This window comes from Trichosurus vulpecula, chromosome 1 (assembly GCF_011100635.1).
Source record: "Trichosurus vulpecula isolate mTriVul1 chromosome 1, mTriVul1.pri, whole genome shotgun sequence".
Lineage (NCBI taxonomy): Eukaryota > Metazoa > Chordata > Mammalia > Diprotodontia > Phalangeridae > Trichosurus > Trichosurus vulpecula.
Genome location: NC_050573.1, coordinates 2,644,562 through 2,788,438, shown reverse-complemented (window position 1 = coordinate 2,788,438; position 143,877 = coordinate 2,644,562). Strand labels below are relative to the sequence as shown.

The window sequence follows — 143,877 nt, the reverse complement described above, 5'->3', positions numbered from 1 at the left end:
CTTTGAACCGAGACTGCTCTGCTTTTCCTGGATTTCAAATCTCCTTGCTTCCTTCCCGAGGTCCCAGATTTCTGTTCCTTTCCCAGATCTGAGATCGCTCCGCCGTCTGGACGCCGGCTGTGTGCTTGCAGGTCCCAGGTAGGTCTGAGCCAGAGCGCGCCACCCCGCCCCCGATTTCCTGGCTGCCCGGGCGATTCGGTCTCATTCTCCTCCTCTGACCACATGGTGAGTGTCCGCCAGGTCTGCCAGGAGCACACCTTCCTCCCCAGCCCGGCTGCCGGATGAGCTCCCTGCCCCTAGATCTTTTCCAGACACCCCCATCTCTCCCTAAATTCCTGGCTCACCTTCCCCAGATTTATCACTGGATAACACTTTTCCAGACTTCAGACTTTGCCCCTAGGGTTCCTGGAGTCTTGATTTCAGACTTCCTATGAGGCCCCACGTGTCCTGCCTCCCTGTCCCCTAATCTCTAACCTCCTGGTTAGAAATTCCCTTGTTCTCTCTTCAGATCCAGCTCCTTTGGAGATCCCAGAATCCTACCTTTCTACCTGCCCACTCAGGCTTGGACACAGTTACCAAAGCTCTCTCCTGGTCCCCCTTATCTGCACCCATGGCTCTGAGGCTGGTTCCCTGTCAGATCCCAGGCATGTGGCTCCCTGTCTCCACTTTAGGGATTCCAAGCCTAAGCTCTCCCAGAAGGTCCCAACGATCCTCCTCAGCTCCTTTTTAGACCTCAGGATACAGTCATCCTGCTTCCCCAGGCTCAGTTGTCCCCCTGGAACCCTTCTGTCACTCCACTGTCTCTGACCTCCCTCCAGGAGCTGTGTTAGATGGTCTTGCCTCCCAGACCCCACTCCTGCTCCCTTTCCCCAGGTCTCCTGCTCCCTTGCCTCAGGTCCCTGACAGGGCTCTGAATCCCAGACCAGATTTTGCTTCCCAGCCTCAGGCTTCCCCTGATTGTTTCCTGGTGGCTCCATTCAAGAGCCCTGCCCCTCCTCAGCCTTCCCTAGCTTCCCTCCTAGATCCAGGAGTCAGTATGTATTATATATATGTCTGTGAGTCAGGGAGAAGGGATGCAGGGAGGGCAGAGGACCACTTGGAGGGAGAGATCTGACTCAGGAGTCCTTGAGGCTCGGAATGGGGTCCCAAGCCCCCTCTGCCTCTTGGGTCTCTGTGGGAGAATGGGGGGAGGGGAGGGAAGAGAAGGGATAAGAAGGGGAGGAAGTAGTCTTACTGTTCTGACATTCTTCATTTCCAGCCTGACCCTCCCTGCTTCCTGCCTCCCTCTGTAGGGTGGAGTCTCTCGCCTGAGGGCAGGGCCAGGGCCTTTGTGACTCCTGTGGGGCCTCACCCTGTAAATCCCTGTAGGCCAGCCTGCTGCCTGGGAAGAGAAGAGCAAGACCTCTCCCCCTCTGGGATCCTTCTACCTGCCCAGCTCAGTCTGCAGAGGACCAAGGCCTGGCCCCAGCAGGGAGCCTGGAGCCAGAGGCAATGGCCCCTGGGGGCAGCAGCCCCCCTCCCCAGGTGAGTGTAGTCTGTGCACAGACATCAGCCAATGAGGCCATTGCCACAGACATAGAGGATGGTCTGTGAAGCTGCCAGTGTGATCCTCATGGAGCATTTCTTTACAAGAATAGGCATTCAAAGCCCTTTATAACCTACCTCCCACTCCAGTCTTTCCAGTCTTCTGACAGCTTTCTCCCTAACATATATCCTTGACCCAGTGGCCCTGGTCTCCTGGCTTATCTCAGCTCTAGGCATTTTCAATGGCTGTCCCCACACCTGGAATACTCTCCCTCCCCAGCTCAGACTCCTAACCTCACTGTCTTCCTTTAAGTCCCAATAAATAACTGAAAAGGTGCAGAAAGTATTCCCTCACCCCTTTGAAGTCTTACTCCTTCCCTCTTCTAATTATGGCCAATTTGTCCTGGACTTGGCTTGCTTTGTATATATTGATTTGCTTGATGTCTCCCCCATTGGATGGTGACCTCTTTGAGGGCAGGGACTGCCTTTTGCCTCTTTTTCTATCCCCAGTGCTGAGCATTGACCCTGGCACATGATGGGTGCTCAATAAATGTGTATGCGATTGAAGTGACAATTTCTAGTCCTTGAGGAGCCCTTGTCACATCACTCTCTTCTTCCCCTGCTGTCTTCTCCTGCTCCCTTTCCTGTATCTGCCCTTTTTGTCATGCAGAGCCATCAAAGGACCTTCTCCTGCAGGCAGGATGTCAGCAGACTCTGTCCATAATCCCCCCTGTCATCCTGTGCACTCTTACCTTCCCCAGAGTGCCTCCTTCATCCCTGTCTGCTTATGTACTTTCAGAAAGAAGTGTCTTACTTAGAGAACAAGAGGATTTAAAAATTCTTGGGAATCTCTAAAAGCGTAAAAGAGCCATAAATTCCTCAGTTGTTCAAAAGTCAAACAGTAGACTAAAGGAAGTGAAAGGTGAAATGAGGATTCCAAAGAGACCTAAAATCAGGTGTTTTAAAGAGGAAATCACAGTGATAAAACATGAAATGGTGATTTTATGCCAAGGATAGAGAAGTGGTTGCAAATATCAGAATCTCTGATAAAGTGAATCCTATGCTTATGATAAAATGAAATAAAATCAATTGTGAGACCATCAGATTCCAAGTACCTTGGCCACACCCATGCTGTGCATGTAGCAGGTTGGAAGTGGAGATGACCCCTTGTAACAGTGACAGTTAATCATCTCCATTATTCTTATTGCCTACTGTTAAACCCTTTCCAAGTATCAAGAGTACCTGATTGTGGGGATCAAAATTGTCCAACCCACAACAAAAGAGATGGAGGCAGAGCTCTGAGCCAATGGCACTTTATTGAAGGGCTCATGGTCCCTGTAATAAGTGCACCTCATAACTTCCTCAGGATCTGAGATTCACCCTTCTTCTGGGACCTTGTTTTTATAGGGTTTGATGCCAGATTTGTTCCCTGGACATTCTAAAGCAGCAATACAAAACACAGAATCTCATTGGTTGCCATATGACTCTTAAGCTAAAAGAAGTAAAAATGATGTGTCACTAGTTGGATAAAGCAGGAATATCTCCACTGAACAGGTGGTCACAAGAAGGATGGGCTCCTCCTTAGCTGAGGCAGGAGATGGTACAATCTATACATATACTGGAAGTATATATGGTGGGGAACAGCGGCGGGACAAGGGGGACTTTCCCTACCATGCCAACACCCATGTGTGGTTTGGTCAGGGGATTTGAGCAAAACTGAACGGAGATATCTTTGTCAGCACTTCTGTGGTTGTACAAGTGAGTTCCTCAGCTGGTAAGCAAGTGATGAACATTGCATTAAAGTTGGAGGCCTATTCTGGGGCCCTTCTATTGGAATCCATATTCCTCTGTGACTTGTACAAAGTATGCATTAATACATTGCTTATTCTTAGACCTGGTATTTGGGGACTGACTACATGAATATACTAAAAGCATTACAACAATCATTACCCCTTATAAAATCCTAATGAACTGACTAATGCTGTTTGAGTAGGGGTCCTCAATAAATCATTTATCTCATATTCTCAAACCTGGTCACCTCCTTTATATGGTCCATCAGTAGGCCTCTTACTCCTCCTCTTGACTCTTATTCTGCCAAGTTTCTATAATTCTCCTTGGATGTGTAGGTCACTTAATTCTCATAAAGAAACTGGCAAAATTTTTCTGATGAAATAGCTCAAACAAATCCCAGATTAATTAAATATTGCTTTTATTTTTAGCCTATGAAGGAACCCCCTCACTACCTGATTCTTGTTCACTCATGTTCAGAACTTTATGAACCATTTGAAATTTTTCTTGATGAAGATACTGGAGTGGTTTGCCTTTTCCTTCTCCAGTTCATTTTGCAAATGAGGAAAGTGAGGCCAGCAAGGTTCAGTGACTTGTCCAGGGTCACACAGCTGGTAATTTCTGAGGCAAGATTTGAACTTATGAAGATGGTATCTTCCTGATGCCAAGCCCAGTGCTCTGTCCACTCTGCCACCTAGCTTGCCCTTCTCCATCATAGTTACTTTTATTTCTAGGTAATTAATTTTATAATTAAGGAATGTACATCATAGACAAATGAAAGCAATCAGAAAGGAAAGGCATGAGCTGTCTTGGCTATGACACATCATCTGTGGAGTAACCTGCAGCCCTCAGTGTTACAACATTGGCTGGGGGGCGTCTCTTACAAATCAACGATTCCACTGAATAGGTCTTTAGAATCCTCTTCCAGATCAGACTTTATTTATTTCAGCCATTCAGGAAACAAACTAGATCTTTTCTTTAACTTTGTTCTCTCTCAAGTGATCACATTAAATGCTTGCCCCCAGAATGCCATGCAACTGCCAACTTTACACAGACTTTTCACAGAATTTTCTTTAGGACATATCACTTATTAATTAGAAATTGTTAAGGAAAAGTGCCCTTTCAGTTCTAGAACAAGAGGGAAAGCAGAATAGAAAAACTTCTACTGTTCACCACCTGAAAGAGATGCCAAGAGGAAAACTTACATGAATGTCATAGCCAAGTTTCAAAACTCCCAGGGTAAGGAGAAAATCTTGTAAACAACAAGAAAAAGAAAGCATTTCAATAAAGTGGAAATCTAGTTAGGATTTCCCAAGAACTGGCAGATTCCACTCTCAAAGACTGAAGGCTTGGGGACATTAGATTTCAAAGAACAAAGGAGCTATGGTTGCACCCAAGAATAACTTACCCAGCAAAGTGAGTATGATCCTGAATGGGAAAGAATACCTGTTTGATGAATTGAGAGACTGTCAGGTTTGGAACAAGAAGAGCAAAACTCATTGGGAAATTTGATATAAAATATCCAGAAGAAATATCAGGAAATCATTAAAGCCTGATTATCAGGCCCCCATGAAGGTCAAACTGTTTTAGTATCATTTATATATGAAAAAGTCATCAGTATTCTTATAACTGTCATCATTCCTGACTTAGTTTGAAAGACAGGTGGCAGCTGAGCTGTGTGTGATGGGGTGATGATAAAAAACAAACTTGTGTAGGGAAAGTCTAAAGCAAGAAATGATAATGGAAGAGGGTGTGAAAAGAAGAACTCATAGAGAGGAAGCAAGTAGGGGTGGAGGGCTGCTAAGGTTGGAACTAAGGTTCTCATCTGGGTTGAAGAAGAAGCATCATGTACATGGGAAAGGGTGTACAAGTCTTCTGAACATGTAGAGAGGTGAGAAAATTGGGGAACAGGATGGGGGAGGGACTTTTTAGAGGGATGTGAGCTGAGATTTAGGAGGGTTGGGGAGAGGATGGGGGGACTTCTGGAGGCCTTGTGGACAGAAATTGGGGGGAAGGAAATGAGGGACTCTTGGAGGGATGGGTGAATTGGGGGGTAGGAGGGTGGGAGAAGAGAAAAAGCAATAGAGTAAAAAAAAGAGGGCAGAAAAGAAAACCATGAGCAAAAATGAGATGGAAAGAAATTCAGACAGTAATTATGACTTTGAATGTGATCGAGATGTTGACAACAACTTGCTTTGTAGAGACAAAGAAGTGGAAAGTGCAGGGATCCCCATCATTTGTGGAAAGGCTGAATGGGTTGTGGTGTGTGGTTGTGATGGAATGCTACTGTGCCGTAAGAAAGGATGAGCTCAGTGGTCTTAGAACGGCCTGGAAAGACTTGCACAAAGTGTCTAAGAGCAAAGTGAGCAGAACCAAGAGAACATTGTATACAGTGACAGCAGTATTGTGTTCAGAAGAGTTTGAGCACGAGTCATTTTGACTATTCTAAGGACACAGATGAAAAATAAAGGGCGTGTAAAGAGTGATGCTATCTGCATCCAGAGAAAGAACTGACACACAGTGGTATGTGTGGAATAATTTTGTATGTATATATGTATACATACAGATATATGTTATATATATACACACACATACATACACACATACATACATACATACATACATATTCACATACATGGTAGCCATCTCTAGGTTTGGGTCGGGGGGAGAAAGAAAAGAAATTTCCATGGTAACTATTGTACATTTCAAGGAATACCAAGTTGTACGTGGGACTTGCAATTTCCTGTGCAATTAATTTTTTTTTTCATTTTTCTCTTATGGAAATGCTTGTTTAGCTCCCTGAATTTTAAATAAAATGTTTTAAAAATAGGTGAAACCTATTTTTTTATCCTAAGGAACTTACGTTCTCATGGAGGAGAGAACATGCAAATCATTTTCTTCATATAAGAGCTATTTGTTATATAAAGTATTGTCATATATATATATATATATGCATGTCTGGATACAGACATATGTATTTACAAATAATATATACATTTGGTCTTCCGTCTTCCTCTTCCTCAGATCTATAACTTCTCTGCTGTCGTCTCTGTGTCCTCTGGATTTAGGTAAATCTTCCTCTAACTCCATTCAATATGAAAGGAAATATATTCTAGCGTTTACCATGCATATACATGTAAGACATTAAGAAATAATATTAAAAAAAAGAATATATCACTTATATCAGTTTGGATAAAGAAGACATTGCCCATCATCTTCTCATGCTCCCCCACAGATCCACCTCCCTCACAGCTGTAACACAAACTTTCTTCCTGATTCCACAGGAGTCACATTTCAGAGGAAAATATTTCTCAGCTTTAGTCATAGTGATCACATAGAAAGCTTTTCTCAAAATTCAGTTGGGCTGTTAACGACTGTGGTTTTAGAAGCTGACTCTGATTCGCATAAAAGGTATGACCTTTCAGCAGATTCCTTCTCTGGGCTTCATTTTCGTTCTTTAAATTATTGAGGGTTGGACTATTTAAATCTGAAGTGTCTTTCAGCTCTACATTCTATGACTTTTAATGATTTAGGGGTTGGTGGCATTCAAAGACGTGGCTGTGGACTTCACCCAGGAGGAGTGGGGCCTCTTGGACCATCCTCAGAAGGAGTTGTACAAGGGGGTCATGCTGGAGAATGCCCAGAACCTGCTCTCCCTGGGTAAGGACACTTCCTCTGGTAATGCTGGGTCTGCAATCAAAGGAATATTTTCATGCCCTGGTGTGCAGGGTTGGGAGCACTGATCAGTTATTAGAGAGAGGAAAGTGTTGGTCTCCTGTCCTGCTACCTGGAGTTTCCTATAGAAAGTCTGTGCATTGTGTGACAGGAACCTGAGGGTTTCCTTGTTGCTCCTGAATCTGTCTCTTACTTCTTCTAGACACTTCAAATTAGTGTGGAAGAATCTCAGACCTGGAACTAATGTCAGGGGTCATTTGGCCTAACTCCCACCTGGCCATGAAATCTGTCTGCCAAGTCTCTGAAAGCTGCTCAGGAGGCTTTCCCTTACAAGCCCGTCCTCTCTGGGATGGGTCTGGGATCTGGAATATTCTTCTTTTTTAACAGCATCAATCTGTAGCTCATGGCTTCTACTTGTCCCTCGTATAGCGAGTTTGTCCTTAATATTCCTTCCTGTTGCCCTCAAATTCCAGCACAGATAGTGGGAAAGGAAGGGAAGGGAAGAAGCATTTATTCTCACTTACTATTTGCCAGATGCTGGGCCTGGGCCTTTCTTTACAATATTTTGTTACTTTATCCTCACAGTAACCTTCCAAATTAGGTGACATTATTCTCCCCATTTGACAGTTGAGGAAACTGAGGCAAATGGAGTATAAGGGACTTGTCCTGTAGCACACAGTTAGTAACTGTCTGAGACTGGATTCAGGCTCTGGCATGCCTCACTATAGGCCCAGAGCTCTCTCCATAGCACCATCAGCTGCCTCTAATTTCTAGAGAATGGAAAGTGTGCAGTGAGTCCAACATTCTATGAAGAAGGTGCACCAAGACCAGATTTTCTGACTCCAACCTGGTTCCCCGATCTCCTCCTTTACCTCTCCCCAAAGCTCAGAGAAGAAATGCTTTCAGACTATCCTTCAGGAGTCCTGGGAACCACCCTGGGGTCCTTGCTTACATGACACTGGCATTGCCAGGAATAACAGACTGGCCAAGAAATGGAATTTGGACCAACTAGGGTTTCTTGAGTTTGCCAGCAGGAGATTCTCACCAGAAGAGGCAAAGATGACCCAAATGAGCCATACACAAGGTTTCAGGGAGTGAGGAACAGGGGAGGGGGACAGTGCAAAAGCTGGCTCATCTGGGTCCCTGTTGTGGGACTCCCGTCTGGTCTTGCGTAATAAGCCTTTTTAGCCTGCATTGGAATTAGGAGTTTCTATCAGAATGGACTTTACAGGAGAGGGGCAGAAGTTTGGCTCTTTCTCACAGCAGGTTGTACAAAAGGATAATGTGGCATATCCTGTTCTGAGTTACTTGCATTACAAGCACTAATGGGTGAGTACAGGCTCATGTGTGTGAATATTGTGAATCTCAAAATGGAGCAGCTCTGGGTCCGAATGTCTTTCCCTAAATAGAACTAACTGACAAGTTTCTCTCCATGCTCATCTCTATCTGACTCCCCATGCCCAGGGCTGCCAGTTCCCAGAGAAGACGTGATCTCTTACTTTGAGCAAAGGGAAGCCCCATGGATGCTGGAGCAAGAAGGCCTGAGGAGCTGCTGTCCAGGTGAGTGAGGTGAAGGCAGATATATGAGAGCTGGGATTACAAGAGGCTGCTTTGTGTCGTCGTGAAGGAAGTACTAGATCTGGGGGCAGGAAGGCCTGCCTTGGAATTCTTTTTCATCTGTTTCTTAGCAGTGGCTTCATGGGTCACTTACTGAACCACTGAGCCTCAGTTTCTCCATACATAATATGAGGGGCTTGGACTCCATGGTTTTTCACTTTCCTTCCAGGGATAAATATACGATCCAAAAAATAAAGTCATTGTTTGGAATTTGGGGGCATAGAATGCTCCCGAGAGTATTAAAGGGGATTAGGTTCTCCTGTATGAGCTCTTTCCTAGACCTTCAAGTCAACCAGCTTCTAAATGCCTGCTCTGTTCCAGACTCTGTACAAAGCACTGAGCACGTAAATCAATGCAAGGGACGTCCCCTGCTCCCATGGAGCTCACAGTCTCGTAGGGCAGAGAACACGCCAACAACTGTGTAGAAACCCACTATGTACAGCATAAATGTGAGCTAGTCAAGAGAGGGAAAACCCTGAATTTAAGGGAAAGGCTTATTGTGGGAGTTGAGCTCTAGATGGGGATTCAGGGAAGCCAGCAAGAACATTCTAGGTAACTGGGATGGCAACAAAACCCCACAGAGTCTGAAGGTGAAATGACCTGTCCCCAGAACAGAAAGGAGGCCCAAACAAATGGATTATAACGTATATGGAGGAGGGGAGGGTGGAAGGGAGAAAGGAGACTGGAAATATAGGTGAGGGGTAGGTGATAAAGCGCTTTCACAGCCCTATAGAGGGTTTTATGTTTCATATTTTGCTGGGGAGCCACTGGGGGCTGTTGAGTACATGGTGACATGCTGCGGTGAGAGCTGAAGGGAAATGAACTTGATAACTGGATGGAGGGTTAGACTGGACTTCAGGGAAATCCAGGCAGCTTGACCAACTAGCAGGGTCTGACCTTATGTCAGGTACGGGGTGACAGGAGTCTGAACCAAGAAAGTGACAATATTGAAATAGAAACGGGTCTATGGAATGATGTCACAAAGGGGGAATCAACAGGACTTTGGAACAGATTGGACATGGGTGTCTAGAGTGTGAGTGTGAGAGCGGATGAGGAGTGCATGGCATTTCATTTCTGAGCCTGGACTATTGGGAGGATGCCTTGGATAGCATTAGGAACGGAAGAAGATGGGAAGGTTGGAAGAAAGCAAATGAGTTTCCTTTTGCATATGGTAGAAGGAGAACCTAGAGAGAGTAATGTTGCTAAAATCTAGGGAGGGGAGGATCTAAAAGAAGGGGGATACTGACAGTGTCAAAACCTTCCAAGAAGTAAAGAAGGATTAGGATTAAGAAATGGCCATTGGATTTTAGCAATTTTGAGATTACTGGTAACTTTTAATAGATGTGTTTCACTTGGACAATAAATTTCTGAGGTACTATGCAGAGAGTTTTTTTGACTATTATAAATAACCAAATTCAATATAAAGGACAAATGAAGAAAGTTGCTATGCTTAGAATAATTTTACATATTATACACCTTTTTGTGTGTAATGGTGGCCATATCTTGGGCTGTGTGGTAGGGTAGAAAAAATAAAGAAAGGACAAAAGAAAAGAAAGAGTTTCAAAGAAAGCCAGGGAAAGGATTTGGAGACATCAAATGGAAATGGCCATCTCTAGTTGTTTAGTTATAAAATAAAGATATTGGACATCATTTCATGGGGATACATGGATCATGTGAGAGTGTTTTAAGGATTAGAGAGGAGGGGTGGAGCCAAGATGGTGGAGTGAAAGCAGCGACTCACCTGAGCTCTCCCACAGACTCCTTCAAGTACCTCTAAAAAGTGAATCTGAACAAATTCTATAGTGGCAGAATCCAAAAACAGACAGTGTGGCAGATTTCTAGCTCAAGACAACCTGGAAGGTTGGCAAGTATCTGTTGCACCAGGTTGGGAGAGTACCACAGTCTGGGGCACAGGCTACACCAGTGCACGCTGGGCCATAGCAAAGCCCGAGCAGACCCCAGCAGAATGAATCAGAGGCTGCAGTGGTGATTCCCTGACTTCTCAGCACAAGATGGGGAACTGTCAGAACAGGATGAGAAAGAAATGCAGTCCTACACTGGGCCTGTGGCTGCAGCATCACGTACTCCTGTGGCTAGAAGCCCAGAGACTGAATGTTTAAAAGTCACTTAATCTTCCAGGAGCCTAGATGGCAGAGTAAATAGTAAGTAACTCTCATCCTCCCTTGTTGACCTTGAAAAATCCAGAGAATATTGCCCCAGGAAAAATCCTGGAATAGTGGAGCCACAGAAAGACAGAGTATGCTGACCTTCTAGCTCTGGAGACTATGGGCATTAACAGGAAAGGTCCCTCTTGCTGTGGCTGAAGGAAAGGAGGCATCCAGGCAAACCAGCAGCAGCAAGGCCAACCTGAGCAGACCAATAGGAGAGCTTGAGCACTAGGGTGGTGGAACTGGTAAGTGCCAACACCAGCACCCCCAGCAGACTTTTGAGCAGCCGGGAGAATAAAGAGACACCAGCACAGACAGGCATCTACCAGCCGCTGAGCCTGCCCGTGCCACAGCACAGCTTTTGGGGAAGAAGAGACCTGAAGAAAACAACTCCTTCAAAAGTCAAATTGGCCAGATGGAAAAGGAGGTACAGAAGCTAACTGAAGAAAACAATTTGTTAAAAATTAGAATCAGACAAATAGAAGCAAATGGCTCTATGAGGCATCAAGAATCAGTCAAACAAAATCAAAAGAATGAAAAAAATAGAAGAAAATGTAAAATACCTCATTGAATAAAGAACTGACGAGAAAAATCAATCCAGAAGAGACAATTTAAGAATTATTGGTCCACTGGAAATCATGTATCTTTGAAGAATTGATCAAGGAAAACTGCCACAAGGTCCTTGAACCAGATGGTAGTGATCATCTCCTGACGGAGATCCCAAGTTGAAAAAGCTGTTGGGAAAACTGGAAAATAGTTGTAGCAACAATCTGGCCAGCAGCTACTGTGGCTGTGTAAAACCAACAACAACCTGCACACACCAGGCCACTAACACAGGTTCTTTGATCTGCTTTACTAAGGAAAGTAATGTTAAGGGGTTGACAATCTTACTCACACATACAAATATAACTCATGTAGTTCAGGATGAAGAGCCAGCAACCTGAACTTAAGAGCAAATACAAACATACACAATATAAACAGACCAAATCACAATTCATAGTTAGCAGGAAAACATAAACATCTGGGTTTACAAGCCAGGGGCTGTTAAAATGGCTGCCCAGAGTCCTGCACAACTCTTCTAGTGACTGAGAGCCCCAAAAGGGTCTAGGGGATTCACACATAATCAGCAAAAGGGTGTGAGCCTGGGGTTTAGTACCTTGTTAGCAAAAGGGCGTGGGCTTAGGACTTTGCACCCCCTAAGGCTTTATCAAAGGCATTTGATTGCTTTAGGATTTCTAAAATACAAAACAGTAAAAAAAAGTCCCACCTTAATTGCCAATACAATAGTATTGCAGAAACTGGGCATAGACCAACTCTTGACACTGTGTACTAAAATAAGGTCCAAATGGGTACATGATTTAGATGTAAAGTCTGATGCTATGAACAAATTAGTGGAGCAAGGAATAGTTTTTCTGTCAGATTTATGGAAAATGGAGGAATTTATGACCAAATAAGAGATAGAGATCATTTTGAAATGCAAAATGGATAATTTTCATTACCTTGATTGAAAAGCTTTTGCATAAACGAAGCCAATGCAACCAAGATCAGGAAGGAAGCAAAAAACTGGGAAAGAATTTTTACAACTAGTGTCTCTGATAAAGGCCTCATTTCTAAAATATATTGAGAACTGAATCAAATTTACAAGAATACAAGTCATTCCCCAATTGTTAAATGGTCAAAGGATATGAACAGGCAATTTTTTAAAATTTAATTTATTTAGTATATTTAGTTTTCAGCATTGATTTTCACAAGAGTTTGAATTACTAATTATCTCCCCATTTCTACTCTCCCACCCACTCCAAGATGGCATATATTCTGGTTGCCCTGTTCCCCAGTCAGCCCTCCCTTCTGTCACCCCACTCCCCTCCCATCTCGTTTCCCTTCCTTTCTTGTAGGGCAAGATAAATTTACTTCCGAGGTGCATGCAAAAACTTTTTTGTTGTTGTTTTTGAACATCTGTTTTTAAAACTTTGAATTCCAAATTCTCTCCCCTCTTCCTTTCCCACCCACCCTCCCTAAGAAGGCAAGCAATTCAACATAGGCTACATGCATATCACTGTGTAAAACCCTTCCACAATACTCATGTTGTGAAAGACTAACTATATTTTGCCCCTTCCTAACCTATCCCCCTTTATTGAATTTTCTCCCTTAACCCTGTCCCTTTTCAAAAGTGTTTGTTTTTGATTACCTCCTCCCCCTATCTGCCCTCCCTTCTATCATTCCCCCCCCCCCTTTTTTTTTAATCTTCTTCCTCCTTTCCTGTGGGGTAAGATACCCAATTGAGTGTGTATGGTATTCCCTCCTCAGGTCAAATCCAATGAGAGCAAGATTCACTCATTCCCCCTCACCTGCCCCCTCTTCCCTTTCTTGCCACTTTTATGTGAGATAATTTACCCCATTCTATCTCTCCCTTTCTCCCTCTCTCAATATATTCCTCTCTCATCCCTTAATTTGATTTTATTTTTTTAGATATCATCCCTTCATATTCAACTCACCCTGGCCCTCTGTCTCTCTATATATGCATATTCCCTTCAGCTATTCTAATACTGAGGTCTCATGAATCATACACATCATCTTTCCATGTAGGAATGTAACCAAAACAGTTCAACTTTAGTAAGTCCCTTGTGATTTCTTTTTCTTGTTTACCTTTTCATGCTTCTCTTGATTCTTGTGTTTGAAAGTCAAATTTTCTATTCAGCTCTGGTCTTTTCACTGAGAAAGCTTGAAAGTCCTCTATTTTATTGAAAGTCCATATTTTGCCTTGGAGCATGATACTCTGTTTTGCTGGGTAGGTGATTCTTGGTTTTAATCCTAGCTCCATTGACCTCCGGAATATCATATACCAAGCCTTTCGATCCTTTAAAGTAGAAGCTGCTAGATCTTGTGTTATTCTGATTGTGTTTCCACAATACTCAAATTGTTTCTTTCTGGCTGCTTGCAGTATTTTCTCCTTGATCTGGAAGCTCTGAATTTGGCCACAATATTCCTAGGAGTTTTCTTTTTGGGATCTTTTTGAGGAGCCAATCTGTGGATTCTTTCAGTTTCTATTTTACCCTCTGGCTCTAGGATATCAGGGCAGTTCTCCTTGATAATTTCTTGAAAGATGATATCTAGGCTCTTTTTTTGATCATGGCTTTCAGGTAGTCCAATAAATTTTAAATTATCTCTCCCGGATCTATTTTCCAGGTCAGTGGTTTTTCCAATGAGATATTTCACATTGTCTTCCACTTTTTCGTTCCTTTGGTTCTGTTTTATAATATCTTGATTTCTCATAAAGTCACTAACTTCCCCTTGCTCCAATCTAATTTTTAAGGTAGTATTTTCTTCAGTGGTCTTTTGGATCTCCTTTTCCATTTGGCTAATTCTGCCTTTCAAGGCATTCTTCTCCTCATTGGCTTTTTGGAGGTCTTTTGCCATTTGAGTTAGTCTATTTTTTAAGGTGTTATTTTCTTCAGCGTTTTTTTTTGTGTCTCCTTTAGCAAGTCATTGAGTTGTTTTTCATGATTTTCTTGCATCCCTCTCATTTTTCTTCCCAGTTTTTCCTCTACTTCGCTAACTTGCTTTTCCAAATCCTTTTTGAGCTCTTTCATGGCCTGAGACCAGTTCATGTTTTTCTTGGAGGCTTTTGATGTAGGCTCTTTGACTTTGTTGACTTCTTCTGGCTGTATGTTTTGGTCTTCTTTGTCACCAGCACTCCAGCTCTGATCCACCGCTTAATTCCTCCCACCTCCTCTGGGCTGGGGCCAGAAGCAATTGCAGCTGTAGTTCTGTAGCTGGACCACCTCTGCTCCCCCCAGGCGGTGGCCAAACCAGGAACTCCTTTCACTCCCTGCAGCTTTTCCCACTAATATTCTCTGTTGTCTTTGGTGTTTATGGGTTGAGAAGTCTGGTAACTGCCACAGCTCACTGATTCAGGGTGCTAGGTAGGGCCTGTTCCGCCCAGCTCCTGGTCTGGTTGGCCCTGCCACCACCCATACTGGGCTCTGCTCCCCTCCACTGGGCGATAGACCTCACCCAGTGACCATGGCTGGAGCCCTGCTTCCCTCTGCTATTTTGTGGGTTCTGCAGTTCTAGAATTTGTTCAGAGCCGTTTTTTATAGGTTTTTGGAGGGACTTGGCAGGGAGCTCCAACAAGTCCCTTCTTTCCAGCCACTATCTTGGCTCCACCCCCTGAACAGGCACTTTTCAGAGGAAGAAATTAAAACTATCTATAGTCATATGAAAAAATGCTCTAAGTCACCATTAATTAGAGAAATGTAAATCAAAACACTGAGATACCATATCCCACCTAACAGAAAAATGATAAAGGCTACCAATTACTGGTGAAGATATGGGAAAAACTGAAACAGTAATTTATTGTTGGTGGACTTGTGAACTGATCCAGTCATTGGGGAGAGCAATTTAGAGCTATGCCAAAAGGGCTATAAAAATGTTCATACCCTTTGACCAACCAATACCATTTCTAGGGCTGTATCCCAAAGAGCTGATAAAATTGGGAAAAAGACCCACATGTACAAAAATATTTATAGCAGTTCTTTTTGTGGTGGCCTAGAACTGGAAATTGAGGGGATGCCCATCCATTGGGGAATGGCTAAATAAATTGTGGAATACTATTGTGCCATAAGAAATGATGAACAGGCAGACTTCAGAAAAACCTGGAAAGACATATAGACTGATTCTCAGTGAAGTGAGCAGAACCAGGACAACAATATACACAGTGACAGCCACAGTGTGTAATGACTGATTTTGAAGGACTTAGCTGTACTCAGCAATGCAAGGACCGAAAACAATTCTAAAAGACTCATGATGGAAAATGCCGTCCACATCCAGAAAAAGAAATATGGAGTCTGAATGCAGATCAAAGCAGACTATTCACTTTCCTTGTTTCATTTTGTTTTTTATGTTTTTATTTCTCATGGTTACTCCCGTTTGTTCTAATTCTTCTGTACAATATGACTAATGTGAAAATATGTTTAATAGGAATGTATATGTAGAGCTTATATCAGATTGCAGGCTCTCTCAGGGCAGGGTGGGGGAGAAAATTTGAAGCTTAATGGACGTGATTGTTGAAAACTAAAAATAAATAAATTAACTTAAAAAAACAATATTGGTATAATTGTAGAAAAAAGTATTAAAGAGAAATGATTTTATTTGTCATAATAGGGAAAGAGTCCTCAGCGTGTGAGAGAATGAAAATTAGTGGGAAAAAAAGGAGATACTAGAGGAGAAATATATGGAGGTAGATCAGTGGGTAGAGTAAGATCATTTGCAAGTGTCCTTACTTTTCTTTAGCAAGGTCTAATGGTAATTTAAATTAATGGGCCCATTAATAGGCCATATGACCTGCTTGCATCACTGGAAGCCTAAGTCACATGTGGTAGGAGGAGCTTCCCAAGAGGAAAAGGAAAGTGTATCACAGGAAATGCTCGGAGAGAGAGCAATTAGAACTGAGGAAGAGAGCAGATGTCGTGTTAGTGCTGTGAGTGATTGTTGGTGGCAAGGCTCCAGCAGGGGAGTGGAAAGTTATGGAATGGAGTGGTTCTCTGCTGTGAGGTTGTGTATTGAATTTTTTGCTGCTGTGATGGATTGGGCTTATTGGTTTTGGGACCTGGTTCTTTGGTGTCTGAATGAATGGCTTACGTCTGCCTTCGATATGGAGAGTTTCATATTTTTTGACACAGAACCACATAGGTATTTTGACAATTATTGTCTATATTGTGATTATTGCCTTGCTAATACACAAGGAGAAAAATAATCTTGTAATATAATGATCATGTAATATAAGGGTCAAAAAGATAAGAAAACATCTGATTTATGTGAGATGAAAAGGATAAGAAAGCCCTTAATGTCCAGTTTTTTTCAGTGGTTGGGAGGTAGGTAGAAGCAATCCATGATGCAGGGTTGGGAATGAATGAAAAGATTTGGAAGAGCTGCTGTGGTGAGTGGCACAGGGAGTCAGTTGGGGAGATGGCCAAGTATTTCCTTGCCCCCATGAGGGCCCAGCTGAGATTACATAGCCTAAATTGGTAGTGGATCTGGCAGCCTGGTTTCATGATTTTCTCTTTGTACATTTACCAGCACCTGAGGAGGAGAGATGGGTGTTGCCTTACTCAGGAGTCTTCTGTGGCTAAACTTTGCAGAAATCATCAGCCCAAATCCCTTTCCTAATCTCTGTGGTTAATCTCTGTCCCCATTCTTGGAGAATCATCGGCCAGGTTCATGTAGGCGACCAGCACACCAGTTTAGGGAGCTGGGAGTTAGAGACTCACAGGTGTCCTATAGCAGGAGACCCTTCAGGAGCCTAGAAAGAAGCCTCTGTAATCTTCAGTGTTGGTTCTGGTCTGGTTCTGTCAGGGTTAGAATCTGACTGAGGTAGCTACTTAGAGGTGATTGGGCACAAGAAAGGGACATAACAGGGCTGAGTCCTGAACATGCATTCAACAACTAGGGGAGAGAACAGAATGGAGGGAATAGACATAGAAGCTGGGGACTGCTGTCAGCCTTGGAGCAAGGCAGGGAATCAATAAACATTGAGTAAGTGCCTTCTGTTTTAGGCATGGTGCTAATCCAAGAGGATAAAAAGGAAGGCAAAAGACAGTCTCTGCTCAGAATCTAGTTTAGATTAGGTTAGCAAACAAATGCTGATACAGGGAAAAGAGAATATTTTTGGAATGGGAATATATTTAGTTCAATATGGAAATTAGGGAATAAAGGAGTGAGGATAATAAAGGTTTAAGAAGGAGAGCAGAATTGGGGAGGAAATAGTCAAAATCATATGAAAGTAATAGGTAGCATTTATACAGCAGGTACCATGTGTCATGCAGTGTACAAATATTGCCTCATTTTGTCCTCATAAGAACCCTAGGAATGAGATACTATAATTATGCCCATTTTATAGATTGACAAAAATACTAAGGGTCACAGGACTAGCAAGTTTCTGAGGTGAGTTTGGAACTCAAGAAGTCCTGATTTGAGGCCCAGCATTCTATCCACGGGACCATCAGAATTCTGATTTTTTAACAAATTACGTTGGGGCAGCTAGGTGGCGCAGTGAGCAGAGCACTGGCCCTGGAGTCAGGAGGACCTGAGTTAAAATCTGGCCTCAGACACTTGACACACTTACTAGCTGTCTGACCTTGGGCAAGTCACTTAACCCCAATTGCCCTGCCTTTTCCCCTCCAAAAACAAAAAAGTGATCCCTAGGGAAATTAGGTTATGGTTATTGGTAGAATAGATCATGAAATAATTTTAATATTTAGTGTAGGTGCACCAAATGGTATTGTATCTATGAAAAAAGGGTTGAAAGTGACGACCATGAAAGGGAAAGAGAAGGAGAAAGATTGAAAGTGGAGATAATTTGTTGAGTACCATGGAAAGAGCAGACCCATTCATAGGGTTTGGATTCTAATTCCAACTGCTGAGGTTTGGGTCAAGACACTCAGCCATTCTGAGCCCTTGGTCTGAATTGTGAATATGACAAGAATGATAGCCTCACCTTTGGCACAGGTTTTTGTGAGGTTCCATTATAAATTCACACATGAAGCTCTTTGGAAATTAAATCATCCTTGGGAAGGGAGCTAAGGGCATTTTAAAATGATTGTTTCTCTGATTTTAAGATGTTTCTATTTACCCAAGGAAATAGAAAGTAACTTGAGTTTTTATTCTGGCTGTGGAGCAAAGGGGATATACGTATATATGTGTGTATGTATAGTGTCATTTGTTTTACTGTTGCCTTTTTTTTTTAAGAAGGAGAGATCAGCCTGGAAATGAAAGAAACTACTACAGAACTAACCCTTTCTGTAGAAGAAACTCACAAGCAAAGATTCATGAGTGATGACTTCAATTGGAGAGAAGTCTGCACAACACCTGAGAGTATTGACGCTGGAGAGAAACCGTATGACTGTAATCAATGTGGAAAGGGTTTTACAGAGAAGAAATATCTGATTGCAGATCAGAGAATCCACGCTGCAGAGAAATCTTATAAATGCCATCAGCGTGGAAAGACATTTACATGGAAGGATGGTCTTCTTCAACATCAGACGTTCCACACTGGAGAGAAATCTAATAAATGCAATCATTGTGGAAATGCTTTTATACAGAGGGCTCATCTTATTGTACATCAGAGAGCATACTCTGGAGAGAAACCTTTTGATGGTAATCTGTGTGAAAAGGCTTTTAGAGAGAAGAGATGTCTTGTTGCACATCAGAGGATACATAGTGGAGAGAAACCTTATGAATGTAATCAATGTGGACAAACTTTTAAACAGTGGGAAAGTCTTAGTCTGCATCAGAGAATCCACATTAGAGAGAAACCTTATAAATGTGATCAATGTGGAAAGGCTTACAGATGGAAAGACAGTCTTGTTGAACATCAGAGAATCCACACTGGAGAGAAACCTTATAAATGTAATCAATGTGGAAAGTCTTTTAGAGGTAGGAAGTCTATTGGTGAACATCATAGGATCCACACTGGAGAGAAACCTTATGAATGCAATCAATGTGGAAAGGCTTTTACAAGGAGGGCTCGTCTTATTATGCATCAGAGGACCCACACTGGAGAGAAACCATATGAATGTTATCAATGTGGAAAGACTTTTACACGAATGGATGGCCTTATTAAACATCAAAGAATTCACACTGGAGAGAAACCTTATGAATGTAATCAATGTGGAAAGACTTTTACATGGAAGCGCAGTCTTGTTAGACATGAAAGAATCCATAATGGAGAGAAACCTTATGATTGTAATCAATGTGGAAAGACTTTTAGATTGGAGAGATGTCTTACTGCTCATCTGAGAATCCACACTGGAGAGAAACCTTATGAGTGTAATCAATGTGGAAAAGCTTTCAGATGTATGTCCAGTCTTACTGAACATCAGAAAAGCCATACTGAAGAAAAATGTTATAAATGTAATTATTGTGGGAAGACTTTTACATGGAAGTGCCGTCTGGTTAGGCATGAAAGAATCCATAATGGAGAGAAACCTTATGATTGTAATCAATGTGGAAAGACTTTTAAATTGGAGAGATGTCTTACTGCTCATCTGAGAATCCACACTGGAGAGAAACCTTATGAGTGTAATCAATGTGGAAAAGCTTTCAGATATATGTCCAGTCTTGTTGAACATCAGAAAAGCCATACTGAAGAAAAATGTTATAAATGTAATTATTGTGGGAAGACTTTTACATGGAAGTGCCGTCTGGTTAGGCATGAAAGAATACACACTGGAGAGAAACCTTATGAGTGTAATCAATGTGGAAAAGCTTTCAGATATATGTCCAGTCTTGTTGAACATCAGAAAAGCCACACTGAAGAGAAATGTTATAAGTGTAATCATTGTGGAAAAACTTTTACATGGAAGCGCAGTCTTGTTAGACATGAAAGAATCCATACTGGAGAGAAACCTTATGACTGTAATCAATGTGGAAGGGCTTTCAGATTGAAGAGATGTCTTATTGCTCATCTGATAATCCACACTGGAGAGAAACCTTATGATTGTAATCAATGTGGAAAGTCTTATACATATAAAGAGGGCCTTGTTAAACATCAGAGGATCCACACTGGGGAGAAACCTTATGGATGCAATCAATGTGGAAAAGCTTTTACACAGAGAGCTGGTTTTATTGTTCATCAGAGAATCCACACTGGAGAGAAACCTTATGAATGTTATCAATGTGGAAAGGCTTTTGCACAGAGAGCTGGTTTTATTGTTCATCAGAGAATCCACACTGGAGAGAAACCTTATGAATGTTATCAATGTGGAAAGGCTTTTGCACAGAGAGCTGGTTTTATTGTTCATCAGAGAATCCACACTGGTGAGAAACCTTATGAATGTAATCAATGTGGAAAGGCTTTTAAATGGTGTACCAGTCTTATTCTACATCAGAGAATCCACACTGGAGAGAAACCTTAAGAATACAATCATTGAGGTAAAACCTTCAGGCTAAAGTCAGTCCTTGTTAACCATCAGAGAATTCATGGGAGATAGAGGAATCCTATAAGTGATCTGAATGAAGTAAGGCATGAAATGGAGTACAGAGCTTCTTAGCAAAACATTCACTCTGGATACAAGTCATCTGTAGACCCAGTGTGGGAAGGCTTTAAGCTAGGGATCATCTCTTGTCCTCTCATCAGAGGATTTCTAATGAAGTACGCGTCTTTCTCCAGAACATGGAGATTGTGGGTGAAGGTTAAATTTTGTTTCTGACTATAAAAGAAAGGTGAGATAAGGAAAACAACTCATGCTTACCTTTCAGGTCGCAAAACCAAAAAAGGAGGCAATAGACTGATCATCTACAGAACTGTGTGAGAGAATATACCCGGATGTTCTTAGAAATAAAATGCCTTCAAAATAAGAAAAATACTTTGGGTCAATATTATGTCAACTGGGGAACAATATTTGTTGAAGGGAAGAAATTAGATTTGTTTGATCAAGGATATAAAAATTGAAGCAATTTAGGGGAATGTCGTGTTCTAACACAGACCACCTACATGCATGTATTGAGACTACATCTAGGACGTTGAATGTGACAGTCAAGAAACTTTTCATTAAGTTGAGATCATTTCTGCCTCCTGATTTTGGTGATCCAACAGTCATAATGATGAGACAGAGATTCCCCTGGTGGACTTCAGGTAGAACAGAGCCATTGTGTGAACAAAGCAGCTGCTCCTAGGCAGACAAGAGGCCTTGTAAATTTCTTTCTACAAAGTTTCCCATGGTTGCTCCTGCTCTGCCAGCCTGGAAAGAAAAGCTAAAGGAACTCAGTTCCATATCGGAGGCATCTGGGCTGCATGTCACATGCTCTCTACAAATCAATGAAGGGCTCAGGTCCTGATGACAATACCTTCCTTGGAGTGATGCCTTCCAGCGTAGAGATCAACAGGTTGGTCATGAGGGAGCAACTCAAAAGGCATTATGGGAAGTCTTTATATTCTCTCATCAAGGCAAGTCAGAAGAGTCTTGCTTTGCCAGAAAAGGCAAACACTGATAAGGAAATTTCTAAAGAAATTCATTTGGATGCTAATAAGGACCCAAGCCAACTTGCTGTTCCCTTGTCACTGAATTTATCAGAGATTCTTGAGTTGTAAGGGCCTTCAGGGGTCGTCTAGGCCACACTCGTACCTCCAGAGGCTTCTCTCTGAAAACATTTCTGCTTGAAGACCAGCCAGGAAGGCAGCCCATTATTAGGACACAGTTCATCACATCAAACTGAAATCTGCCTCTTTCAGCTTATACTCACTGGTCCTGGGTCTTCCCTCTGGGGTCAAGCAGAACAAGTGTGATTCATCTTGGACATGACAGCTTTTCAGGTATTTGAAGAGTATTTCATGTTGTCCACCAAGTTTTCTCTTCTGGATAAGTAGCCTCATTTCTTTCAATGGATCCTCATTTGGCATAGTCTCCAATCCATATTCGTAGCCCTTCTTTGGATGTATTCCAACTAGTCAATGCCTCTTGTTGATTATCTATAGACAAACAGATATCTTGTTTGTCCGTATTTATTTGTATGCAGGTAGCTGCCAAAAGTGCCACCAAACTGGAGCATAAATTATTTTGTAAAATCTTATAATTGTATAATCTGTTTTTGCTAACAATGGTGGAACCATGACTTTGGTACCCTAATACCTTTCAGTTGTAGATATGTTTGTTTATAGATTAGTTAGAAATGGGGAGGATATCATGACTTGTCTTGACCTATGTCTTGCCACTGGACTCTGATAACACTGGAGGAGAGAGTGAGGTTGATGACTTTGCACAGCTCTGCCTCACTTAAATCCAACTCATTTGCAAACAAAGGACCAACAACAACAATCTGTGGGTGAAGAAGCTCATGAGTTCAAAAGTTCAGTTAAATACAAAATTCAGTTTTCCTATCACTCACTTTTAATTGAAGAAAAGCTCTGAGCTAAGTTTTGATAATCATTTAATATCAATTTAATAACTTCGATAAGGACCAGAGCCTGAGCTAATAATCAACCAGAAGAAAAGCATGGACCTAACACCTTCTTTGTTCTTAGACTAAACTCTGAGAATACCTCTTATGTCAACAAGCCCAGATGGGGCTTACTTAAGAGCATTCTTTCCTCTGCTCACAGCCATTAAGGATGAGACCCTGAATCCAAGACACTATCTTGAATAATGGGACTTTTTCTTATCTTAATATTTTATAAACATATGCTACGTTGTGGTGTGTTAATATTAAAGAAAATATAGATGTCCTAGATAGTAATTTCAATTGACATTTTGTCAACTCTCTTATTGTATTTACAATCCTATCCAATTAAGAAATTCCTTTCTTATACTGTCATTAAACATACATGGAGATCATAAATTTGAGTGACGTAGACATGCTGAGTTGGGACTGTTGTAAAAATGTATTTACACTTTCTCATTCTTTTGTTTAAATAGTCAGAACTTATGCTCTGGCTCCTTGTACGTACAAGTAAGCTAGCTTCACTAGCTTTAAGGGAATAAACAGTACGAATTTACATATCACCTAGCTTGTTGGCCTCCTTTAACCAGACTTTCAGGTCGACAGTTTAAAAGTGCAGTCTTCTCTTAAAACGCTTTACTTTGAAAGGAATTATTATCTTAGCACCAGCTGCAAATCACTTTGTGTCAAGGAAACTTGTTATCTTCTATACCTTTAAGTTTCCTGATTCAATTCTGGACCATCTGTTATGTCTACCAGCCAGGATGATATCATTCCTGGAAATATTGTCTCTGGGTGTTTTTGTACAATTAGAGGAAACTTGTTATCTATCATTAGTGATTTCTGCAAGATCCAGGTGGAAAGTATCAACATTTTCAAGCTGAAATGAGGGGCCGTTTCCAGCCCACATTTTAGACTTTCAGCCCATCATATTCTTCCTGCCCCCATGATGCTTTAACCATTTATATTGTTTTCCCCACCTACCAACTTCTGTTCTTTTTTCCATCCTTCAGATGGGGGGGCTGCCTTTCATCCTCCGTGTCTTTAAGCTTGATGGGGAAGCCATTTTCTCTCTTTATTAGTAAATTCATGTTAACTAATAAACTGCTAGTGCTTGGAGCTTTGTACCTCAGTTGGCTCGATTTTCCCTGTGACAGTCCTTGTGGATTGAGACCACTAATGGTTTCTCTCCTGAAGGAAGTTTTTAATTTATAGAATCTATGCATGAAAACCATTGTCATCAAATTAAACCTGATTGTCTTGAGGCCATCAGGACAGTCTTGGCTGATTTGTTGTTCAGTCATTTCATCCTTGTCTGACTCTCTCTGATCCCATGGACCATAGCAGACCAGGCCCATCTATCCTCCACTATGTCTCAAAGTCTCTCCAAGTTCATATTTGTTTTGTCCATGGCACCATCCATCTCATCCTCTGCTTTCCCCTTCTCCTTTTCCCTTCTATCTTTTCCAACATTAGGGTCTTGCCTAATGAATCTCATCTTCTCATTATGTGGCCAAAGTATTTCAGCTTCAGTGTTCGATCCTCCAGTGAATGGGATGAATGAATTTCTCTAAGTATTGCCTGATGTCACCTTTTTTGCTGTCCAAGGAACTCTCAAAAGTCTTCCTCATCACCAAAATTTAAAAGTTTTGATTCTGTGGCACTCAACTTTCCATATACAGCAGAAAGACCCATATCTGTGACTCTATGGACTTTTGTTGGCAAGGTGATGTCTCTGCTGTTTAGGATGCTGTCCAGATTTGCCAATGCTTTCTTTTGAAGAAAGAGGCAACTTTTAATTTCATGGCTGCAGTCACCATCTGCAATGATCTTTGAGCCCAAGGATTTCAACTCTGACACTGCTTCAATTTCTTCTCCCTCTGTTTACCAGGAAGTGATGGGACCAGTTGCCAAGATCTTAGTATAATTACATACATACATACAAACATGCATATATATGTGTGTGTGCGTGTGTGTGTATGTACATATATAGCTTAAAATAACTCTAAAATTTTTTAATATGTTTTCATTTTGTGGAATAAAATGAGCATTTTTATAACATAGTACAATAAAAGATGGTTATGCATGAAACTGCAAATCTCCTCTGCACAACTTGCTATTTCTTTCAAATACACAACAAAATTATCAAGTAATTTTTTTCTTCCCTCAACCCATAACCTAGAAATGGCTACCATTAGGCACAAAGAGGTGAGTACATATTATTCTCAGTCTTTCATACAAATGTTTCCATGTTTTTGTAAACTCTTGAACTCATCATTTTTTTTACAAGACACACTTTTAAGTTTAATCTGCATTATTAACATTTTCTCCATCACTTTCTTAAGTCTAGAAAATCAACAGAACAATGAATCAAACCCTAATTTGTAGCATTCATTGATTTTAGAGGGATAAATGTTCCCACTGAATATTTAATAGTATGTTCTCTAGAGCTCATTTGAATTGGTTCTAGCCCATCCCTGAAGTCTTGGTTCAGATTACTTCTCTTTTACTTGCTATCAAAGGAAGAACAGCACAATGGCTTTGGAGTTAGAGGATCTAAATTTAAATCTTGCCTCTGTTACTTAACTATTTGCATGACCCTGGGCATCACTAGACTTTTCTGAGTTTTTGTTTCTCATCTGAAAAATAGTGGGGTTGGATTAAATGGCAGTTGTAGTTCTTTCTAGCAAAAAAAGCTATGACCCAATCTATCTAATTTGTGACAAGAAATTTAATCCTTTGAGCCTCATTTTCTTCAGTAATTAAAAAAGGGGGAAGGCTGGACTAGATGACCTCCAGTGTCTCTTCCAACTCTGTCTATGATCCATATATTAATTTTTTTGTACTGTGTCATGCAACTTCCACTTCTTTTTTTAAAAAATATTTATTTTCAGTTTGCAACATTCACTTCCACAAGTTTTTGAATTTTCTCTCCTTCCTTCCCACCTCCCTCCCCAAGACAGCATACAGTCCGACATGGGCTCCACACATACATTCCTATTAAACACACCTTCACGTTAATCATGTTGCATAGAGGAGTTGTAAAGAATGTGAGAAGCCATGAGAAAGAAAACAAAACAAAACAAAAGAGAAAAGAATCTGCTTAGCTCTGAACTCTGACCCCACAGTTCTTTCCCTGGATGTGGATGGCAGTCCCTTGGAAAAGCTTTTGGTCCTTGCATTGCTGAGAAGGGCAAAATCCATCAAAATCAGTCCTCTCACGCTGGCTGTTACTGTGTACAATGTTCTCCTGGCTCACCTCACTCAGAATCAGTTCCAGGTTTTCCCAAAGTCTGCCTGCTCATCATTTGTTATAGCACAATAGTATTCCATTAAATTCACATACCACATCTTGTTCAGCCATTCCCCAACGGATGGGCATCCTCTGATCTCCAGCTCTTGGCCACCACAAAAAGAACTGCCACAAATATTTTTGTACATTTGGGTCTCCTTCCCATTTCCATGATGTCTTTGGGATACAGCCCCAAGAGTGAGATTCCGGGGTCAAAGGGCATGCACATTCCATATCCGCTTGGGCATGCCTCCAAATCACTCTCCAGAATGGCCAGAAAAAGAAATTGAAGGGATTAGATTAGGCAAAGAAGAAACTAAACTATCACTCTTTGCAGATGATATGATGGCATGCTTAGAAAATCCTAGAGAATCAAGTAAAAAACTACTTGAAATAATAAAAAACTTTAGCAAAGTTGCAGGATATAAAATAAACCCACATAAATCCTCAGCATTTCCTATACATTAGTAACAAAGCCCAACAGCAAGAGATAGAAAAATTCCATTTAAAGTTACTGTAGGCACTATAAAATATTTGGGAGTCTATCTGCCAAGACAAACCCAGGACCTATAAGAACACAATTACAAAACACTTTTCACACAAATAAAGTCAGACTTAAATAAATGGAAAAACATCAGTTGCTCATGGTTAGGTTGAGCTAATATAATAAAAATGGCAATTCTACCTAAATTAACTTACTTACTCAGTGCCATGCCAATCAAACTACCAAAAAATCATTTTATAGAGCTAGAAAAAAAATATCAAAAGTCATCTGGAAGAACAAAAGGTCCAGAAAATGAAGGGAATTAATGAAAAGAAATGCTAGAGAAGGTGGCCTAGCCATCTCAGATCTTAAATTGCATTATAAAGAACTGAGCTTCTGGGATAAGAACTGACTGTTTGGCAAAAACTGCTGGGAAAACTGGAAAACAGTACGGCAGAAACTGGGCATAGACCAATGTCTGACACTGTATATCAGAATAAAGTCAAAATGGGTACATGATCTAGGTATAAAGAATGATACTATAAACAAATTAAGGGAGGAAGGAATAGTTTATCTGTCAGATTTATGTAGAATGGAGGAATTTATGACCAAACTAGAGATACAGAACATCATGAAATGCAAAATGGATAATTTTGGTTACATTAAATTGAAAAGTTTTTGCACGAACAAAGCCAATGCAACCAAGATCAGGAGGGAAAAAGAAAACTGGGAAAGAATTTTTACAACTAGTGTCTCTGATAGAGGCCTCATTTCTAAAATAAATAGAGAACCTAGTCATATTTACAAGAATACAAGTCATTCCCCAATTGATAAATGGTCAAGGGATATGAACAGGCAGGTTTCAGAGGAAGAGATTAAAGCTATCTATAGTCATATGAAAAAATGCTCTAAATCACTATTGCTTAGAGAGATGCAAATCAAAACAACTCTGAGGTACCAGATCACACCTATCAGATTAGCTAACATGACAAAACAGGACAAATGATAAATGTTGAAGAAGATGTGGGAAAAGTTGGAGCTCATCATTTCTAATAGCACAGTAGTGTTCCATCACAATGATAAAGCACAATTTGTTCAAACATTCCCCCATTTGTGGTCATCCATGCACTTTCTGGTTCTTTGCCACCTCAAATAGAGCTATTGTGAACATTTTAGAGCAGGTAGCCTCCTTTCCTTTCCCCAAATCATGTTTGGAAATGGAACAAGTATTGGTATGCCCAAAGGGCATAATTCCAGATTGCTCTCCAAAAGGTTTGAATCATTTCACAATTCCACCAACAATGAAGAAGTGACCTCATTTTTCCATACTTTGCCCAACATTGGTCATTTCCCTCTTCTATCATTTCATCAAATCTGGTAGTTGTAAATTGATGTCTCAAGGTTGTTGCAATCTGCATTTCTCTAGTCAATAATGATTTAGAGCATTTTTATGTGACTATAAATTGTTTTGATTTCTTCATGGTAAAACTGCCTGTTCTTATCCTTTATCCATTTATCAATTGGGGAATGACTCATCTTCTTAGAGATTTGAGAACTTTGTAAATCTGTGTATTTCCCTCTAGCTTATTTTTACTCACTATTTTCCTTCTCAGCCTCTCTTTTTACCCTTTCCCTGCTACCTTATCTTTTCCTTTTACCCTCTCTTTCCTTGTTTTTTTATAATATCACTTCCGTTCTCCACCCATCCTCCTAATCTTATTCTATACACAGTTGGAAAAATCCTTCTCCAACCATATCCCCTAGTTTTCTCATCTTTCAGAATGTTCTGTAGACATGTAAACCTCTTCTGATGTACATGTTTTTTCCTTATCCTACCAGATGAGAGTAAGTTTCCAACATTAGTAGCCCTCCGACACCTCTTTCCTCTGTATTAGTTCTTCCTTTGGTACTTTGTTTTTATGAGAGAATTATTCCTTTTTACCTTTTGCTAACCCATTTTGTTTTTTAGAATCATCCCATCATACACAAGTCAGCCACAACCTTTCTTTCAAACTATCTTAGTAATGACAACATCTCTGAGAATACTATTAATTATATTTTCATATGTTGTATGTAAGAAGTTTGGCCTTAATCAGTGCCTTAGCATTAGCCTTTAGTTAAATTCTTATGTTTCTTCAGGTACCAGAGGTAGCAAGCCATCTGTTACACTCTCCTCTTTCACCCTCATCACAAGGCTTCTTAATCCCTCTTCCTTTTCTGCCATCAGAGTGGTACCATCTGCATATCTGAGGGTGCTGCTATTTCTCCTGATGGCCTCAATTCCATCTTTCCCTGGCATTTCTGATGATGGACTTTGGATACAACTTAAATCAAATACGTGACAGCATACAACCTTGTTGTTCTCCTTTTCCAATCTGACTCCTAGGCCATTGAAGCTATGACTGGCCTCACTCCACCTGGGATCCCAAACTACTTCTGCCTCTAGGGTCCCCATTGTTCATTCTTGTTTCTCTAAGGGGATCAATGAAATCAGGAGAGTAATGTCTTGACTTGCAAGTGAACTGGATTTGAGTGGAGCAGAACTGTACCAAGTCATCAGCTTCACTGTCTCCCCCAGAGTCATTCAGAGTCCAGTGGGAAAACATATATCAGGATAACTGGTGATGGCCCTCAAGGCAGTGGGAGACCTTGGTGTTTTTAGGCTAAAGTCTTTCATAGGTCTCTTATCTGAGACAATGCCCATTCTGAGACTAAAGTCCAGGTAAGAAATAAGACTAAGGATTTGCCTTCTTGAAAGAATCAATCTGGAAGGGGAAGACCCTCAGGGTTTCTGACTAAAATAAGAGGAAAAAATTGCTATTTACACTGACTCTGAACCATCAACACCCAAAACTGAGTAAGTGAGGCTTGGGCTGGGACCTATTATTGGCCAGTCAGTGGGAGCCAGAGTGGTTTGGGTGTAATGGCATCATCAAGTAGTTTCATGTGAATCCCAGGTGGCTTTAACAAAGGTAGATTCCAAGAAATCAGAAATGAAGAGTACACGAGATGAGAGTTAATTGTCCCAGTTTAAAAAAATCATAGAATAAATAAGTAGGGAAGAAAAAACCCAGCCCCCAAATTCAAGATATCTTCAGATATTTAATGAATCAAAATTTATATTCCCTTGGACACAACTCTCACACATGAGGGTATGACTCCCCATCAGGGAGGAAGAAGGAAGCAAGGAAGGAAGGAAGAAAGGAAACACAATAATTGTCCAGCTGGAACTGGCCAGCTCGTCCCCAGTGGGGCAGCTACTACTACTTACAGAGTGTTGTTCATCCTTGGTTCTCAATACAAGGAGGGCAGAGCACCAGGTGGAGGGGCAGCTCTGATGCTCGGGTCACTGAGGCTCTGACTGATCTCATCCCATCTGGGATCTCAAAGCCCCCTGTGCCTCTTGGGTCTCTATAGAAGGATGGGGACAGGAGGCAGACAAAACAGAAGGAGTAAGAAAGGGAGGGCAGTTGTCTTCTTGCTTAGACCACCTTCATTTCCAAGCCTGGCCCTCCCTGCTTCCTCCATCCCTCTGCATCACTTCAAGGTATTCTGGTGCTATGGTTTTATCCTGGCAGTCTTTCTGCTCAGAAGGAGGAGGGGGTGAGTCTGGGAGGGAGGGAGTGAAGACACTGGAAAGGAGGAGCTCTCAGAGATGGGCAGCCTGGTGGGTGGTGGTTCAGGTGGAGTTTGAGCTCTGGGTGGAGTTCGGAGGCTTGGGAGGAGTTTAAGGCTGAAAAAGGGATTGTTGCATTGGAGAAGGCATTCCATGTGATGGAGGGCAGGGCTTACGGGGGAGAGGCAGTCAGTGTCTCTGACTGGCCCTGGGTGTGATTGGAGGGAAGAGCCCCGCCCTCCTGGGGACCTCAGGGGCTGGACAGGGCGGTGCTATTGGGAAAAGGAAGACCCTCCCAGAGTGCGCTGGCCAGAAGCAGGAAGGCTTTGAGCCCAGACTGCTTTGCTTTCTCTGGACTTCAACTCTCTTTCCATTCTTCCCGTATCAGAGATCTCTCTGCCTTCCCTGGAGCCGAGCTTACTCTTTCTTCCCCGGAGCAGAGATTACTCTGCCTGCTGGACTCCAGCTCTGTGCTTGCAGGTCCCCGTTAAGTCTGAGCAAGAGCCCCGCCATATTTCCTGGTTCTGCTGGCTGCCCAGGCAATTCAGTGTCATTCTCATCTGACCTCATGGTGAGTGTCCTCCAGGTCTGCCAGGAGCACACCTTCCTCCCCCGCCTGGCTACTGGATGAGCTCCCTGCCCCTAAATCTTTTCCAGACTTCCCATCACTTCCTAAATTCCTGGCTCACCTTCCCCAGATTTATCATTGGATAACACTATTGCAGACTTCAGACTTTACCCCTAGGGTTCCTGGAGTTCTGATTTCAGCCTTCCCATCAGGCCCCCTGTGTCCTGCCTCCCTGTCCCCTAATCTCTGGTTAGAAATTCCCTTGTCTTGCGTTCAGATCAAGTGCCTTTGGAGATCCAAGAATTCTACCTTTCTCCCTGCCTACCCAGGCTTGGACACAGTTACAAAAGCTCTCTCATGGTGCCCTATATTTGCCCCCATGTCTCTGAGACTGGTTCCTGTCAGATCCCAGACATGTGGCTCCCTGTCTCCATTTTCCCTTTAGGGATTCCAAGCCTAAGCTCTCCCAGAGCAGCCCAGCAGTCCTCCCCAGTTCCTAGTTATACCTCAGGACACAGTCATCCTGCTTCCCCAGGCTCAGTGTCCCCCTGGAGCCCTTCTGTCACTCCAGTGTCTCTGACCTCCCTCCGTGAGCTATGTTAGATTGTCTTGCCTCCTAGACCTCACCCCTCCTCCCTTTCCCCAGGCTTCCTGCTCCCCTGCTTCAGGTCCCCTGCCAGGGGGCAGAATCCCAGACTGGATTTTGTCTCCCAGCCTCAGGCTTTCCCTGAACATTCCCTGGTGGCTCCATTCAAGAGCCTTGCCCCTCCTCAGCCTTCCCTAGCTTCCCTTCTAGATCAAGGAGTTAGTTTGTAGTCTATACAATGTGTATTCGAGTGTCAGGGAGAGGGGATGCAGGGAGGGCAGGGGACCATGTGGAGGGAGAGGTCTGACTGAGGAGCCATTGAGGCTCAAAATGGTCTCATCCCATTTCGGATCCCAAGCCCCCTCAGCCCTTTGGGTCTGTATGGGGCGGGGGGGGGGGGGGGAGCGGGCGGAGGGAGGGAGCACAAGAAAATAAGTAAGAGAGGGAAGGAAATAGTCTTCTTGTTCAGACCATCTTCATTTCCAAGCCTGACCCTCCCTGCTTCCTCCCTCCCTCTATAGGGTGGAGTCTCTCCTGTGGAGCCTCACCTTGTAAATCCCTGTAGACCAGCCTGCTGCCAAAGAAGAGAAGAGCCAGACTTCTTCCCCTCTGGGATCCTTCTCCCTTCCTAGCTCAGTTTGCAGAGGACCAAGACCTGGCCCCAGCAAGGACCCTGGAGCCAGAGGAAATGGCCCCTGGGAGCAGCAGCCCACCTCCCCAGGTGAGTGCAGTCTGTGCAGAGACATAAGCCATTGAGGCCATTGCCACAGACATAGAGGATGGTCTATGAAGCTGACAGTGTGGTCCTCATGGACCATTTCTTTACAAAAATAGGCATTCAAAGCCTTGTATAAGTTATTACCCCCCCCAACCTTTCCAGTCTTCTTACAGCTTTCTCCCCCACATATATCCTTGACCCAGTGGCCCTGGCCTCCTGGCTTCTCTCAGCTCTAGGCATTTTCAATGGCTGTCCCCACACCTGGAGTACTCTCTCTCCCCAGCTCAGACTCCTAGCCTCACTGTCTGCCTTTAAGTCCCAACCAACAACTGAAAAGCTGCAGGAAGTATTCCTTCACCCTCTGAATTCTTACTCCTTCCCTCCTCTAATTGTGGCCTAGTTGTCCTGGACTTGGCTTGCTTTGTATATATTGGTTTGCTTGATGTCTCCCCCATTGGATGGTGACCTCCTTGAGGGCAGGGACTGCCTTTTGCCTCTTTTTCTATCCCCAGTGCTGAGCATTGACCCTGGCACATGATGGGTGCTCAATAAATGTGTATGGAATTGAAGTGACAATTTCTAGTCCTTGAGGAGCCCTTGTCACATCAGTCTCTTCTTCCCCTGCTGTCTTCTCCTGCTCCCTTTCCTGTATCTGCCCTTTTTGTCATGTAGAGCCACCAAAGGACCTTCTCCTGCAGGCAGAATGTCAGCAGACTCTGTCCATAATCCCCCCTGTCACCCTGTGCACTCTTACCTTCCCCAGAGTGCCTCCTTCATCCCTGTCTGCCTGTGGACTTTCAGAAAGAAACAGGAGGATTTAGAAATTCTTGGAAATCTCAAAAAGCATAAAAGAGCCATAAATTCCTCGTTTGTTCAGAAGTCAAACCCTAGACTGAAGGAAGTGAAAGGTGAAATGAGGATTCCAAAGTGACCTGAAATCAGGTGTTGTAAAGAAGTAATCACAGTGATGAAAAATGAAATGGCGATTTCATGCCCAGGATAGAGACATGGTCACAAATGTCAGAATCTCTGATAAAGTGAATATGATGCTTATGATAGAAATAAAGGAAAATGAATTGGGAGACCATCAGATTTCAAGCTCATTGGGTACACACGTGCTATAAATGTAGCAGGTTGGACATAGAGATGACCCCTTCCAAGTGTCAGGGTATTTATGGGGATTAAAATTGTCCAACCCACAAAAAAGAGACTGAGGCACAGCTCTGAGCCAATGGCACTTTTTGGGGGGTTTGTTTACTTTCTTTTTTTTAAATAATAAATTTATTTTTATATTGCAACACTGTGTTCCACAAGTTTTGGGGTTCCAAATTTTCTCTCCCTCCTGCCCCTTCCCCCACCCCCCCAAGATAGCATGTAATCCAATGTAGGTACTACAGATACCTTCACATTGAACTTATTTACATAAGAGTCCAGTTGTAATGAAGAATTATAAACAATGGAATGAATCATGAGAAAGAAGAAATGAAACCAAAAAAGAAGGAAAAAAAGAGAGAGCAAAAAGTTTGCCTCCATCTGCATTCAGACTCCATAATTCTTTCTCTGGATGTGCAGAGCTTTTTCCATCATGAGTCTTTAGGAACTATTTTTGAACCTTGCATTGATGAGAGGAGTCAAGTCTACCAAGGTAGTCCTTACAGATACCGTGTGTCTGTAATCGTATATATTGATCTCCTGGTTATGCTCCCCTCACTCAGCATCATTTCATATAAGTCATTCCAGGTTATACTGAAGTCCATCTGCTCCTCATTTCTTATAGCAAAATAATATTCCATTACGTTCATATACCACAATTTGTTCAGCCATTCCCCAATTGCTGGGCATCCCCTTGATTTCTAATTCTTTGCTACCACAAAAAGAGCTGCTATAAATATTTTTGTACATGCAGGTCTCTTTCCCACATGTCTGATCTCTTTGGGATATAGCTCTAGAAGTGGTATTGCTAGGTCAAAGGGAATGCACATTTTTATAGCCTTTTGGGCATAGTTGCAAATTGCTCTCCAGAATGGTTGGATCAGTTCACAACTCCACCAACAGTGTAATAATAATGTTCCAATTTTCCCACATCCTCTCCAGCATTTGTCATTTTCCTGTTTTGTCATGTTAGCCAATCTGACAGGAGAGATCTGGTTCCTAAGAGTTGCATTTCTCTAATCAATAGCGATTTAGAGCATTTTCTCATATGACTATGGATATCTTTAATTTTTTCCTCTGAAAATTGCCTGTTCATATTGTTTGACCATTTCTCAATTGGGGAATGACTTGTATTCCTATAAATTTGTCTCAGTTCCCTGTATATTTTAAATATGAGACCTTTATCAGAGACACTGGTTATAAAAATTTCCTCCCAATTTTCTGCTTCCCTCCTAATCTTTGTTGCATTGGCTTTGTTTATACAAAATCTTGGCAATTGAACATAATCAAAATGATCCATTTTGCATTTTGTAATGCTTTCTATCTCTGCTTGGGTCATACATTCTTCCCTTTCCCACAGATCTGAGAAGGAAACTATTCCTTCCTCTCCAAAATTGCTTATAGTATTAACCTTTATTCCTAAATCATGAGTCCACTTTGACTTTATTTTGGTATACAGTGTAAGATATTGGTCTATGCCCAGTTTCTGCCATACCATTTTCCAATTTTATCAGCATTTTTTGTGAAATAGTGAATTCTTAGCCAGAAGCTGGATTCTTTGGGTTTATCAAAGAGTAGATTACTATAGTTGTTGACCATTGCATCTTGTGTACCTAACCTATTCCATTGATCCACCACTCTGTTTCTTAGCCAGGACCAAGTAGTTTTGATGACTGCTGCTGTATAGTACAGTTTAATATCAGGTATGGCTAGGCAACCTTCCCTACCATTTCCTTTCATTAATTGCCTTGATATTCTGGACCTTTGTTCCTCCAGATGAATTTTGGTATTATTTTATCTAGCTGTATTAAATAATTTTTTGGTAGTTTGATTGGTATGGCACTAAATAAGTAAATTAATTTAGGTAAAATTGTCATTTTTATTGTTAGGGTCCATAGTAAGTTTAAATGCAATTTCTCTTTCTATCTTTTGCTTTTTGTAATAGCAAGGCAATAAACACAACATGAACAATAACCATGAATATGCCTATGTAATTCTCTATCGCAAAGTATGACTCTCCATATAGAAGGCAGAAGAAGCAAAACAATTATTCAGACACCAGATAACCAGATCCTGTAATCAAATGCTCAGCTTCCACAACCAGTGAGCCCACTTTAGTATAACAGCAAGCAACTTTGAACACAATATCATAATATCCAACCTCGCCATCCCAAAACCTCTCCAACCTCTCCAACGCCCTGCTGGGGTCTTCCCACAAAACTCACAGTACAGCTATCACAGGTCACCTGTCTTTACCTCAGCTCTAACTATCATAACGGCCATTAATAGCCATAAAAGCTCTCTCAGCATTTCCTGTGACACAAATTCCTTTTCTTCTCAGCAAGCTCCTCCCACTACATGAGACCTAGGCTTCCTATGATGCAAGCAGGTCACATGACCTATTAATGGGTAGGAAAGATCTTCAAATCTAAATTGCTATTAAATTTGTCCCCAATATCTTTCTTATCCGTTACACAGGGCAATGGGAGTTTTGGGATAACTGGTATCAACAGAACTTTACACAACAATATAACAGGGATAACACAAGATAAGCATATAAAACAACATCATCATCCCCCCCTTGAATGAATGGGGCTGAAAATCTTGGGGTAAGGGGCAAAGATCTCATCCTCCATAGCTTCTTGCTGAAAATGGATGTAGAGCTGTCCCTGCCCCAAGAGGTGAAGAGTCCTGTTTGAGAGGTCAGTTCTTTAGCAAGCTGGCATCCAGAACTCAGTTGATACCAAGTCCGGGAATGACAAATCACAGATGTGGACAGGTCCAGAGGTGACATCCCAACACATCAGAGGGTGACCTCTGGCTTAAGCAATCAGGCATCTGCAGGTGGATGGTACTAAGCCTGCAGCAAACAAATCTCACAAACAAATTTAACAGACCAAAGCCCAAAAGAAACAACGACTATCATAGCCTCATTCATGATAGAATACATGAGTCAAGGGTACAATGTGATAACCATTTTCTCCTGGGTAAACCACTTTTACAGTATTATCTTTCCCATGTGCTATAATTTCTGCAGCCTTTGGAACATCTTCTGGCTTCCACTTTACCCATACTTTAGCTCCCAATTTAATTCTATTAGTAGAACCAAATCCTTCCTTCCCTCTGATAGTTATTTTGGAAGGGTGGTCAGTTTCACAAGGGGTATTGTTTCACAAGGGGTATTGCTTCACAAGGAATAAGAAGCAATTTAACTATTCTATCATTTTTACAAAAGTGTATAGGTTCTTCACTTACATTTGGGAATGTCACAATAATTTCTCCTTGATAATTACAATCTATCACTCCAGCCAATACATGTATTCCCTGAGCTGCTAATCTTCACTTTAGGTAATATCCATCCAAAATTATTCTTAGGGATTCTCATACATATCCCAGTAGAGATTTTTCTTATCTCTTTTCTATCCAGCCAAAAGTCCTCTAAACAATGTAAATCATATCCTGCCAAGCTAGGTATTCCTGGATACAGTGGTGGGACATCTTCCCTCATGGTCCAATCCTCAATATTTTGGATCCTATGTGTTTGCTGTTTTCTAATTGACAGATTTGGGGTCCTCATTCTGGCTAAAGGTGTACTTCCTCCTAATGATCTATTATTCAAATTACATGAAGCAGTGAACAAATTATCCTTCCAATGTAGATACAAATTATTAGAACTTAACTTTCTTAACTGTTCTTTCAACAATCCATTCATTCTTTCTATCCACCCAGGTGCTTGCGGATAATATGGAATATGATATCTCTACTCTATATTATTCAATATACGATCTCTTCATCTCATTACCTTTGAAATGTGACCCACTGTCACTTTGAATCAGCATTGGGGTTCCATAATATAGTCTCATAATATCTAGAGATTTACAATTGTTTTTCTGGGTTGCATGCCACTAATACTCTGGAATAAGCATCAACACAAGCACATGTAAATTTACATCCTTTATCTTGGGGCGGTGGTCCTGTATAATCTCTCTGCCAGATCTGGGCTGGAACTTTTCCCCTTGCTATTTCCCCAGTTACTGACCTAGGAACAGTTTGTTCCTTTTTCAATTGACGTATATAACATTCCTCTGGTATTTATTTTACTAATGAATGAGAGATACTAATACCTTGATCTTGTGCCCACCGGTGTGTGGCCTGGACCCCTAAATGGCTGGCCATTTCACGGACCCATTTTGCTAGTACCAGATCATCAGCTGTCATGCTAGGGACAATATGTTGTTTTAACAATCCGGCTAGCAGCTTCTGTGGGGGCGTAAGATCCTCCCACAGCCAGCACCCAGGAGGCTGCCGGCACGCCGGGAAAGCACAGGTTCTTTTTATCTGCTTAAACAAGGAAAGCACGGTGAAGGGGTTGACCAGCTTACTTTAATCCAGCATTCAGTTAGTTCAGGGGAGCATACAGGCAACATTCATTTAGTTCAGGGGAAAAAACCAGCACCCAGAACTTCAGAATAAAATACAAACAAATTACAAGCATCAACAGACAGACCCGATACGATTCATAGTTACCAACATCTAGGTTCTGCCCAAGAACTTGGACTGGCCTAGAGTCACACTCGCCACCCCTGCCATTCCAACCGGAAAAGGAAAAAGGGATCTTCAAGCCGTCTTCTCCCCTCTTATAGAGTTTTTGACATCATCAAGCACCGCCTGAATGACCAGGGCCGATTGGTTCTTGAGTTGGCCCCATGAATCGTCACACAGGAAGTTCTCTGCTCCCAGGCATGGGTCTCTGGGCTTCCTGCCCCGGAAGAGGTCACACAGGAAGTTCTCTGCTCCCAGGCATGGGTCTCTGGGCTTCCTGCCCCAGAAGAGAGGCAGCAGGCCCAGCACCCAGCAAGGCTCAAGGAGATAAACTGAGTCACTCAAAGAAAACAAAGGCCACTCTGGCCACATATGTTCAGTAGCAATCTTTGCTAGTAGATCAGCATGTGCATTGTACTCACGTTCTGGCATAGTGAGGGCCATGTGAACATCTTCATGAAAAACTGACAAATTTGTAACCAAAAACATGTCCCATATGTCTTCCCGTAATTCTTTGCCCCAAACTTGTTTGCCAAGAATTTCCCAATTTTGATTTTTCCACATTGGCATCCATGTAGCTAACCTATTAGCTACTGCCCATGAATCAGTGAATATATGACACTGGCCTCCTTTCTCTGTTTTAGTAGCTTGATGTACTGCCATAAGTTCAGCATATTGACTACTTCCACCTCTCCCAGTACTTTCCAAAGTTCTCTTAGTACATGGGTTATAAGCTACTGCTTTCCAATGTCTTTTATGGCCCAATATATAGGAATGCCGAGGTTTTATGTGGGTTTATTTTATATCCTGCAACTTTGCTGATGTTGTTCATTATTTTAAATAGTTTCTTTACTTGATTCTCTAGGATTTTCTCAGTAAATCATCATGTTATCTGCAAAGAGTGATAACTTAGTTTCTTCTTTGGCCAGGAACCCTTTGGCTGAATATCAACATCTGGGCAGCAAGCTGTCTTTTATCAAGGCAACATTCTTGGTTGGTGCTGTTAACTAAAGGAATTTTACTTACTCCACCTGGAGTAATCACTTGAACTATAGGAAGGAGTCCAGTTTAAAGGTGTGTTGGAGGAGCTATTAGCAATCCCAATTCATGTTCACTCAATTGTACCTGAGGGCTTATGGGGGCCATGACGGTGGTTAGGGGATTCACATAATAGTATCCGGCACTGCACATGTCTATAATCCAGTAGGGGGTCGTTGAAGGGAGAGAGCGTGTAATTGTTTCCTCATTTTCTGGGTAGGTTTGTTGGGCTGATCCTCTCATTCCCTCTCCCATCCCCACCATTGGCCCTGGGCTGGTGAGGGGCCCGTCAGCATGTTTAAATACTGCTGCCTAGGTTCACCGGGCAGGTCAGTTTCCCTCATCCGACACTGGGAGGCCCAGTGCCCACGTCTCCGGCATTTGCGGCAGGGGTATTGGGGTCGTATTGGTCCTTTGCCTGCCTCAACCTGTCCCTGTCCAGCGCCTTGTCCGGTATCTTGTCTGGCACCTTGTCCGACAGCCCTGCACTCTCTTCTAAAATGTCCTGGCTTCCAGCAGCGAAAGCAAATACCCCGCGGGCACCTCGGGCAGTCCTTGTATCTGTCCTTATCAAACCCATAAGCATCGGCTCTAACCGGGGCCATAAAGACCTCCGAGCCAACTATCTCACACCTCTGCAGCATTTCCTCAATCCCTGCATCCTTACGCAAGCCCATCATGGCCTTCTGGCAATCTGCATTACAGTTGTTCCTCAGTATACTTTTAATCACTATAATAGTTCCTTCGACCTCCCCCATTATCTTTGTGACAGTGTCCTGTACACGCGCACAAAAATTGGAGAAAGGTTCATTAGGTTTTTGTTTTAAAGACTGAAGTTTGGGGGCTTGCTGCCCCGGGACTGGGAGTTTATCCCAAGCATTCTCTACACACATGGCCAATCTTTCATATACTTCTATGGGATGCTGGAGCTGGTTTTGATCGGTTAAAAAATCACCACAGCCAAACAGCATGTTGTAGCATGTCTGAGCATTGGCAGGGTTACCAGGGTTCAGTTGCACGGCTAGATTGTGACACTCCTCCGAAAAGAGGGATGTCCACACCACCATTTCCCCTGGACTCAAGATAGTCTGCATCACCAGTTTCCAATCATTAGGTGTGAGTACATAAGAAGCCGAGTCTTTTAGTCTGATTTTTACGTAAGGTGATTTCAGCCCATATTCAGTAATAGCCTTTTTCAATTCTTTAATAGCATTCGGGGACACAGGGGCATGTCTCCTAATATTCCCATCCTCCAGGACTGGGTAAGCCCCTAGCCCCATAAAGTCAACATCCTGGCCTTCCTTCCATAATTTAGTGATCATCGATTGTAAAGGGGATTGCGATTCCGGTTGCGGAACACTAGAGGGTGGTTTGAACCTGTCTCCACACCAGGTTTTTCCCACCTCCCCCGTTTCCACAACCTGGGATGCAGCTTCCCCTGCTGTACTTTTGGGTTTCATAGTCTCTTGCACTGGGGTTCCTTCCCTAAACAAAACCGTTTTTGTCTGTTTCATACTCATGTGCTCTAATTTGTGCTGTACCTCCCTCATTTGTCCCTCCAACTCCTGGGTCCTTTCAGTTAAAGTGGGCTCAGACCCTGGAGTGGTGTTCCTTAAGTCTGGACAGAGGCGTGTGGGAGAAGTAGCCCTGGAACCCCCCAGGGAACTTGTAGGGGAGGGTGACGGGGTGGTTTGAGTGGACAGGGAGAATTGTCACACTGCCCTTTCACTCGCCCCTGTATCCTCCTCTATGGCAGCTTTTATGATGTTATACAAGTAAAATGTGCCTGGTTCTAGTTACCCTGGCTTTTCCTGGTCCCAGGAAGTCAGCTGCTCTCCCACTATCTTCCATGCTGCTAAAGTGACAGGGGGGCGCTGCTCTATCCAAGGAGAGACTTCCTTGAGGGTGTCTATAAAATCCCTAATTTTTTTATAGTGTATCGTGCATCCCTGTTTCTTACTAATCTTATGAATTATTCTACAGAATGTCTCTAAGTCCTGAGATTCTGTGAAGGATGCAGACTGCCCCATTGGTAAGGGCTCGGCTCTTACCTCTTCCCGAAAGTCTTACGGTGTCCTTGCCCTGCTTTCAGGTTGCGCACTGGAGACTCATCCTTCCCTCCCGGGCGAGCTGAGTGAAGTGTATTCTCCGTGAGTGACTCGGCTCCGCGGCCGCCGAGGAGACCTTCCCTCAGTGAGGTTGAGGGGTCTCACGGAACGTGGGGCCCTTATCCCTGGCGTGTTTTTTCCCCTGAGCCCCACGTTGGGTGCCAGATGTTAGGGTCTTGACCAGCAAGTTGCCCTATCTCAGTATGCAATGATGAGGCGGGAGCAAAGATGGATATAACTCTAATTTATTGGAAGCCATTATCCATATTTATAGGTTTTTGCACTACATAAGCAGAAGCAGGTATTCAAGGGGATGAAAGCAAGGGAAAAAAGAGATGTGCTTCAGTAATGTATTGTTGCACTTAGATTAGATGTAAGTAGCGATATCTGGTGGGAAGAATCTGGATTATTATAAACTATATTGCCTACAAGCGTATGGGAAAACTAGGGTTGTGGTAAGGTGGTTTCCATAGGAGTATGGGAACAGGAGGGGAGTGCTATTCTACAGTGACAGGGAAGGCTGGGAACAGGAGGGGAGTGCTGTTTTTACAGTATCTAAAGAGGCATGGGAAGGCTTGGGCAGGATACAAACTGATTATCAGAACTGTATGAGCTATGTGAGGCACAGGGCAGGATCCCCTTGTAAAGTATCCAAGAAGTTCTCACTACTTAAAGCATGTTTGTGTTAGGCACTGGTTCAAGAGCGTTCAGTAATGGCCAGCTGGGTTCCTCCTACTGGGCTTGTGAGTCCTTGGTGGATGGACTCTGCCTGCATGAGAAAGGATGGCTACCAGAGTGAGCAGGAGGGGGCCTGTTAGGGACAAAAGTCTTTCCTCCGGGTGCCTACCATTCCAACTCCTATTAAACCTGTCTGGTTTTACCCAGGAAACAGGCCAAGCGCTAGGGTCTGAGCAGCCCCGGGGTCAGCACTAACTCCCTACATATATCACTTATATCAGTTTGGATAAAGAAGATATTTCCCATCATCCTCTCTCATGCTCTCCCAGAGGTCCACCTCCTGCACAGCTAGAACACAAATTTTCTCCCTGATTCCACAGGAGACACATTGCAGAGGAAAATATTTCTCAGCTTTACTCATAGTGATCATATGAAAAACTTTTCGCAAAATTCAATTGGGTTCTTAACAACTCTGGTTTTAGGAGTTGTCTCTGATGTCTGACTTTTCAGCAAATCCCTTCTCTGGGCTTCAGTTTTGTTCTGTAAAGTTAATGAGGATTGGATTATTTAAATGTGAACTGTCCTTCAGCTCTACATTCCATGACTTTTAATGATTTAGGGGTTGGTGACATTCAAGGATGTAGCTGTGGACTTCACCCAGGAGGAGTGGAGCCTCTTGGACCATGCTCAGAAGGAGTTGTACAAGCGGGTCATGCTGGAGAATGCCCGGAACCTGCTCTCCCTGGGTAAGGACACCTCCAATGGTAATGCTGAGTCTGCAGTCAAAGGAATATCTTCATGCCCTGGTGTGTAGGGTTTGGAGCACTGATCAGTTATTAGAGAGAGGAAAGTGTTGGTCTCCTGTCCTGCTGCCTGGAGTTTCCCATAGAAAGTCTGTGCATTGTGTGACAGGAACCTGAGGGTTTCCTTGTTTCTCCTGAAGCTGTCTCCCACCTCTTGTAGGCAGCTTCAAATTAGTGTGGAAGAATCTCAGACCTGGAACTAATGTCAGGGGTCATGTGGCCTAACCCCCACCTGGCCATGAATTGTGTCTGCCAAGGCTCTGAAAGCTGCTCAGGAGGCCTTTTTCTTACAAGCCTGTCCTCTCTGGGATGGGTCTGGGATCTGGAATATTCTTCTTTTTAACAAGCATCAATCTGTAGCTCCCAACTTCTACTTGTCCCTGGTATAGCAAGTTTGTCCTTAATCTTCCTTCCTGTTGCCCTCAAATTCCAGCACAGATGGTGGGAAAGGAAGGGAAGGGAAGAAGCATTTATTCTCACTTAGTACTTGTCAGGTGCTGAGCCTGGGGCTTTCTTTACAATATTTTGTTACTTTATCCTCACAGTCACCTTCCAAATTAGTTGATATTATTCTCCCCATTTGACAGTGGAGGAACCTGGGGCAAATGGAGTTTAAGTGACATGTCCAGGGACACATAGCTAGTAACTGCCTGAGGCTGGATTCAGACCCTGGCATGCCTCACTCTAGGCCCAGGGCTCTCTCCATAGCACCATCAGCTGCTTCTAATTTCTAGAGAATGGAAAGTGTAGTGAGTCCATCCTTCTATGAAGAAAGCGCACCAAGACTAGATTTTCTGACTCCAGCCTGGTTCCCTGATCTTCTCCCCCACTTTTCCCCAAAGCTCAAAGGAGAATGCTATCAGACTATCCTTCAGGAGTCCTGGGATCCACCTTGGGGTCCTTGTTTACATGACCCTGGCATTCAGGAATAACAGACTGGCCAAGAAATGGAATTTGGACCAACAATGGTATATTGAGTTTGCCAGCAGGTAATTCTCACCTGAAGAGGCAAAGACACCCCAAATGAGCAGTACACAAGGTTTCTATAGGTTTCAGGGAGTGAGAAACAGGGGAAGGGGACAGTGCAAAAGGTGGTCGGTCAAGGTTCCTGTTTCTGGGGCTTGAGGCTGGTCTTCCATAATAACCCTTTTTAGAATTTAATTTTACTTTAATTATTTTGTTAATCCTTAATTATATTTGTATATTTTATTGTTTTATTATTTTTATTTCTTTATTTTGTATACATTTATGTTTATTATTAAATTTCCATAATTAATATGAGTATTAATTATATATAATTCAATTAAAATTCAATTTTTGGAATTAAGTGTTTCTACAACAATGCAACTTGACAGGATGGGGGAGCAGAGGTTTGGCTCTTTCTCAGAACAGGTCTTACAACAGGATAATGTGGCATACCCTGTTTTGGGTTATTTGCATTACAAGCACTAATGGGTGAGTACAGGCTCATGTGTGTAAATCTCACAATGGAGCAGCTCTGGGTCTGAACACCTTTCCCTCAAGAGAACTAAATGACAAGTTTGTCTCTATGCTCATCTCTATCTGACTCCCCATGCCCAGGGCTGCCAGTTCCCAGAGAAGACATGATCTCTTCATTTGAGCAAAGGGAAGCACCATGGATGCTGGAGCAAGAAGGCCTGAGGAGCCTCTGTCCAGGTGAGTAAGGTGAAAGCAGGTATATAAGAGCTGGGATTACAAAAGGCTGCTTTGTGTTGTGGTGAGGCAAGTGCTAGATCTGAGGCAGGAAGGCCTGCCTTCGAATTCTTTTTCAGATATTTCTGAGCAGTGGTTTCATCGGATGGTCATTGAACCATTAAGCCTCCGTTTCTCCATCAGTAATAAGAGGGGTTTGGACTCCATGGCCTTTCACCTTCCTTCCAGGGAACAATCTATGATCCTAAAAGAATTCATTATTTAGAATTTGGGGGCTTGAAAGTGCACAAAGGGGTTAGTGTATCCTATGTGAGTTCTTTCCTGGACTTTCTTCAAGTCAACAAATATCTAAGTGCCTTCTATATTCCAGATCCTGTACAAAGCGGGTCACACATACATCAGTGCAAGGGATGTCTCCTGCTCCTATGGAATTCACAGTCAGGTGGGGCAGACAACACACCAACAACTATGTAGAAACTCACTATGGACAGGACAAATTGGAACTAGTCAAGAGAGGCAAGGCGTTAGAGTTAAGGAAGACTGGGAAAGGCTTATTGTGGGAGGTGGGCTCTAGCTAGGGATTCAGGGAAGCCAGCAAGAACATTCTAGGCAACAGAGATGGCAAGGAAAACCCACTGAGTTCTGAGGTGGAAGGTCCTGTCCCAGGAACAGAGAAGAGACCCAAATGAATGGATTATAACTTATATGGGGAAGGGTGGGCAAAGGGAGAAGGAAGACTGGAATTGGGGGTAAGGGGGAGGTGATGAAGTGTTTTCACAGCCCTTGAGATGATTTTACGTTTCATACTTTTGCTGGAGATTCACAGGAGACTGTTGAGTACATGATTATATAATCAGGTGAGAGTTTAAGGAAGATCAACTTGATAACTGTATGGAGGATTAGACTGGACTGGAGGGAGAATTGAGGCAGCTGGACCACCAGCAGGGTCTGACCCTACGTCAGTTATGGGGTGAACCAAGAAAGTGACAATATGGAGATGGAAAGGGGTTTATGGAATGATGTCACAAAGGTGGAATTAACAGGATTTGGAACAGATTGACCATGGGGTTCAGGAGTGTGAGTGTGTGAGAGTTGATGAGGAGTGCATGACATTTCATTTCTGAGCCTGGACCACTGGATGGTGCCTTGGATAGCATTAGGAATGGAAGAAGATGGGAAGGTTGGAGGAAAGAGAATGAGTTTCCTTTTAGATATGGTAGAAGGAGAATCCAGAGAGAGCAATGTTGCTAAAATCTAGAGAGGGGAGTATCAAGAAAGGGGGGAGACTGACAGTGTCAGAGACTGCAGAGAAGTAAAGAAGACTTAGGATTAAGAAATGGCCATTGAGTTTTCCCAATTTTGAGATTGTTGCTAATTTTTGAAAGATGCTTTTCACTTCAACAATAAAATTGGGAGGTAGCATGCAGAGTTTCTTTTTTTTTCTTTTGACTCTTATAACTACCCAAATTAATTAGAAAGGACAAATGAAGAAAGATTCTATCCACATATGCAGAATGAACTGATAAATAGGAATAGGCCAAGAATGATTTTACATAGATATACCTATTTATGTCTAATGGGGGCCATATCTTGGGCAGCGTGTCAGGGTAGAAAAAAAAGAAAAGAAAGGAAAAAAATAAAAAAGAGAGTTCCAAAGAAAGCTAGGGAAAGGAGCTGGAAACACCAAATGGAAATAGAGATCTCTAATTGTTTAGCCATAAAATGGACAAAAGATATTGGACACCATTTCGTGGGGATGCATGGATCATGTGAGAGTGTTTTAAGGATTAGAGAGAAATCATTTTATTTTTGATAATAGAAAAAAGGTCACTAGTGTGGGAGAGAGTGATAATTTGTGGGAAAAACAAAGAAGATCCTAGAGGAGGAATATATGGAGGTAGATGAGGGGGCAGAGTGAGATCATTGGCATGTGGAAGGGGATTTTCTTTCTTTTTTTTTTAATTTTTTTTTATTTATTTAACATATTTAGTTTTCAGCATTGATTTTCACAAGAGTTTGAATTACAGATTTTCTCCCCATTTCTACCCTCCCCCCCCACTCCAAGATGGTGTATATTCTGGTTGCCCTGTTCCCCAGTCAGCCCTCCCCTCTGTCACCCCACTCCCCTCCCATCCCCTTTTCCCTTCCTTTCTTGTAGGGCAAGATAAATTTCTACGCCCCATTGCCTGTGTATCTTATTTTCAAGTTGCATGCAAAAACATTTTTGTTTGTTTTTGAACATCTGTTTTTAAAACTTTGAGTTCCAAATTCTCTCCCCTCTTCCCTTCTCACCCACCCTCCCTAAGAAGTCGAGCAATTCAACCTAGGCCACATGTGTATCATTATGAATAACCCTTCCACAATACTCATGTTGTGAAAGACTAACTATATTTTGCTCCTTCCCAACCCATCCCCCTTTATTGAATTTTCTCCCTTGACCCTGTCCCCTTTCGAAAGTGTTTGTTTTTGACTACCTCCACCCCCATCAGCCCTCCCCTCCATCATCCCCCCGACTTTTTTTTATCTTCTTCCCTCTTCTTTCCTGTGGGGTAAGATTCCCAATTGGGGTATGTATGGTATTCCCTCCTTAGGCCAAATCTGATGAGAGCAATGTTCACTCATTCCCCCCTCACCCGCCCTCTCCCCTCCTCCTGCAGAACTGCTTCCTTTTGCCACTTTTATGCGAGATAATCCACCCCATTCTATCTCTCCTTATCTCCCTCTCTCAGTATGTTCCTCTCTCATCCCTTAATTTGATTTTATTTTTTTTAGGTATCTTCCCTTCATCTTCAACTCACCCTGTGTCCCCCCCCCCCTCTGTGTATATGTATATATATATATATACATACACACACACACATATATATACATACACATAGATATATACATACATACACATTCACCCATATATATACATAAACATATATCTAATATGCATATTCTGGAAGGGGATTTTCTTTAGCAAGCAGAAGAATAATCTTTCCATGTGATATAGGGTTCAAAAAGGAGAAGAATACATCTGATTTATGTGAGATGAGAGGGATAACAAAGCATTTGATAAATAACTAGTTTTTTCTGTGGTTGCAAGGGGAGTGGTAGCAAGCCATGATGGAGGGTTGGGGATGAACGAAGATTTGGAAGAGCTGCTGTGGTGAGTGGCACAGGGAGTCAGTCAGGGAGATGGCAAAGGATTGCCCTTCCCCAGTGAGGGCCCAGCTGAGATTACATAGCCTAAATTGGTAGTGGATGTGGGAGCCTGGTTTCATGATTTTCTCTCTGTACATTTAGCAGTACATGAGGAGGAGAGATGGCTGCTGCCTTACTCAGGAGTCTTCCAAGGCTAAACTTTGCATAAATCATCAGCCTAAGTCCCTTTCCTAATCTCTATGGCTAATCTCTGTCCCCATTCTTGGAGAATAATTGGCCAGGTTCATGTAGGTGACTGCCACATCAGTTTAGGGAGCTGGGATTTTGAGACCCACAGGTGTCATATAGCAGGAGACTTATCAGAAGCCTCTGTAATCTTCAATATTGGTTCTGGTCCAGTTCCATCAGGGTTAAAATCTGACTAATGTAACTACTTAAAGGTGATTGAGTATAAGAAAGGACAGAAACAGGGCTGAGGCCCAAACATGTAATCAAGAACTAGGGGAGAGACCAGAATGCAGGGAGTAGAGGTAGAGGCTGGGGACTGCTATCAGCCCTGGGCCCAGGGAGGGAATCAATGAACAATGATTAAATGCCTTCTGTTTTAGGCACTGTGCTAATCCAAGAGGATACAAAGGAAGGCAAAAGACAGTCTCTGCTGTCACAGAGCTCAGAGTCTAGTTTATAAACAAACACTGATGCAGAGAAAAGACAGTGTTTTGGAATGAAAATACATTTAGTTCAACAAGGAAATAAGGGAATAAAAGGAGTGAGGTTAATAATGGTTTAAGAAGGAGAGCAGAATTGGGGAGGAAAGAGTCAAAATCACATGAAATAACAGCAGTTACTATGTGTCATGCACTATATAAATATTGTTTCATATCATCCTCATAAGAACCCTAGGAATGAGATACTATAATTATGTCCACTTTATAGATTGACAAAAAAACTGAGAGACACAGAGGTCTTGTGACTTCCCTAGGGTCACAGGACTAGCGAGTTTCTGAGGTGAGATTGGAACTGAGGTCTTCTTGATTCAAGGCCCAGCATTCTGTCCACTATACCACCAGTTGTATTCTCATTTTTAACAGAATATTTTGAAAATGTTCACTCACGGATAAGGTGGAAAATGGAAGGTGAATTTGATAAGTCTCCAAGTGATGGAAATTCATTTTTTTAAACTCTCTAACCGGTCACAATAAATTGCTAATTACTATTTTAAAAATTTCTTTTTCTAGTAGCTCCTGGCAAGTACTACTTTAAATGACAAATGTGCTTGAAGGTCAATTGAAAATATTGCTTTGTTGTTTTTTTTTTAATTAGTGTTTATATGTGAAACAACCATTGGAGGGATAGGATTTCTTCAGTCATGACTTTGTTATTTCTTCCACATGTAAAGTGACTACACATTCACTGAAACTTTACTGAATGACTAATCCAAGTTGCCAAGCAAGTCCTTTGAGAAGCTGCCAGATAGAAGAGGAGTGACATGAATAGAGCAGAAGTTCAAATTAGAAAGCAACCACAGCACTTCAATGAGTGGCATTTTAAGGTCTGTTTTTGTGGCAAGGTTGTGGTGATCCATGATGGTTTCATGATGAACTCTACTGTGCATGCCTGGCGATGATGGTTTTCCAATAACCTGCCTTCACTGCTGTAAGAACGTAAACCCAAGTGAGATCTTGGTCAGGTGATTTCAGGTTTAATGAGATGTGATTAGAAGGTAGACCAAGAATGAGATGAGTACTGTGGTGCAGTGATAGCCACCAAGGGTGTTTGCATGCCTGTGACCATTTGCACGTGAATGTCCAGCCTTCCTGGAAGTTTGGAAACAATTTGATGTCAAGTCGAGAAACTGAAAGGATATGTTGCACATAGTTTGAAGTAGTCAGAGTTTGAGGTACTCAGTGCAAAATCCCCCCAAACTGTATATTCCTGATCATAATAGTTTGCAATCACTGCAAAAAGACAGCTGTTAAGATTGAGACACGCACATACTTGTCCCAGAAGATAAATACCTTTGTAACCAAATGGATCATTATTTGCTGCTTGAGGTGCCACTGACAAATTTTTAACTCCAGTCCCTTGGACTATGTTCTCAATCCTTCAAGGGGTTTGTGAACCTCGAAAGGGCGATGGTGCAAGAGGACCAACAGTGAAGCACGCTGGCCACTTCTGCACCAAAGGATAATGAATTCCAGTTCCTGTGTCAGACATTTATTTTCAGACATGGGCAATTCATGCACTTTTAAAAGTTGGATTATATGGAGGGTGTTTAATTTTATTTTAGTGAGCAGAGGCATTTAAAGATAATTTTTAAAAAGAAATAAGTAATGACTGCCTCAGGAAGTTAAAGGGTCAGAACAAAATCTTTTATGCCTCAGGTAAATAAAAAAAAAGTGTTGGTATTCTGCATGTAACCTGAGATAATGCTACAGAGAACCTAAGATTGAAAGTGATCTCCAGGTAAATTACATTATGCTTACAGGTAGGCTAGATTATGAAATAATTTGAGTATATGTGCACCAAATGTCATTGTAGCTATGAAGAAAGGATTGAAAGTGGAGATAATTGGTTGAATACTCTGGACAGAGAAGGCCCTTATATTGGCAATTAAGTTGGGACTTTTTTACTGTTTCAGAATGATTAATTAAGCATCTTTGATTGAGCCTTAGTAGGTGCAAGCCCCAGGCCCAAACCCCTATCTACTAGGTTCTAAGCCTATGTAGGTGTGAAGCCCTCAGGGTCCTAAGGGGAGTTGCTAAGACCAGAGCAAATAGTAGGAGCCTGAGTTCTGGTCCTCAGATGACATTTGATGATGGCTAAAGAGTGTATAAAAAGAGAGAACAGAGCTATTTGCTTAAGGCTCTCACTCCTGGAGGAGCAGGACTCTGGGCAGCATCTGTAAGGGCCTTCCGGCTGAACTCAGATGTTGATGGTTTTCTTGGTAACTATGAATTGTATTTGGTCTGTTGATGTTTGTAATTTGTTTGTATTTGCTCTGAACTTCAGGGTACTGGCTTTTCCCCCTGAACTAAGCGAATGATTTGTATGCTGGATTAAATTGAGATTGTCAACCCCTTAACATTGCTTTCCTTAGTAAAGCAGATCAAAAGAACCTGAGCTTGCAGCATTCTGTGAGCTGGTTATTGTTGGTTTTACACCCCCCACAGCAGCTGCTAGCTGGATTGTTGAAACAGCGCTTGACAGGATTTGGATTGTAATCTTAGCTGCTGGGATTTGTGTGAAGTTACTGTGCATTCTGAGCTCATGGTCTGAGTTGTGAATGTGAAGAGAATAATGGCCCTACCAGTATCACAGATTTGTTGTGAGGGTCCAATGTAAATTCATGTATAAAGCTCCTTGGAAATTGAATCATCCTTGGGGTGTGAACTAAGGGCATTTTAAAATGATCGTTTCTGCCCTTTTAAGATACTTCCCTTTGCCTGGGGAAATAGAAAGTAACTGAGGTTTTGTTCTGCCTGTGGATGCGAAGAGGATATAAATGTATATGTGGGTGTGGGTGTGGGTGTTTGTGTGTAGTTTCTGTATTTGTTTTATTCTTGGCTTTTTTGTTTCCATAAGGAGAAATCAGATTTGAAATGAAGGAAATTACTGAAGAGCTAAGCCTTTCTGTGGAAGAAACTCATAAGCAAAGATTCATGAGTGATGGTCCCTATGATTTCAATTTAAGAAAAGTCTGCCCAACACCTGAGAATATCCACACTGCAGAGAAATATGACTGTAAACAATGTGGAAAGGGTTTTACAAAGAGGAAGTATCTTATTGCACACCAGAGAATCCACACTGGAGAGAAACCTTATAAATGTTATCAATGTGGAAAGACTTTTAAATGGAAGAATGGTCTTCTTCAACATCAGAGGATCCACACAGGAGAGAAACCTTATAAATGCAATCAATGTGGAAAGACTTTTACATGGAAAGACAGTCTTGTAAAACATGAGAGAATCCACACTGGAGAGAAACCTTATGTATGTAATCAATGTGGAAAAGCTTTTAAATGGTGGAACACTCTTATGCTACATCAGAGAATCCATACTGGAGAGAAACCCTATGAATATAATCTATGTGGAAAGCCTTTTATACAGAATTCTTATCTCATGGTACATCAGAGAATCCACACTGGAGAGAAACCTTATGAGTGCCATCAATGTGGAAAGACTTTCAGAGAGAAGAGATCTCTTATTGCACATCAGCAAATCCACACTGGAGAGAAGCCTTATGAATGTCATCAATGTGGAAAGGCTTTTATACAGAGGGCTCGTCTTACTATACATCAGAGGGCCCACACTGGAGAGAAACCTTACGGCTGTAATCAATGTGAAAAGGCTTATAGGGAGAGGAGATCTCTTATTGCACATCAGAGAATCCACACTGGAGAGAAACCTTATAAATGTAATCAGTGTGGAAAGGCTTTTAAATGGTGGAACAGTCTTACTCTACATCAGAGAATACACAGTGTAAAAAAACTACATGAATGTAATCAGTGTGGAAAGACTTATATACAGAAGGACAGTCTTGTTGAACATGAGAGAATCCACATTGGAGAGAAAGTGTATGAATGTAATCAATGTGGAAAAGCTTTTACATGGAGAGATGATTTTATTGTTCATCAGAGAATCCATACTGGAGAGAAACCTTATACTTGTAATCAATGTGGAAAGGCTTTTTGGGAAAGGAGAGGGCTTGCTCTACATCAGACAACCCACACTGGAGAAAAACCTTATGAATGCAATCAATGTGGAAAAACTTTTACGCGTAGAGATGGTTTTATTGTTCATCAGAGGATCCACACTGGAGAGAAACCTTATGAATGTAATCAATGTGGAAAGGCTTTTAAGTGGTGTGCCAGTCTTATTCTACATCAGAGAATGCACACTGGAGAGAAACCTTATGAATGTACTGAATGTGGAAAGGCTTTTACACAGAAATCCTCTCTTACTCTACATCAGAGGATCCACACTGGAGAGAAACCTTATGAATGTACCCAGTGTAGAAAGGCTTTTACACAGAGGAATGGTCTTACCCAACATCAGAGAATTCACACTGGAGAGAAACCTTAAGAATGTAATCATTGTAGTAAAGCCTTCTGGCTAAAGTCAGTCCTTGTTTACTATTGGAGAATTCGTGGAAGATATAAGAATTTTATAACTGACCTAAAAGAGGAAAGGCATTGAAATGGAGTATAGAGCTTCTCAGCAAAACATTAACTCTGAGTACAAGCCATCTAGACACTCAGTATGGGAAGGCTTTCAACTAGGGATCATCTCTTTGTTTCAACAATCCAGCTAGCAGCTGCTCGGGGGGTAAAAGACCAACACAAACCCAACAGTAAGAATGCTGCCAAAGCCCAGGTTCTTTTGATCTGCTTTACTAAGGAAAGCAATGTTAAGGGGTTGACAAGTTTACTTTAATCTGGCATACAAATACCATTCACTTAGTTCAGGGGAAAAAGCCAGCACCCTGAACTTAAGAGCAAAATACAAACAAATTACAAACATCGACAGACAGACCAAATACAATTCGTAGTTACCAACATCTAGGTTCAGCCTGGGAGCTCATAGCAAGGGTTGGCCCAGAGTCACTAGTGCCACCATGGCTGTGGGTAAGAGGTCCAAAAAACAGAAAGCCAACCCCTGGTTTTATATCTTTTTCAGGGTCAAGGGTGAGTCATACATGCGACTTACCCACATGACCCAAAATCATCACAAAGAGGTGACTTAAACCCATGTGGTCTAAAAGCCTCTGATATCCCAAACATGTCACTCAAACTCGTGTGTAAACTAGGCCCTCACCTGAGGCAAGGAGGTCACCAAGGACTCTCAATCTAATCAAGGAAACAAAGGCCAAACTCTTCAAGGGCACTTGGTTGAACTGAGTGCTAAGAGCCCATTTTGTTTATCAACACACTCTTATCCTCTCATCAGAGGATTTATAATGAAAAGAAATTTTATGGATGTGCTCAATGGGACGTGCCTTTCTCTAGACCAGGGCTGTCCAAAATGCAGTGGCCCACAGTGTAATTTATGCGGCCAGCCTATAAGCATAGAAATTTGTATAGCTACCACAGAGCTCTCACTAAAATGGCAAATCAAAATATATTGTCTACTGTTTCAATAAAAACCTAAGGTTGGATAGCCCTGCTCTAGAACATGGAGGTCATTGGTGAAAGTTACATTTTGTGACTGACTATAACAGAAACTTGAGATGAGGAAAATGATTTATGCCACCCCTCCAGGTTGTAAAACCAGAAAAGGAGGGAATAGGCCTATAAACTGCAAAACTGTGTGAAAGAATCCATCTGGATGTTCTCAGAAATAGAATGTCTTCAGAATAAGGAAAAGCACTGAAGTCAAAATTATGTCAATTGGGGAACAATCTTTGGTGAAGGGAAGAATTCAGGTTTGTTTAATGTTTAAAGATTGGAGCAATTTAGGGGAATGTTGTCTTCTCCCACAGGCCACCTACATGCATGTGTCCAGTCTACATTGAGGCCACTGCACGTGACAGTCAAGAAACTTCTCATTAATTTGAGCTTATTTATTCCTCCTCATTTTTGTGACTCAGCAATCATGATGATGAGGAAGAGATTCCCCCAATGGACCTGAGGTAGAGCAGAGCCATTGTGAAGAAAGGAGCCTCTACTAAGCAGATAAGAGGCCTTGCAATTTCTATCTACAAAGCTTCCCATGGTTGTGTTACACCCAAATTTGAAGCTCACCATTATTCCCCTTTATATTTTTTGTCTTTGTCTTTGTCCTATATTCTGTAATGGCTTGAAACAGCCTAAGGCACCATTCTGGGTAGATTGCCCAAGGCTAGTCCTCTGACCCCCCCCCTTTCTCCTGAATCAGCATTCTGTGTATTCTTCTTTACATCAGCATTACATACAAGGATCAGTCCCAGGGTCAAGGTACAAGTTCATCATAAGGAGAGACCACCCTGTTCCCAAATAGGGCCCCCACACCCTGGGTTATGGTGCAACTGTTCTGCTGTCCCTCCACCCAGAATATAGCTGACCAAGCAGGGGGTTACAGACGTTCCCTACCCTTCACCCAGAACGTGACCCTGGCCTGTTCCGGGGAATTCCACTGCCCTTTGCCTCATGTCTCTCCACCCTGTGCCCCCCACCCTGTTCTAGGAAGCTAATCACAACCTAGGAGGGACCCCCATGTCACAAGAGGGTTGCACCCCTGTATCCTTGTGCCATATTCCCAAATTAGCCCTGAGCTATGGATTTCACCAATGGCTATTCTTTGCTTCTGTACATCATTGCTTCTGCTAGCGACCCTCCCTTTGTGGTTTTTGCCTTTATAAGCCTATAAGTCCCTTGGTTCGGGACTGCCTGATTTGAGTGTATACTCCAGGTAGTCGCACGCTTGATCAATAAATCCACACTTAAATTTACCTTGAACCCAGGTCTCATCTCGCTGTTATTTTCTGCACAACAGTTATACCTGCTCTCCCAGCCTGAAATGGAAATCTAAAGGAACTCAGCTCCATATCAGAGGCATCTGGGCTGCTTGTCACGTGTTCTCTAAAAATCAGTGAATGTCTCAGGTCCTGATGACAGCACCCTCATCAGAGTGATGGTTTCCAGTACAAAGACCAACAGGTTGGACATAAGGGAGCAATTCAAGAAGCATTGTGGGGAGTCTTTACATTCTCTCATCAAGGCAAGTCAGAAGAGTTGCTTTGCCAGAAAGGCAACCACTGATAGGAATAAAGGTCTCTAATGAAATACATTTGGATGCTAACGAGGACCCAAGCCCACTTCTTGTTCCCTTGTCACTGAATTTATCAGAGAATCTTAAGTTGGAAGGGCCTTCAGAGGACAGCTAGGCCAGACTCATACCTGCAGTGGCATCTCTGAATAGATTTCTGCTTGAAGACCTGCTAGGAAGGCAGCCCATTGTTAGGGTCCATCACATCAAACAAATCTGCCTCTTGCAGCTTACACTTATTGGTCCTGGGTCTTCCCTCTGGGGTCAAGCAGAACAAGTGTGACTCATCTTAGACATGATAGCCTTTCAGGTATTTAAGAGTATTTCATGTTGCTCACCAAGTTTTCTCTTCTTCTGGTAAGTTGCCTCAATTCTTTCGACTCATTTGTCATGGTCTCCAATCCATCATATTCATAGTCTTGTGGATGTATTCCAACTTGTCAGTGCCACTTGTTGATTATCTCCAATTTATCATAAATAATAGATAGAAATAGATATTTGTTTGTCCATATTTATTTGTCTGGAGGTAGCTGTCAAAAGTGCCAACATCCTGGAGTATAAATTACTTTGTAAAATCTTATAATTGTGTAATAAGTTTTTGTGAACAATGGCGGAACCACAACTTTGCCACCCTAAAATCTGTCAATTGTGGCTATGTTTATGGATTAGTTAGAAATGGGGAGATATCATGAGTAGTCTTGACCTATGTCTTGCCCCTGGACTGTGATAATTCCAGAGGAGAGTGAGGTTGATGACTTTGCACAGCTCTACCTCCCTTAAATCCAACTCACTTGCAAACAAAGCACCAACAGCAACAATCTGTGGGTGAAGAAACTCCTGAGTTCAAAAGTTCAGTGCTCCTCTCTCAGTCAAATGAAAAAGCTCAATTTTCCCATCAGTCACTTTTAAATAAAGAAAAACTCTGAGCTAAATTTAAAAGTGCAGTGCTCTTTCAAAACACTTTACTTTAGAAGGAATTATTTTCTCAGCACTAGCTGCCAATCACTTTGTGTCAAGGAAACTTGTTATCTTCTATACCTTTAAGTTTCCTGATTCAGTTCTAGGCCATTTGTTATTATCTCTACCAACCAGGATGAATGCCATTCCTGGAAACATTGTCTTTAGGGGTTTTTGTACAATTAGAGGGAATTTGTTATCTGTCATTACTTATTTCTGCAAGATCCAGGTGGAAAGTATCTACAATTTCAAGATGAAAAGGGGGGCTGTTCCCAGCCCACCTTTCAGACTTTCAACCAGTCACATTGTCCTTGCCCCCATAATGCTGTCAGTCCTTTAACCATTTATACTGTTTTCCCCACCTACCAACTTCTCTTCTTTGTTCCATCTTTTTCTTGAATATGTAGTTTTTTAGTGAAAATGTTTGGACAAACACAAGAGTAAACAAGATAATGACGAAGGACTCCTTTTGTGAAAAGTGTGTGGTCTGTTATTTGTTCTTTAAATATCTTTATAGTTCACTGAAAAAATATATCCCTGGCACCTCTTAAAAAGGTAAAAGCAGATTCAAAAAACTGTGATGGACAAAACTGCCTCTTCTCCTCCAAGACTTTGAGCTCCATGGGGAAACTATTGGCCCTCTATTTTAGTAAATTCATGTTAACAAATAAACTGCTAGTGCTCAGAGCTTTGTACCTCACTTGACTTGATTTTTCTTGTGACAATTAATTCCTGTCTAGAGACCACGAATACAATCTCTCCTGAAGGAAGGCTTTAACATATAGAATCTTTTCATGGAAACCACTGTCATCAAATTAGGCCTGATTGTCTTGAGGCCATCATGACAGTCATAACAGACAGACAGTCTCACCTGTTTTGTTGTTTGGTCATTTCAGTCATATCTGACACTGTGACCCCATTTTGGGGGGGGAGGTGGCTCTTGCAAAGATGTTAGAGTGGTTTGTCGTTTCCTTCTCCAGTTCATTTTACAGATGAGGAAAACTGAGGCAAACAGGGTTAAGTGACTTGGCCAGGTTCACACACCTAGTAAGTGTCTGTGGATGGATTTGAACTCATGAAGTTGAGTCTTCCTGATTCCAAGCCCAGTGCTCTATTCACTATGGCATCAACTAGCTGCCCTTGGTTTCACCATACAGGAGCCTTTACGCTGAGACACTATTTGTTGTTGTTGAGTCCTTTAGTTGTGTCCTACTCTTTGTGACCTCGTGGACCATTACAGACCAGGCCCATCCATCCTCAACTGTCTCTCAAATTCTGTCCAAGTTCATGTTCCTTGTTTCCATGACACAATCCATCTCATCCTCTGCTTTCCCCTTCTCCTTTTTCCTTCTATCTTTCCCAACATCAGGGTATTTCCTAATGAATCCCATTTTCTCTTTATGTGGTCAAAGTATTTCAGCTTTAGTGTTTGACCCTCCAGTGAATAACCTGAATTAATGTCTTTAAGTATTGCCTGATGTCACCTTTCTGCTGTCCAAGGGACTCTCAAAAGTCTTCTCCAGCACCACAATTTAATTCGTTGATTCTGTGGCACTCAGCTTTCCTTATACTACAACTCTAGGAGGCATCTTTCAATTTTATGGCTGTAGTCACCATCTTCAGTGGTCTTTGAGCCCAAGGATTTCAACTCTGACACTGTTTCCATTTCTTCTCCTTCTGGTTTCCAGGGATTAATGGGACCAGTTGCCAAGATCTTATTATACAGCCTTAAAGCAGAAACAACATACGTACTCAATTAGGTGTAGAAAACTATGGTGCCCTACAGGAAAGTAGAGGGGAAGGGGATAAGAGGATGGGGCAGGGGGTGATAGAAGAAAATGTAGATTGTGGGAGGGGGTAATTAGAAGCAAACACTTTTGAGTAGGGACAGGGTGAAAGGAGAGAACAGAATAAATGGGGTAGGGTGGGATAGGATGGAGGGAAATATAGTTAGTCTTTCACAATATGACTGTTTTGGAAGTGTTTTGCATGACTACACATGTATAACCCATACCAAATTGCTTGCCTTCTCAATGAAGCGGGGTCAGGAGGTTCAAAGGGAGAGAATTTGGGCTTCAAAGTTTTAAAAACAAATGTTAAAAATTATTTTTACATGTAACTGTTGAAATAAGATACACAGTCAGTGGGATATAGAAATCTGTCTTACAGTACAGGAAAATAGAAGGGGGTGAAAGAAGGGAGGGCAGATTGGAGGGGGGTAGAGGGAATAGGATGGAGGGAAACAGAGTTAGCAATAGTTACTGTGAAAAAAATTTGAAGCAAATTTCTTTGGAAAAGGGTTCATTTCTCTGACATTTAGAGAACAGTGTCAAGTTTATAAAAATAAGAGACATTCCCCAATTGACAAATGATCAAAAGATAGGATCAGTTTTCAGATGAAATAACTAAAGCTTTCCATAACCACATGAAAAAATAATTCTAACTCACTATTGATTAGAGAAATGCAAATTAAAACAGTTCTGAGGTACTATCTCGTACCTGTTAGATTAGGTAACAGGACAGAAAAGGAAAATGATAAATGTTGGAGGGGATGTGGGGGAAAAGCGACATTAATGTACTGTTGTCAGAGTTGTGAACTGATCAAACCATTCTATAGAGCAATTTGGAATCGTACCCAAAGGGCTATAAAACCATACGTACCCTTTGACCTAGCAATACCCCTACTAGGTCTGTATCCCAAAACAGATAAAAATGAAAAAGAAATGGATGTATATGTGCAAAAATATTTATAGCATTTCCTTTCTAAGGGTAAAGAATTGGAAATTGAGGGGCTGCCCATCAATTGGGGACTGGTAGAACAAGTTGTGGGATATGAATATAATGGAATACTATTGTGCTGTAAGAAATGATGAACAAGTGGACTTCAGAAAAACCTGGAAAGACTTATATGAACTGCTGCTGAGTAAAGTGAGCAGAACCAGGTGAACAATGTACACTGTAATAGCCACAGTGTGTGATGACTGATTTTGATAGACTTAGCCCTTTTCAGCGATATAAGGGCCTAAATCAATTCCAAAAGACTCAAGATGGAAAATGCCATCAACATCCAGAGAAAGAACTATGGAGTCTGAATGCAGTTTGAAGCATACTTTTTTCTTTATTTTTCTTGAGTTTTTTTTCACCTGTGTTTTCTTTCACAACATAACTATTATGGATAGATTTTGCCTAACTATACATATAATAACCTATATGGAATTGGTTGCCTTATCAATGTGGGGGGTGGGGTGGAGAGGGAGGAAGGAAGGAAGACAATTTGGAACTCAAAGTTTTAAAAAACAAATGAAAGAAATGTTTTTACATGTAACTGTGAATAATTAAATGCTAAATAAATTTTTAAAACTAGTGATTAAAAAATAGATCTTAGTATACATACATATGTATATATTAAGCATGTAATTTTTTTTCTTTTTCTTCCCCCACCCTAGAAATGGCTACCATCAAGCATAAATAGGTATGTGTATTTGTGTGTGTGTGTATGTATGTATATACATATATATACGTAAATAAAAATAATTATTTTGTGTATGCTTATCAGTTCTTTCTCTAGACACAGATAGCATCTTTATATGTCCTTTATAGCTAATTTGGGTATTAATATTGCACAAAATAACTTATTTGCATAGAGTCATTTTTAAAACAGTATTTCTTTTACTTTATACAATATTCTCTTGCTTCTCCTCATTTCGCTTTTCAGTATTTCCTGCATATCTTTTCATATTTTTCTAAAATCTTGAGGTCACCATTTCTTATGACACAGTAGTATTTCACTACAATCATATACCACACAATTTGTTCAACCATTCCCCAACTACATCTCTGCAGTTTCCAGTTCTTTGCCAGCACACAGAGAGCTGCTATAAACATTTAAGAACATGTAGGCTCTTTTCATTTTTCCCTATCATTTTTGCAAATAGACCAAATATTGGCATGCCCAAAAGGCATAGTTCCTGATTGCTCTCGAAAATCTTTGGATCATTCTACAATTCCACCAACAACGAATTAATGTCTTAATTTTTCCACATTTTATCCAGTATTTGTCACTTTCCTCTTCTATAATTTTAGCAAATCTGGTTGTTGTAACATAACATCTCAAGGTTGTGGTAACCTGCATTTTTCTATTCAATAATTATTTAGAACATTTTTATATGACTATAAATTGTTTTGATTTCATCATTGGAAAACTGCCTCTTCTTGTTATTTATCAATGGAGAATGACTCAACTTCTTAGAAATTTGAGGAGAGTGGAGCCAAGATGGTGGAGTAAAAGCAGGGACTTGCTTGAGCTTTCCCCCAAATCCCTCCAAACATCTGTAAAAAATGACTCTCAACAAATTCTAGAGCTATAGAACCCAAGAAATGACAGAGTAAAACAAGTCTCCAGCCCAAGATGGCCTGTATGGTTGCTGGGAAGTATCTATCACATGGTGCTGGGAGTGGAGCGCAGCCCAGTGTGGGCTGCACCAGCAGAGACCAGGCCAGAGCAGACCTGGAGGAGCAGGCCTTGGCACTGAATCACTGAGCTGTCTCCCTTTCCAGACTGCTTAACCCACAAATGCCAAAGACAACTTAGCAGGTCAGTGAGAAAACTCTGTTAGACCTGGGTGAGAGAATGATGCAGTCTGGTTCCAGCCCTGGGGCAGCAGAGGTACTTCTGGAGCTCCAGGCCCACAGATGGTGGGGGGAATCAAGTGGCTGATCAGAGCACGAGTGCAGGGATCTCTTTGCTGGCACTGAGGAAGGATTCTTTTGCTTTTTCCTGCTTGGATCTGGGTTGTAGTCCTGGGTGGTGGTCCTGGGGTCAGAAGGAGTGCTGCTGTGGCACAGCTTGTGATGCCTGCAGAGAGGGAGTCATCTTAGCTGTTCCAAGGTAGAAAAGAGTGCTTGAGGTCATTCACAGACCAGAGCACAGGCCAGTAGAGGAGTAAACACCTCTTCTTGGATCATACCACGTCAGAAGAATGGAAATTTTACAGTTGCCTACAAGTAGCTCAGGAAACAGCAGTGCAAAACCCGTGAAGCTTTGGATAGAGCACTCTCCACTCTGGAATCAGAGTCATACCTTCACAAAGAGCTCAAAAGTCAAGTATTCAGTTGGGGAAAACAAGCAGAAAGCATAAAAAGACTCAGATTACAGAATCTTACTTTGGTGACAAAGAAGATCAAAAATACAGCCAGAGCCCAGAGCTGAATAGAAAATTTGGCTTTCAAATACAAAAATCAAGAGAAGCATGAAAAGGTAAACAGGAAAGAGAACTCATAACGGACTTATTAAAGTTGAACCATTTTGTTTACATTCCTACATGGAAAGCTGATATTTGTAACACATGAGATCTTTCTCAGTATTAGGGTACTTGAAGGGAATACATATATATATATATATATATATATATATATATATATATATATATACACACACACACACACACACACACACATATATATGTATATATATATATATACATATATATGTATATATATATATGTAGGCTCAGGGTGAGTTGAATATGATGGTATGATATCTAAAAAAAATCAAATCAAATGAAGGGGTGAGAGAAGAATACATTGCAAGAGAGATAGAATGGGGTAAATTATCTCACATAAAAGAGACAAGAAAAAGCAGTTCTATTGGAAGGGAAGAGGGGGAAGGTGAGAGGGAATGAGTGGATCTTGCCTTCATCAGATTTGACTTAAGGAGGGAATAACATACACACTCAATATCTTACCCCACAGGAAAGTAGGGGGAAAGGAGATAAGAGAGGGGGGATGATAGAAGGGAGGGCAGATAGGGGGAGGAGGTAATCAAAAGCAAACATTTGAAAAGGGACAGGGTCAAGGGAGAAAATTGAATAAAGGGGGACAGGATAAGATGGAGGAAAATATAGTTAGTCTTTCACAACATGACGATGTGTTTAGCATAATGATACATATGTGGCCTATGTTGAATTGTTTGTCTTCTCAAGGAGGGTGGATAGGGAAAGAATTTGGAACTCAAAGTTTTAAAAGCAGATGCTGTTGGACTACCTGAAAGACATGATCAAAAAAAGAGCCTAGCCATCATCTTTAAAGAAATTATCAAGGAAAACTGCCCTGATATTCAAGAACCAGAGGGTAGAATAGAAATTGAAAGAATCCATTGATCACTTCTTGAAAAAGATCCTAAAAGGAAAACTCCTAGGAATATTGTAGCCAAATTCCAGAGTTCTCAAATCAAGGAAAAATATTTCAGGCAGTGAGAAATAAAGGGGAATGGGGGGAATGGGGTGATAGAAGGGAGGGCAGATTGGGGAAAGGGGCAATCAGAATACATGCCATCTTGGGGCGGGGAAGGGCAGAAATGGGGAGAAAATTTGTAACTCAAAATCTTGTGGAAATGAATGTTGAAAACTAAAAAAATTAATCTTAAAAAAAGAAATTTTAGAAAGTTCTAATCACTTTTAGTGAATTTCCCTCTAGCTTATTTTTATTCACTATTTTCCTTCTCAGTCTCTATTTTTACTCTATTCCTGCTATCTTATCTTTTCCTCTTATCCTTTTTAAAAATAAGTTAATTTATTTATTGTTAGTTTTCAACATTCACTTCCATTAATTGTAAATTTTCTCCTGCTCCCTTTTCTCCCCCTCCCCAAAACAGCAAGCAATCTGGTGAATGCTCTCCATATGCATTCTTATTAAACATAATTTCATATTAGTCATGTTGTATAGAAGAATTAGAATGAGAGAAATCATGAGAAAGAAACAAAACAAAACAAAACAAAAAAAGAAAACAGTCTTCTTCGATCTGCATTCAGATTCCTTATTTCTTTTTCTGGATGTGGATGGCATTTTCTGTCATGAGTCTTTTGGAGTTGTTTTAGGTCCTTGCATTACCGAGAAGAGCAAAGTCTACCAAAATCAGTCATCACACACTCTGGCTGTTACTGTGTATAATGTTCTGGTTCTGCTCACTTCACTCAGGATCAGATCATATAAGTCTTTCCAGGTTTTTCCAAAGTCCACCTGTTCATCATTTCTTATATCATAGTAGTATTCCATTACATTCAAATACCACATTTTGTTCAGCATTCCCCAATTGATGGGCATCTCAATTTTCAGTTCTTGGCCACCAGAAAAATAGCTGTTATAAATATTTTTGTACTGTTTCTCCCATACTGTCAAATAGTGAGTTCTTAACCCAGAAGCTGGGGTCTTTGGGTTTATTAATCAGTAGATTACTATAGTCATTGACTACTGTGTCTTGTGTAGCTAACCCATTCCACTGATCTACCCCTCTACTTCTTAGCCAGCACCAAGTAATTTTGATGATTGCTGCTTTATAATACAATTTAAGATCTGGTATGGATAAGCAACCTTCTCTAGCATTTCTTTTCATTAATTCCCTTGATAATCTGGACCTTTTGTTCTACCAGATGAATTTTGTTATTATTTTTTCTAGCTCTATAAAATAATTTTTGGTAGTTTGATTGTTATGGCACTGAATAAGTAAATTAATTTAGGTAGAATTGCCATTTTTATTGTATTGGCTCAGCCCACCCATGAGCAGCTGATGTTTCTCCAATTATTTAGATCTGACTTTATTTGTGTGAAAAGTATTTGGTAATTGTGTTCATATAGTCCTTGGGTTTGTTATGGCAGGTAGACTCCCAAATATTTTATAATGTCTACTATAACTTCAAATGGAATTTCTCTTTCTATCTTTTGCTGCTGGGCTTTGTTAGTAATATATAGAAATGCCAATGATTTTGGGGGGGTTTATTTTATATTCTGCAACTTTGCTAAAGTTTTTTTTTATTTCAAATCATTTTTTACTTGATTCTTTAGGATTTTCTAAGTATACCATCGTATCATCTGCAAAGAGTGATAGCTTAGTTTCTTCTTTACCTATTCTAATTCCTTCAACTTCTTTTTCTTCTCTTATTGCTAAAGTTCACATTTGTAGGACAATATTGGATAACAGTAGTAATAAGGGACATCCTTGTTTAACCTCCATTCTTATTGGAAATGCTTCTAGCTTATCACCATTGAATCTGCTTAGATGGCAGAGTAAGCAGTAAGTTGCCCTCACTCTCCCTTACTGACCTTGAAAAACCCGGAAAATAATGCCCTAGGAAAAATCCTCCAACAGTGGAGCCAGTAGCAAGACAGGGTGCAGCAGTTTTTTAGCTCAAGAGGCTAGGGGGATTAACAGGAAAGGTCCCTCTTGCTGTGCCTAAAGGGAACCAGGACAGGACAGGAGGCATCCAAGCAAACCAGCAGCAAGGTCCACTTCAGTGGACTAGTGGGAGATCCTGAGCCCCAGGGCAGTGGAGCTGGCAAGCACCAACAACAGGACCCCCAGCCTGCCTTTGAACAGCCAGGAGAATTGGCAGATATGCATGGACAGGCTTCCACCAGCTGCTGAGGCTACTTGTCCTCCTGCACAGCCCTTAGGGAGGAGGAGACCTCCAGTGGCCAGACCACCTCTCCCCCACACTCATGCTGTGAGCTTCACTTTAACCCTGGGGAAATGCAAAAAGACCTCACCTGGCCTCCACACACATCAGTCAGCTCCAGCTCAGCACCAGGTAAGCTATAGCATTATATACCTTCCAGCTGCCAGAACCAGAGGCCCCAGCATTCAAAGACAATAACCAGGCCCCCATCCCCCAACACAAGATGCATTGCACAGAGCCCCCAGTGCCCCAGAAGCAGAGATCCACTTTAAAAGTGAGGAAAAAGGCAATCAAAATGAGCAAAAAGCAACTTAGAAAAGCATGAACCATAGATTCTTACTATGGGGACAGGGAAACCAAAATACAAATTAGAAGAGGACAGCATTGACATGATACACACATCTCAAACCCCAAAAGGGAGTATGGACTGGTCTCAAGCCCAAAAAGCCTTCTTGGAAGAGCTCAAGAAGGATTTTAAAAGTCAAATTAGAGAGGTAGAAGAAAAATTGAACAATTCCTTTAAAAATACAACTGACAAAATGGAAAAATAATTCACGAAGAAAATAACTCTTTAAAAAGTAAACTTGGCCAGTTGGATAAGGAGGTATGAAACCTAACTGAATAAAACAACTCCTTAAAAAGTAAATTTGGCCAAATGGAAAAGGAGGTATAAAAGATAACTGAAGAAAACGATTTGTTAAAAATTAGAATCAGGCAAGTAGGCATCTGAGGCATCAAGAATTGGTCAAATAAAATCAAAAGAATGAAAAAACAGAAGAAAACATAAAATACTGTTGAGGGGGAAAAACGAGGGATTCAGGGATCCCAAAACTAAAGTTCCCAGGACTGGAGTTCCCGGTTGAGGGGGAGTGCCCCTCAAGGACGTGAGTACTGGAGAGGGTCGGGCCATCTGGAATGAATTCACGATCGCAAGCATTCTTTAAGTCAAGGTGGCAAAGATTTATTATGCTTTACAGCAGGCAAGAGTTCTTAGGAAACCTGCGTCCTTTCAGGGGTGCAGAGGAAGTTTTTATAAAAGGGTTTTAGGGGGGAAACATGTCAATTAGGTGTTTTGGGGTGGGACTAGGGAGTGGTTAAGGACTGGTTAGCTCTTAAAGGAACATGCACATTTAGTATCTACTGCACAGGTGTATTGCCCAGAGTTCAGTGGGAAATACCCCGGGGGGGGGGGGCGTTGCTAGGGGGTGTGGTTTTTTTTACTGTGAAAAGTCAGTAAGTTAATTATCAGTCAGGGATAACAACCAATCTATGTAGCTTCTCATCCAATGTCTTGTTAGACAAAATACTATGTCTAGGATACATATTAGAAAGGTCAGTAAGTATCAAATATGGGCATGACTCAGTGTACAGTCAATTACCAGCATCCGGAAATCAATCTATAGATGGGCACAGCTGCTTCCTAAGGAAAGAGCAGAGATAAGCTGGGGCACACTGCCCTTTAGCTAAAGAGAAAATGCTAGGGCCAATGTTTTGAAGCTAAGGAGAGATGTGATTTCAGAACTGGATGTGGTTTTGAAATTGGTGTTCAGGCACAGGTACCCAAGCAGAGGCTATTAGAATTAGGGTTCAAGCACAAGCATCCAAGCACTTCATTAATACCCCATCAGTAAAACAACTGACCAAATTTGTGGCCAAATTCCAGAGTTCCCAGGTCAAGGAGAAAATACTGCAAACAGCCAGAAAGAAACTATTTGAGTATTGTGGAAACACAATCAGGATAATACAAGATCTAGCAGCTTCTAGGTTAATGGATTGAAGGGCTTGGAATATGATATTCTGGAGGTCAAAGGAGCTAGGATTAAAACCAAGAATCACCTACCCAACAAAACTGAGTATCATGCTCCAGGGCAAAACATGGATTTTCAATAAAATAGAGGACTTTCAAGCTTTCTCAGTGAAAAGACCAGAAGTGAATAGAAAATTTGACTTTTAAACACAAGAATCGAGAGAAGGATGAAAAGGTAAACAAGAAAGAGAAATCATAAGGGACTTACTAAAGTTGAACTGTTTTGGTTACATTCCTACATGGGAAGATGATATTTGTAACTCATGAGACCTTTCTCAGTATTAGGTTAGTTGAAGGGAATACACACACACACACACACACACACACACACACACACATATATACATAGAGGGCACAGGGTGAGTTCAATATGAAGGAATGATATCTTAAAAAATGAAATAAATTTAAGGGGCGAGAGAGGAATATATTGAGAGGGGGAGAAAGGGAGAGATAGAATGGGGTAAATTAACTCACATAAAAGTGGCAAGAAAAAGCAATTCTGTTGGAAGGGAAGAGGGGGCAGGTGAGGGAGAATGAGCGAATCTTACTCTCACTGGATTCAACATGAGGAGGGAATAACATATACACTCAATTGGGTATCTTACTCCATAGAAAAGTAAGGGGAATGGGATAAAAAAAGGGGGGGAATGATAGAAGGGAGGGCAGATGGGGGAGGAGGTAATCAAAAGCAAACACTTTTGAAAAGGGACAGGGTCAAGGGAGAAAATGGAATAAAGGGAGACAGGATAGGGTGGAAGGAAATATAGTTAGCCTTTCACCACATGGACACCGTGGAAGTGTTTTACATAATGATACATGTGCGATCTATGTTGAATTGCTTGCCTTCCTAGGGATGGTGGGTGGGAAGGGAAGAGGGGAGTGAATTTGGAACTCAAAGTTTTAAAAGCAGATGCTCAAAAAAAAGTTGTTTTTTGCATGGAGCTGGGAAACAAGATATATAGGGAATGGGGCATAGAAATCTATCCTGCCCTACAAGAAAGTAAGGGGAAAGGTGATGGGGTGGTGGGGTGACAGAAGGGAGGGCTGTGTTGGTAAGCAAAACGGGCTCCTTAGCACTTAGTTCAACAAGTGCCCTTGAAGAGTTTGGCTTTTGTTTGCTTTGAGTAATTCAGTGTATTTCATTGAGCCTTACTAGGTGCTAAGCCCCAGGCCCAAACTCCTATTAGGTGTGGAACCCGTGTGGGTGTGGATTGGTGACTGGGGTGGGGCCCAAGGTGGGGCTGGCTAAGGGGAGGTGCTAACTCCAGAGCCATGCCCTATTAGGTGTTAACCTAACCTATGTGGATGTGAACCTCCCAGGGTCCTAAGGGGAGGGGCTAACTCAAGAGCCAATCACAGTAGCCTAAGTTCTGGTCATTCAGATGACGTTTGATGATGTCTGAAGCCCTATAAGAAGGGAGGACAGAGCAATTTGTGCAGGGCTCTTGAGATGGTGTTGATGAGGAGACTCCGGACAACTGTAGCTAAGGAGCCCTCCAGCTTGTAAACCTGGATGCTGAGACTTTGTTGAACTCTGGTAACTATGCATTGGAATTTGAATCAGACAAGGTCTGTCTGTTGATGTTTGTAATTTGTTTGTATTTTGTTCTGAAGTTCAGGGTGCTGGATTTTTCCTCTGAACTAAGTGAATGATATTTGTATGCTGAATTAAAGTAAGCTTTTCAACCCCTTCACCTTGCTTTCCTTAGTTAAGCAGATCAAAAGAACCTGTGCTGTTGGCAGCTTTCTGGGTGTTGGCTGTTGGTGGATCTTACACAGAAGCTGCTAGCTGGATTGTTGAAACAAGGGCTGACTGGGGAATGAGGCAATCAGAATATATATGCCATCTTGGAATGCGGGGGAGGGTAGAAATGGGGAGAAAATTTGTAACTCAAAATCTTGTGGAAATCAATGTTGAAAACTAAAATATTAAATAAAAATTAAATAAAAATGATAAAATTGAAAACAAAAACAAAAACAAAACAGAAGAAGATAGCAGAATGGTTTAAAAACCATAATCCTACAGTATGTTGTTTACAAGAAACACATTTGAAATAGGGGGACACGCACAGTGTAATGTAAAAGGCTTAAGTAGAATATATTCTGCTTCAGCTGAAGTAAAAAAAGGAAGGGTAGCAATCCTAATCTCAGACAAAGCAAAAGGAAAAATAGATCTAATTAAAAGAGAGAAGGAAGGAAACTATATCTTGCTAAAAGGCACCATAGACAATGAAGTAGTATCATTACTAAACATATATGCACCAAGTGGTATAGCATCCAAATTCTTTCTTCAGTGAATTTTTTTTCCCATTTTGTCATTTGCATTTTTATAGGAATTGATTGATTTTTCTCCTACCTCTGTAACTTGACTTTTAAAATCCTTCTTGAACTCTTCCAAAGATTTTTTTTGGGCTTGTGATCAGTTCACATTCCATTTGAGGTTTTAGATGTGGGTACAGTGTCCATGCTGTCCTCTTCTGAATTTGTATTTGGGTCTTTCTTCTCCCCATAGTAAAAATCTATGGTCTTTGCTTTTCTAGGTTGCTTTTTGCTCACTGTGATTGCTTTTTTCCTAGCTTTTAAAGTGGATCTCTGCTTCTGGGGCACAGGGCATTCTGTCACAGGCTTCTTATGCTCCAGGCTAGGGACGTGGTTACTGGCTTTTTGCTCTGGGGATAAGTTAAAGGAGTTACAGGAAGAAATAGAGAGCAAAACTATACTAGGCAGGACCTCAACCTCCCTATCTCTGAACTTGGTATATCTGATGTCAAAATAAACAAGAAAGAAGTTAAGGAGGTAAATAGAATTTTAGAAAAAAGAGATGTGGTAAATGTCTGGAGAAAGTTGAATGGGGATAGAGAAGAATATACCTTTTTGTCAGTGGTACATGGCATATACACAAAAATTGACCATGTACTAGGGCAGGGTATCCAAAATGCAGTGTGATTTATGTGGCCAGTATACAAGCATAGAAATTTACATAAATTCTCTAGTAAATGAAGCAGAGCTACCATAGAGCTCTCACTAAAATGGCAAATCAAAATATATTGTCTATTGTTTCAATAAAAACCTAAGGTTGGATAGCCCTCTACTAGTGAATAAAAACCTCACAATCCAGTGCTGAAAAGCAGAGACAGTAAATGCATCCTTTTCAGGTTATGATGCAATAAAAATTATATGCAATAAAAGGCTTGTTTCAACAATCTGGCTAGCAGCTGCTGTGGGGGTGTAAAACCAACAACAACCCGCTCACAGGACACTGCAAGCCCAAGTTCTTTTGATCTGCTTTACTAAGGAAAGCAACGTTGAGGGATTAACAAGCTAACTATAATCCAGCATAGAAATATCATTCACTTAGTTCAGGGGGAAAAAGCCAGCACCCTGAACTTCAGAGCAAATACAAACAAATTACAAACATCAACAGACAGATGTTGTCTGATTCAAAACCCAATACACAGTTATCAGAGCTTAGCAATGTCCCAACATCAGGTTTACAAGCTGGAGGGCTCTTAGCTACAGCTGCCCAGAGTCTCCATATCAGTGCCACACCAAGAGTGACAGCCCTCAGCAAATAGCTCTGTTCTCCCCTTTTATACAGTTTCAGACATCATTAAATGTCATCTGAGTGACCAGAACTTAGGCTCCTATGGTTGGGTCTGGTGTTAGCACCTCCATTCATTGTCCCCACCTGGAGCCCACCTTAGTTACCAATTCACACCCTCATAGCTTAGCACCTAATAGAAAGGGGATTGGGGCTGGGGTTTAGCACCTAGTAAGACTCAATCAAAGACAATGAATTAATCAAAGGAAACAAGGCCAAACTCTTTAAGGATCCCCAATACAGGGCTATGGAAATATAAACTAAAAAGTAATTGGAAATTAAACAACCTAATCAATAATTTCCTCCAAGAGAATGACAATAATGAGACAACATACCAAAACTTATGGGATGCAGCTAAAGTGATTCTTAGGGGAAGTTTTATATCTCAGAATGCTTACATGAATCAAATAGAGAAAGGGGACACCAGTGAATTGGGCATGCAAGTGAAAAAGCTAAAAAAAAAAAGAATAAATTAAAAATCCTCAATTAAATACCAAACTAAAATGCTGAAAACAAAAGGAGAGATTCGTAAAATTGAAATTATGAAAACTATTGAACTAATAAAACTAAGAGCTGGTTTTATAAAAAAAAAAACCAATAAAATTGTTAAACTTTTGGTTAATTTGATTTTAAAAAAGAAAGAAGAAAACCAAATTTCCAAAATGAAAAGTGAAAAGGGTGAATTCACCACCAATGAAGAGGAAATTAAAACAATAATTAGGAATTACTTTGCCCAATTGTATGCCCATACATTTGACAATCTTAGGGAAATGGATGAATATTTACCAAAATATAAATTGCCCAGATTAACAGAAGAGGAAGTAAAATACTTAAATAACCCCATCTCAGAAAAAGAATTTGAGGAAGCCATCAATGAACTCCCTAGGAAAAAACCTCCAGGGCCAGATGCATTCACAAGCAAATACTATCAAACATTTAAAGAACAATTAATTCCCATAGTATATAGACTATTTGGGTAAACTGGTGTAATTGGAGGGCAGAGTTTATAATCTCAAAGAGGATCATAAACATGTCTGAAAGGTTCGGACCCGCCGGATATAAGAAACTCTCAAAGTAGAAGGCAGAAGAATCAAAACATATATTTAGGCTCCACAGTAACCAACCCATGAACCAGCATCCCCATTTTGACATATTAATGAAAAGTTTCCAGGCCCAATAAGTACGCCTTGAAAGAGTAACCAGGAGGCTACAGAGAAGCATGATTGCATAAAGCAAAATCATGCTTCCCCCTCTACGGTAAAAAGATTACCCACTGGCCTGAAGTCTTTGTTCAGCTTCCTCCCGTAGGTCAGCTCTGCTACTGGCAGCTCCTGCTTCGGCTGTGGCTATAACTATAGCTGTGGCTATAGCTGTGGCTGTAGCTGTGGCAGCCTCTGGCTCCAACGGGAGCTGCTTTTAACCATCCAGCTTCTGCGGGGGTGTAAGGTACGCTGGGGAAAGCACAGGTTCTTTCAATCTGCTTAAGCAAGGGAAGCAAGGTGAAGGGGCCGACAAGCTTACTCCAGTCCAAGATACAAACAGCATTCAGTTCAGGGGAAAAAGCCAAACTAGTCAAGGCCACTTGTTGACTAAGTGCTAAGGAGCCCATTTTTGGTTGCTAATACAACTGGTGAAGAAGGAGTCCTTTCAAATTTTTTTGGGACACAAATGTGGTACTGATACCTCAACTGGGAAGAGCCAAAACAGAGAAAGAAAATTATAGACCAATTTCCTTAATGAATATAGATGCAAAAATTTTAAATAAAATATTAGCAAAAAGATTACAGCAATTTATCACAAGAATAATACACTTTGATCAGGTAGGATTTATACAAGGTATGCAGGGTTGGTTCAATATTAGGAAAACTATCAGTACAATTGATCATATCAACAACAAAACTAGCAGAAACCATATTATTACCTCAATAGATGCAGAAAAAGTTTTTGACTAAATAAAACACCTATTCCTATTAAAAACACTAGAGAGCATAGAAATAAATGGAGCCTTCCCTAAAAATGATAAGTAGCATCTACCAAAAACCATCCGCAAGCATTATATGTAATGGGGATTGTATGTATTATATATTTTATCATATTATATTACTTATATTTATTACATACACATATGTGTATACACATACATATATTCTATATACAAATATTTATTATATATTACACAATTATATGAAATGGGGATAAGCTAGATGCATTTCCAATAAGATTGGGGGTGATAACCATGTTATTCAATATGGTATTAGAAATATTAGTTTTAGCAATAAGAGAGAAAAAGAAACTGGAGGAATTAGAATAGGCAAAGAAGAAACTAAGTTATCACTCTTTGCAGATGATATGATGATATACTTAGAGAATCATCTTATCATCTTGTTCCTTATCTTACCCACACCTCTAATATCCCCTCCCTTATCTTCTCCCCCACTGTCCTAATCTGTGTAGAGTAACAGAGGAAGATGGCAGAGCTCTCAGACTGGGAATGGGATGGGGAAAGGAGGCAGAATGAGGAAGAGAAGGGAGGGGGAGAAGCTGCCCACTTAACTTGAGGTTTCCTGGCTAGCCTCCCCCTTTCCTCTCTCTCTCCCCCTCCCTCCCTCCCTCCCTCCCTCCCTCTCTGCCTCCCCTCTCCTCCCCTCCTCTCTCTCCTCTCATGAAACCACTTCATTTTGAAGCCCATAGACTGGACCACAATAGATCTCTGCCTGAGCTCCACTTAATGGTAACTGTTTCTCTTTTTAACAGCAACCCTGAAGGTCTTTTCCTCCCAGCTTGATTTTTTTTTTCCCTATTTTCTAATTAAAGGGTCCATCCCTTGAATCACTTGTTAAAGAGGCCTATTCATTGAACAGCCTTACCTCACTCTAAGTGAGTACATAAAAAGGCCTTGGCCTAAAAGGCGCAGAGTCTCCCAATTCATCCTGTGTTATCTCCAGTCATTCTGATGAATATCTGGTCACTGGACCCAGATGGCTCTGGAGGAGAAAGTGAGGCTGGTGACCTTGCACAGCCCTCCCTCGCTCAAATCAAAGTCAACTGCAAGTTATGTTATCCTTTCCCTGACGTCAAGGTCCTCTTCAAAAACAAACGACCGACAGTAGCTGTCTTTCTGCTCCTGAAGAGGAGGGGGTGAGTCTGGGAGGGAGGGAGGAGGGGAGGGGGTGGAGACACTGGAGAGGAGGAGCTCTCAGAGATGGGCAGCCTGGTGGGTGGTGGCCCAGGTCGAGTTTGAACTCTGGGTGGAGTTTGGAGGCCGGGGAGGAGTTTAGGGCAGAGGAGAGTGTCCTTGCACTGGAGAAGGCATTCCCCGTGATGGAGGGCAGGGCTTAGGAGGGAGAGGCTGTCCCGGCCTCTGAGTCCTAGTCCTGGGTCTGATTGGAGGAAAAGGCCCAGCCATCCTGGGGGCCTCAGGGGCTGGACAGGGCGGTGCTATTGGAATAGGAAGACCCTCCCAGAGTGTGCTGGCCAGAAGCAGGAAGTGTTTGAGCCGAGACTCCTCAGCCTTCCTTGGACTTCAAATCTCTTTCCTTTCTTCTCTCAGAGCTGAAATTTCTCCGCCTTCCCTGGAGCCGAAATCTCTCTCCTTCCCTGGGATCTGAGATCGTTCTGCCTTCTAGATGCCAGCTCTGTGTTTGCAGATCCCCGGTAAGTCTGAGCCAGAGCGCGCCTTCCCTCCCGCCCCCGCCCACTTTCCTGGTTCTGCTGGCTGCCCGGGCAATTCAGTCTCCTTCTCCTCCTCTGACTACATGGTGAGTGTCCTGCAGGTCTGCCAGCAGCACACCTTCCTCCCCAGCCCGGCTGCCGGATGAGCTCCCTGCCCCTAGATCTTTTCCAGACTCCCCATCACTCCCTAAATTCCTGGCTCACCTTCCCCAGATTTATCACTGGACTTCAGACTTTGCCCCTAGGGTTCCTGGAGTCCTGATTTCAGCCTTCCTATGAGGCCACACGTGTCCTGCCTCCCTGTCCCCTAATCTCTAACCTCCTGGGTAGAAATTCCCTTGTCTTGCCTTCAGATCCAGCCCCTTTGGAGATCCCAGAATCCTACCTTTCTACCTGCCCACCCAGGATTGGAGACAGTTACCAAAGCTCTCTCCTGGTCCCTCTTATCTGCACCCGGGGTTCTGGGGCTGATTCCCTGTCAGATCCCAGGCATGTGGCTCCATGTCTCCACTTTCCCTTTAGGGATTCCAAGCCTAAGCTCTCCCAGAGCAGCCCAGAAGTCCTCCCCAGCTCCTAGTTAGACCTCAGGACACAGTCATCCTGCTTCCCCAGGGTCAGGGTCCCCCTGGAGCCCTTCTGTCACTCCAGAGTCACTGACCTCCCTCCCTGACCTATGTTAGATTGTCTTGCCTCCCAGACTTCTTGCTCCCTTGCCTCAGGCCCCCTGCCAGGGGGCTGAATCCCAGACTGGATTTCGTCTCTCAACCTCAGGCTTCCCCTGTTCATTCCCTGATGACTACATTCAAGAGCCCTCTCCTCCTCAACCTTTCCTAGCTTCCCTTCTAGATCCAGGAGTCACTCTGTAGTCCAGATAATGTGTCTGTGAGTCGAGGAGAGGGGATGCAGGGAGGGCAGGGGACCATGTGGAGGGAGAGCCCTGACTGAGGAATCATCGAAGCTCTGAATGTTCTCATCCCATCTGGGATCCCAAGCTCCCTCTGCCTCTTGGGTCTCTGTGGGAGAATGGGGAGTGGGGGGAGGGCAGAAGAAAATAAGTAAGAGAGGGAGGGAAGTAGTCTTCCTGTTTAGATCATCTTCATTTCCAAGCCTGACCCTCCTTGCTTCCTCCCTCCCCTCGTAGGGTGAAGTATCTCTCCTTAGGGCAGGGCCAAGGCCTTCGTGACTCCTGTGGGTCCTCACCCTGTAAATCCATGTAGGCCAGCCTGCTGCCTGGGAAGAGAAGAGCAAGACCTCTCCCCCTCTGGGTTCCTTCTCCCTGCCCAGCTCAGTCTGCAGAGAACCAAGGCCTGGCCCCAGCAGGGAGCCAGAGGGAATGGCCCCTGGGAGCAGCAGCCCCCCTCCCCAGGTAAGTACAGTATGTGCACAGATATCAGCCATTCCAGTCATCTTACCGCTTTCTCCCCCACATATATCCTTGACCCAGTGGCCCTGGCCTCCTGGCTTCTCTCAGATCTAGGCATTTTCAATGACTGTCCTCATACCTGGAATACTCTCCCTCCCCAGCTCAGATTCCTTTAAGTCCCAACCAACAACTGAAAAGCTCCAGGAAATATTCCCTCACCCCTCTGAATTCTTACTCCTTCCCTCTTCTAATCATGGGCTTTTTGTCCTGGACTTGGCTTGCTTTAGTTATATTGGTTTGCTTGACGTCTTCCGCATTGGATGGTAACCTCCTTTAGGGCAGGGACTGCCTTTTGCCTCTTTTTGTATCCCCAATGCTGTGCCTGGCACATGATGGGTGCTCAATAAAAGTGTATGGGATTGAAGTGACAATTTCTAGCCTTTGAGGAAGCCTTGTCACCTCACTGTCTTCTTCCCCTGCTGTCTTTTCCTCCTCCTCCCTTTCCTGAATCTTCCCTTGTTACGTAGAGCCACCAAAGGACCTTCTCCTGCAGGCAGGATGTCAGAAGATTCTGTCCATAATCCCCCTTGTCATCCTGTGCACTCTTACCTCCACCAGAGTGACTCCTTCATCCCTGTCTCCCTGTGGACTTTCAGAAAGAAATGTCTTCCTGGTCTGTCTGTTGTCATCCACATTTATTCACTGCTCCAGCATTTCTTTAGTGTAGGTGTTTCAGAAGCAAATAATCTCTTCTTTTCTGGTTTTCTTGCTAGAAATGTTTACATCTCCTCTTCATTGTTGAGCATCCACTTTTTGTCCCATGTTGATAAGTTCTCATCTGCAGGATGGGTCACCCTGGGCTGTATCCTGGGCTCCACAGTGCTCTGGAACAGGGCTTCTCAAACTTTTTCCACTCTTGACCCCTTTACAACTGAGACATTTTATGAGACACTGGGTCTATAAAACAGGTATATAAATCGAAGCATTTACTGATAATAAATCTTACAGTAATTTATTTTAAAACATTTCTTTGGGTTACATATAATTTTACCATTTACCAAAGATGAAGGCCCATTTGCATACTAAGGAGATGGATGTGCTTGTTTATTTTTACACAAAGAATTAAATCTTGGCAGAATATTGGATATTGCAGCATCTTCAACATTTTTCAGAGTGGAATGACCTTTTGATTTCATAACATCCAGTAGTCTCCTATCTGAGCTGTGGTGTTTCTGGCAGTGTTCATTGGCTTTGCATATTGTGACAGCATAGGCTTTGCAAAGTGCACATGTTCTGTGTTCAGAACCAAGGCCACAGTGAAGATGTGAGATGCAACATGGGAAAGTGCTGCCAGTAATTCCTTGGATTTATTCCCTATTTGATTTTGAATTAATTTTTGCTCACTGGGTATTCAGAAACCTTCAACTGTTGTCCAATTTTTTTTGACCCTCATATTTAGCTAGGTGACCCCATGTAGGGTCCCAGCCTGCTGTTTTAGAAGTGCTGCTCTGGAACACATTCTTCCATTCCCTCCTTCTGTCTGGTGCATTGGCATTAGTCTTGTATGATTCCAGAGTCCCATTGTGTGTGAAAGTCTTTCTCCTGGTGGCTTGGAGAACTTTTTGTTTCTAAATTGAATTGGTAAATGTAACCACTACCAGTCTTGGGGGTTGCAGCCTTGGGTTTGTTTTTGTTTTTTGAATCATCATTGAATTTTAATTTATGGAAGAAAACAAGCATTTCCAAAACACAGTACAATAAAAAGATGATCGCACATGAAATTGCAAATCCGCTATGCACAACTTGCTGTTCCTTTCCAACTTACAAGAAAATTATCGTGTGTTTTTTTTTTCTTCCCACAACCCAAGCTCCTGCCCTAGAGGTGGCTGCCAGTAGACACAAATAGGTGTATATGTATATATAAAATTATTCTCTACATGGAATTTCCATGCAATTTCTAGTTCTTTGCCACCATAAAGAGCTGCTACCATCACTTTAGAACATAGAAGTTCTTTTCCTTTTTCCCTAATTATCTTTTCTCTTTAACCTCAGAATTTTGAAGGTTAGCTTTGACATTCCTGTAAGGTTTCTTCCCAGGATCTTTCTTGGGGGCTGATCAGTGGATTCTTTTTATCTCCACTATGCCTCCTTGTTCCCGAACTTCAGGGCAATTTTCCTTAATAACCTCTTGGAATATTGTGTTGAGATTCTTTTTTTGACCATAACTTTCATGTAGGCTGAAAGGTCATATGTTATCTCTCCTTGGTCTGTTCTCTACATCAGCTGTTTTTCTAATAAAATGTTTCAGATTCTCTTCTGTTTTTTCTAGTTTTATTACATCTTGGGGTCTTACCATGTCATTCAATCCTACTTGGAGTTTTCAAGGAATTATTTTCTTCTTTAGGAATTTATATCCCTTTTTCTAACTAGTGATATTTCTTTTCATAATTTTTTGAATTGCTTTTATTTGTTTTTCTAATTTTTCCTCCTTTCTCTTTTGGTTTTGGAGTCCTTTTTATAATTTTCTTGAGTTATTTTTATTTTTTTCTAACTTTTCCTCATTTTCTTTTGTCTGGTTTTTGAAATCCTTTTTATTTCCTTCCTTATGATTTTATATCTCTTTTCCTAATTGGTTGACTTTCTTTTCACCATTTTCTTGATTTTCTTTTCTTTTTCTTCTAATTTTTCCTTATTCTCTTTGACAACTTAGAATTCCTTATTATAATTTTCTTGAGTTTCATTTTTTTTTCTAATTTTTCCTCATTCTCTCTTACTTGATTTTTGAACTCCTTTTTAAGTTCTTCCAAGACTTCTTTTTGAGCTTGCACCCAATTGACATTACTCTTTAGGATAGCAGTGACTTGTTTTAACCTACCTTCTTCTCAATGTGACACAGATAGATCTTCTTTTATACCCCAGGAGTTATCAGTGGTCAGGTTCCTCTTCCTTTGCTTCCTCATTTTTATGTTTAATTGGTCTTATTTTGTTTTTAGCAGCTTGATATTACTGTAATCAAGTTTTAATCCAAGTCTGGTGGCTAATGTTGCCCTGGGCCTCAGGTCCTCCTTACTCTTGTTTTCTGAATTTTCTCTGGGGGCTCAGCCTCTAGGATTCCTCTCTTCCTCCCTAAGCCCAAGTCACACTGTCCTGAAAATGTTCTTTCTGCCTGTAGTACCACACTCACTGGAAGCATATTCCCTTCTCCTCACCCACAGTTACAGCCCAGGATCATGGGCAGGCAGCACTGCCAGGCTTGACTTCTGGAGATATTAGGGGGGTCTGTCTGTCTTCCCTCTGTCAGCATCTGCTCTTCCTTAGATGAAAGTTTGTGAAGTAGAATTTCTGCAGGTGGGGAGCAGCTAGGTGGCACAGTGAGTAGAGCACTGGCCTTGGAATCAGGAAGACCTGAGTTCAAATCCGACCTCTGACAGTTACCACACTGACCTTGGGCAAGTCACTTAACCCCAATTGCCCTGCCTTCCCCCCTCCAAAAAAAAAAACCCAACAGAATTTCTGCAGGTGAAAGTTCTTGAGGCTGGGGGTGAGGGGAAAGTGGAGGTGAAGTTTCTGGAGGCCTAGTCTGCTGCTCTTTGGGACTGTTCGTTGCTACAGTGGAGTTTGCCTGGAGGTGTCTACACTTCCCTTAGACTGAACCTCAGCCCCTGGAGTCTTCTGTGAAGTCCTCTCCAGTTGTTCTCCAAATGCTTTACCCCTTTCTTTTTGCTGGTCTACATTCATTTTGTTGTGATTTTCTGTCCACTTGTGGAGGAAATCCAGGGAGCTTGGAAATTCCTGACCTATGCTGCCATCTTCCCAGAATAGGGCCATTGGGTTTCTTTCTGGAGGCAGTCTGTGAGTTCTATGAATTAGAAGGTTGTTTTCCATGTTCCCAAGTTCTGGCCAATTCCCTTTGAATATTTCCTTCATGATTGTGTCACCTTATTTTTTTGGTAGACCAATGATCCTTGGGTTGTCTGTAGACAATTCAGTATATTTTAAATTCAATATGTTTCTTCCTTAAGGGGCAAAGTTTCTTTTAATGTTTTTTTTTTCCTTCTCTTTTTCTTGGCTGTCCTTCCCTTTTGTTTATTTGTGTTCTCTATTGTACTTTCTTTTGTTGTCTTTGGAGGGGCTTGCCAGGGCAGATTCCAGGTTTTTTTTTCCCTTAGCCTCAAGGTACCAACAATTAACCAAAGAAGACCACAGGAAAAAGGATTAAAAGGGGGTCAGGAATGGAAGCAAGTACCCAATTCAGGGGTCTGGGGGGAAGTCAGTCCCAGAAGTCCCCAGCAGCAGAGCCAGGTGAGAAATGAGGAGATGACTGAGGTGAGCTTCCTCCTTTACCCCAGGTTTGGAGTTCATAGCCCCACCCACTGCTGGTGAAGGGGAGACCTGGGAGGTGCTGGAGAAGAAAGAAGGTTTGGGAGAGCTTCTGTGGGGTGTGAGTTAGGGAACTAGTTAGAGGACAGTTACCCATCAATAAATGTACTGCCTCCCCCACACTGAGACTTGTGTTTTTCCTTCCTTCTCGAAGAGGACCATGACATCAGGGAAATGATGACATAACTCGGAGTTGACGTTGATTTGAGGGAGGGAGGGCTGTGTAAGGTCACCAGCCTCACTTTCTCCTCCAGAGCCATCTGGGTCTAGTAGCCTGATATTCACCAGGATGCCTGGAGATGGCCAAGAATGCAACGGGAGACCCTGGCCCTTTTAGGCCAAGGTCTTTTCTAGTGCTTGACTGAGGTAATACCCATTCAGTGAATGGGCCTCTTTAAGAAGTTAATCAAGGGATGACTCCTTTAATGAAAAACTCAAAAAAAAAATCAAACTGAAAAGGGAAGATCCTTAGGGTTCCTGGCCAACAGAGAAAAAGTTACTGTTTAATATTTACATTCACTCTGGGATAGGAGGGCAGGGGCCTGTTGTCCAGTCTACGAGCTCCAGATTGAGGTGGGTTTAAGGCTTGGTTTTTGAAAAAGAAATTTAGCCTGTAAACCCAAAGTAATGGAGGGAGCCTACTACTGTGCAGTGAAGAAGAGTAACTCCAGAGAGCCCAGAGAAAAGGGAGATTTAGACATTCTTGGGAACCTCAAAAAGTGGAAAAACTGAATAAATTCCCCCATAGTTTAGAAGTCTAACAAGAGACTAAAGGAGGTGAAAGGTGAAATGTGGATTCCAAAGAGACCCGAAATCAGGTGTTTTAAAGAAGTCACAATGATGAAAAATGAAAGGGCAATTTTATGCCCGGGATGGAGGATGAGTCCCAAATATCAGAATCTCTGATAAAGTGAGTACTATGCTCATGATGAAAATGGAAGAAAATGAAATGGAAGAGATGACATCAGGTTCCAGGCACATTGGCCAGACACATGCTGTCCATGTAGCAGGTTGGAAATAGAGATGACCCCTTCCAAGTATCAAGGAATACCTGACTGTGGGGATTAAAATTGTCCAACTCACAAAAAAAGAGACTGAGGCAGAGCTGTGAGCCAATGGCACTTTATTGATGGGCCCGTGGTCCCCTCTAATAAGTGCACCTGATATCTTCTTCAGGATCTGATATTCGCCCTTCTTCTGGGACCTTATTTTTATAGGATTTGATACCAGATCAGTTTCCCGGACATTCTAAAGTAGCAACACAAAATGTGGAATGCCATTAGTTGACCTATGACTCTTAAGCTAAAAGAAGCAAAAATGATGTGTCAGGAGAGTCATGAGTTGGGGGAAGCAGGAATATCTCCACTGACCAGGTGGTCACAAGATGGGTGGGCTCCTCCTTAGTTTAGGCAGGAGGAAATGGTCCAAGCTATACATACACTGCAAGGGAAGGGAGGAAAGGAACCTTTCCATACTATACTATCACTCGTGTTTGGTTTGTTCAGGGAATTTGAGCAAAACAAGATGGAGATGATCTTTGTCAGCATTTTTGTGGTTGTGCAGCTGAGTTCCACAGCTGGTAACCAAGTGATGAACATTGCATTAAAGTTGGAGGCCTATTCTGGGGCCCTTCTTTTGGAATCCATATTCCTCTGTGACTTGTACAAAGTATGCATTAACACATTGCTTATTCTTAGACCTCGTATTTAGTGACTGACAAGATGAATATACTAAAAGCATTACAACAATCATTACCCCTTATATAATCCTAATGAACTGACTAATGCTGTTTGAGTAGGGGTCCTCAATGAATGGTTTCTCTCATATTCTCAAACCTGACCAGCCTCTCCTTTATATGGCCCATCAGTAGGCCTCTTAGTCCTCCTCTTGACTCTTGTTCTACCAAGTTTCTACAATTCTCCATGTGAGTTTAGGTCATTTATTTCTCATAAAGAAATTCGCAACATTCTTCTGATGAATTAGCTCAAACAAAACCCAACTTAACTGAATATTGCTTTTATTTTTAACCATTGAAGGAATCACCCTCTTCATCATTCTTGTTCAATCATGTTTGAGATTTTATAAACCGTTTGGGGTTTTGTTTTTTTTTGACAAAGATACTGGAGTGGTTTGCAGTTTCCTTCTTCAGTGCATTTTGCAAATGAGGAAACTGAGGCAAGCAGGGTTAAGTGATTTGTCCAGAGTCACATAGCTAGTAACTTTCTGAAGCCAGATTTGAACTTATAATGGTGGTATCTTCCTGCTACCAAGCTCAGTGCTCTATGCACCATGCCACTTAGCTCACTTTTCTCCATCATTGTTACTTTTATTTCTAGGTAATTAATTTTATAGTTAAGGAATGTAATTCATAGACAAATGAAAGCACTCAGAAAGGAAAGGCATGAGCTGTCTTGGCTATGGCACATCATCTCCGGAGTAACCTCAAGCCCTCAATGTCACAACAGATAACTCTCCTTCACATGGCTGGGGACCATCTCTTATACTTCTCCGTGGTCCAGGTTCCAATGAATAGCTCTTTGGAATCCTCTTCCAGATAAGACTTCATTTCAGACATTCAGGAAGCAAACTAGATCTTTAACTTTCTTCTCTTTTAAGTGATCACATTAAATGTTTTCCCCCAGAATGATGTAGAACTGTCAGCTTCACACAGACTTTTCACTGAATTTTCTTTAGAACATGTCACTTATTAATTAGAAATTATTAAGGAAAGGTGCCTCCATATTCTAGAAGAAAAGGATGAAATAGATATAGAAAAAATCTACTGTTCACCACCTGAAAGACATGCCAAGAGGAAAACTTACATAAATGTCATAGCCAAATTTCAAAACTCCCAGGGTAAGGAGAAAATCTTGTAAACAACAAGAAAAAGAAAGCATTTCAATAAAGTGGAAATCTAGTTAGGATTTCCCAAGAACTGGCAGATTCCACTCTCAAAGACTGAATGTTTGGGGACATTAGATTTCAAAGAATAAAAGAGCCATGGTTGCATCAAAGAGTAAGTTACCTAGCAAAGTAAAGTATAATCTCGAATGGGAAAAAAAAATGACTATTTAATGAATGGAAAGACCTTTAGGATTTGAAAAAAGGAGCAAAACTCATTGGAAAATTTGATATAAAAAATCCGGAAGAAATATCAGGAAATCATCAAAGCCTGATTATTAGGCCCCCATGAAGATCAAACTGTTTTAGTATCATTTATATATGAAAAAGTTATCAGTATTCTTTTAACTGTCATCATTCCTGAGGTAGTTTGAAAGACAGGTGGTGGCTGAGTTGTGTATGATGGGGTGATGATAAAAAATAAACCTGGGTAGGAAAAGTTCATAGGGAAAAATGATATTGGAAAAAGGGAGAGTGAAATAAAGACCTCATAGAGAGGAAGCAAGTAGGAGTGGAGAGCTGCTGAGGTTGGAACCTTACTCTCATCTGGCTTGAAAAAGAAGCATCATGTACATGTGAAAGGGTGTAGAAGTCTTCTGAACATGTAGAAAGGTAATAAAATTGGGGGGCAGGATCTGGGAAGGCCTTGTCAGAGGGGTGTGTGGCCTGGGAGCGGTGGGGGACTTTTGGAGACCTTGTGAGCTGAAATTGGGGGGAAGGAAATGAGGTACTCTTGGAGGGTTGGGTGAATGGGGGGATAGGAGGAGGGAGGGGAAAGATAAAGTAAAAGCAATAGGGTAACAAGAGAGAGCAGAAAAGAAAATCGTGTAAAAATGAGATGGAAAGAAATTCACAGCCAGTAATTATGACTGAATGTGATTGAGATGTTGACAGCAACTTGCTTTGTGGTGACACCTGGAAAGTGCAGGGATCCCCATCACTTGTAGAAAGGCTGGATGGGTTGTGGTGTGTGGTTGTGATGGAATGCTACTGTGCTGTAAGAAAGGATGAGCTCAGTGGTCTTAGAACGGCCTGGAAAGACTTGCACAAAGTGTCTAAGAGCAAAGTGAGCAGAACCAAGAGAACATTGTATTCAGTAACAGCAATATTGTGCTCAGAAGAGTTTGAGCACGAGTCATTTTGACTATTCTAAGGACACAAATGAAAAATAAAGGGGGTGTAAAGAGTGACGCTATCTGCATCCAGAGAAAGAACTGACAAACAGTGGTATGTGTGGAATAATGTTACATACACATATGTGTGTATACATATACATGCTGACATATATATACACATACATGGTAGCCATCTATACAGTTGGGGCGGGGGGTAGAAAAGAAATTTCCATCATAACTATTGTACATTTCAAGGAATACCAAGTTGTACATGGGAGATTTGCAGTTTCATGAGCAATGATCTTTTTGATTGTACTCTTATGGAAATGCTTGTTTTGATCCCTGAAATTTAAATAAACTTTTTTTAAAAAGGAAAGGGAAAATCCAGTTCTTAATCCTAAGGAGCGCATATGCTCATGGAGGACATAACTTGGAAATCATTTTGTACATATAAGGTGTATTTGTTATATAAAGTATTGTTATACATTCACATCCATATATGTTTATAGACATATGTATATACATAAAATATATAAATTTGGTCTGTGGCTTCCCCTTCCTCTGATCTATATGTTCTCTGCTTTGGTCTCTCTGTCCTTGAATTTAAGTAAATCTTCCTATAATTCCACTCAATGTTAAATGAAATAAATTCTAGAGTTTACCATGGATATACACGTAAGAGATTAAGAAATAATATTTAAGAAAATATATATCACTTATCAGTTCCGACAAGGAAAATATTTCCCATCATCCTCTCTCATGCTCCCCCACAGATCCACCTCCCGCACAGCTGGAACACAAACTTTCTCCCTGGTTCCACAGGGAGATGCATTTCAGAGGAAAATATTTCTCAGCTTTACTCATAGTGATCATATAAAAATTTCTCAATTCAGTTGGGCTCTTAATGACTGTGGTTTTAGGAGTTAGCTCTGAATCTCATGAAGGTTATGACCTTTCAGCAAATCCCTTGCCTGGACTTCAGTTTTGTTCTGTAAATTAATGAGAGTTTGGACTATTAAAATCTGAAGCATCCTTCAGCTGTACATTCTATTACTTTTAATGATTTAGGGGCTGGTGACATTCAAGGACGTGGCTGTGGACTTCACCCAGGAGGAGTGGGGCCTTTTGGACCATCCTCAGAAGGAGTTGTACAAGGGGGTCATGCTGGAGAATGCCCGGAACCTGCTCTCCCTGGGTAAGGACACCTCCTCTGGTAACGCTGAGTCTGCAGTCAAAGGAATATCTTCATCCCCTGGTGTGTAGGGTTTGGAGCACTGATATTATTTTCCCCATTTGACAGTTGAGGCAAATGGTGTTTAAGTGACTTGTCCTGTGGCGCACAGCTAAGTAACTGTCTGAGGCTGGATTCAGACCCTGGCATGCCTCACTGTAGGCCCAGGCCTCTCTCCACTGCACCATCAGCTGCCTCTAATTTCTAGAGAATGGAAAATGTGCAATGAGTCCATCCTTCTATGAAGAAAGTGCACCACGACTAGATTTTCTGATTCCAACCTGGTTCCCTGATCTTCTCCCCCACTTTTCCCCAAAGCTCAAAGGAGAAATGCTATCAGACTATCCTTCAGGAGTCCTGGGATCCACCCTGGGGTCCTTGCTTACATGACACTGGCATTGCCAGGAAAAACAGACTGACTAAGGAATGGAATTTGGACCAACTAGGGTTTCTTGAGTTTGCCAACAGGAGACTTTCACCTGAAGAACCAGAGATGCCCCAAATGAGCAGTAAACAAGGTTTCTATAGGTTTCAGGGAGTAAGAAACAGGGGATGGTGACAGTGCAAAAGCTGGCTCATCTCAGTTCCTATTCTGGGACCCCAGTCTGGTCTTTCATGATAAGCCTTTTTAGCCTGCATTAGAATTAGGAGCTTCTATCAGAATGGACTTGACAGGATGGGGGGCAGAGGTGTGGCTCTTTCTCACAGCAGGTTGTGCAAAAGGATAATGGGGCACACCGTTTTGCGTTACTTGCATTACAAGCACTAATGAGTGACAGCAGGCTCATGTGTGTGAACATAATAGTATGAATCTCAGACTCCAGCAGCTCTGTATTCACACCCCTTTCCCTAAAGAGAACTGAATGACAAGTTTCTCTCTGCTCATTCCTATCTTACTCCTCATGCCCAGGGCTGCCAGTTCCCAGAAAAGACATGGTCTCTTATTTGGAGCAAAGGGAAGCCCCATGGATGTGGGAGCAAGAAGGTCGGGGGAGCTGCTGTCCAGGTGAGTTAGGGGAAAGCAGGTCTATGAGAGCTGGGATTACAAGAGGCTGCTTTGTGTTGTTGTGAGGCAAGTGCTAGATTTGGGGCAGGAAGGCCTGCCTTGGAATTCTTTTTCAGATATTTCTCAGCAGCAGCTTCATGGGTCAGTCACTGAACCACTGAGCCTCAGTTTCTCCATCCGTAATAAGAGGGGTTTGGACTCCATGGCCTTTTCCCTTCCTTCCTGGGATCAAGCTATGATCCAAAAAAAGGTCATTATTTGGAATTTGGGGGCATGGAATTCTCCTGAGAGTAGTAAGGGGGATTAGGCTCTCCTATATGAGCTCTTTCCTAGACCTTCTTCAAGTCAACCAACTTCTGAGTGCCTGCTCTGTTCTAGACCCTGTACGAAGGACTGAGCACATAAATCAGTGCAAAATGTGTCCCCTGCTCCCATGGAGCTCACAGTCTGGTGGGCCAGACAACTATGTAGAAACCCCCTATGGACAGGATAGATTGAAGCTAATCAAGAGAGGGAAGGCCCTAAATTTAAGGAGGACTGGAAAAGGCTTATTGTGCTAAGGATTCAGGGAAGCCAGCATTTTAGGCAACTGGGATGGCAAAAAAAAACAAAAAAAACAAAAAAAACCTCAGAGAGTCTGAAGGTGGAATGACCTGTTCCCAGAAGAGAAAAGAGGCCCAAGCAAATGGATTATAACATATGGAGGAGAAGAGGGTAGAAGGGAGAAACAAGACTGGAAGAGTAGATGAGGGGTAGGTAATGAAATGTTTTCACAACTCTAGAGAGAGTTTTATATTTCATATTTTTCTGGGGAGCCACTGGAGGCTGTTGAGTACATCATGACCTGGTCAGGTGAGAGCTTAAGGAAGATAAACTTGATAACTGGATGGAGGAGTAGACTGGACTGGAGGGAGAATTGAGGCAGCTGGACCAACCAGAAGGCTCTGACCCTATGTCAGGTATCCGATGACAGGGATCTGAACCAAGAAAGTGATAATATTGAGATGTAGAGGAGTATATGAATGATGTCACAAAGGTGAAATCCAGGGGACTTTGGAACAGACTGAACATGGACATCAAGAGTGTGAATGTGTGGGAGTTGATGGAGAGTTGATGAGGAGTGCATGACGTTTCATTTCTCAGCCTGGACTATTGGGAGGTACCTTGGATAGCTTTAGGAATGGAAGAAGATGGCAGGGTTGGAGGAAAGAGAATGAGTTTCCTTTTGGATATGGTAGAAGTTCAGCCTAGAGAGAGTAATATTGCTAAAATCAAGGGAGGGGAGGATCAAAAGAAGGGGTAGACTGAGAGTGTGGAAGCCTGCAGAGAAGTCAAGAAGGATTAGGATTAAGAAATGGCCACTGACCGGACTTCTGGGGGCAGAGCCAAGATGGCGGCTGGAAAGCAGGGACTAGCGTGAGCTCTCTGCCGAGTCCCTCCAAAAACCTATAAAAAATGGCTCTGAACCAATTCTAGAACTGCAGAACCCACAAAACAGGAGAGGGAAGCAGGGCTCCAGCACAGGACAGCCTGGATGGTCTCTGGGTGAGGTCTATCCCACACAGAGCTGGGAGCTGGGAGCTGGGAGCGGAGCAGAACAGAGCCCAGTGTGAGGGGCGCAGACCAACCAGACCAGGAGCCGGGCGGAGTGTGCCCTAGCACCCTGAATCAGTGAGCTGCGGCAGTTATCAGTCTTCTCAACCCACGAACACCAAAGACAGCAGAGAAGGTTAGTGGGAAAAGCTGCAGGAGTGGAAGGAGTTCGGGGTTTGGCCACTGCCCCCGCACAGTGCAGGTGGGGCAGCTATAGCTGCAGTTGCCTCCGGCCCCAGGCCCACCTGGTGGGAGGAATTAAGTGGCAGATCAGAGCAGGAGTGAAGAGCCTGCTGAAGACCTAAGTCCAGTCCAGGTTGGGGGTTCTTGGGGAAGGAGGAGTGCTGGTGTGACAGAGCTGGCACATCCCCCCCGAACATGGAACATAGAACTCTTTATTCTACAAGCAGTCATACCCCGCTGAAAAACTCAAGGGTCAAGTTAGTTGGTTGGGAAAGGAGGTCCAAAAGACCACTGAAGAAAATACTACTTTAAAAATTAGATTGGAGCAAGTGGAAACTAGTGACTTTATGAGAAATCAAGATATTATAAAACAGAACCAAAGGAATGAAAAAATGGAAGACAATGTGAAATATCTCATTGGAAAAACCACTGACCTGGAAAATAGATCCAGGATAGGTAATTTAAAAATTATTGGACTACCTGAAAGCCATGATCAAAAAAAAGAGCCTAGATATCATCTTTCAAGAAATTATCAAGGAGAACTGCCCTGATATTCTAGAGCCACAGGGCAAAATAGAAATTGAAAGAATCCATCGATCACCTCCTCAAATAGATCCCAAAAAGAAATCTCCTAGGAATATTGTCACCAAATTCCAGAGCTCCCAGATCAAGGAGAAAATATTGCAAGCAGCCAGAAAGAAACAATTTGAATATTGTGGAAACACAATCAGAATAACCCAAGATCTGGCAGCTTCTACGTTAAGAGATCGAAGGGCTTGGAATACGATATTCCGGAAGTCAATGGAGCTAGGATTAAAACTTAGAATCACCTACCCAGCAAAACTGAGTATCATGCTCCAAGGCAAAATATGGATTTTCAATAAAATAGAGGACTTTCAAGCTTTCTCAGTGGAAAGACCAGAACTGAATAGAAAATTTGACTTTCAAACACAAGAATCAAGAGAAGCATGAAAAGGTAATCAAGAAAAAGAACAAGAAAAAGAAACTGCAAGGGACTTACCAAAGATGAACTGTTTTGTATACATTCCTACATGGAAAGAGGATGTGTATGATTCATGAGACCTCAGTATTAGGGTAGTTGAAGGGAATATGCATATATACATGTATATATATATATATATATATATATATGTTTATGTATATCTAGAAGTGAATGTGTATGTATGTATATACCTATGTGTATATATATATATATAGAGAGAGAGACAGAGACAGAGAGACAGAGACAGAGAGAGAGAGCGGACACAGGGCGAGTTGAAGATGAAGGGAAGATATCTAAAAGAAATAAAATCAAATTAAGGGATGAGAGAGGAATATATTGAGGGAGATAGCGAGAGATAGAATGGGGTGGATTATCTCTCATAAAGGTGGTAAGAGGAAGCAGCTCTGTGGGAGGAGGGGAGAGGGCAGGTGAGGGGAGAATGAGTGAATCTTGCTCACATCAGATTTGGCCTGAGGAGGGAATACCATACCTACCCAATTGGGCATCTTACCCCACAGGAAAGAAGAGGGAAGAAGATAAAATAAAGAGGGGGGATGATGGAGGGGAGGGCAGATGGGGGTGGAGGTAATCAAAAACAAACACTTTGGAAAGGGGACAGGGTCAAGGGAGAAAATTCAATAAAGGGGGATGGGTTGGGAAGTAGCAAAATATAGTTAGTCTTTCACAACATGAGTATTGTGGAAGGGTTATTCATAATGATACACATGTGGCCTATGTTGAATTGCTTGACTTCTTAGGGAGGGTGGGTGAGAAGGGAAGAGGGGAGAGAATTTGGAATTCAAAGTTTTAAAAACAGATGTTCAAAAACAAACAAAAATGTTTTTGCATGCAACTAGAAAATAAGATACACAGGCAATGGGGTGTAGAAATTTATCTTGCCCTACAAGAAAGGAAGGGGAAAGGGGATGGGAGGGGAGTGGGGTGACAGAAGGGAAGGCTGACCGGGGAACAGGGCAACCAGAATGTACACCCTCTTGGAGTGGGGGGGAGGGTAGAAATGGGGAGAAAATTTGTAATTCAAACTCTTGTGAAAATCAATGCTGAAAACTAAATATGTTAAAAAAATAAATTAAAAAAAAAGAAATGGCCACTGAATTTTAGCAATTTTAGATTATTGGTAACTTGAGAGATGTGTTTCATTGAACAATAAATTTCTGAGGTAGAGTGCAGAGTCCTTTTTTTTAACTATTATAAATACCCAAATTAACTATAAAGGACAAATGAAGAAAGACGCTATGCATATACAGAGAAAGAACTGACAAATAGAAATATGCCTAGAACAATTTTACATAGATATCCCTATTTGTATCTAATTGTAACCATATCTTGGGCAGTATAGCAGGATAGAAAATAAAGGAAAGAAAGGAAAAAAAAATAGTTTCGAGGAAACCCAGGGAAAGGAGTTGGAGACGCTAAATGGAAATGCCCTTCTTTAACTGTTTAGCTATAAAATGGAGGGACAGTATTGGACACCATCTCATGGGGGTGCATGGGTCAAGTGAGAGTGTTTTAAATATTAGAGATCAATGATTTTATTTCTGGTAATAGGTAAAGAGTCATCAGTGTGGGAGAGAGTGAAAATTAGCAAAAAAAAAAAAAAAGATCCTAGAGGAGGATTATATGGAGGTAGATGAGGGGGCAGAGTGTGATCATTTGCACGCATAAGGGGATTTTCTTTAGCAAGCAGAAGGATAATCTTTCTATGTGATATGGGGGTCAAAAGGGAGAAGAAGATATCTGATTTATGTGAGATGAGGAGGATTAGGAAGCCCTTGATAAATGTCTAGTTTTTTCCAGTGGTTGGAAGGGTAGTGGTAGCAAGCCATGATGGAGGGTTGGGGATGAATGAAATGATTTAGAATTGCTGCTGTGGTGAGCAGCACAGGGAACCAGGGAGATGGCAAAGGATTGCCTTGCCCCAGTGAGTGCCCAGCTGACATTACATGGCCTAAATTGGTAGTATATCTGGCAACCTGGCTTCATGATTTTCTCTCTCTCCATTTGGCAGTACACGAGTAGGAGAGAAGGCTGCTCCCTTACCCAGGAGTCTTCCAAGGCTAAACTTTGCATAAATCATCAGCCCAAGATGCTTTTCTAATCTCTATTGCTAATCTCTGTCCCCATTCTTGGAGAATCATTGGCCACGTTCATGTGGGTGACCACCACATCAGTTTAGGGAGCTGGGAGTTAGAGACCCAGAGGTGCATTATAGCAGGAGACCCTTCAGGAGCCCAGAAAGAAGCCTCTGTAATCTTCAATATTAGAACCTGACTAAGGGGACTACTTGGAGGTGATGGAGTATAAGAAAGGAACAGAAACTGGGCTGAGGCCTGAATGTGCATTCAGCAACTAGGGGAGAGACCAGAATGCAGGGAGTAGAGGTAGAGGCTGGGGACTGCTGTCAGCCCTGGGCCCAGGCAGGGAATCAATAAACATTGATTAAGTGCCTTCTGTTTTAGGCACTGTAGTAAGCCATGAGATTACAAAGGAAGGCAGAAGACAGTGTCTGCTGTCACAAAGTTCAGAGTCTAGTTTACAAACAGATGCTGATACAGGGAAAAGACAGTCTTTTGGAATGGAAATACATTTAGTTCAACAAGGAAATAAGGGAATAAAAGGAGCGAGGATGATACTGGCTTAAGAAAGAGAGCAGAATTGGGGAGGAAACAGTCAAAATCAAATGAAAGTAGTAGCTAGCATTTATACAGCATGTACTATGTGTCACGTAGTGCGCAAATGTCTCATTTTATCCTCATAAGAACCCTAGGAATTAGATGCCATAACTATGTCCATTTTACAGTTTTAAAAAAGGGAGGCACATAGAAGTCTTATGACTTCCCTAGAGCCACAGGACTAGTAACTTTCTGAGGTGGGATTGGAACTCAGGTCTTCCTGATTCGAGGCCCAGAATTCTGTCCATTGCACTACCAGTTGTATTCTGATTTTTTTAACAAAATATGTTGAAAATGCTCACCCATGGATGAGGTGGAAAATGGAAGGCAAATTTGACAGATTCCTTCCAGGTGATGGGAATTCATTTTTTTAACTCTCTAAACAGTCACAGTGAATTGCTAATTACTAAATAAACTTGCTTTTCCTGTTGGCTCTTGGCAAGTACCACATTAAATGACAAATGTGCTCCAAGGTCAATTGCAAATATTGCTTTGTTGTTGTTGTTGTTTTAATTAGTTTTTATATGCAAAACAGCCTTTGGAAGGATAGGATTTCTTCAGACATGGCTTTCTTATTCTTAGCACTGGTAAACTGGCTACACTTTCACTGAAACTCTACTAAATGACCAACCCATGTTGCCAACCAAGTCCTTTGAGAAGCTGCCAGATAGAAGAGTAACATGAACAGAGGAGAAGTTCAAATTAGAAAACAATCCCAACATTTCAATGAGTGGCATTTTGGGGTTGTTGTTTTTTTTTTGGCAGGGTAGTTGGGGTTAAGTGACTTGTCCAAGGTCGCACAGCTAGTACATGTATCAAGTGTCTGAGGCTGGATTTGAACTCAGGTCCTCCTGACTCCAGGGCTGGTGCTCTACTCACTGCGCCACCTAGCTGCTCCCAATGAGTGGCATTTTAAGGTCTGTTTTTGTAGCAAGGTTGTGGTGGTCTATGATGGTTTCATGATGGACTCTACTGTGCATGCCTGGCAATGATGGTTTTCCAATAACCTGCCTTCACTGCTGTAAGAATGTAAACCCAAGTAAGATCTTGGTCAGGTGGTTTCAGGTTTAATGAGATGTGATTATGAGGTAGACCACGAATGAGCAGACTACTTCAGTGCAGTGACAGACAGCTACCAATGGTCTTTGCATGCCTGTGACCATTTGCACATGAATACCTAACCTTCCTGGAAATTTGGAAACACTTTGATGTCAAGTTGAGAAACTGAAAGATTATGTTGCACATAGTTAGAAGCAGTCAGAGTTTGAGGTGCTCACTGCACGATCCCCAAAAGCTGTATGTTCCTGATCATAATAGTTTGGAATCACTGCAAAAAGATGGCTATTGAGGTTGAAACATGCACACACTTCTTGTCACAGAAGGTAAAAATCTTTGTAATCAAATTGGGTGAATATTTACCACTTACGGGGCCACTGACCAATTTTTAGCTCAAATCCCTTGGACAACTGTCTCAATCCTTCAAAGGCATTTGTGAACCTTTAAAGGGGAAGGGGTGCAAGAAGACCAGTAGTGAAGCATGCTGTCCAATTCTGTACCAAAGGGTAATATACTCCAATTTCTGTATCAGACACATTTTCAGATGTGTAATGCCATGCATTTTTTAAAGTTGTGTTTTATAGAAGGCTTTTCATTTTATTTTAGTAAGCAGAAGCATTTAAAGATAATTTTTTCAAAAAATAAGTAATGACTATCTCAGAAAATTAAAGATTCAGAATAAAATCCCTTATGCCTCAGGTAAAGTGTTGGTACTTTGAGTGTAAATTCAGATGATACAACAGAAACAATAAGATTGAAAGTGATCCACAGGGAAATTAAGTTATGGTTACTGGTAGAATAGATCTTGAAATAATTTTAATATTTAGTATATGTGGACCAATGGCATTGTAGCTATGAAGAAAGGATTGAAAGTGCTGACAATGAAAGTGAAAGAGAAAGATTGAAAGTGAAAAAACTGAAAATTTGTCAAGTACTGTGGTCACAGCAGAGCCATTCACCAGGTCTGGATTCTAGTCACAGCTGCTGGGATTTGAGTCAAGTCTCTCAGCCACTCTGAGTTCATGGTCTGAGTTGTGAATATGATGAGAATGATGGCCCTACCTGTGTTGCAAGTTTGTTGTGAGATCCAGTGTAAATCCATGCATGAAGCTCTTTGGAAATTAAATCCTCCTTGGGATGTGAGCTAAGGGCATTTTAAAATAAATTTCTGCCTTTTTAAGATGTTTCTCTTTGCCTGGGGAAATAGAAAGTAACTGAGTTTTTTTCTGCCTGTGGAGCAAAGGAGATATAAATGTGTGTGTGTGTGTGTGTGTGTGTGTGTGTAGTGTCTATATTTGTGTTGTTATTCTCTTTTTTTTATAAGGAGAGACCAGACTTGAAATGAAGGAAATTACTGAAGAGCTAAGCCTTTCTGTGGAAGAAACTCACAAGCAAAGATTCATGAGTGATGGCCCCTATGACTTCAGTTGGAGAGAAGTCTGCACAAAACCGAAGAGAATCTACACTGCAGAGAAATATTATGACTGTAAACAATGTGGAAAGGGTTTTACAAAGAGGAAGTGTCTTATTGCACATCAGAGAATCCACACTGGCGAGAAACCTTATAAATGCTATCAATGTGGAAAGACTTTTAAATGGCGGCCGTGTCTTACTCTACATCAGAGAATCCACATTGCAGAGAAGCCTTATAAGTGTTATCAATGTGGAAAGACTTTCAGATGGAAGGAAAGTCTTGTTGAACATCACAGAATCCACACTGGAGAGAAACCTTATACATGTAACCAATGTGGAAAGACTTTCAGAGGTAGGAAATCTATTGGTGAACATCAGAAGATTCACACTGGAAAGAAACCTTATGAATACAATCAATGTGGAAAGTCTTTTACACGGATGGATGGTCTTATTAAACATCAAAGAATCCACAATGGAGAGAAACATTATAAAGGTAATCAATGTACACAGAATATTGGTGAATATCAGAGAACACACACTGAAGAGAAACCTTGTAAATGTAATCAATGTGGAAAGACTTTTACATGTAAACGCAGTCTTGTTAGACATGAAAGAATTCACACTGGAGAGAAGCCTTATGAATGCAATCAATGTGGAAAGACTTTTACATGGAAGGACTGTCTTGTTAAACATGAAAGAATCCACACTGGAGAGAAACCTTATGACTGTAATCAATGTGGAAAGGTTTTCAGATTGAAGAGATGCCTTACTGCTCATCTGAGAATCCATACCGGAGAGAAACCTTATGAGTGTAATCAATGTGGAAAAGTTTTCAGATGTATGTCCAGCGCTGCTAAACATCAGAAAAGCCACACTGAAGAGAAATGCTATAAATGTAATCATTGTGGGAGGACTTTTACATGGAAGCCCAGTCTTGTTAGTCATGAAAGAATCCACACTGGAGAGAAATGTTATGACTGTAATCATTGTGGAAAGGCTTTTAGATTGAAGAGATGTCTTATTGCTCATCTGAGAATCCACACTGGAGAGAAACCTTATGACTGTAATCAATGCGGAAAGGCTTTTGCATATAAGAATAGCCTTGTTACACATCAGAGAATCCACACTGGAGAGAAACCTTATGAATGCAATCAATGTGCAAAGGTTTTTGCATATAAGAATAGCCTCGTTACACATCTGAGAATCCATACTGGAGAGAAACCTTATGAATGCAATCAATGTGGAAAGGCTTTTGCACAGAGAGCTGGATTTATTGTTCATCAGAGAATGCACACTGGAGAGAAACCTTATGAATGTACCCAATGCATAAAGGCTTTTAAACAGAGGAACCGTCTTGTCCAACATCAGAGAATTCATATTGGAGAGAAACCTTATGAATGTACCCAGTGCGGAAAGAGTTTTACACGGAAGGACTCTCTTGTTGTACATCAGAGAATCCACACTGGAGAGAAACCTTATGAATGTACCCAGTGTGAAAAGGCTTTTAAACAGAGGAACCATCTTACCCAACATCAGAGAATCCACACTGAAGAGAAACCTTAAGAATGTGATCATTGTGGTAAAACCTTCAGTCTAAAGTGAGTCCGCATTTACCATCAGAGAATTCATCAGAGATATAGGAATCTTATAACAGATATGAATGCGGAAAGACATTGAGATGGAATACAGAGCTTTTTACCAGAAAATTCACTCTGGGTACAAGCCATCTATGGACTCAATGTGGGAAGGGTTTCAACCAGAGATCAACTCTTATCCTCTCATCAGAGGATTGTTAATGAAAAAAGGCTCTATGAATGTGCTCAGTGGGTACATGCCTTTCTTTATGACATAGAGGTCATGGGTGAAGGTTAAATTTTGTGTCTGTCTCTAACAGAAAGGGGAGATAAGAAAAATAATTCATGCTGCTCTTCCAGGTGGTCAAACCAGAAAAGGAGGCAATAGGCTAATAATCTTCAGATATATATGATAGGATCCATCTGGATGTTCTCAGAAATAGAATGTCTTCAGAATAAGGAAAGGACTTTGTACCAATTTTATGTCAACTGAGAAATAATCTTTGGTGAAGAGAAGAAATCAGATTTGTTTGATCAAGGATATAAATATTGGAGCAATTTAGGGGAATTTTGTGTTCTCCCACAGGTAACCCCCATACATTTATTGAGACTACATCCAGGCCACTGCATGTGACAGTCGAGAAAGTTCTCATTGAGTTGAGGTCGTTTCTGCTTCCTGTTACTGGTGACCCAACAATCATGATGATGAGGCAGGGATTCCCCTGATGGACTTGAGGCAGAGGAGAGCCATTGTGTGAACAAAGCAGCAGCTCCTAGGCAGACAAGAGGCCTTGTAAATTTCTTTCTACAAAGTTTCCCATCGTTGCTCCTGCTCTGCCAGCCTGGCAGGGAAAGCTGAAGGAACTCAGTTTCATATCAGAGGCATCTGGGCTGCTTGTCACATTCTCTCTAAAAATCAGTGAAAGGGTCAGGTCCCAAAGACAGCACCCTCATCAGAGTTATGCTTTCCAGTGCAGAGACCAACAGGTTGGACATGATGGAGCAATTCAAGAGGCATTACAAGAAGTCTCTATATTGTCTCATCAGGGCAAGTCAGAAGAGTCTTATTTTGCCTAAAAAGACAAGCATTGATAACAAGATAATTTTCTAAAGAAATTCACTTGCATGTTAATGAGGAACTAAGCCAACTTCTTGTTCCCTTGTAACTGATTTTATCAGAATCTTGAGTTGGAAGGTGCTTCAGCGGCCATCTAGGCCAGACTCATACCTACAGAGGCATCTCTTTGAAATCATTTCTTCTTGAAGACCAGCTAGGAAAGCAGCCCATTATTAAAGCACTGTTCATCATTCTAAGCTGAAATCTGCCTCTTTCAGAACCTCACTTGTTCTAGGTCTTCCCACTGGGATATTTGAAGAGTATTTCATGTTGCCCACCAATTTTCTCTTCTTTGGGATAAGTGCCCTCACTCCTCTCAACTGACCCTTATTTAGCATGGTCTCCAATCAATCATATTCATAATCCTTCTTTGGATGTATTCCAACTAGTCAAGGCCTCTTGTTGATTATCTCCAGTTTATTACAGATAGATAGAAATAGATATTTGTTTGTCCATATTTATTTGTCTGGAGGTAGCTGTCAAAAATGCAAACATCCGTCTTCCGGGTCGGGGTTGGGGGCGGCCGCAGCGGACAGTGAAGGGCAGCGGCTGCGGTGGGTCCTACGGTCGGGATTTCAATTATGGCAGGTCCAGAATCTGACAGTCAGTATCAGTTCACTGGTTTTAAGAAATACTTCAATTCATACACCCTTAATGGCAGAAAGAATTATGTACTGGCCACTTATGGAGGAATCGCTTTGCTCATACTTTACTTCAAGGCAAGGTCTAAAAAAACTCCAGCTGTGAAAGAAACATAAATGGAGCCCAGTATATGTGTGTGTGTGTGTGTGTATACTTTGTCCATCATCAAGTTCCCTGGCTAAAGGACCTGCTGTCAACTTAGCATGTAATCTATAGCTCTTGAAATAAAACATGAACTCAGAAAAAAAAAATGCAAACATCCTGGAGTATAAATTACTTTGTAAAATCTTATAATTGTGTAATAAGTTTTTGTGAACAATGGCGGAACCACAACTTTGCCACCCTAAAATCTGTCAATTGTGGCTATGTTTATGGATTAGTTAGAAATGGGGAGATATCATGAGTAGTCTTGACCTATGTCTTGCCCCTGGACTGTGATAATTCCAGAGGAGAGTGAGGTTGATGACTTTGCACTGCTCTGCTTTGCTTAAATCCAACTCACTTGCAAAGAAAGGACCAACCACAACAATCTGTGGGTTAAGAAGCTCCTGAGTTCAAAAGTTCAGTGTTCCTCTCTCAGTTAAATGCAAAGCTCAGTTTTCCCATCAGTCACTTTTAATTCAAGAAAAACTCTGAGGTAAGTTTAAAAGTGCAGTGCTCTCTTAAAACACTTTACTTCAAAAGGAATTATTATCTCAGCACCAGCTGCAAATCACTTTGTGTCAAGGAAACTTATTTACCCTTCTATACCTTTAAGTATCCTGATTCAATTCTAGGCCATCTGTTGTTATCTCTACCAGACCTCATGATGGCATTCCTGGAAATATTGTCTCTAGGTGTGTATGTACAATTAGAGGAAATTTTATTATCTATCATAAGTTATTTCTGCAAGATCCAGATGGAAAGTATCAACATTTTAAAAATGAAAAGAGGGGCTGTTTCCAGCCCATATTTCAGACTTTCAGCCAATCATATTCTTCCTGCCCCCATGATGCTTTAACCATTTATATTGTTTTCCCCACCTACCAACTTCTGTTCTTTTTTCCATCCTTAAGCTGGGGGGCTGTCTTTCATCCTCCATGTCTTTGAGCTTGATGGGGAAGCCATTTTCCCTCTTTATTAGTAAATGCATGTTAACTAATAAACTGCTAGTGCTCTGAGCTTTGTACCTCGGTGGACTTGATTTTCCTTATCACAATTAGTCCTTTTGGTCTTGAGATCCCCAATGGATTCTCCTGAAAGAAGGCTTTAGTTTATAGAATCTATACAGGAAGACCATTGTCATCAAATTAGACCTGATTGTCTTGAGGTCATCATGACAGTCTTGACTGATTTATTGTTCAGTCATCTCAGGCTTGTCTGACTCTCTGTGATCCCACTGGCTATAGCAAACCTAGCCCTTCTATCCACCGTCTGCCAATGTCTATCCAAGTTCATGTTTGTTTTGTCCATGACACCGTTTATCTTATCCTCTGCTTTCCCCTTCTATTTTTTCCTTCTACCTTTCCCAACATCAGGGACTTTCTTAATGAATCCTATCTTCTCATTATGTGGCCAAAGTATTTCAGCAGCAGTGAATAGGATGAATGAATTTATTTAAGTATTAGCCGATTTCATCTTTTTGCTGTCCAAGGGACTCTCAAAAGTCTTCTCCAGCACCACAATTTAAAAGTGTTGATTCTGTGCCACTCAACTTTCCTTATATAGCAGAAAGACCCATATCTGTGACTCTATGGACTTTTGTTGGCAGGGGTATGTCTTTGCTGTTTAGGATGCTGTCCAGACTTGCAGTTGCTTTCCTTAGAAGAAAGAAGCATTTTTTTAATTTCATGGCTTCAGTCACTATCTACTGTGATCTTTGAGTCCAAGGACATAAAATCTTAAGCTGCTCTCATTTATTCTCCCTGTTTCTGCCAGGAAGTAATTGGACCGTATGCCAAGATCATAGTATACCGACGTACATACATACATACGTGCATATACATGTGTGTGTGTGTGGGGGGGCGGTATGTGTGTATCTTCAAAATACCTCTTTAAAATAGTTTTTTTTAATAAATTGTTATTATGTGGAATAAAAATAGCATTTTTATAACATAGTATAATAAAAAAGATGATTGTAAATGAAACTGCAAATGTACCATGCACAACTTCCTATTCCTTTCAATATACAACAAAATGATGATGTTATTTATTTCTTCCCTCAACCCCAAACCTAGAAATGGCTACCATTAGGCACAGAGGTGTGCATATGTTACTCTTTCTGTAGATGCAGATAGCATCTTTCATCATATGCCCTTTACAGCTAATTTGAGTATGGACTTGTTCACTGACTTGTTCATGAGTCATTCTTCAGAGACTATTGATGTTGCTGTGTGCAATGTTCTCTTGGTTCTGCTCATTTCACTCTTCAGTATTTCATGCAAATGTTTCCATATTTTTGTAAACTCTTGAGGTCATTATTTCTAATAGCATAGTAGTGTTCCATCATAATCATATACCACAGTTAGCTCACATGTTTCCCAATTGTTGGCCACCGATGGAATTTCCAGTTCTTTGCCACTTGAAATAGAACTGCTATAAACATTTCCAAATGTGTAGCCTCCTTTCCTTTTCCCCTAATCATGTTTGGAAATAGAACAAGTATCAATATGCCCAAAGGGCAAAAGATTTGAATCATTTTACAATTCCACCAACAATGAAGTAGTGTCAGTATTTTTCCCCATTTTCTCCAATATTGGTCACTTCCCTCTTCTATCATTTTATCAATCTGGTAGTTGTAATCTGCATTTATCTAGTCAATAACAATTTAGAGCATTTTTATATGACTATAAATTATTTCAGTTTTTTCATTGGGAAACCACCTGTTCTTATCCTTTATCCATTTATCAACAGGGCAATGACTCCTCTTCTTAGAGATTTGAGAAAGTTCTAAATGGTACTTGTGGATTTCCCTCTAGCTTATTTTTGCTCACTCTTTTCCATCTCAGCCTCTTTTTTAACACTATCCCTACTACCTTATCTTTTCCTTTTACCCTTCCTTTCCTTGTTTTACCCACCCTTCTAATATCCCCTCTCTTATCTTCTCCATTCATCCTCCTCATCTTATTCTATACACACTTGCAAAGATCCTTCTCCAACCCTATGCCCTAGTTTTCTTGTCTTTCTGGATGTTCTGTAGACTTGGAAACCTCTTCTGATGTGGATGTTGTTTCCTCATCCAACTAAATGAGAGTAAGTTTCCAACATTTCCACTCCATCCCAAAACCATCCACTCCCCACCCTGCTTGGGCCTTCCCAAAAACTCGCTCACAGCCACCACACATCTGTTCTTTCCCTTGGCTCTGCTGTAATTGCTCCCCCAGCATTTAGTGTGACACAATATCCTTTTCCTCTCAGCAAGCTCCTCTCACCACATGTGACTTAGGCTTCCCGTGATGTAAGGAGGTCACATGACCTATTAATGGGTGGGAAAGATCTTCAAATCTAAATTGCTATTACAGGTACTTTGTTCCATCCCGGGATAACCATTTCTTCTTCTAAAGCCCTTCTACCTCCAAATAGAGATCTTATACCTTGCAATCCTGTTCATAATGCCAAATGTATCAGCAAGGTAATAATCACAATATGGATGATAGTTGTCAAAATGCCTATGTGGTTCTATATTTCACAATATATGTGACTCTCCACATAGAAGGTAAAAGAAGTAAATCATTTATTGAAACACCAAATATCCAGATCCTGAAACCAATACATTCAATCCATCAAAGCAGCAAAAGAATTCAATAGAAAACAGCAGAGAACCACTCCATCCAAAAACCATCCAACCCCCTGCTGGGGCCTTCCCAAAAGCTCCCTCACAGCCACCACTCCTCTGCTCTTTCCCTCAGCTCTAACTGCTGTAACTGCTCCCTCAGCATTTACTGTGACACAATATCCTTTTCCTCTCAGCAAGCTCCTACCACATGTGACTTAGGTTTCCTGTGATACAAGCAGGTCACATGGCCTATTAATGGGTGGGAAAGATCTTTAAATCTAAATTGCTATTACAATTAGTTCTTCATTCCACGCCCTGTTTTTATGAGAGAATTGCTCCTTTTTACCTTTTGCTACCCAGTTTTGTGTTTTAGAATCACCCTATCATACACAAGTCAGCCATACCTTTCCTTCAAACTACCTTAGTAATGACAACAATTTTGAGGATGCTATTACTAATAATGACTAATATTAATAACGTTTTTATATGTTGTAAGTAAACAGTTTGACCTTAATCAGTGCCTTAGAATTAGTCTTTCATTATTTGCTTATGGTTCTTCTGGTGACAGAGGGAGCAAGCCAGCTGTTACACTCTCCTCTTTCACCCTCATCACAAGGCTTCTTAATTCCTCTTCCCTTTCTGCCATCAGAGTGGTACCATCTGCATATCTGAGATTGTTGATATTTCTCCTGATAACCTCAATTCCTCCTTTTATTCCTCCTGCCTGGTATTTTGCATGATGTACTTTGTGAACAAGTTAAATAAAATATGTGACAACATACAAACTTGTTGTCCTTCTTTTCCAATCTGAAACCAATCGGTTGTTCCATGTTCAGTTCTACCTGTTACCTCTTGACCCTCATACAAGTTCCTCAGGAGACAAGTAAGGTGATTTGGTACTCCAGTCTCTTTGAAGACTTCCCACATTTTGCTGTGATCCAAGCAGTCGAAAGCTTTAGGGTGGTCAATGAAGAAGAAGGAATTTCTTTCCCTGAAACTCCCTTGATTTCATCATAATCCAAAGAATTTAGGGTTAGGGTTGACAATTTGGTGAGTACTTCCTCTGCCTCCTTGAAAACCAGCCTGTTCTTCTGGAAATTCTCAGTTCACGTATTGCTGCAGCCTAGCTCACGGCATCTTAAGCATAACTTTACTGGCCTGTGAAATAACATCTCTGGAAATAATTTTCTTGAAGAGATCTTGTCTTTCCCATTCTATTGTTTTCTTCTATTTCTTTCCATTTCTCATTTAAGCAAAGCTTATCTCTCCTTGCTAGTCTCTGGCATTCTGTATTTACTTGGGTGTATCTTTCCCTTTCCCTTTCCTTCTGCCCTCAGTTATTTCTAGAACCTCATCAGACGCCATTTCACGTTCTTGCTCTTCTTTGTCTTTGGAATGCTTTTGTGTTGTTGCTGCTGCTGCTGCTGCCTCTTTTCCAATATTGCAAACCTCAGTCCGTAGTCCTCTAGGCACTCTATCTATCTGCTCTGATCCCTTCAATCTCTCCATGACCTCCATATGCTTATTCATAAGGGATGTTATGTAAAGTCATACCTATATGGTCTGATAGGTTTTCCCTATTTATAGAACACACAGAAAAATTCTGCCAGTAGTCTCTTTTGAAGGTTACTACAGTTACATCATCCTGTCAAATATCATCCTAGCAACTGCCAGTTGACTGTATCAACTCTGCTTAAGGAAGGAGTCCCACTTTGAATCAAGGCCAGGTTCTGCTGAGACTAAGGTGACTCAAAGGGGTAACTTCCATACATACTCTTCTGGATTCGGTTTTATAATTTTCATCATCAGTAGTCAATCTAGCAGATAAAAGTCATTTCTTTCTTAGAAAGAAGCTTCTAAACAACACCACCCCTTTGGCTACCGAGTCAGAACTGGAGAACTTTCTTTTAGCAACTTCTTCCCCAGAGTTGATATCTTTTCAAAAGAGGAGGTCCCAAGGCACCTGTTAAGTACCCAAAGGACTGCCTAGAAAAGGAGAATTTACAAGGTCCTCTGTACTTTTCCCACACAGTAAGTTATCATTATCTTAAAACAAAGCATTCCCAATTAAATACTTAAGTTGTTAAGCATTTTTACCCCACTGTTGAATAGCTTAATTCAGTATTTCTAAAGCAAACTTCATTTAGTGAGAGTATACTTGCATCACCCTCTAGAACTTATTTTTTATTAGCAACATTTCATACACAGTGCTTTCCCCCAAATCACAAAGAAGGAATAGAAGATTGTAAATGATAATATAGATTTCTTATATGATATGTAGTTATTGATGGTCAAATGACATAGATTCAGCTGAATGAGCTTCCAAATTATGTTACATACAAAATCACTTTATATACCTATTAATTTATCTCTGTGGAATGATTGCATTCATTGACGACGGTAGCAGACTTTAGATCCAATTACACTTTACTTCTTATACTGACATTTCTAAGTAGGTCACACTTGTGAAATTTCATGCATAAATTGTATTCAGGTCTGTCTTACCTTTACAAGATCAAATATCACAATTATCCTAATGGTAACACACGTGCAACTTTAAATGGTACCCCATTGTTTGGGACAATTTCAGTCCCATGAAATCTGGACTTACAGTTATAAATGCTATCATACAGAATCTCAGTTTACCAAAGGGCCATTTGCTGTCAGCACTTTCTATAATGGAACCCAATAATTACAGTTAGTCTGCTGCCTGAGTTTATCCTGGCTGTTTTTCAGCATAGAAGGAGGAGGTTTTGAACCCCAAAGCAGGAGGGGTAGGGGAGATGGTAGAGGGATGGGGGAGGCAGAGTTCTCAGGAGTGATCAGGTTGGGGTGTAGTGGCCCAAGTGAAATTAAAACCCTGGGACGGAATTTGGAGACCTAGGAGGAGTCTATACAGGAAGAAGAAATCTAGGGCTCTCAGAGAGAAAGCTCTAATAGTTTTAGGGGCCAGAAAAAAACTTTTTTTCAGAAGGTGAGATGTTGGCTGAGAAGACTGAATCCAGGAAGCTGAAGTGAGAAGAGAGAACATTCTAAGCATAAGAGACCACCATTGGAAGGACACAGAATCAGGAGATGAAGGTTCTTGACCAAGGATGAGCCAGGAGGCCAGTGGCTCTGGGTGAGAGAGTAAATGGAGAGGAGAGAAGTATAAGAAGTTGGGGAAGGGGGTTGGGGCATTCTCTGGGATGAGGGGCAGGGCTTGGGGAGGAGAGGCAAGCAGGGTCCTGAGATCCTGACCCAGTGAGCCATTGAAAGAAAGGGCTGATCCTGGGGTTCAGAGACCAAACATGATTGGGCTCTTTAGGACTGGGAGGACCCCCTCTCAGTAGACTGGCTATAAACAGGAAACCTGGGAGCTGAGATCATTCTGCCTTCTGGAAGCCAACTCTTCAGGAGCAGGTCCCAGGTAAGTCTGGACCAGGATCCTACAAAGTACCAGGGTCCTACTGGCTCCCCTTCCTTTGGGCCTCATTTCCCTCTTCTTACATGCTGCTCACCATTCTCCATGGATGTCAGGAACATGCCTGTCTCTTAGGCTTAGCCACTGGCTGGGGTCCCTGTCCCTGAATGTTAACCAGACTCCCAATCACATCCCAAATGCCCCCAGGACACCACCCCCCATTTTATCATTGGCTCCCACTGTCTTAATCTTCAGAATTCTATAAGTTACCCTAGAGGTCCTGTATCCCTGCCACCCTGCTCAAGGTTGGAGGTTAGGTTGTCCTGCCTTCATCCCAGGCCCCCTGTGAATTAATACTTTATGAAAGGGGAGCAGGGTTACAGGCACACCTTGCTTGTGTGCTCACTGGGAAAGACTACAATGAGCAGCAGGAAATGCGGCAGCAATCACATTTGAAGAAGGAACAGAGACAAGCTCTGAAGAGTGTGGAGCAACAGAGAGGAAGAGGACAGAGCTCTCAGACTGGGAATGGGATGGGGAAGGGAGGCAGAATGAGGGAGAGAAGGGAGGGGGAGAAGCAGAGAACATCTCTCCCCCAACCATGGCTTAGAGTTGGGGTCACTACGAAGCTTGGACTGGGGATGGCTAGGGGTGCAGTGGATGACCTTGGCATCTTCCATGTCTGCCCACGCTCCAAGCGCTCCACAGAGCCTCTTTCAGCCACCTTCATGACCTTTGAAAGAAATGGTTCTCATCTGCCCATTCCTGGGTGGGAGAGGGTAGTTCTTGTGCTTGGGGTTGACACCCCCCTTCAACACCCATGGGTTTGTGGCCTTTCAGTAACCCTCAAGCTGGCTTAGCCAGAGGCACTTACCAAGGGTGGCTTCTAGGTGTGCTACAGCTTCTTGGGGCCATGGGAGAGTTGGGTGACAGGTGGACACCCAAGGAGTATGAAAATGGCTCAGCCAGGCCTCTCACCAGGAGCTACTCCTCCTTGAACAGCCACATCACTACAAAGGAAGAGGGGTTGGGCTAAAGATACCCTAGTAAGAGGGGGAGAGCATTCCCAGCATGGGGGACAGCCATTGGAAAGGCAACATCAGGAGATCAGGTCTTGGTCAAACATGAGCCAGGAGGCCAGTGTCCCTGGATCAGAGAGCAGGAGGAGAAAGAAGAGAGGAGTGAGGTGCAAGAACACTGGAAAGGGGGGTGGGGCTTGATATATGTACCTGTGTGCCAGGCACCTTGTCCATTTTAGCTCATTTGATTCTGCTGCCAGAATTCTCCACGTCCTTGTTAGTGACAGTCTGAATAAGGCACACATATAGAAACAATCATATACGCTCAAACACATTCATGCATGCACACACAGAGATATAGATGTAGATTTTGTCCTCCTGAGGTCTGGAATTGGCCCAGATATTGGGGTATGATCAGGTAGGGCCCTTAGGCAGAAAAAGTTAGAAAAATGTGAATTAAAAAAAAAGTTCTTAGTGTTAAAGTGATGAATGGCCTTTAGTATTTGCAATAAAACCAAGAAGACAATGTCTTCTTTTTTGAGTCACTTATTTAATTAGCATTTATTAAGCTCCTAGTGGGCAGCTAGGTGGCCTAGTGCAGAGAGTCCTGGGCATAAAACTGTTTCAGAGTACAGATCAGGCCTCAGGTACATCCTAGCTGTGTGACCCTGGCCAAGTCACTGAACCTTGTTTGCCTCAACTTTGTCCTCTATAAAATGAGCTGGAGAAGAAAATGCGAATCATTCCAGTGTCTTTGCCAAGAAAACCGCAAATGGGGTCCGGAAGAGCTGGGCAGGGCCAAAGCTACTGAATAACAAGCTCCTAGGCCTTGGAAGGCATGGCCTATGAAGGAGAGGCAGGCTGGGTTCTGACGTCCTGACCTAGGGTGACATTGGAGGAAAGGGCTCATCCTGGGGACCTCTGGGGCTGGGCACTGGGGGTCCTCTTGGGACTAGGAGGAGTCTCCCTAAGTGGGCTGGCTGGAAGCAGAAGCTGAGTTCACTCTGCCTTCCATGGAGATGAGATCCTTCTGCCTTCTTCCCAAGAGCTGAGATCTCTCAGCCTTCCAGAAGCCAGGTCTGTGGGTGCAGGTGGCAGGGTCCTACAAAGGTCTTGGCCTCTGCTGGCTGTCTTTGCCATTGGGTCTCATCCTCCTCATCTGACCTTGTGGTAAGTGTCCTCCAGCTCCAACAGTACCACGCCTCTCTCCTGGCCTGACTTCTGTTGGAACTCCCTGCCCCTAACTCTTCTCCAGACTCCAGATCATTTACAAATGTCTGGGTCACCCTCCCCAGATGGACTATTGGGTCACACTTTCCCAAACTTTAGTCTTACCCATAGAGACCCAAAAGTCATATTTTCACACTTCTCATGAGGACCCACATGTCCTGTCTCCCTGTCTCTAGTATCTGCCCTCAGATGGCCCCTGTAAGGATCCCCCAGTTCTGCCTACCTTGATGACCCCACCTTGAACACAGTTACCAAAGCTCTCTCCTGGTCCCCCTTATCTGCACCCATGGCTCTGGGACTGGTTCTCGGTCAGATCCCAGGCATGTGGCTCCCTGTCTCCACTTTCCCTTTGGGGATTCCAAGTCTAAGCTCTCCCAGAGGGACCCAACATTCCTCCCCAGCTCCTAGTGAGACCTCAGGACACAGTTATCCTGCTTCCCCAGGCTCAATGTCCCCATGGAGCCCTTCTGTCATTCCATTGTCCCTGACCTCTCTCTATAAGATATGTTAGATTGTGTTGCATTCCAGACCCTATCCCTGCCCCCCTTACCCAGGCCTCCTGAATCCCTGCCTCCCCTTCTTTCAGAGCCCTCAGGTCCCATGCCATGGGCCTTCATCCCAGACTGGATTTTGTCTCCCAGTCTCAGGCATCCTGTGGTAATTCGGTGATTGCGCCATTCAAGAGCCCTCCTACAACAACAATTTGGGTGGCAGCTGCTGTGGGGGTGTAAGACCCAAGAAGACCAGCAACAAGAGATGCTAGCACAGCTTCTTTGATCTGCTTTACTAAGGAAAGTAAATTTAATGGCATTAACAATCTCACTTTAATCACACATACAAATATACTGCACTTAGTTCAGGGGGAAAGGTCAGTAACCTGAACTTCAGAGCAAATACAAACATATTATAAATATACATTATAAACAAAACAAATACAAGCCAGCATCTGGGTTAGCAAACCTGGGGGCCAGTTACAACGTCTTGCCCAGAGTCACACGCCAGTCTTCCAGAGAGTGAGAGCCACCAAAGTAAAACCTCTGGGTTTCTTTAAAGCCTGTGGGGGCTCTTAACAATGGCTGCCCAGAGTCTCCACTTCAACACTCTTCCAGTGAGTGAGAGCCCCAGACAAAATGCCAGCTTCTGAGTTTATATACCCTTCTTAAGATTGGAATGATTCACACCTAATCAGCAAAAGCATGTGGGTCTAGGGCTTTGCACCTTGTAAGACTTAATCAAAAGCACTTGATTATTTTAGCATTCTCAAAGAGAAAACAGTAAAGAAAAAAGAAAGTGCCACCTTAGTTAATATTACACCTCCCCAACTGCAACCTTCCCTAGCTTCCCTCTCTCCTAGATGAAGCATTCAGTCTGCCATCTAGTTAATGCGTGTATTCATTAGGAAGGGGAATTATTGGGAGGGAGAGCTCTGACTCACAGGTCATTGAGGCTATCACTGGTCTTACCACATCTGGGATCCCAAATCCCTTCTACCTCTTGGGTCTCCATTGTTCATTCTTCTTCTCCTAAGAGGACCAATGACACCAGGAGGCTGAGATCTTGACTTGCAAGTAAATTAGATCTGAGTGGGGTGGAGCTGTACAAAGTCATCAACTTCACTCTTCCCCCCAGAATCATTCAGAGTCCAGAGGCAAGACATAGGTCAGGACAACTGGTGATGGCCCTGAAGGCACTGGGAGAACTTGGTCTTTGTAAGCTAAGGTCTTTCCCAGGTCTCAGTTTGTCTGAGGCAATACCCATTCAGAGACTGACGGCCAGGTAAGAAATGAGGCTAAAAATTTGCCTTCTCAAAAATCAATCTGGAAGAGGAAGACACTCAGGGTTTCTGACTAAAACAGAAGAAAAAATTGTCATTTACGCTCACTCTGGACCATCACCACCCAAAAATGAGTAAGTGAGGCTTGGGCCAGGCCCTATTATTGGCCAGTCAGTGAGAGCTAGAGTGGTTTGGGTGTAATGGTATCATCATGTAGCTCCTTTTGAATCCCAGGGGGCTTTAACAAAGCCTGGCTGGTCAGAGCTAGATTCCAAGAAATCATAAATGAAGAATACACAAGATGAGATTTAATTGTCCCAGCTTTAAAAAAATCATAGAATAAATAAGTGGGGAAGAAACTATCTTGCTGCAAAATGGAAGGTAATTTGGGAGGTTTAAGTGATCAACATTTATATTCCTTTGGACAGAACTCCCACAAGTAAGTATATGACTCCTGTGAACCTGGAACTAGGTGGGATGGAAATTCATATTGTGTATTCCCTTAAACTAGCCAACATGTAAGTAAATAGAAGCAGAGTTTTAATTCAGATGGGTTTAGGCAAAATGAGGAAGACCTAGATATTCTTAGAGCAATCCTGACTCAGGCTGTCTGTATCACTCAAAAATTATCATTTCTGTATGTTTTTAACCATAGCATGGGAAAGGAAGTTTCTTAGTCAAATAGGATATAAACACAATAAGACAAGAAATTGACAAAAGTGTCAATTGCAATTACAGTCCCAGGATATCTTTGTTTCCCCTACACAGTATATGTCCACAGGATGCCAAGATAAGAAACGTCCCACTGTCCAAGACGGTGTCAAAAACATGCAGAATGTTCCTGCTCGGCTTCATCAGATCCTATAGCTACGGACACAGGAAGGGGCATTTTTAGTTCACTCAGAGAGCAAAGCAAAGCATGTCTCATGAATTAGTTCAGGCTTTGGCCCTTACTTGGGTTGAAAAAATCTTAAGTAATATCATGCCCCATGAGGGAGGGAGGGAGGAAGGAAGAAAGGAAAGAAGGAAGGAAGGAAAGAAGGAAGGAAGGAAGGAAGGAAGGAAGGAAGGAAGGAAGGAAGGAAGGAAGGAAGGAAGGAAAGAAGGAAGGAAAGAAATGGCAGCGTTGTCCAACTGGAACTGGCCAGGTAGTCCCCAGGGAGGCAGCTACTACTACTTACAGGATGTTGCTCATCCTTGGTTCTCAATACAAGGGGGCAGAGTACCAGGTGGAGGGGCAGCTCTGACTCTGTGTCACTGAGACTCTGACTGGTCTCACCCTACCTGGGATCAAAAAGCCCCCTGTGCTTCTTGGGTCTCTATAGAAGGATGGGAAGGAGAGGCAGACAGAAGGGAGGGAGGGAAGTAATCTTCCTGTTCATACTGATGTGGTTTGAGAGGTTCAGAGACCCCTCCCCCCAAGACTGTAATACAGATAGGATCATCTGCAATGAAGTCACAGACTCAAGCAATCTTTCACTCAAGTTGGTAAAAGTTTATTGTGCTATTGAAACAGGTAGCGCCCCTCAGGGAACATGCAACTTAACATAAATGATACTAAGACTTCTATGGGAAAAGAAGTGGATTATCTGGGAGATGTGCTAATTTGGTGGTAACTTATAACCTTGCTCACAGGTGTCACTCACTACTAGAAATCAGGGGAAGGGGTTTCTCAGGGGTGTATTTTAGGTCTGTTACAATTGTGACAAGATAGCTTTGAGAGTTTATGTCTGTAGCTTGACCTCTGGATTGAACCTGATAACTTTGGGAATCAATGCATGATAATTCTGTGGTTACAAGATAGTCCTGTTTTGATGAGAGAATTTCTTCAGAGGCCAGCTTGTTAGCGTGATGGAGAAAGATAGTTTGTTTTAATGCGGCCCACTCATGAGTGATTCTGGGGAAAGGTAGTTTGTCTTACTGGGGCCATTGAGGAGTAATTGCTGGGCATAGTGTGCTTGGGCTGAGGAGAAAACTGTCAGGGATAGTATTTTGAAGCTAGGGAGAAATGTGATCTTAGAATTGTCCAAGCATAAGCAGGGAAGCATCCCATCATTACCCCCTTAAACAGATGAGACCCAAAATCTTTTGGGGTAAGGGACAAAGGTCTCAGTTTCTGAAACTGCTTCACACTGAGAATTTGGTGTGAAGCCCTGGGGCCTTAAGGAGAGTATATATACCCAGAAGGTAGCCATAGAACTCAGAATCTGCAGAGTTCAGAGACTAGGAAACTAGAGAACTCAGAGCTGCAGAGAGAGGGTACATAGATTTGGACCTTGGCCAGACACCTTGAGTGCCTAAAAAATGAAGAGTAGCTGTGGCAGCACTCAGATATTCCTCCCTAGTAGGGCTATAGCTAAGGATATCATCCACTTATTGAAATAAACTGCTGTTAGGTAAGTCCAGATCCCTTAAATTTTTTCCCAAACCCTGACCAAACAAGCAGGGATTTCCCAGAAGCCTTGTGGCAATACTGTCCACGTTCACTAGCCTGGGTTTGATTTCTCAGGGGGTGTCCACTCCAATGCAAATATAAATTGGGAGTCCTTGTGGAGCGGTATACAAAAGAAAGTGTCTTTGAGATCCAGAGTGGAGAACCATTGAGTGTCCCCCAGAGCCATGGGTGCAGATAAGGGGGACCAGGAGAGAGCTTTGGTAACCGTGTTCAAGGTGGGGTCATCAGGGTAGGCAGAACTGGGGGATCCTTACAGGGGCCATCTGAGGGCAGAAACTAGAGACAGGGAGACAGGACATGTGGGTCCTCATGAGAAGGGTGAAAATATGACTTTTGGGTCTCTATGGGCAAGACTAAAGTTTGGGAAAGTGTGACCCAATAGTCCATCTGGGGAGGGTGACCCAGACATTTGTAAATGATCTGGAGTCTGGAGTGAGGATGGTGGATGGATTAGGGACTACGGGGTGAATAGCAATCAAGGAGGCGCCAAGGGGAAGAGCAGGGGCTCCTCAACTGGGGGGGTGGAGCGGGAATCTCCCTGGGGCTATCCCAGCCTCCGTCAGTCCATCTTCACCCTCCAGCGGGCGTGATCCCGCTTCTCCCTGTCTGCTTCCCTTTGCTCTTCCCAGGCAGGGTCTGCATTGGGGCAGCCGCAGCCCCGGCAGGCACCCAGGCGAAAGGACAAGGCCAAGGGCCTCAAACTTCTGGGCTCGATTTCGGACCCACGTGCTCTCCTGGGGGTGCGACGGGTGGAGAGAAGGCTCTGAATGTCTCCCCAGATACTCAGAGTGAAGCGGGACCGCTGCGACGCCCTCTACCGGCCGAGTAGGACTTGCACCAGAACGGCGGAGCTTTGCCTGAATCTGGAGCGATCCTTTCTAGGAAAAGGAACCTGTGTGTGATTGTTGCCCCAGCGGAATCCGCCACTTCCCCTAAAGGCAATATTTGGTTGGGAACGGACGAATCAGGGACAGAGGCCGATAGGAAGTCCCGCCTCGTCCATGGGAGGAACAAGGGAGAGAGCGATTCTGGGAAACCGAGTCCTCCTGCGGAAACCTTGGAGACCGGAGAGCGGTCCTGTCCGGTAGCCGCAAGTCCTGCAGGGAAATGCAGTCCGGAAAGGCCGCTGGCATAAACTCGCCGGAAGTGGAGGTTGAGGGAACCAATGGGCAGGAGGCGCAGGATGGGAAGGGGGCGGGGCATCCTGTAGGAGTCCGCTGGCTTCCTGGTAGCCAGGAAGGAGCGGAGCATATGCGGAAGTGGGAAGCTGCGGAGGAGCTCCGGGAGCTCGGGGTCTGAAGGGAGGGAGTCCTCTCGAAGGTCCGGTGCGTCTGCGTCCCCTTTCCCGCAGTTGTCGGCCCGGGGGCAGGCTCAAAACTTCCGTCACGGTGCCTCGAGCCCGGGGAGCTCCGGGAGGGGAGCTTGGGGAGTTTCTCATGGGGGAACGTGGCCAAGGTGGAGTTTGAGCTCTGGGTGGACTTTGGAGGCCCTGGGCACTTTAGGGCTGGAGAAGGCTTTCCGCGTGAGGGAGGGGAGGCCGGCAGGGTCTTTTCCGGGCTTAGTGTCCATTTGGACTCCTTGTGTCACTGCCCTCTGCCTGACCTCCCTCCGAGAGCTGTTGCCTTTCGCCGGGCCTCCTGCCAGGGGGCTGAATCCCAGACTGGCTTTTGTTTCCCAGGCTTCCCCTGAGCATTCTCTGGTGGTTCCGTTCAAGAGCCCTCTCTCTCCTCAACCTTGCCTAGCTTGCGTCCTGTATCTAGGAGTCAGTTTGTAGTCTAGATAATGTGTGTGTGACTGAGGAGGGGGAATGCCGGAGAATGGGGAGGGGAGGGGGAGGCAGAAGAAAATAAGTAAGAGAGGGAAGGAAGTAGGCTTCCTGTTGAGACCATGTTCATTTCAAGCCTGACCCTCCCTGCTTCCTCCTTCCCTCTGTAGGGTGGAGTCTCTCTCCTAAGGGCAGGGCCAGGGCCTTTGTGACTCCTGTGGAGCCTCACTCTTGTAAATCCCTGTAGACCAGTTTGATGCCTAGGAAGAGAAGAGCAAGACCTCTCCCCCTCTGGGATCCTTCTCCCTGCCCAGCTCAGTCTGCAGAGGACCAAGGCCTGGCCCCAGCAGGGAGCCTGGAGCCAGAGGGAATGGCCCCTAGGAGCAGCAGCCCTCCTCTCCAGGTGAGTGCAGTCTGTGCACAGACATCAGCCAATGAGGCCATTGCCGTAGGCATAGAGGATGGTCTATGGAGCTGGCAATGTGGTCCTCCTGGAGCATTTCTTTACAAAAATAGGCATTCAAAGCCTTGTATGACCTACCTTTCCAGTCTTCTGACAGCTTTCTCCCCAGCATATACCCTTGACCCAGTGGCCCTGGCCTCCTGGCTTCTCTCAGCTCTAGGCATTTTCAGTGGCTGTCCGCACTCCTACAATACTCTCCCTCCCCAGCTGAGACTCCTTTAAGTCCCAACCAACAACTGAAAAGCTGCAGGAAGTATTCTCTCACCACTGTGACTTCTTACTCCTTCCCTCTTCTAATTATGGCCTGTTTGCCCTGGACTTGGCTTGTTTTGTATATGTTGGTTTGCTTGATGTCTCCTCCATTGGATGGTGACCTCCTTGAGGGCTGGGACTGCCTTGTGCCTCTTTTTCTATCCCCGGTCCTGACCATTGGACCTGGTACATGATGGATGCTTAATAGATATGTATGGGATTGAAGTGACAGTTTCTAGTCCTTGAGGAGCCCTTGTCACATCACTCTCTTCTTCCCCTGCTGTCTTCTCTCTGTTCCTTTCCTGAATCTTCCCTTGTTGCCATGTAGAGCCACCAAAGGACCTTGTCCTGCAGGCAGGACAGGATGTCAGAAGACCGTGTCATTAATGCCCCCTGTCATCCTGTGCACTCTTACCTCCCCCAGAGTTCCTCCTTCATCCCTGTCTGCCTGTGGACTTTCAGAAAGAAATGTCTTCCTGGTCTGTCTGTTGTCCTCCACATTTATTCACTGCTCCTGCATTTCTTTAGTGTGGGTGTTTCAGAAGCAAATAATCTCCTCCTTTCTGGTTTCCTTTCTAGAAATGTTTCCAGCTCCTCTTCATTATTGAACATCTGCTTTTTGGCCCCTATTGTTAAGCTCCCATCTGCAGGATGGGTCACCCTGGGCTGCATCCTGATCTCCAGAGTGTTCTGGCTGCTTAACCTTTTCCCACTCTTGACCCCTTTGCAACTGAGAAATTTTTTACGAGACCCTGGGCCTACAAGATAGGTATATAAATCAAAGCATATACTGATAACAAATCATAAAGTAATTTATTTCAGAACATTTCTTTGGGATACATATGATTTTGCCATTTGCCAAAGATGAAGGCCCATTTGCATACTGAGGAGATGGATGTTTATGTGTACATTAAGAATTAAATATTGGCAGAACTTTGGATATTGCAGCACATAGAGCATCTTCAACCTTTTTCAGAGTGGAATGACCTTTTGGTTTCATAACATCCAGTAGTCTTGTATCTGATCCTGAGGTATTTCTGGCAGTGTTTATTGGTTTTGTGTGACAGCATGGGCCTTGCAAAGTGTACATGTTGTGTGTTGAGAACCAAGGTTGTTGAGGGGGAAAAAACCAGGCATTTGGGAAGTTCTCAGGGTAAGGTCGCCAGGAATGAATTCACAATCTCAAGCATTCCTTAAATCAAGGTGGCAAAGATTTATTAGATTTTACAGCAGGCAAGAGTTCTTAGGGAACCTGCAACATTAGAGGGGTGCAGGGAAAGGTTTTGTAAGAGATGTAGGGGAGAAACATGTCAATTAGATGTTTTGGGGTTGGATTAGGGAGTGGTTAAGGCATGGTTAAGGAGTGGTTCTTAAAGGAACATGCACTTTTAGCATCTACTGGCACAGGCATATTACCGAGAGTTCACTGGGAAATAGCCCAAGGTAGGGGCTACTAGGGGGTGTGGTTTTTAATATGGAACCTCACTAACTTAACTATTGGTCAGGGCTAACAAGCAGTCTCTATGTAGCTTCTCATCTAATGTCTTGTTAGACAAAATTCTATGTGTAGGATACATATTAGAAAGGTCAGTGAGTAGCAAATGTGGTCATGACTCAGCGTACAGTTAATTAACAGCATCCGGGAGTCAGTCTATAGAGAGAGGCACAGCTGCTTACTGAGGAAGGAGCAGAGATAAGTATTTTGCTAGGGCATGCTGCCCTGCTTTGCTAGAGACTGCTAGGGCCAATGTTTTGAAGCTAGGGAGAGATGTAATTTTGGAATTTGGGTTCAGGCACTGGCATCCAAGCAGAGGCTGTTAGAATTAGGGTCCAAGCACAAGCACCCAAGTACCCCATCAAGGCCACAGTAAAGATGTGCAATGCAACATGGGCAAGCACTGCCAGCAACTGCTTGGATTCATTCCCTATTTGATTTTGAATTAATTTTTGCTCTTTGGGTTCAGAAACCTTTTAACTGTTGTCCAATTTTTTTAGACCCTCATATTTAGCTAGGTGACCCCATGTAGAGTCCCAACCTGCTCTTTGAGAAGTGCAGCTCTGGAACACATTCTTCCATTCCCTCCTTTTGAGTATGTTGGCATAAGTCTTGCATGATTCCAAAGTCCTTTCCATTGTGTATGAAAGTCTTTCTCCTGGTTGATTGGAGGACTTTTTGTTTTTAAATTGAATTGGTAAATATAACTACTACCACTCTTGGAGGCTGCAGCCTTGGGTTTGTTTTTGTTTGTTTTTTTTAATCATTATTAAATTTTAATTTATGGAAGAAAACAAGCATTTCCAAAGCATAGTACAATAAAAAGATGATTGCACATGAAATTGCAAATCTACTACGTGCAACTTTCTATTCCTTTACAATATACAACAAAATTGTCAAGTACATTTCTTTTTTCTTCTGACACCCCCAGCCTTTGCCCTAGAGGTGGCTGCCATTAGACACAGATAGGTGTGTATGTATATGTAAAACTATTCTATGCATATAATTTCCATGCAATTTCTAGTTCTTTGCTACAAAGAGAAGTGCTACAATCACTTTAGAACAAAGAAGCTTCCCCTTCCTTTGATCTATAAGTTCTCTGTTTTGGTCTCTGTCCTTTGAATTTAAGTATATCTTCCTATAACTCCATTTAGTATGAAAGGAGATAAATTCTAGAGTTTAAGTTGGATATGCACTAAGAGATTGAAAAAATAATATTTTAAAAATTAATATGTCACTTATATCAGTTCTTATAAGGAAGATTTTTCCTGTCACGCTCTCTCATGCTCCCCCTCAGATCTACCTGTCTCACAGATAGAACACCAACTTTCTCCCTGATTCCACAGGGAGATTCATTTAAGAAGAAAGTAATTCTCAGCTTTATTCTAATTGATCATTGAAAATGCTTTTCTCAAAATTTAATACAGCCCTTAATGTCCATGGTTTTAGGTGTTGACTCTGACTCTCATCAAAAGTCTGAGGTTCAGCAAATCCTTTCTCTGCGCTTCAGTTTTGTTCTGTAAACTAATGAGGGTTGAGTTGTTTGAATCTGAAGTGTCCTGCAGCTGTACATTCCATGACTTTTAATGATTTAGGGGTTGGTGACATTCAAGGACGTGGCTGTGGACTTCACCCAGGAGGAGTGGGGCCTCTTGGACCATGCTCAAAAGGAGTTGTACGAGGGGGTCATGCTGCAGAATGCCCAGAACCTGCTCTCTCTGGGTAAGGACACTTCTCTGGTAATGCTGAGTCTGCAATCAAAGGAATATCTTCATTCTCTGGTATGCAGGGTTTGGAGCATTGATCAGTTATTAGAGAGAGAAAAGTGTTGGTCTCCTATCCTGCTGCCTGGAGTTTCCTATAGAAAGTCTGTGCATTGTGTGACAGGAACCTGAGGGTTTCCTTGTTGTTCCTGAAGCTGTCTCTCTTTTCTTTTATTTTTGGAGGGTGAAGGCAAGGCAATTGGGGTTAAATGACTTGCCCAAGGTCACACAACTAGTAAGTGTGTCAAGTGTTTGAGGCTGGATTTGAACTCAGGTCCTCCTGAGTCCAGGGCTGGTGCTGTACTCAACTGCACCACCTAGCTTCCCCCTGAAGCTTTCTCTTACCACTTCTAGGCAGCTTCAGGTGAGTGTGGAAAAATCTCAGACCTGGAAGCAATCTCAGGGTTATTTGATCTCACCTCCACCTGGACATGAATTCTGTCTGCCAAGTCTCTGAAAGCTGCTCGAGTGGCTTTTCCTTATAAGCCCTTCCTCTATGGGATGGGTCTGGGATCTGGAATATTTTTTTTTATTTTAAGAAGCATCAATCTGTAGCTCCCAACTTCTCCTTGTCCCTGGTACAGCGAGTTTGTCCTTAATCTTCCTTGTATTGCTCTCCAGTACCAGCACAGATGGTGGGAAAGGAAGGGAAAGGAAGAAGCATTTATTCTCACTTCCTATTTGCCAGGTCTCCAGCCAAGGAACTTCTTTACAATATTATGTCACTTTATCCTCCCAATGACCTTCCTGGTTGGGTGATGTTATTCTCCCCATTTGACAATTGAGGAAACTCAGTTTAAGAGACTTGTCCAGGGACATACATCTAGTAGCTGTCTGAGGCTGGATTCAGGCTCTGGGATGCCTCACTATGGGCCCAGGACTCTCCCCAGCACCATCAGCTGCCTCTAACTTCTGGAGAATAGAAAGTGTGCAATGAGTGCGTCCTTTTATGAAGAAGATGTACCAAGGCCACATTTTCTGATTCCAGCCTGATTCCCTGATCTTCTTCCCCAATTATGCCGAAAGCTCAGGAAAGAAATGCCATGAGATTATCCTTCAGGAGTCCTGGGAACCACCCTCAGGTCCTTCCTTACATGACCCTGGCATTGCCAGGAATAAGAATCTGGCCAAGAAATAGAATTTGGACCAACTAGGATTTATGGAGTTTGCCAACAGGAGACTCTCACCTGAAGAGGCAGAGATGCCCCAAATGAGCAGTACACAAGGTTTCTACATGTTTCAGGGAGTGAGGAACAGGGAAGGAGGACAGTGCAGAAGGTGGCTCATCTGGGTCCCTGTTCTGTGACTCCAGTCTGGTCTTGCATAATAACTCTTTTTAGCCTTAATTGGAATTGGGAGTTTCTATCAGAAAGGGACTTGACAGGATGGGGGTTAGAGGTTTGGCTCTTTTCTCAGAAGGGGTGGTTCAAAAGGATAATATGGCATATCCTGTTTTGGGTTGCTTGCATTACAAGCGCTAATGGGTGAGTATAGGGTCATGTGTGCGAACATAATAGTGTGAATCTCAAAGTGGAGCAGCTCTGGGTCTGAACACCTTTCCCTAAAGAGAACTAAATGACAAGTTTCCCTCCATGCTTATCCCTGACTCCCCATGCCCAGGGCTGCCAGTTCCCAGAGAAGTCGTGATTTCCTACTTTGAGCAAAGGGAAGCACCATGGATGCTGGAGCAAGAGGGCCTGAGGAGCTGCGGTCCAGGTGAGTGAGGTGAAAGCAGGTATATATGATAGCTGGGATTGCAAGATGTGTTCTGGTGAAGCAAATGCTAGATTTGGGGCAGGAAGTCCTGACTTTATTCTTTTTCAGCTATTTCTCAGCGGCAGCTTCATGGGTCAGTCACTGAGCACTGAGCCTCAATTTCTCCATCAGTTATAAGAGGGGTTTTGACTCCATGGCCCTTTACTTTCCTTCCAGGGATAAATATGTGATCCAAATAAAAGTCACTGTTTGGAATTTGGGGGCATGGAATTCTTCTGAGAGTAGTAAAGGGGATTAGGCTGTCCTGTATGAGCTCTTTCCTAGACCTTCTTCAAGTTAACTAACTTCTAAGTACCTGCTCTGTTCCAGACCCTGTGAAAGGACTGAGCACATAAATCAATGCCAGATATGTCCCCTGCTCCCATGGAGCTCACAGTCTGGCGGGACAGAGAGCCTGCCAACAACTGTGTAGAAACCCACTATAGACAGGATAAATTGGAGCTGGTCAAGAGAGAGAAGGCCCTGAGTTTCAGAAGGACTGGGAAAGGCTTATTGTGGTAGGTAGTCTCTAGCTGGAGATTGAGGGAAGCCAGCAAGAAAGTTCTAAGCAACAGGGATGGCAACAAAAACCCACAGAGTCTGAAGGTGGAATGACCTGTCCCCAGAACAGAAAGGAGGCCCAGACAAATGGATTATCACATGTATGGAGGAGCTCAGAGTAGAATGGAGAAAGAATACTGGAAGAGTAGGTGAGGCGTAGGTGATAAAGTGCTTTCACAGCCCTAGAGAGGGTTTTATGTTTCATGTTTCACTGGAGACCCACTGGAGGCTAAATACATGGTGACATGGTGAGGTGAGATCTGAAGGTAGAAGAACTTGACAACTGGATTGAGGTTTAGACTAGACTGGGAGGAGAATTGAGGCAGCTGGACCAACCAGCAGGCTCTGACCCTATGTCAGGTTTGTGATGACAAGGGTCTGAACCAAGAATGTGACAATATGGAGATTGAAAGGAGTCTCTGGAATGATGCCACAAAGGTGGAATCAAGAGGACTCTGCAAGAGATTGAACATGGGGTTCAGGAGTGTGAGTGTGTGAGAGTTGATGTGGAAGGCATGACATTTCATTTCTGAGCCTGGACTATTCGGAGGATGTGGGAGGGTTGGAGGAAAGAGAATGAGTTTCCTTTTGGATGTGGTGGAAGTAGAACCGAGAGAGAGCAATGTTGCTAAAATCTAGGGAGGAGAAGATCAAAAAGAAGGGGGGAACTGACAGTGTCAAAGCCTGCAAAGAAGTCAAAAAGTATTATGATTAAGAAATAGCCATTGAATTTTAGCAGTTTGGAGATTATTGGTAATTTTTGAGAGATCTGTATCATTTGAACAATAAATTCCAGAGGTTGAGTGCATAGTTTGTTTTTTTCCCACTATTATAAATCCCCAATTAATTATAAAGGACAAATAAAGATGGTACCCCCATAGAGAAAGAACTGATAAATAGAAATATGCCTAGATTAATTTTATATAGTATTTCCACAATCTGGCTAGCAGCTTCTGTGGGGCTGTAAGATCCACCAACAGCCAGCACCCAGAAAGCTGCCAACATGCTGCAAAAGCACAGGTTCTTTTGATCCTCTTCACTAAGGAAAGCAACGTTAAGGGGTTGACAAGCTTACTTTAATTCAGCATACAAATATCATTCATTTAGTTCTGGGGAAAAGACCAGCACCCTGAACTTCAGAGCAAAATACAAAGTACAAACATCGACAGACAGACTTTGTCTGATTCAAATCCCAATACATAGTTACCAGAGTTCAACAAAGTCTCAGTATCTGGGTTACAAGCTGGAGAGCCCTTAGCTACAGCTTCCCGGGGTCTCTGCATCAGCACACCAGCACGAGTGAGAGCCCCAAACAAATTATAAACATTGACAGATCAAATACAGATTCATAGTTACCAACATATAGGTTCAGCCCGGGAGCTTATAATGTGAGCTGGCCTAGAGTTTACTTGTGCCACCACCGCTGTGGGTAAGAGCTCCAAAGAAGAGAAAGCCAACCCCTGGTTTTATATGTTTTTCAGGGTCAGTGTGAGTCACACATGCAACTTACCCATGTGACCTTAAATTATCACAAAGGGGCGACTTAAACCCACATGGTCTAAGAGCCTCTGATGTCCCAAACCTATCACTCAAACTCATGTGTAAACTCGGTCCTCCCTTAGTTAGCCCCACCTGGGGCCCCACCTTGGTTACCAAGTCACACCCACATAGGTTTAGCACCTAATTGGGGTTTGGCCCTGGGGCTTAGCACCTGGTAAGACTCAAAGACAATCATTTTAAAACCGTAAGAAAGTCCCAACTAATTGATATTACACATAGATGTAGCTATTTGTGTCTGATTGTGACCATATCTTGAGCAGTGTGGCAAGGTAGAAAAAAAGCAAGGAAAATAGAAAAGAGTTTCAAAGAAAGCCAGGGAAAGCAGTTGAAGACAGCAAATGGAAATGCCCGTCTCTGACTGTTTAATTATAAAATGGAGGAAAGATATTGGCCATCATTTCATGCTGGTACATGGATGTAATGAGAGTGTTTTAAGGATTAGAGACAAATTATATCATTTGCGGTAAAAAAGAGTCATCAGTGTGGGAGAGAGTGAACGTTGGTGACAAAACAGAGATACTAGAGGAGGAATACATGGAGGTAGATGAGGGGGCAGAATAAGATCATTTGTATGTGTAAGGGATTTTTGTTTTTACCAAGGAGAATTATCTTTCCATGTGAAATAACAAGGCAGTAATTAAAATATAGATGACAATTGTCACCATTGCACCATGATGTGTGGGTCAAAGAGAAGACATCTTATTTATGAGAGATGAGGAGGCTAAGAAAGCCCTTGATAAATGACTAGTTTTTTCCAGTGGTTGGGAGGGAAGTGGTAGCAAGCCATGATGGAGGGTTGGGGATGGATGAAAAGACTTGGAAGAGCTACTGCAGTGAGTAGCACAGGGAGTCAATCAGGGAGATGGCAAAGGATTGCCTTGCCCCAATGAGAGCCCCACTGACATTACATAGCCTAAATTGGTAGTAGATCTGGCAGCCTGGTTTCATGATTTTCTCTCTACATTTAGCAGCACCTGAGGAGGAGAGATGGCTGCTCCCTTACTCAGGAGTCTTCCAAGGCTAAGCTTTGCATAAATCAACAGCCCAAGTCCCTTTCCAAATTTCTGTGGCTGCTATGTTTGCCCATTCTTGGAGAATCATTGGCCAGGTCCTTGCATGTGACCACCACATCAGTTTAGGGAGCTGGGAGTTAGAGACCCACAGGTGTCCTATGGCAGGAGACCCTTAAGGAACCTAGAAAGAAGCCTCTGTACTCTTCAATATTGGTTCCTGTCTAGTTCCATCAGGGTTTCAAACTTAACTAAGGTGACTACTTACAGGTGATTGAATACAAGAAAGGGACAAAAACATGTCTGCGGCCTGAACATCTATTCAACAACTAGGGGAGAGACCAGAATGCAGGGAGTAGAGATGGGGATTGCTATAAGCCTGGGGCCAGGCTGGGAATCAATAAACATTAAGTTCCTTCTGTTTTAGCCACTATACTAATCCAAGAGGATTCAAAGGAAGGCAAAAGACAATCTCGGTTGTGCCAGAGCTCAAATGCTGATGCAGAGGAAAGTGAATGTTTTGGGATGAAAGTACATTTAGTTCAACAAGGAAATAAAAGAAGTGAGTTTAATACAGATTTAAGAAGGAGAGCAGAATTGGGGAGGAAACAGTCAAAAATCAAAGGAAATTTATAGGTACCATTTATACAGCAGCTACTGTGTGTCATGCAGCATACAAATATTGTCTCATTTTATCCTAAGTAGAACCCTAGGAATTAGATGCTGTAATTATGCCCACTCCATGTATTAAAAATACTGAGGCAAAGAGCGGTCTTGTGACTTTCTAAGCTTTAATTAGAACTCAAGTCTTCCTGATTTTAGGCCCAGCATTCTCTCCACTGCACCACCAGTTGTATTCTCATCTTTTACTCCCTTTTTTTTTATTTTTAAATTCTCATCTTTTAAACAGAATATGTCGAAATGCTCCCTCCTTCATGAGGTGGAAAATGAAAGGCAAATTTGAGAAGCTTCTCCCAGGTTAACTGTAACTAGTCACAATGAATTCCTATTTAAAATTTTTCTTTTTCTATTGGCTCTTGGCAAGTACCTAATTAAATGACAACTGTGCTTGAAGGTCAATTGCAAATATAACTTTGTTATTGCTGTTGGTTTTTTAAATTAGTGTTTATATACAAAACAACTTTAGGAAGGATAGGATTTCTTCAGAAGTGACTTTATTTCTACCACTGGTAAAGTGGCTACACATTCACTGATAATCTACTGAATGATTAACCATGGTGTCAACCAAGTCCTTTGAGAAGCTGCCATATAGAAGAAGATTAACATGAACAGAGGAAAGTTCAAAGTAGAAAATAACCGCAGCATTTCAATGAGTGGCATTTTAAGGTCTGTTTTGTAGCAAGGTTGTGGTGCTCCATGATGGTTTCATGATGGATTCTACTGTGCATGCCTTGTGATGATGGTTTTCCAATAGCCTGCTCTCACTGCTGCAAGAGTGCCAACCCAAGTGAGATCTTGATCTGGTAATTTCAGGTTTGATGAGATGTAGTTACAAAGTTGAACAGGAAGGAGAGAACTACTCCAGTGCAATGATAGACAACCACCAAGGGTCTTTGCATGCCTGTGACCATTTGCACATAAATATCCAATCTTACTGGAAGTTTGGAAACAATTTGATGTCAAGTTAAGAAACTGAAGGAATATGTTGCACTTGGTCAGAAGCAGAGTTTGAGATAGTCACTGTGGACAGCTGTTAAGGTAGAAACATACACATTCTTCTTATCATAGAAGATAATTATCTTTGTAACCTAATTGGATGATTATTTACCACTTAAGGTACCACTGACCAATTTTAGTTTAGATCCCTTGGACAACTGCCTCAGTGCTTCAAGGGGTTGCTGAACCTTTGAAGGGGAAGGAGTGCAAGAAGACCAGGAGTGAATCATTGCTGTCCACTTCTGTACCAAAGGGTGATAGAGTCCAATTCCTGTATTCCTGTATTCCTGTATGTATATTTTCAGAAATGACCAATGCTATGCATTTTTTAAAATTGTGTTTTATAGAAAGCTTTTAATTTTATTTTAGTGGGCAGAGGCATTTAATGATAATTTTTAAAAAGAAGTAAGTCATGGCTATCTCAAGAAATTAATGGGTTAGAACAAAATCTCTTAAGCCTCAGGTAAATACATAAAAGTGTTGGTACTCTGAATGTAAACGCAGATAATGCAACAGAAAAAATAAGATTGAAACTGATCCCTAGGGAAATTAGGTTCTGATTACTCATAGAGTAGATCATGAAATAATTTGAATCTTTAGTATATGTGCACGAAATGGCACTGTAGCTATGAACAAAGGACTGAAAGTGCTGACAATGAAAGGGAAAGGGAAAGATTGAAAATGGAGATCAATTTTTCAAGTGCTCTTGGCAGAGTAGACCCACTCACAGGGTTTGGATTGTAGTCCAAGCTGCTAGGATTTAGGTCAAGTCACTCAGCCATTCTGAGCTCATGGTCTGACTTGTGAATGTGATGAGAATGATGGCCCTAACTGTGTCACAGGTTTTTGTGAGGATCCAATATAAATTCATGCATGAAGCACTTTGGAAATTAAATCATTGTTGGGATGTGAGCCAAGGGCATTTTAAAATCATTGTTTCTTCCCTTTTAAGATGTTGTTCTTTCCTGGAGAAAATAGAAAGTAACTGAATTTTTATTCTGCCTATGGAACTAAGGGGATATAAGTGTGTGTGTGTGTGTGTGTGTATGTGTGTGTGTGAGTTTGTGTGTGTGTACTATTTGTTTTATTGTTGGCTTTTTTTTTTCCAGAAGAAGAGATCAGATGGGAAATGAAGGAAACTGCTGCAGAGCTACCCCTTTCTGTAAAAGTAACTCACAAGCAAAGATTCATGAGTGATGGTCCTTCTGACTTCAGTCGGAGAGAAATCTGCACAACACCTGAGAATATCCTAACTGTGGAGAAATATGACTGTAAACAGTGTGGAAAGGGTTTTAGAGGGAAGAGATGTCTTATTACACATCAGAGAATCCACACTGCAGAAAGACCTTATGAATGCAATCAGTGCGGAAAGGCTTTTGCATCGAAGGACAGTCTTATTATACATGAGAGAATCCACACTGGAGAGAAACCTTATGAATGTTTTCAATGTGGAAAAGCTTTCATACAGCGGGCTCATCTTATTAGACATCTAACAACACACACTAGAGAGAAACTTTATGAATGTAATCATTGTGGAAAAGCTTTTCAATCATGGGAGATTCTTACTCTACATGAGAGAATCCACACTGGAGAGAAACCTTATGAATGTTATCAATGTGGAAAAGCTTTGAAATCAAGGGAGAGTCTTACTCGACATCAGAGAATCCACAGTGGAGACAAACCTTATAAATGTAATCAATGTGGAAAGGCTTTTACATGGAAGGATGGTCTTATTATACATGAGAGAATCCACACTGGGGAGAAACCTTATGAATGTTATCAATGTGGAAAAGCTTTTATACAGCAGGCTCATCTTGTTAGACATCTGACAACACACACTAGAGAGAAACCTTATGAATGTAATCAATGTGGAAAAGCTTTGAAATCAAGGGGCAGTCTTATTCGACATCACAGAATCCACACTGGAGAGGCTTTTCAATCATGGGACAGTCTTACTCTACATCAGAGAATCCACACTGGAGAGAAACCTTATGAATGTAATCAATGTGGAAAAGCTTTGAAATCCAGGGACAGTCTTACTCGACATCAGAGAATCCACACTGGAGAGAAACCATATGAATGTAATCAATGTGGAAAAGCTTTTAAATGGAGAGAAAGTCTTACTCTACATCAGAGAATCCACACTGGAGAGGAACCTTATAAATGTTATCAATGTGGAAAGACATACAGATGGCAGGAACGTCTTGTTGAACATCAGAGAATCCACACTGGAGAGAAACCTTATAAATGTGATGAATGTGGAAAGACTTTTAGAGGTAGGAGGTCTCTGCGTGAACATCAGAAGATCCACACAGGAGAGAAACATTGTTAATGTAATCAATGTGCAAAAGCTTTTACAAGGAAGGCTTGTCTTACTATATATTAGAGAAACCACACTGGAATAAAATCTTATGAATGTGATCAATGTGGAAAAACTTAAATGGTGAAACAGTCTTACTGTACATCAGAGAATCAACACTGGAGAGAAAATGTATGAATGAAATCATTGTGGAAAAACTTATACATCTAGGGACAGTTTTCTTCAACTTCAAAAGATCCAGATATGTCACCAAGGCAGTATTCACAATAGTTGTGATCATTGTATGTCAGCATGGTTCTGTTTAATGAAATATAACAGACTCTCCACATAGAAGACAGAAGAAGCAAAATATTTATTCAAACACCAGAGAACCAAATCCCAAAACAGGTAACTCCAACCAGGCAGCAAAAAAATTAATATAATCACAGCAGAGAACCACTCTTAAGCCTCCACCCCACTGCTGAGGCCTTCCCACAAACTCACAGCACAGCTAGCTTGCATCCTCTCTCTCCCTCTAACTGCTCCACTCTTTCTAGTTCCTCTTGTTTAGCAAGCTCCTTCCACTGCATGTGACTTAGGCTGCCTGTGATGTAAGCAGGTCACATGGTCTTACTAATGTATGGGGAAGATCTTCAAATTCACACTACAATTCATTCAGCCCCAAGATCTTTCTTATCCATGACATAGGACAGTAGGAGTTTTGGGATAACTTGGTGTCAACAGAAGTTTACAACAAGATAACAGGGATAACACAAACTAAGAATTCAAAAAAACATCATCATTGCCCTCTCGAATGTGGCTCAAAATCTTAGACTAAGGGGTGAACATTCGGTCATCCATAGCTTTTTCTGCTCTAATTGGATCTAGAGCTGTCTCTGCCTCAAGGTCAAGAGAGTCCCATTTGAGAGATCGGTTCTCTAGCTGGTATCCAGAGCTTGGTCAACACCAGGTCCAGGAATAACACATCACTGTCGTTAGGTCCAGGGGTGACATCAGGGGATGACATCCAGCTCAAGCTATCAGGCATCTGCAGGTGGAGGGTACTAAGCCTACAGGAAACAAATCTAGCAAACAAGTTTGACATATTGTAAGGGCAAGGAAAGTGGGCCTTTTTTGCTCTTTTTTCTTTTGGAGTTCTAATTCTTAGCACTGAGGCAATCAAATGCCTTTGATTGAATCAAGAGTCTTTGATGACCTGATGAAGTCACAAGAGGGCTGAAATCACATGAGTTTGAGTCACATGGTCGTGATGCCCTCTGACCCTGAAGAGGTGTGTATATACTCTGAGGTTAGCATTTGGCTTTGGGGCTCACTCGTTGGAAGAGTGTTTGTGTGATTTGGCCAGATGAGACTCTGGGTGGCCAGTAAGGAGCCACCACCACCCCCATCTTTAAAAACCCAGATGTTAGTGCTTCTTCCTCTGGTAACTTTATGTATTGCTATGGACAGACAGAAGGCCTGTTTGCTGATATGTGTTATTTGCTCTGTTTATATAATTTGTGCTTGTAATTCCTATTTGTATTGTCTCTGAAGTTAGGGTGCTGACTTTTTCCCCTGAACTAAGTGAATGCTATATATATGTTTAATTAAAGTGAGATTGTAAACCTCTTGGAGTTGCTTTCCTTCAGAAAAGCAGATGAGAGCACCTGTGCTAGCAGCCCTCCTGTGTGCTGGTATTGTTGATCAGGAGCTGCAAGCAAAATTATTGTTACACAGATAAAAAGACAGAAAGAAACAAGCAAACCATAACCAGAAGCAGGGTACTTCTGGAGTCCATAAACTCATTATCATAGTCTCATTCACCAGAGAATACATGAGTCAAGGGTACAATTTGGTAATCATCTTCTCCTGAATAAACAACTGTTACAGTACTATCTTTTCCACATGCTATAATTTCTGCAGCCTTTGGAACATCATATGTTTCACGTTTAACCCATGCTTTAGCTCCTCATTTTATTCTGTCAGTAGAACCAAACCCTTCATTTCCTTGGCTATTCATTTTGTAAGGAGGGTGAGTTTTCACAAGGGGTATTGTTTCACAAGGAATAATAATCACTTGAACTATTCTGTCACATTTACGTAACTGTATGGGTTCTTCACCTACATTTTGGAATGTCACAATAATTTCTCCTTGATAATTTGAATCTGTCACCCCAGTAGTCACTCCAGCCAGTGCCTGGATTCCTTGAGCTGCTAAGCCTGATTTAGATAGTATCTGCCTGGAATACTTCTTAGGGATTCTGATACATGTTTTAGTAGAGATAGTTGTTATTTCTTTTCTATCCAACCCAAAGTCCTCTAAACAATGTAAATCATATTCTGCTGAACCAGGTGTTCCTGCATTTGGTACTGGAACGTCTTACCTCAAAGTGTAATACTCAGTATTTGAGATCTTATGTGTTTCTTGTTTTCTAATTTGCAGATTTTGGGTCATCATTCTGACTAATGATGTACTTCCTCCTAATGGCCTGTTACTCAAATTACGTAAAGCTGTGAACAAATTATCCTTCCAATGTTGGTATGGATTATTAGAACTTGACAAATCTTACAGATCTTGAACCCTTGTATCCAAGTGAATCATACCTTCAAGGAGACCAGGGAATAGGCCGAGCCCCAGCACAGATTAAAGAAACAGACGGAATTACAAACCGCTCATGTTAATCTGACTGTGTATAGGAAAAATCGATCAAATCCTGTTACTAGGGCAATGATGGATACTGGGGTAGAGGCCGACCTGATTTGTGGAAACCTTGACAGATTTAAGCGTGGATCTTCTATTACCATCACTGGACTAGGAGGGTTATCAGCCAAACAAGTCAAACTACTGATGAAAACTGGAAAATTGCCTAAGAAAGAATATACTGTGGTCATTATACCCATCCCTGAATACATCATTGGAATAGATATATTGAAAGGTATGACTCTGAATTTGCCTGAGGGGAGAAACCAACTTGCAGTAAGGAAGATAGGAATCAATACAGTTTTAGTGGGAAAAATAAAAATGGACGCAATCACTTTACCTAAAACTCCTAAAGTAATTACTTTGTAGCAGTTTTGTGTGCCAGATGGGCAAGATGTAATTGCCAATACTGTAAAGGAATATGTTGAAGCAGCAGTATTAGTCTCGAAGAAGTAATCCTCTATGGCTATCATGAAAGTCAGATGGAACATGGAGAATGACCGTGGACTATAGACAGTTAAATAAAGTGACTCCTCCCTTGTATGCTGCTGTTCCAGATAATGTTACCTTCATAGAAGTTATCCAGAAATATGAGACTTGGCACGCAGGTATTGATTTGGGCAATGCTTGCATTATGATCCCAATAGACTCCAAATAGTGTGACTGGTTTGCTTTCATGTGGCAGGGCTGAAAATATACTTTCACATGCTTGACACGACAATATCTTCATAGCCCAAGTATTTGGAATGGGATTATGGCTAAACATTTAGTTGAATTGAAGTTACCTGATGTACAGCTTGCCCACTACATAGATGATATTTTCATACAGTTAGAAACTAAAAGAAGTGGAGAAGAGTTTGATACTTTTATTTCTGTGTATGAAAAGCAAATGATGGGAAATTAACCTTAAAAGATTCAAGGCCCAGCTCAAACTGTAAAATTTTGGGGTATTCAATGGAATAAAGGACTGGAAGAAATTCTCCCACAAACTCGACATAAGATTCAGAATTTTCCTATCCCCACCAATAAGAAAAGCCCAAACGTTCATAGGACTGTTTGGATATTGGAGATACCACATTCCACATTAGGACAGATTTTGAAACACTTACATGAAGTTACCAGGAGAACACGAATTTGATTGGGGACTTGAACAGAGTAAAGATTTCGAAGAAGCCAATGCTGCTATACAATTGGCTCTGGATTTATGTAAAGTGGCCCAGTGGAATTACAAGTGATTGCACAGGATGACTATGTGAATTGGAGTTTATGGCAGAAACAACAAAGCTACTCTTAGGATTTTGGTCAAGGAAAGTACCTTCATCTGGAATACAGTACACACCTTTTGAAATGCAGTAGTTAGCTGCATCTTGGGCTTTGGTACACACTGAACACCTGACTCTAGGCTATGAAGTGATATTAAAGCCTACGATCCCAATAATGAGTCAAGTAATGAGTACCCCAGCATCTTACCACTTTGGAGGCTAGCATTATTAAATGGAAATGGTATGTTCAGAATAGATACAAAACTGGCAAAAGTGGAGTTTCTTCTCTACATGAATCTATTGCAAATATACACATTGATGGAAATGACAAATCCTCTGAACCAAGGCAACAGTTGCTATAATCCTTGGTAAAATGGAATGACAAATATGATGGATTGACTGAAGGACAGAAGAAACATGGATGGTTTAGAGATGGGACAGCAAAATATTTGGGCCATAAAAGACATTGGAAATCATAGCCTATAATCCATGTACTAAGTGGACTTTGGAAAGTGCTGAGATAGGGGGAAGTGGTCAGTGTGCTGAACTTAGGGTAGTACATCAAGCTATTAAAATGGAAAGGAGGCCAGTGTCATATATTCACTGATTTATGGGCAGTAACTAATGGCTTAACTACATGGATACCAATGTGGAAAAATCAAAATTGAGAAATTCATAGTAAAGTTTAGGGCAAAGAACTATGGGAAGATACATGGGACATGTCTTTGGATGGTCATCTGTCAGTTTTTCATGTAGATGCTCACATGACCCTCACTACGCTAGAACATGAGTACAACGCACATGCTGATAAACTAGCAAAGATTGCTACTGAATATATTGTCCCTACTCTGACACCAGTTGATGATCTGGCACTAGCCAAATGGATCTACCAAACGGCCAGCCATTTAGGGGTCCAGGCACACACCAGTGGGCACAAGATTGAGGTATTAGTATCTCTTATTCATTGTTAAAGCAGAGGAATGTCATATATGTTAGCTGGGAAAGGAATGAACTGTCCCTTGGGTAGTAACTGGAGAAATAGCAAGGGGAAAAATTCCAGCCCAGATTGGCAGACAGATTATATTGGACCACTACCCCAAGAAAAAGGATGCAAATTTATATGTACTTGTGTTGACACCTATTCAGGTGTACTAGTGGCTTGTCCTTATAAGAATGCAACGCCGAACAACACCTGTAAAACTCTTACTATTATAAGTCTACATTATGGAATCCCAATTCAGATTCAAAGTGACACTAGGTCACATTTCAAAGGTAATAAGATGAAGAGATATTGTGTACTGAACAATATAGAGTGGATACATCATATTCCATATGCATCTGGGTTGATAGAAAGAATGAATGGATTATTGAAAGGACAGTTAAGATAAGTTCAACATTGGAAGGATAATTTGTTCGCTCCTTTCTGTAATTTGAATAATAGATCATTAGGGGGAGGCATACCTCTAGTCAGAGTGATGAGCCCAAATCTGCCAACTAGAAAAAAGGAAACACGTATGAGCTAAAGTACTGAGCACTGGGCCGTGGGAGAAGGTGTCCCACCACCGTATCCAGGAATAATTGAATTGGCAGGATTTGATTTAGGTTGTTTAGAGGAGTTTTGCTCGGATAGAAAAGAGATTTTAAAAAAAAAATCTACTTAGCTATGTATGAGAATCCCTAAGAATCATGTTTGGATGGGTATTACCTAAATTGGGATTAGTAGCTCAGGGAATAAATGTGTTAGCTGGGTTGATACATTCTAGTTATCAAGGAGAAATTATTGTGACACTCCAGAATTTAGGTGAAGAACGTATACAGTTGTGTAAAAATGATAGAATAGTTCAACTGATGATTATTCCTTGAGAAACAATATGCCTTGTTCAAACTGACCCTCCCTCCTAAATAACTATCAGAGCAAAGAAAGGAATTGTTACCACTTAATAGGATAAATTTGTGAACTAAAGTATGGGTAAAGCTGAAGCCAGAATATATTCCAAAGGCTGCAGAAATTATACTACAAGGAAAAGATAACACTCTAACAGTGGTTCACCTAGGAGAAAATAGTTATGAAATTGTGTCCTTGACTCATGTATTCTATTGTGAATTAGGCTACGATAGTCTCTGTTTCTTTTTGGATTTTGTCTGTTAAGTATGTTTATGAGATTTGTTTCCCGCAGTCTTAGTACCATCCACCTGCAGATGCCTGATTGCTTAAGCCAGATGTCACTCTCTGATGTGTTCGGATGTCACCCCTGGACCTGTCCACTACTGTGATGTGTCATCCATCCCTGGACCTGTTGTCAACTGAGTTATGGATACCAGCTTGCTAAAGAACTGACCTCTTGAGGAAGACTATCTCTTGGGTCATGGACAACTCTATGTGTAATTTCAGCAGGAAGAAGCTTTGGAGGATGAGACCTTCACCCCTCACCCCAAGATTTCGAGCTCCAACCATTCTAGAGGGAATGATGACATTGTTTTGTATGCTTATCTTGTGTTATCCCTGTTATATTGTTGTGTAAAGTTCTGTTGACAGTAGTTATCCCAAAACTCCCCTTGCCCTATGTAATGGATAAGAAAGATCTGGGGGCCAACTGTAATAGCAATTTAGATTTGAAGATCTTTCCCACCCATTAATAAGCCATGTGACCTACTTACATCACAGGAAGCCCAAGTCACGTGTGGTTGGAGGAGCTTGCTGAGAGGAAAAGGAAGTTGTGTCACAGCAAATGCTGAGAGAGAGGAGAGAGAGAGAGCTGTTGTGGCTGTTAGAGATGAGGTAACACAAGTAGACCTCTGATAACTGAAGAGACTGCGACGCTTGTACTGTGAGTTTTTTGTGGGGAAGACCCCAGCAGGGGGTCAGAGAGGTTTCGGCATAGCAAGGCTCCATGTTGTGATATGATGTATCTAGTGCTTCGCGGTTGTGATGGATTGGGTCGGTGGCTTATGGGACATGGTTCTCTGTGGTCTGAATAAATGGTTTACTTCTACCTTCTATGTGGAGGGTCTTGTATACTTTGTGAAAGAGAACCACAGAGGCATTTTGACAATTTCCATCTCCATCGTTATTATTGCCGTACTGTTTCAATGTCCCAACCCCCTTTCCTTTGCTCCCTTGATTCCTGTGCTTTCTAGTGTTTTAATGGGAATGGGTGTTGTATTTTGTCAAAAGCTTTTTCTGCACAATTATGTTCATATAGTCCCTGGGTTTGTCTTGGCAGATAGACTCCAAATATTTTACAGTGTCTACAATAACTTTAAATGGAATTTCTCTTTGTATCTCTTGCTGTTGGGCTTTGTTAGTAATGTATAGGAATGCCGAGGATTTACGTGGGTTTATTTTATATCCTGCAACTTTGCTAAAGTTCTTTATTATTTCAAGTAGTTTTTTACTTGATTCTCTAGGATTCTCTAAGTAAACCATCATACCATCTGCAAAGAGTGATAATTTAGTTTCTTCTTTGCCTATTCTAATTTCTTCAATTTCTTTTTCTTCTCTCATTGCTACAGCTAACATTCCTAGTACCAAACTGAATAATAGGGGTGATAATGGACATCTTTGTTTCACCCCTGATCCTGTTGGGAATGGATCTAGGTTTTCCCCATTACAAATAATGCTTGTTTATGGTTTTAGGTAGATGCTGTTTATAATTTTAGGGAAAAAAAAGAAAGAAGAAAACCAAATTACCAGTATCAAAAATGAAAAGGGTGACTTCACCTCCAATGGAGAGGAAATTAAAACAATAATTAGGAATTATTTTGCCCAATTGTATGCCCATCAATTTGACAATCTTAGGGATGTGGATGAATATCTACAAAAATATACATTGTCAAGGTTAACAAAAGAGGAAGTAAAATTCCTAAATAACCCCACCTCCGAAAAAGAAATTGAGCAAGACATCAATGAACTCCCTAGGAAAGAATCTCCAGGGCCAGACGGTTTTACATGTGAATTTTATCAAACATTTAAAAAACAGTTAATTCCTCTACTTTATAGACTATTTGGGAAAATAGGCAAAGAAGGAGTCCTACCAAACTCTTTATGACACAAATATGGTACTAATACCCAAACCAGGAAGAGTGAAAACAGAGCAAGAAAATTATAAACCAATTTCCCTAATGAATATTGATGCAAACATTTTAAATAAAACATCAACAAAAAGACCACAGCAACTTCTCAGAAGAATAATACAGTACAACCAGGTAAGATTTATTCCAGGAATGCAAGGCTTGTTCAATATTAGGAAAACTATCAGCATAATTGATCATATCAACAACAAAATAGCAGAAAACGTATGATCATCTCGATAGATGCAGAAAAAGCCTTTGACAAAATACAACACCCATTCACTAGAAAGCATAGGAATAAATGGAGCCTTCCTTAAACAGGGTCGTTTTTTGTGTATGTGCCATGTACCCCTGAGAAAAAAGTAGTCCTTTCTATCCCCATTCCGTTTTTTCCAGAGGCCTATCATATCTAAATTTTGTAAAATTCTATTCACCTTCTTAACCTTTTTCTTGTCTATTTTGAGGTTAGATTTATCCGGTTCAAGGAGGGGGAGGTTGAGGGTCCCCACTAGTACAGTTTTGCTGTCTATTTCTTCCTGTAACTCCCTTAACTTCTCCTGTAAGAAACTGGATGCTATACCACTTGGTGCATATATGTTAAGTAATGATATTACTTCATTGTCTATGGTGCCTTTTAGCAGGACATAGTTTCCTTCCTTATCTGTTTTAATTAGATCTATCTTTGCTTTTGCTTTGTCTGAGACTAGGATTGCTACCCCTGGTTTTCTTACTTCCATTGAAGCATAATATATAAGTAAAGCATTACAGACTGATTAGAAGGCCCTCATTAAGATTAAAACTGTCTACTTATTTATGTATGGAGAAGTTATCAGCATTCTTATAACTGTCATCATTACTAAGGTAGTTTGAAAAAAACTGGCAACTGAATTGTGTATAGTGGGGTGATGATAAAAAACAAAACTGGGGAGGGAAAATTGAAAGTAAGAAATTATATTGGGAAAAGGGAGTATGAAAAGAAGAACTCAGAGAGGAAGCGAGTAGCAGTGGAGGGCTAGTAATATTGGAACCTTACTCTCATCTGTGTTGAGAAAGAAACTACGTGTACATGTGAAAGGGTGTAGAAGTCTTCTGAATGTCTAGAGAGGTAAAAAAAAATGGGAAACAGGGTCAGGAACGGACTTTTCAGAGGGGTGTGTGGACTGGGATTTGGGAAGGTCAGAGAGAGGATGGAGGGACTTTTGGAGGCCTTGTAGAGTAAAATTGAGGGGAAAAAAATGGGGGATTCTGAGGGGTTGGGTCAATTGGGGCATAGGAGGGTGCATGGAGAAGATAAAGTAAAAGCAATGGGGCGAAAAGAGAGGGTAGAAAAGAAAAACATGAGTAAAAGTAAAATAGGAAGAAATTCACTGACAGTAATTATCGCTTTAGATGTGATTGAGATGACAGCAACTTGCTTTGTGGTGCCAAAGAACTGGAAATTGCAAGTATCTAAATTGTCATTACATCCCCATCATTTGGGGAAAGGCTGGACAGGTTGTGCTATGTGGTTGTGGTGGAATGCTACTGTGCTGGAAGAAAGGATCAGCTCAACGAACTTTGAAAGGCTTGGAAATACTTGCACAAAATTATTAAGAGCAAAGCGAGCAGAACCAAGAGAACATTATATACAGTAACAACAATATTGTCTTTAGAAGAGTTTTACCAAAGAAGTCATTTTGACTATTCTAAAGACACAAATTAAAAATAAAGGACATGTAAAGAGTGGCGCAATCTGCATCCAGAGAAAGAACTGACAAATAGTGGTATGTGTGGAATAGTTTTACATAAATTTATATGTGTATGTATACATACATACAGACATATGTACATATATATATATATGATAGCCATCTCTAGGGATGGTGTAAGGGCAGAGAGAAAGAAAAGAAGTTTCCATGGCAACTATTGTACATTTCAAGGAATACCAAGTTATACATGGGAGATTTACAATTCCACAAGCAATAATTTTTTTGTCTATTGCGCTCTTAGGGAAATGCTTGTTTTGTTCCCTGAATTTAAATTTTTTTTTAAAAAAAGTAAAACATAGTTCCTAATCCTAAGGCACTCACATTCTCATGGAGGAGAGAACATGGAAATTATTTTTTACATATAAGATCTATTTGTTATATAAAGTATTGTCATATATTCATATCCATGTGTTTATATACACATATGTATATACATAAAATATACAAATTTGGTCTGTGGCTTCCCTGTCCTCTGATCCATAAGTTCTCAGCCTTGGTCTCTGTGTCCTTTGAATTTAAGTAAACTTACTTATAACTCCATTCAATATTAAAGTAAATAAATTCTCGAGTTTACTATGAATATACACATAAGAGATTAAGAAATACTATTTTAAAAAGAACATATCACATATCAGTTCTGTTAAAGAAGATATTTCCCATCATCCTTTCTCATGCTCTTCCTCACAGTTGGAACACAAACATTCTCCCTGATTCCTTAGGCGACACATTTCAGAGGAAAATATTTCTCAGATTTACTCATAATGATCATATGAAAAGCTTTTCTCAGAATTCAATTGGTTTCCTAATGACTCTGGTTTTAGGAGTTGACTCTGATTCTCATAAAGGGTCTGACCTTTCAGCAAATCCCTTCTCTGTGCTTCAGTTTTGTTCTGTAAATTAATGAGGGTTGGAGGGTTATTTAAATCTGAAGTGTCCTTCAGCTCTACATTCTATGACTTCCAATGATTTAGGGGTTGGTGATATTCAAGGATGTGGCTATGGACTTCACTCAGGAGGAGTGGGGCCTCTTGGATCATGCTCAGAAGGAGGTGTACAAGGGGCCTGCTGGAGATTGCCTGGAATCTGCTCCCCCTGGGTAAGGATACTTCCTCTGGTAATGCTGAGTCTGCCATCATAGGGAATATCTTCATGCCCTGGTGTGCAGGGTTAGGAGCACTGATTAGTTATTAGAGAGAGAGAAGTGTTGGTCTCCTGCCCTGCTGCCTGGAGTTTCCTATAGAAAGTCTGTGCATTGTGTGACAGGAACCTGAGGGTTTCCTTGTTGCTCCTGAAGCTGTCTCTTACCTCTTCTAGGTACCTTCCTATTAGTGTGGAAGAATCTCAGGGGTTCTTTGGTCTAACCTCCACCTGGCCATGAATTCTGTCTGCCAAGGCCCTGAAAGGTGCTCAGGAGGCTTTCCCTTACAAGCCTGTCCTCTTTGGGATGGGTCAGGGATCTGGAATATTCTTCTTTTCTAGAAGCATCAATCTGTAGCTCCCAACTTCTACTTGTGCCTCAAATAGCGAGTTTGTCCTTAATCTTCCTTCCTGTTGCCCTCAAATTCCAGCACAGATGGAGGAAAGGAAGGGAAGGGAAGAAGCATTTATTCTCACTTCCTATTTGCCAGGTGTTCAGCCAAGGACCTTCTTTACAATATTATGTCATTTTTTCTTCCCAATGACCTGCCAAGTTAGGTGATATTATTCTCCCCATTTGACAGTTGAGGAAACTGAGTTTAAGAGACTTGTCCAGGGACATACATCTAGCAGTATAGAAGGTTTTAATACATTTCAGGGAAGAAGGAACAGGGGAGGGAAGAGAGCAAAAGCTGGCTCATCTAGGTCCCTGTCCTGGAACTCCAATCTGGTCTTGCATAATAAGCCTTTTTCACCTGCATTGGAATTAGGAGTATCTATCAAAATGGCACTTGACAGGATGGGGGGCAGAGGTTTGGCTCCTTCTCACAGCAGGCTGTACATAAAGATAACGTGGCATGCCCTATGTTGGGTTGCTTGAACTACGAGCACTAATAAGTGAGAACATGCTAATGTGTGTGAATTTAATGAAGTGGATCTCAAAATGGAGCAGTTCTAGGTCTGAACACTTTTCCCTAAACAGAAATAAATTGCAATTTTCTCTCCATACTCATTCCTGTTTGACTCCCCATGCCCAGGGCTGCCAGTTCCCAGAGAAGACATGAGCTCTTACTTTGAGCAAAGGGAAGCACCATGGAAGCTGGAGCAAGATGGCCTGAGGAACTGCTGTCCAGGTGAATGAGGTGAAAGCAGGTATATTAGAGCTGGGACTACAAGAGGCTGCTATTTGTTGTGATGAAGCAAGAGCTAGGTCTGGGGGCAGGAAGGCCTACCTTGGAATTCTTTTTCAGCTATTTTTCAGCAGTGGCTTCATGGGTCAGTCAGCTCTTTACTAGAACTTCTTTAAGTCAACCAACGAGTGTCTGCTCTGTTCCAGACCCTGTGCAAAGGACTGAGCACATAAATAAATGCAAGGGACGTCTCCTGCCCCCATGGAGCTCACAGTCTGGTGGGTCAGAGAGCATGCCAACAACTGTGTAGAAACCCCCTATGGACAGGATAAATTGGAGGTAGTCAAGAGAGGGAAGGCCCTAAATTTAAGGTGGACTGGGAAAGGCTTATTGTGGTAGGTAGGCTCTAGCTGGAGATTGAGAGAAGCCAGCAAGAACATTCTAAGCAACAGGGATGGCAACAAAACCCCACAGAGTCTAAAGGGGGAATGACCTGTCTCCAGAACAGAAAGGAGGCCCAACAAATGTATTATAACATATATGGAGGAGGTCAGAGTAGAATACTGGAAGAGTAGGTGACATATAAAACCTAGAGAAGGTTTTATATGTCATATTTTGCTGGGGAGCCACTGGAGGCTGTTGAGTACATGGTTACATGGTCAGGTGGGAGCTTAAGAAAGATAAACTTGATAACTGGATGGAGGATTAGACTGGACTGAGGGGAGAATCGAGGCAGCTGGACCAACCAGGATGAAGGTCTTCTGTACTTTTCCCACACAGTAAGTTATCATTATTTATGTTAAAACAAAGCATGCCCAATTAAATACTTAAGTTGTTAAGCATTGTCTCCCCACTGTTGAATAGCTTATTTCAGTATTTCTAAAGCAAAGTTCATTTAGTGACAGTATAGTTGCACCACTGTCCAGAACTTACTTTTTATTAGCAACATTTCGTACACAGTGGCTTCCCCAAAATCACAAAGAAGAAGAAATAGAAGATTGTAAATGATAATATTGATTTCTTATATGATATGAAGTTATTGACAGTCAAATGACATTGATTCAGCTGAATGAGATTCTAAATTATGTTACATACAAAATCACTTTATACATCTATTAATTTACCCCTGCAAAGAAGAAGAAAACGAAATCGCCAGTATCAAAAACAGAAAGGGTGAATTCACCACCAATGAAGAGGAAATTAAAACAATAATTAGGAATTATTTTTCCCAACTCCTTGCCCATAAATTTGACAATCTCAAAGAAATGGATGAATATTTATAAAAATATAAATTGCCCAGAGTACCAGAGGAGGAACTAAAATACTTAAATAACCCCATCTCAGAAAAAGACATTGAACTAGCCATTAATGAACTATCTAGGAAAAAATCTCCAGGGCCAGATGGATGCAGAAGCAAATTCCATCAAACATTTAAAGGACAATTATTCCCATACTGTATAGACTATTTGGGAAAATAAGCAAAGTTATGATACAAATATGGTACTGATACCTAAACCAGGAAGACTCAAAGCACAGAAAGAAAATTATAGACCAATTTCCCTAATGAATATAGACACAAAAATTTTTAATAAAATATTAATAAAAAAATACCCCAATTTATCACAAGAATAATGCACTATGACCAGGTAGGATTTATACCAGGTATGCAGGACTGGTTCAATATTAGGAAAACTATCAGCATAATTGATCATATCAACAACAAGAATAAGAGAAACCAAATGATTATCTCAATAGATACAGAAAAAAGTTTTAACAAAATGCAACATCCGTTCCTATTACAAACACTAGAGAGCATAGGAGTAAATGAAGTGTTCCTTAAAATGATAAGTAGCACCTACCAAAACCCACCAGCAAGCAGTTTTATGTAATGGGGATAAGCTAGATGCATTTCCAATAAGATCGGAGGTGAAACGAGGATATCCATTATCCCCACTGTTATACAATATGGTACTAGAAATGTTCGCTTTAGCAATAAGAGAAAAAAAGAAATTGAAAGAATTACAATAAGCAAAGAGGAAACTAAGTTACCACTCTTTGCAGATGATATGATGACATACTTTGAGAATCATCTTTCCCTCTTGTTCCTTATTTAATATCCCCTCCCTTATCTTCTCCCCCACTGTCCTTATCTTATTCTATACACACTTACAAAAATCCTTCTTCAACCCTATCCCCCTTCTTCAACCCTATCATCTTTCTCAAAGTTCAGCAGACTTCTAAACCTCTTCGGATATATATGTTGTTTCTTGTTCATCCCAAATGAAACTAAGTTTCCAACATTACCAGCCTTCCACACCTACCGGTTTCCTCTGTATTTGGTTCTTCCTTCCATGCCCCATTTCTGAGGTAATTGCTGCCTTTTCCCTGTTCCTATCCCATTTTGATTTTTAGAATCACCCCATCATACACAAATCAGCCACAATTTTTCTTGCAAACTACCTTAGTAATGACAACAGTTTTGATAATACTATTACTAATAATTACTAATATCAATAACATTTTCACATATCATAAGTAAATAGTTTGTCCTTAATCAGTGCCTTAGAATTAGTCTTTAGTTTATTCCTTATGTTTATTCTGGTACCACAGGTAGCAAGCCAGCTGTTATGGCCTCCTCTTTCACCCTCATCAAGAAGCTTCTTAATTCCTCTTCACTTTCTGCCCTTGAAGTGGTACCATCTGCATATCTGCGATTGTTGATATTTCCTCTGGCAAACTCAATTCCACTTTTTGATCCCTCCAGCCTGGCCTTTCACATGATGTATTTTGCATACAATTAAATAAAAACAGGTGACAACATACAATCTTGTTATCCTCCTTTTCCAATCAGGAACCAATCAGTTATTCCACGTTCAGTTTTACCCATTGCCTCTTGGCCCTCCTGCAGGTTCCTCAAGAAGACAAGCAAGGTGATTTGGTACTCCCATCTCTTTGAGGACTTGCCACATTTTGCTGTGATCCAAACAGTCCAAAAAGCTTTAGGATGGTCAATGAAGGAGAAGTAGGTTTGTTTGTTTTTTTTTCTGAAACTCCCTTGATTTCATGATAATCCAAAGAATTTAGGGTTAGGGTTGACAACTTAGCGTCTACTTTGTCTGCTTCTTTGAAAACCAGCCTGTTCTTCTGGTGATTCTTGGTTCACATGTTGCTGCAGCCTAGCTTACAGAATCTTAAGGATAACTTTACTAGCATGTGAGATGATATCTCTGATGTTCTTGAAGAGATCTTATCATTCCCATTCTATTGCTTTCTTCTATTTCTTTGTATTTCTCATTTGAGCAAACCTTATGTCTTCTTCCTACTCTCTGGAATTCTGCATTCACTTGGGTGTATCTTTCCCTTTCTCCTTTCCCTTTCCCTTTCCTTCTGTCCTCAGCTATTTCTAGAACCTCATCAATCACCATTTTGGTTTCTTGCTCTTTTTCTTTGGAACTTTTTTTTGCTGCCTCTTGTCTAGTGTTGCAAACCTCTGTCCATAGTTCTTCTGGCACTCTACTGATGTGATCCCTTCAATGAATTCATCACCTCCATGTGCTTATTCATAAAGGGTGTTATTTAGGTCATACCTATATTGTCTGATGGTTTTCAGTGTTTAGAGAACACACTCACAGAAAAATTCTGCCAATTGTCTCTTTTGAAAGTTAACTACAGTTATGCGAAACTGCCAAATATCATCCTGGCAACTGCCAGTTGACCATATCAACTCTTCTCAAGCAAGGAGTCCCACTTTGAATCAAGGCCAGGGTCTGCTGAGACTAAGGTGGCTCAAAGGTGTAACTTTCATACATATTCCTCTGGATTCAGTTTTATAATTTTCATCATCATTAGTCAGTCTATCAGATAAAAATCATTTCTTTCTTAGAAATAAGCTTCTAGGTAGTCCAATAATTTTTAAATGATCTCTCCTGGATCTATTTTCCAGGTCAGTGGTTTTTCCAATGAGATATTTCACATTGTCTTCCATTTTTTCATTCCTTTGGTTCTGTTTTATAATATCCTGATTCCTCATAAAGTCACTAGCTTCCACTTGCTCCAATCTAATTTTTAAAGTAGTATTTTCTTCAGTGGTCTTTTGGACCTCCTTTTCCATTTGGCTAATTCTGCCTTTCAAGGCATTCTTCTCCTCATTGGCTTTTTGGAGCTCTTTTGCCATTTGAGTTTTTTTTTTTTTAATTATTTTCCTCAATTATTTTTTTTTATTTTAGTTTTTTTTTAGTGCCTAATAAATGCTTACTAATGACTTTTTTTGTCATTTTTTTTCTAATTAAATTTATTTATTTAACATATTTGGTTTTCAGCATTGATTTTCACAACAGTTTGAATTACAAATTTTCTCCCCATTTCTACCCTCCGCCCCACTCCAAGATGGGATATATTCTGGTTGCCCTGTTCCCCAGTCAGCCCTCCCCTCTATCACCCCCCTCCCCTCTCATCCCCTTTTCCCTTCCTTTCTTGTAGGGCAAGATAAATTTCTACGCCCCATTGCCTGTGTATCTTATTTTTTAGTTACATGCAAAAACTTTTTTTTTTGAACATCTGATTTTAAAACTTTGAGTTCCAAATGCTCTCCCCTCTTCCCTTCCTACCCGCCCTCCCTAAGAAGTCAAGCAATTAAACCTAGGCCACACATGTATCATTATGTATAACCCTTCCACAATATTCATGTTGTAAAAGGCGAACTACATTTTGCTCCTTTTCAACCCATCCCGCTTTATTGAATTTTCTCCCTTGACCCTGTCCCCTTTCCAAAGTGTTTGTTTTGATTACCTCCACCCCCATCTGCCCTCCCCTCCATCATCCCCCCCTTTAATTTTTTTTTTATCTTCTTCCCTCTTCTTTCCTGTGGGGTAAGATACCCAACTGAGTATGTATGGTATTCCCCCTCAGGCCAAATCTGATGAGAGCAAGGTTCACTCATTCCCCCCTCACCTGCCCTCTCCCCTCCTCCCACAGAACTGCTTCCTCTTGCCACCTTTACCTGAGATAATCCACCCCATTCTATCTCTCCCTATGTCCCTCTCTCACTATGTTGCTCTCTCATCCCTTAATTTCATTTTATTTCTTTTAGATATCTTCCCTTCATCTTCAACTCACCCTGTGTCTGCTCTCTCTCTTTTACATATATATATATATATATGTATATATATATATATATATACACACACATACATATACATATACAGACATATATATTTATACACATACATACACATACATACATATACACATAGATATATACATACATACACATTCTCTTATATATATACATAAACATATACATATATATATATATGCATATTCCCTTCAACTACCCTAATACTGAGGTCTCATGAATCATACACATCATCTTTCCATGTAGGAATATAAACAAAACAGTTCAACTTTAGTAAGTCCCTTGCAATTTCCGTTTCTTGATTACCTTTTCATGCTTCTCTTGATTCTTGTGTTTGAAAGTCAAATTTTCTATTCAGTTCTGGTCTTTTCACTGAGAAAGCTTGAAAGTCCTCTATTTTATTGAAAATCCATATTTTGCCTTGGAACATGATACTCAGTTTTGCTGGGTAGGTGATTCTAGGTTTTAATCCTAACTCCATTGACCTTCGGAATATTGCATTCCAAGCCCTTCGATCTCTTAATGTAGAAGCTGCCAGGTCTTGGGTTATTCTGATTGGGTTTCCATAATACTCAAATTGTTTCTTTCTGGCTGCTTGCAGTATTTTCTCCTTGATCTGGGAGCTCTGGAATTTGGTGACAATATTCCTAGGAGATTTCTTTTTGGGATCTATTTGAGGAGGCGATCGATGGATTCTTTCAATTTCTATTTTGCCCTGTGACTCTAGAATATCAGGGCAGTTCTCCTTGATAATTTCTTGAAAGATGGTATCTAGGCTCTTTTTTTGATCATGGCTTTCAGGTAGTCCAATAATTTTAAAATTATCTTTTCTAGACCTATTTTCCAGGTCAGTGGTTTTTCCAATACGATATTTCACATTGTCTTCTACTTTTTCATTCTTTTGGTTCTGTTTTATAATTTCTTGATTTCTCATGAAGTCATTAGCTTCCATTTTCTCCATTCTAATTTTCAAGGAATTATTTTCTTTATTGAGATTTTGGCCTTCCTTTCCATTTGGCCAATTCTGCTTTTTAAGGCATTTTTCTCCTCATTGCCTTTTTGGATCTCTTTTGCCATTTGACTTAGTTTATTTTTTGTGGTGTTATTTTCTTCAGGATTTTTTTGATCTCCTTTATCAAGCTGTTAATTCATTTTTCATTATTTTCTTCCATCACTCTCATTTCTCTTCCCAATTTTTCTTCTACTTCTCTTATTTGATTTTCAAAATCCTTTCTGAGGTCTTCCATGGCCTGAAACCGATCTCTATTCTTCTTGGATGCTTTGGATGTAGGAGCTTTAACTTTCTTGTATTCTGCTGTACGTCTTAATCTTCTTTGTCACCAAAGTAAGATTCTATAGTGTGATTTTTTTATCCTGTCTGCTCATTTTCCGAGCCAGTTACTTAATTTTTGTGCTCTTTGTCAAGGTAGAACTCTGCTTCTAGGGTGGAGAAAGCTCTGTCCCAAGTTTCAGAGTTTCACACAGCTGTGTCAGAGATATTTCTAGGCACCTGTAAATTTTCAGTTCTTCTAATGTAGTACAATTGAAGGAGAAGTGTTTACTTCTCTCCCGGCCTGAGCTCTGCTCTGTGAGTGACCACAAGCACTCGTTTCTGCCTTGGAATTGGAGGAGGATTCCCTCTCCATAGTCACCACAAGCTCTGCCACACCAGCACACCTCCTTACCCCAGGACCGCCACCACTGCAACCCAGAACCAAACAGGGCAAAGCAAGAGAATCCTGCCTCAACACGAGCAAAGAAATCCCTGCAACACCCCTCTGATCAGTCACTTGATCCCCTTACCGCCTTTGAGCCTGGAGCTCCAGAAGCAAGCACCGCTGCTGC

General features: G+C 41.8%; 5 protein-coding genes and 1 long non-coding RNA gene across 10 annotated transcripts; all 6 read left to right on the top strand.

Annotated features, from left to right (window-relative positions):
• Nucleotides 1-6,623: 6,623 nt before the first annotated feature.
• On the top strand, nucleotides 6,624-20,347 carry LOC118833941 (zinc finger protein 883-like; the record flags this gene model as incomplete). The annotated part of the gene is made up of 4 exons (XM_036741376.1): nucleotides 6,624-6,723; nucleotides 6,846-6,972; nucleotides 8,452-8,547; nucleotides 18,519-20,347. Coding segments are annotated over exons 2-4 (1,959 nt in total), but the record flags the coding sequence as incomplete, so codon positions are not given.
• Nucleotides 20,348-30,375: 10,028 nt separating this feature from the next.
• LOC118854493 (zinc finger protein 260-like) lies at nucleotides 30,376-54,929 on the top strand. The gene is made up of 5 exons (XM_036764863.1): nucleotides 30,376-30,669; nucleotides 31,774-31,973; nucleotides 42,108-42,234; nucleotides 43,873-43,968; nucleotides 50,698-54,929. Exons 2-5 carry the CDS (start codon nucleotides 31,941-31,943, stop codon nucleotides 52,194-52,196), a joined length of 1,755 nt encoding a protein of 584 aa, XP_036620758.1. The 5' UTR covers nucleotides 30,376-30,669; nucleotides 31,774-31,940; the 3' UTR covers nucleotides 52,197-54,929.
• An 18,210-nt stretch (nucleotides 54,930-73,139) lies between these two features.
• Nucleotides 73,140-96,410, top strand: LOC118854478 (zinc finger protein 420-like). Of its 2 annotated transcripts, none has more exons than XM_036764846.1 (5): nucleotides 73,140-73,326; nucleotides 74,562-74,710; nucleotides 84,172-84,298; nucleotides 85,245-85,340; nucleotides 93,193-96,410. In XM_036764846.1, exons 1-5 carry the CDS (start codon nucleotides 73,299-73,301, stop codon nucleotides 94,842-94,844), a joined length of 2,052 nt encoding a protein of 683 aa, XP_036620741.1. In that variant the 5' UTR covers nucleotides 73,140-73,298; the 3' UTR covers nucleotides 94,845-96,410. The 2 variants fall into 2 exon arrangements, with proteins under 2 accessions (XP_036620741.1, XP_036620750.1); XM_036764855.1 differs by having other exon boundaries at nucleotides 74,486-74,710.
• Nucleotides 96,411-96,486: 76 nt separating this feature from the next.
• On the top strand, nucleotides 96,487-96,865 carry LOC118854540 (ATP synthase membrane subunit DAPIT, mitochondrial-like). The gene has a single exon (XM_036764908.1). It carries the CDS (start codon nucleotides 96,554-96,556, stop codon nucleotides 96,728-96,730), a length of 177 nt encoding a protein of 58 aa, XP_036620803.1. The 5' UTR covers nucleotides 96,487-96,553; the 3' UTR covers nucleotides 96,731-96,865.
• Nucleotides 96,866-111,438: 14,573 nt separating this feature from the next.
• Nucleotides 111,439-128,517, top strand: LOC118854502 (zinc finger protein OZF-like). 4 transcript variants are annotated; one of them, XR_005010722.1, is made up of 6 exons: nucleotides 111,439-111,574; nucleotides 112,185-112,417; nucleotides 115,820-115,946; nucleotides 117,608-117,703; nucleotides 123,660-125,257; nucleotides 127,293-128,517. XR_005010722.1 is itself a non-coding variant. In XM_036764882.1 (5 exons), the coding sequence occupies exons 2-5, from the start codon at nucleotides 112,271-112,273 to the stop codon at nucleotides 124,880-124,882; spliced, it is 1,593 nt and encodes a 530-aa protein (XP_036620777.1). In that variant the 5' UTR covers nucleotides 111,439-111,574; nucleotides 112,185-112,270; the 3' UTR covers nucleotides 124,883-126,150. The 4 variants fall into 4 exon arrangements, 1 of the variants encoding a protein (XP_036620777.1); XR_005010724.1 differs by having other exon boundaries at nucleotides 111,521-111,569; nucleotides 112,262-112,417; XR_005010723.1 differs by having other exon boundaries at nucleotides 111,521-111,569.
• Nucleotides 128,518-136,822: 8,305 nt separating this feature from the next.
• Nucleotides 136,823-139,718, top strand: LOC118854463. The gene is made up of 2 exons (XR_005010721.1): nucleotides 136,823-136,901; nucleotides 139,509-139,718. It is a non-coding gene; the product is annotated as an uncharacterized LOC118854463 (long non-coding RNA).
• The last annotated feature ends 4,159 nt before the right edge of the window (nucleotides 139,719-143,877 follow it).

Bases quoted from the DNA above. Each gene is read 5' to 3' on its own strand.
- LOC118854493 (XM_036764863.1), top strand. From the start codon at position 31,941: ATGGCCCCTGGGAGCAGCAGCCCACCTCCCCAG. The intron at 31,974-42,107 runs GTGAGTGCAGTC...TTAATGATTTAG, and splicing joins GCAGCAGCCCACCTCCCCAG to GGGTTGGTGACATTCAAGGA. The intron at 42,235-43,872 runs GTAAGGACACCT...CCCCATGCCCAG, and splicing joins CCGGAACCTGCTCTCCCTGG to GGCTGCCAGTTCCCAGAGAA.
- LOC118854478 (XM_036764846.1), top strand. From the start codon at position 73,299: ATGCCAGCTCTGTGTTTGCAGATCCCCG. The intron at 73,327-74,561 runs GTAAGTCTGAGC...AAATCCATGTAG, and splicing joins TCTGTGTTTGCAGATCCCCG to GCCAGCCTGCTGCCTGGGAA. The intron at 84,299-85,244 runs GTAAGGACACCT...CCTCATGCCCAG, and splicing joins CCGGAACCTGCTCTCCCTGG to GGCTGCCAGTTCCCAGAAAA.
- LOC118854540 (XM_036764908.1), top strand. From the start codon at position 96,554: ATGGCAGGTCCAGAATCTGACAGTCAGTATCAGTTCACTGGTTTTAAG.
- LOC118854502 (XM_036764882.1), top strand. From the start codon at position 112,271: ATGCCTAGGAAGAGAAGAGCAAGACCTCTCCCCCTCTGGGATCCTTCT. The intron at 112,418-115,819 runs GTGAGTGCAGTC...TTAATGATTTAG, and splicing joins GCAGCAGCCCTCCTCTCCAG to GGGTTGGTGACATTCAAGGA. The intron at 117,704-123,659 runs GTGAGTGAGGTG...TTTTTTTTCCAG, and splicing joins CCTGAGGAGCTGCGGTCCAG to AAGAAGAGATCAGATGGGAA.